Raw genomic sequence first — 144,179 nt, 5'->3', positions numbered from 1 at the left:
AGCCTGAAAAACCACAAATCAACCACTCATTGGAGTAGGCAAATAGAAATGTGATAAGAATGAGGATAAGATTGAGCTGAGCAAAGAGGCACGCAGTCGCCACCCCTAGACAACCTTTACGGAACCAAATTTTTTTTTTTAAAAAAAACTATTGTTACGAGTTAAAAGCAAATATAATTAAAGAGCACAATAACGCCAACGCGAATTTCGCTAAGATGGCTTTTTCAAGGCTAGGATTACATTTTTGGCCGACTAACTATATTAGAAACATTTTTTATTTTGCACATATGATCTATTTAGCCAGTTTTTATTTTTTCACTGAATTGTTCCTTTAAAACCCTATGAAAAAAAAAAAATGTAAGCAGTGCAAAGGTCTGCCGTCCAGCTCCAATATTCAGGATAACCATACAGGCTATATCCTGTATGATCTTTTGTATTTTTTGAATCATGTGTACATACCTGATGGATCTTTCTTATATTTGTCCCAAAGGACGCCACAGAGTAATGGAATATGCAGAGACAACAATGTGGGGCACATTTAATATTGGTTGAATATCGAGGGTTAATTAACCCTCGATATTCGACCGTTGAAGTAAAATCCTTCAACTTCGAATATAGAAGTCGAAGGATTTACCGCATTCGATCGAAGGAAAAATCTTTCAATCGAACGATTAAATTCTTCAAATCGAACGATTCGAAGGATTTTAATTCATTGATCGAATGATTTTCCTTCGATAAAAAAATACTTAGAAAGCTTATGGGGACCTTCCTCATAGGCTGACATTGGTGCTCGGTAGGTTTTAGGTGGCGAAGTAGGTGGTCGAAGTTTTTTTTAAAGAGACAGTACTTCGACTATCGAATGGTCGGATAGTCGAACAATTTTTAGTTCGTATCGTTTGAGTCGTAGTCGAAGGTCGATGTAGCCAATTCGATGGTCGAAGTAGCCAATTCGATGGTCGAAGTAGCCAAAAAAGTTTTTTTCCTTCTAATCCTTCACTCAAGCTAAGTAAATGTGCCCCCGTGTGTTAAATGTGTGTTCAATAGCGATGGGCGAATTTCGTGCGTTTGTTCAAAAAATTCATGAATTTCCTGTGAAATTCGCAAAACCACGTCAATTTTGACACCCGCGACAATTATGACGTGCTCCAATTTTGTCCAAATGCATTAAAGTCAATGGGCGTCCAAAATATTTTTTGACACTGTAAAGGGGCATATTTACTTAGCTTGAGTGAATGAATAGAATAAAAAATACTTCGAATTTCGAACATTTTTTTGGCTACTTCGACCATCGAATTGGCTACTTCGACCTTCGACGTTGACTACGAATCGAACGTTTCGAACTAAAAATCGTTCGAATATTCGACCATTCGATAGTCGAAGTACTGTCTCTTTCAAAAAAACACTTTGACACCCTACTTCTCCAACTAAAACCTACTGAACATCAATGTTAATTTGGGATCAAAGGAAAATCGTTCGATCGATGGGTTAAAATGGATTACAATTGGTTGAAATGGATTAAAATCCTTCGAATTGCTCGATTCGAAGGATTTTATCGTTCGATCAAACGATTTTTCCTATGATCGAACGAATGAAATGTGGTAAATCCTTCGACTTCGATATTCAAAGTCAAAGGATTTTACATCGACAGTCGAATATCGAGGGTTGACCCTAAGTAAATGTGCCCCTGTGAATTTTCACGAATTTATTCGCTAGTGTTCAACATGCATCTCCATTGACCTCAATGTAAGCAGTGAACTGCAAAAAAATGAGAATAGCATTATAAAATAAACTCGTTAATAGGATTTATAATTTAAAATGAATGCATCATATACACTATATTTATTTGTGATAAATGCATTTTGCTAAATGTGTGGCAGTTACAAGCCAGCAATGTTCATTTAAACGCTTTTAAGTATGAAAACAAATCAATAATTTAATTTGCTGGTAAACTTTGCCTGCAATATATTAAACAATGTATGACTATTAGGGTATTTATTGGTGATCAATGTGTAATGTTTCCTAAGTGTATGCAAGGTTGTTCACCTTAAATTTATGTTTGGTATGATGTAAAAAAAAAAAACTCCCTGGGAAAGGGATATTAAATGAAAGCTTTCCAGTTTATTCTGTATGCGATATGCTATTGCGGGGGTGCTTTTACTTTATGCTCTGGCCTTTGTCGTAAAAGCTTTGGTGTTATTGGATTTGTAAAGAAATTTATATTTGGTGAATCCCAATCTCATAACTGTCGAATAATGGGGGAAATGCCCTTTGTCAATAACTCGACACTACTAAAACCAGGGAGCTTCTGTCGTGTCTATCACAGCATTTTATTCTTTTGAGATATCTAAATCAGCCAAGTACAAACTGGCAAAACATAATAATAAATAAATAAATAAATTTACTCAAGTTGTGTTGCAAATAATTCCAATGTTAATTTTATTGATCAGATTTTAGCAGGCCTATTTTAATCAGAAATATCTGAATCAGCTAGCAGGAATATTGTTTAAAAGTATCTTTCCTACCTTTGTATCAGAAAGTAAAATCAAAGACCAAGTGCAAAAATCCAAGTGCAACTAGACAGTACTCTAGACACATGCTCTATTTTGTATTGATTTCTGTTTGTAAATAATTGTTCTGTAAGTTTCATGTGAGCTTCCCATGCTTTAATGAATTCATGCTCATTCAACACACAAAGAAAGATTAGCTAATAAACTCAGTTTTTATAATGCCTAAAAAGCAGTACAGAAACACAGCTTTCTTTTCTTTCTAGGCTTTAGACATACATTAATCTTTTTTTTTGTTATTAAACTGTAACATTAATTCTTTAGTGAGTATGTGGCACTGCAGCAAACTTTCCCACTGCAAGTTAGGCCTAATGCCAACATAATGAATGCTTCTGTTTGCATTCCTCCAGGTTTCACAAAAAAAAAGCAGTTTTATGGGCACCTGGTATTTTAAACCACAAAGAAATAATTGCAGGTCCTGTAAACCTATTACAAAATGGTAAAGAAAGACCATGGTTATGTATTGCATTTTTAAGGTCAGTTAAGGTCTGTTAGATGGAATTTTGGTAGTAGACTGTATATATGAATGTATAGTGAATAATGGCAAACTATAATATGCGGCAGATAATTTGCAAAGCATATGCCATGCGCTGTAATGTCAATGTTTTATTTCAAAGTTACCTTTAATTGTGCACCATAAAATAAAAGTACAACCATCTCAGATTTCTTCAGAGCTTTAAATAAGTTTCATCTGTTAAATGGGAGAATGATTTAAATACTTATACTGAAATCACAACCTACAAGAAATCACAATCCAACAACATATAGGCCATTACAGTGCTGCACAGTATTTCACTGTGGTGTGTGACATGTGTGCTTATTAGTTCACTAAGTTTCTCAGCGAAAATAATGCCTATAGACTCTAATGGGTCTAATGGCGCGTAGCAAAAGAATGCATGACCCATAGGGGAATATTTATCAGAGTGAAGTTAATAGTGAAGTTTCGCCACTAGAGTGAAATACCGCCACTCTCCATTCATTTCTATGGGATTTTTATAGGCGTATTTATCAAAGGGTGAACTTTCACTTTACCCATTGATAAATATGCCTTCCAAAATCCCATAGAAATGAATGGAGAGCTGTGGAATTTCACTCTAGTGGCGGAACTTCACTCTTTGATAAATTTACCCCATAGACTTCAATGCATTTCAGCGAATTTTTGCTAATTAATTGCTAATTAATTGTCAGGAAAAAATCTGGTGCAGGAAAAGACTCAATAAAATCATAAAAGATTCCAAATTGTATCGTATTTTCGGATTTGGAACCCAAAAACTTTTTGATTATTGCACCAGTCCAACTAGAAAAAAAATCAGACTTTAGGAAATAAATAATGAACCCAATGAACTGGTTTTGCTTCCAATAGGAATTAATTATATCACAGTTTGGATCATGACAAGGTACTGTTTTAATATTACAGAGAAAAAGATACTTATTTGGAAAAAATTGGATTATTTAGATAAAATAGAGTCTATGGGAGACGGCCTTTCCATAATTTGGAACAGACATCCCTATACCTGTATGAACATGCAAATCACAGGGCACAAGCATGTAGCATTTTTTCACACAACCCATCCTGGAATCATCGCCATGTCCAGGATGGAGATAATTTTAGTATTTTAGAGTGTCAATAGGCTCACAAGTGCATTATTCATCAAAGCAGACTGGACATTGGCACAGCCATGCAAAGTGCAATAAGTATGTTTGGACATAATTAGCTTTAAAGGAAAAATATACCCCCCCCCCCAAACAATATAGGTCTCCAAAAAAGTATATGGCATAAAACAGCACATATGTAAAACCCTGCTTCATGTAAATAAATAATTTTCATAATAATATACTTTTTAGTAGCATGTGCTATTGGGTAATAATAAATAGCAAATTGCCATTTTAAAAAATAACGGCTGCCCCCTGGGATCCTAGGATTCACGGTGCTCTGTGTCAACAGACAGAGTTCCGTCTTTTTCTTCCACACTTCTTCCTGTTACAGTTAGAGCTGCAGTATTTCTGGTCAGGTGATCTCTGAGGCAGCACACAGACAATCATCAAATGGTGGTTCAAGGCAAGAGATGTAAAAGTAATAATATTTACTTAAATATATATTCCAGTTTAGTAAGATTATTTAATATGCCCAGGTGCGGACTGAGAATTACAGAAGGCACATCCATACTCACTATAAGAACACTATGATACTGTATACTGTCAATTTCTTCAACAGTAATTTGTAAGATGAACTGCCTTCAACTAGACAGACTTTGTAATGTCTGCGACTGTATCCACTTCTGTACTGCTTACTTCAAAACCACAATTTATTTTGGTAGGTTCTATAATATTCTGTACATTTCATACATATTACACAATCTTGTAATTTATGAGGGAGAATACTGTACAGTAAGAAAAATATGGATCACAGAAAAATAATACTACTATGTATTTTGTTTGCCAGGCTAAATTGTAGGTTGAATTCCATTACTATGGTCATATTTAGATATTCCTTTTATGAGCATGTAATTTGTTTTAAACAGGCATTTCTGGGCATTGGTACAAAAGCTTGCATCATGGCTTATCATTCTCTTACATACTGCACATGTGAATCCACATAATGGCCCTGACAGATTGAGTGCAATTTGGCAGACCCATTGCTGAGCCCCATATATGGACAAATAAACTGTCATCTGTGGCTAAATTGGCAGCTAAAATCTGCCTGGATATAGCCCTTTTAAGAGTAGGTTCAAAAGTAGGTAAATGATTTAGTAATTATTTAGTAATAAGTAGCATTCTCTACATCATACTAATCAAAGGTGAACAAACCCTTTAAAGGTAGACATGTAGCATAACTGACCCCCACCTACCTCCATATTGTAGGCAATAATGAATGCTGTATGATGCTGATTTCACCCTTGCCTAAAAATTATCATTGTCTTTAAAAAGTAGCCCCATAGTTACACAATCAAAGACAGGATTTAGTCCAGGATCAGTCCACCTAGCTGCTGATTAATTCATATCCTACGACTGCAATGTGCTGACTGAGTCCTGTCAGCTACCCTGCAGAGCCTGGAAAAGGAGGCAGCAGGAAGTGGAGCAGATGGAAGGGGCTAGTGCTTTGAAGAATTTTTCAATAAATCAGCCCATTGCCCAACTTTTTGAGCACATCCCTTCTATATAAGAGTGTAATACACATTGTTGTTTTATACATGATACGACCCATTTAATATATCCTATTTTTGTTCTCTGTAATTTTTATTAAAGGAACAGTAATCCCAAAAAAATAAAGTGTATTAAAGTAGTGAAAATATAATGTCCTATTGCCCTGCACTGGTACAACTGTTGTGTTTTCTTCAGAAACACTACTATATTTTATATAACAAACTGCTTTGCACAAAGACAAAGGAGAAACAGCACAGGATACACAGCATATAACAGATAAGCTGTCCGATATACAATGGGGCTCTTCAAAACTGATCTGTTATCTACTAAATACCATGTGATTGAATGGCTGCCCCCATATCTACACAGCAGCTTGTTTATATAAACTATAGTAGAGTTTCTGAAGCAAACACACCAGTTGTACCAGTGTAGGGCAATAGTACATTATATTGTCATTCCTTTAAAATACTTTAATTTTTTTTGGTGTCACTGTTCCTTTAATGTACTGTTTGAATGTGCAGTGCTACAGTAGCATACATACACATTTTCATGTGCCTAATGTGCTTAAAATTCTCATGTGCTCGCCTTTCATATGCCTAAAGTGTAGCCAAATTGAGACACATTTGTAAACAATGCAAAAGCTAATTTTCAGGGCAAAAGCACACCTAATATGTTAAGGAATCTACTGGTTTGATCATAGATTTAAAAGCCAACCTACATGAATCTTGTTGGTTGGCATATAGCCACAGCTGTAACACCTCTATGGGGTTAGAAAATAAACTCACTCCACTTCAGGCAAAGGCTTTTAAGGGCTCAATCCTGATTCTTCTTCTCTTGGCCATAATCTAACCAGGACTTGTTTTACAGGTTGGTTCAATTGTTCAAGATAATGACACACAATGAAAAAATACATGTTCTGTAAAAAAATAGAGAAACACTAGTTTGTTTTTGGTAACTTGTTTTGGCAGTGACAATTTGTAGTGACACTCCTGCTCCATACAGTATTTAGGGCATTTGCTAAAAGGCTAGGATTGTATTGGTCAATGTGGCACAGTGCATGAGTTATTTGCAAATAACAGAATACATTCTATATGTGTATATGCATGACCAGTAGGCACGATCAGATTATAGAAAATCTAGGGTCTAGAAAATCTGAGCTTGAAATACTGAAAAGTCTGCCCATTACAGATCACGATTTATTTCATTGTTTAAATTACTTGTGTAAATACAATTGCTATCTGCCTGTCCTTTGCTATTCCCTGCATCACTGCTGCACACTTCATCTACCATTGAAACAATGTAGCAGTAGTTCGCTCACCTCCTGTGAAGACTTCAAAATAGCCACTATTATATATATATATATATATATATATATATATATATATATATATATATATATATATATATATATATATATATATATATTATATGGATAAACAATCCCTGTTTTGTTTAAAGGGTAAGGCATTTTTCAGTAGCAGTATGCACAAAATGTCTCTGTCTTAAATATATTGATAATGGGTTGAGTGCAGAGGACTCTTGTATTTGTCTATATATATATATATATATATATATATATATATATATATATATATATATATATATATATATATATATATATATAGATATATAGATAAATAGATATATATCATATACATACAGATACATAATAAAAACATTACTGTTAATTCAAAAATACAAAGCCATAGTTCTACAGGCCATTATGTCACACTAAAACTATTGGCCTATTGATTCCAAGACAAATGATTATTTATTTTACATTTAACTGAGACACAGAGAAATGTAAACTATCCATTTAGCTCACATGTTACTGGCATTTAGTTACTGAATGTACTACTACTCTTTGGGACAGACAGTTCATATTTTGTGGTCTTTCTCTCCACCCTTGCCTAGTCTCCGCTTTTCAAATTCTTTCCCTTTCTTATAAAGTAAAGAGTCTGTAGACGCTTGCTTAGCTCACCAGACAGTGATCTCAGACACCTAAGTAAATCAAATTTGGGTCAGTCAGTGGAGCCTGGAGGCAGTGCAAATTCTTTCCATCTCAGCATAATATAACAAGAAAAATATTGAGAGAACTAACGCTATGAAAGGTTAAGCGCTATAGTAATTACTGGTGTACACATTGCTACTGGAGTAAATATAGGGGTAAAAAAGTACTTGATAGCCCTGTGCCAAAGACAATCATCTATGTAAGGAAAGGACTGTAGCTTAAATGCAATACATATGATGGTAGAGAGGAAGAGAAACTCATTAAAATGATGGGCAAAATGCAAAGATTGGTGCAAGTTCACATTTTATTTTGCCTGCAAAGCACGATCCAATGTAACTTCAACCAGTTCTGGAGGTTTAAAGAATTGTGCCTGGTAGTGAATTGCGTACAAGTGGGGGGCAACATCGCATGGAAGCATGTAGGAATATGTGTATGTCCCTTACAAGCAGCTGATTTATACGCACAACCCTATATGAGCATAGCATACTAAGAGAACCCTGTACTTTATAATTACTTAAAGGGATACTGTCATGGGAATTTTTTTTTTTCAAAATGCATCAGTTATTAGTGCTGATCCAGCAGAATTCTGCACTGAAATCTGTTTTTCAAAAGACCAAACAGATTTTTTTATATTTAATTTTGAAATCTGACATATTGTCAGTTTTACTGCTGCCCCCAGTCATGTGACTTGTGCTCTGATAAACTTCACTCTTTACTGTTGTACTGCAAGTTGGAGTGAAATCACCCCCTCCCTTTCTGCCCCCCAGCAGCCCATCAGCAGAACAATGGGAAGCTAACCAGATAGCAGCTCCCTGACACAAGATAACAACTGCCTGGTAGATCTAAGAACAACACTCAATGGTAAAATCCAGGTTCCACTGCGACACATTCAGTTACATTGAGTAGGAGAAACAACAGACTGCCAGAAAGCAGTTCTGTTATAAAGTATTGGCTCTTTCTGAAAGCACATGCCCAGACAAAATGACCTGAGATGGCTGCCTACACACCAATATTACAACTAAAAAAATACACTTGCTGGTTCAGAAATGAAATTTTATATTGTAGAGTGAATTATTTGCAGTGTAAACAGTATAATTTAGAAATAAAAACTACATCATAAAAATCATGACAGAATCCCTTTAATGTTTCCGGATTGCGGAAAGATCCATTATCTGGAATGCCCCAGGTCCAGAGCATTCTGCATAACAGATACCTTTACCAGCATGCATACTTTATAATGTATGCAAGATATACCAAATATTTTGCACTTGCAGGTATTATTAATACATGCATGGGATCAGTTATCCGGTAACCTATTATCCAGAAAGCTCAGAATTACGGAAAGGCTGTCTGCCATAGACTCCATTTTATCCAAATAATCTAAACTTTAAAAAAGTATTTTCTTTTTCTGCTGGAGCAGCACTATTAATTGATGCGTTTTGAAAAAAATATTTTTTCCCATGACAGTATCCCTTTAAGTCTACTAGAAAAATCATGTAAACTTTAAATAAACCCATTAGGTTGGTTCTGCTTCCTATAAGGATTAATTATATCTTAGTTTGTCTCAAATACCAGGTACTGTTTTATTATTACAGAGAAAAAGGAAATAATTTTAAAAATTAGCATTATTCAGATAAAATGAAGTCTATGGGAGACGACCATCCGGTAATTCTGAGCTTTCTGAATAATGGGTTTCTGGATAACAGATCCCATACCTGTAGTTTAAAAAACTAGTAATTTAATTTTTTGGTGGGCAATGCTTGATGTAAATGAGAAATATTTTGTATATGTCAGTAAATAATGGTTTATTAATATTATTATATAATAACCGATCTAAGTTCGCTTCATGAATACTAATTATTTAGGGTAGAGATAACTCATTTACAAGAAAACACTAATATAACAATTGTACCTCACACATGTTGTTATCACATACTGAAATGAGCAGCCCATTAAGCGAAACACAAAACAAAGATCTGGTTCAGTTCCTGAACTGTTTTGGGCAATTCCCTTTATGACGTTGTACCTCAGGCTAGAAAAATATTTTGCATTCTTCACAGGCAAGGGCTTATTGTTTTTACTGCTTAAAATACAGATTGCTATAGATGCACCACATCTACAATTTTTGCATTCAGATGAACACCAAGTCCTTCACCAAAGATTTGGTCAAATACTGGACTGAAGCCAGACCCTAATTTACATATTCCCATGTGAGCAAAATCACCCAAAATTTAATGATCCAAACAAAGATCGAGCTGTTGTCGGGAGTTGATTTTTGCTTTAATGCACATGCGTTTGGATTCAGTTCAGACAGGCACTGAGGATTGTTGTGTATCCTTAGTTCTCAGTGTAGGTTGGGATAATGAGCCTGATGCACTCCTGCTGTAACAGCATTACATTTTCCAAAATCCCATGTTATCCAATCTTTGAAGGTGATCTTTTTTTGGTGTATCAGAAATGTAAAAACTGAGACAATTCATATTAAGTCCCTTCTTCAATGAATACATTTCATCATTGGGATGCAGCATTCACAGTCTTGCATTCTACTCCATTAAGAGTGACCATAACATTGTGACTGCATTTTGTTAAGGCTTTACTGCTTCTCAAATAAGACACTTGTAAGATATTTCATCCACTGTGTATATGAAATGTATATGTAATGTCCCTTCCTGTTGTAAGTACTGAGCTTGTGTAATAGGTCATGTTTTAGAAATGGAGAGAGATGTATTGCACTTGAAGCCAGATTTGACTTATTATGACATTTCCAAGAACTACAGCTGGTTTCATGTGAGAGGTACAAAGATGCAAACACGTGCCATTTATTTTTACTACATGTGATTCCTTTTTCCTGGTCAGTACAGGCACAAACTGCCTCTGTCGGTTTAGCCTAACCCATAGCAATTTAGTGCTATTTTATGTCAATCATCAAGGCACTTTTATTTGAAAATAAATAATCCTGGTTTGTGTTTCTTTCATGCAAAAAGAAATAGGTCAAGTAGTTCAAAGGGCAGAAGGGAATACTAATTCCAACTAAATAGGAATCCTTTTCTACTTTCTAATTCCAGTACACGTGTAACAGCTACCCATTGGTCACTCTATGTACGCTCTAATCAATGGCATGACTTTTATTTTTAACCATCATGAATTTTGGAGTATTGGGGTGCTTGGCACTAGTTTTTACTTAAAAGTCGTATAAAGTTTCAAATAATTCTAGTTTTAATTTCAATCCAAATTTTTCAACCTGAGATATTAGTAAATAAGCCAAATTAGTCGATAGGGTTTAGGTTGAGTTTGTTTCTGGTAAATTATGAGAAAAGATGTTTCTGCAATGACGGAAATAAAGCTTGAATAATTGCACCTAAACTCAAGTGAGTTTCTTTCTGTGACCATTCTCTTTCCACCATCACAAATTGTTTATCTGTGAATCCGATTATTGAAGAATATGACCCAAGTCTCATTTCCTTTTGACCTGAAAATAAATACATATCAAGATATGCTCAGATTTGTCAATAACTGACTACTTTTTTGACAGTGATGATTTTATCTTTCAAATCCTTTGGCAGAGGTGTCAGGGAGCTGCTGTAACAGTCCTTCCAGTCAGTGCAGGCACATCAATCGGCGCACGCTCCAGCGTCCTGGACACGTTTTTGTTGTGCTTACATTTTGATGCGCACGCGTTTTTTGTGCATTTTTGTGCTCACGAAAAAAATTGATCCCGAGTCCTATGCTCAGTGCGAGGTGATCGTTTTTGGCTGACACTGAGGGGCAGATTTATCAAGGGTCAAATTTCGAGGGTTAAAAAACCCTTGAATTCGACTCTTGAAGTAAAATCCTTCGAATTCTAAGGACTTTAGTGCAAAAGGTTCGATCAAATGATCGAATAAAAATCGTTCGATCGAACGATAAAACAAAACGATTTTAAGCGATCAATCTAATGATTTTTATTCGATCATAAAAAGTTCCCAAAACAATGTCCCCCATAGGCTAACATTCAATTCTGTAGCTTTCATTTGGCGAAGTATTGAGTCGAAGGAATTTTTAAAGAGACAGTACTTCGATTATCAAATGGTCGAACGATTTTTACTTCCAATCGTTCGAATCATTCGATTCGATCGAATTTGACCAATTCGATGGTCGAAGTACCCAAAAAATTACTTCGAAATTCGAATATTTTTGGATTCGAACTATTCACTCGAGCTTAGTAAATCTGCCCCTGAGTGTTCTGAGATTTGTGACCTTTGGATTCTTGACTTTCAGCTTGTTCTCTGACTACTCTTCGTGTAACCCCTTTGGCTTGACTTCTCGGCTTCTGGATCTTCTGGTTATGACCCGGCCTGTTCCCTAACCACAGCTCTTGTGGAACGATTAATTGCTGCCTGCAGTTAAGTGCCTTGTTTCTACAAACTCATAGACTGTATTAGTATTCTTGTGAGTTTCCTAGCACTCCTGCTATTCCTCAGCTGGGATTGTCTTGTTTCATTTCCAGGAAGTGTAGGGGAGGCTATCACCTTCAGACTCTCAGTGGTACCTGACAGCTGCTATCTGGTTAGCTGCTCATTGTTCTGTTCATAGGCTGCTGATGGGCTGCTGGGGGAGAGGCAATGAAGGGGGGGGTGATATCACTCCAACTTGCAGTGTAGTAGTAAAGAGTGACTGAAGTTTATCAGAGCACAAGCTACATGGTTTGAGGGCACTTGGAAAACTGACAATATGTTCAGCCCAATGGCAAATTTTAAAATTAAATATATTTAATTTTTTAAAAAACAGATTCAGTGCAGAATTCTAATGGAGCAGCGCTATTAACTGATGCATTTTGAAAAAAAACATGTTTTCCTGCGACAGTATCCCTTTAAAAAAATAAAAACTTTGGGGAATGCATTTTGGGATTGCAGAAATGTGTGCTGAATCAGTGGGGTTTGTTTATAGACATCATGCAGTGCAGAATGATTCAGTGACACCGTGAACACATTTGTCCTGTACATGTTAATATTTATAAAGCAGGACATGACTGCTGTGTTTAATGTGGAAACATAATTGCAAATTTTTATTCACGCTGCAATTGTCCTTAAGAGATTTGTAAATATGTCATGATCGCAAATTGGCAATATTTTAGTGCACACTCTGTATTTGAGTTACACCACAATTTTGGAGGCGGGAAAAATATATACTAAACAGTTTCACAAATTGCGGGTTTATATTTGCAAAATTACCATCAACGCTATCTTCACACACAACAACCATGCACAGCGGCCATGCTCAGGAAAACATCCATCTCATTTGCGAGCCATTTGCAAATATTTGTGTTCAATGTGCATCTTACTGTGATTCGCCAAAAACAAGGAAAGACGGGCACAGCAATGCAATATTTAAGTGTATAGGGGAAACCATCTGCAGAACAAACATATGAAAATAAATATGTGCTGGGCCAAGTTTATAAATGACCCCAGTATGTCATGTGCTCTCATATCACTCTAGCTCCCATCACTGAAAAATAGCAACATTCAGAAAAGTGATTAATAAACTATTGGTATATGACAGAAAGAATGTGAATTCATCTTGTACTCTGGGTCGATTATAGATTATGTTTCTTTTCAAAATGACAATACATCCTTGAGCAGAAAGATATTTTCTTTCCAAGGAAAAGAAAGAAATTATAGGCATTAATGAAGTGCACATGCTCACATAGTATTGAACATCTGGCAAGTCTGTGAACATATTTGGCTGATAAAATAGAAAGACTGAAAGCAATAAGATTCCATGAATGTAAGAACTATAGAAGAATAAATAAGGGGCTTGGATCGGTTCAGAACCTGTACATTGGTTTGTGCTTTACTTTTGTTGCATTTGCAAATTTGATACGTTAATAATCACTTTTAATTAACTCAATATCATGTATCTAAGTGACCAGGACCGGACTGGCAATCTGTGGGTTCTGGCAAATGCCAGAGGGGCTGCTATAAGGTCCCATAGAAAGTCAGTATTTAGTGGGCTGATTGGGCCTCTGTGTACCTGAAATGCCAGGGCCTATTTTAATTCTCAGTCCGGACCTGTAAGTGACACATGGTGCAAATCACAATTTCAGATTTGCTATGTTTTTTCCCCCCACAATGTAGCCATTTTCTCAGAATTCATACATCAGTTTAGAACTTGCAATATAATGCAACAATATGGACACAAATTATGACCTGTTTGTCTAATCGCTCAGAACCTGCGATGGAAACAATTTCCCCTGTTTTTGGGTTAGAATAAAGTCACTTGAAAGACTGTTTCCAATTATTGTTGATTCTGATTTATAATTATATACTATGGATATCGGCAGGTTCAATGATTGGTCATGTTGAAAAATCATACAAATCAAAGACACCAGTGGTCCCTGTCCTGGACAATTTGAGAATAATCATAAGCTTAGACTTTAATGAGGCAGTGCCAACAGTGATGAGAAATGAAGATTGCCAGAGGAATATTTATAAAAAAGATAAGATCATGCCATAAACATATTTTAATATTGTACCCCTGAAGTTTACACCCGTGGTCTATTGCCACTAGCACTAATCAGTTTAAATCTCCCCTATGTATTTACTAAACTACAATTTTTTCTGGTGTGAGTTTTAAAGGGGAAAACAATTTTTTCCCTGAAAAAATAATTTCTATGAAAAAAAACATATTTTTTTTCGTGATTTATTAAACCCAGATGGTGTTAAAAGTTCCAATAAAAAAAAAAGTACTCCATCTCTGCCAAGGTCATGTAGAAGTCAATGGCAGATGTCCTGTTTACAATTGGAAGATATCATTATCTGTACTGGGGAGTCCTGAAGGATTCCCAACTATTTCATCATCTTTTTTTTTAGATTTGGTAAAACATTTCACTAATATCAGGGCTGTTTTAATAAATGGGCAAAATGGGCTTTTGAAGAACATAATAAAACATTATTACCTGTACAGGATTTTTTCTTTTTTGTACTGTATGTACCTATGTACCTTAGTTAATCCCATAACAATACCATATGCATGTACCTTCTATGAAAAAACAAATAAGGCACTATTCACTCACACAGAGGTAAGTTTTGTGTGTGGTTAGAGCGAAAGACTAAAAAAGTTAAACCATATACTGTATGTGAATATTTAAAAGTTTTAAACTTGAGTGACTTGCTTTATTTATTATCTTTAAATCGTCCTCTTCTTTGCCAGTATATTTATACATTGAAGATAACTTAATAGGAAGGCGTTTGCAATATCAAGTACAGAGCAAAAAGCACATGTCTTTATTCTAGTTCAGTTCAGGTGAAGAGCCTATTTCTAGTTTGAGCTGCAAATGTCCAGAAAAGTGGCATAAATAATTGATGGCAGGTAACCTGTGACTCGCTCTTACACTATGAACTGCATGGTGTCACATGAGTGATCTGATACAGATTAGCTAAATGATATCATATGACTATCTACAAAAAAGCTTACCTCAATAGAAGAGAAGTTTACAATATAAACAACACTTTCTTACAGGACATAGCATTCTCCTTGAACTATTGTTTTCTTCTTAACAAACTTTTGAAAAATCTTATCATATCTTTTGTATTAGTAGTATTTGTAGTTATTTGTTCATGCATTCTAGTTTGTGTCCTTGAACTGAGCACTGTGCTTTGGCATTCACATTAGCTAAATACTGATTATTGGGGAACTCCTCTGTCAATTTGAGGCAACAAAATTATGGGCTCAAAGTTATTTAAAGGTCTAAAGTAATTGTGTCTCTCAACTGGCACTTCTAATTCTATGAGGGTATGTGTGTGCATGTTTGTGTGTCTTCATGAGTGTGTGCATGAGGCTGTAGAAACTACAGGTTGTTGCTCGGCCTTTCTTTTATATATAGGTAACAGATTTCTTTTCCTTGCTGGTGGAGAGGGATCAGAATGAAAACTTGTTTTTTTGTTTAAAGGGGATTTGTCGCCCTAAGAAATAATTACAAATTCTTTTTTTATTGTCATTGTTGTGTAAGATTAAGATTACAATATAAAAACAACTGAAATTTCACAGAAAGCAGGCGACTGCCAAAAAAAAAAGCTCTGCATCATGCCAATATCTTGTTTATGCACCACAATTGGGCACCTGATGTACATGCCCAGGCTATTCAAAACAATATATGATTAACAACCAGGATTTTTCAATTCCTATATAACAGGTATGGATGTTATAATAGAAAATAAAAGTACTGAAAAGAACTTTTATAATACAACGTATACAGTATGTCTGGGTTACAGGTCCCCTTTATGGCATATTAACAATGATGTTGTGGATCTTCCAGCACCATAGGTTGATGGTCCATTAATTATGTCACTAATTTCTGTTGCTAGGGGCTCTGTATAGTGTGCTTGTCATTGTTATGAATTTGACCTTGTTCACCACCTGCCTTGACCTTTGCCAAGGATTGCTAATCTTAAAACCTGGCATAACCAGCAAAGGCCCCTTGTGCAGAATAAGGCAAAAGTAATTTTATTAGCTGACACAGAGGGGCAAATTCCCTAAGTGGTGCAAATTCGCTAGCGACTGATTCGCCCACTTTGCAACACGCCCACTTCGCAACACGTAAATTCGTCAGGACAATGCTAATTCCCTAAAATGCGAAGTTGCATTCAGGGCGCCAAACTCTGGCGAAGTTGCGCTAGCGTTACTTCGCCAAGCAAAGCGAAGTTGTGCTAGCATTGGCTAATTTGCATATGGCGGAAAGTGAAAGTTGAATGGACGTATATGTTGCAGCAAATACATTACACTACACAAGCCTGGGAAACCTTAATAAAATAAAATAAAGTTGTTATATTGCCCTACACATGAGCCCAGTGTATAGTTTATTGTTCCACATTGTTCCATATGTTAGGAAATATAGGGGGGAAGCCGGATACCCCAAAAAAAAAACTACGGTCTTTTGCAGCCTATCACTCTGAAAAAAGGAAAAGACGCCAGCGTTTTTTTTGGAAATTTTTTCAACAAAAAATTGAGGAAGTCCTATGCACTCTATTGCACTTCGCCTGGTCTGGGGTGGTGAAGGCAAGTCTATAATGCCGTTCAGTAAAATCCAAATCTTACTAAATTTGCCTGGCATTAGAGTGCGAAGCAATGCTAGAGCCTATCTCCTTCGCTAGCGAAGTGACGCCTGCTTAGTTACGAAATGAGGTCATGCTTAGTGACGCGTAAGTCACTTCGCCCTTTAGGGAGTCTGCCCCAGGGAATCTGACAGTATTTAACTATTACTTACTTAAGAAAACTCAAGAAAAGCAATGGGCCATTTCGATTAGTATTAATAAATAGGACCACTGTAACAATTTTTCAAGGGTACAATTTAATTATGCTTCCATGTCTCTGGCTTTTCCAGTAACATTATGGCCTGAAATTTATTTTCTGTTAATCTGTTACCCAGAAATACATGACGTTTGGCTAGGTTAGGAGGGTAGCGGGAAAAAACTGCATGTATATATGCTAACTAATGAAAGTAAAATCAAGGCTCATCTTTGTACTGAGCATACATTTACATATTAGCTACTCCAATATCAGTCCTCAGTTTTGATAAACATCTCTGTGCCAATATTTTATTTGATCAGTGCCAGAAGGATCAGTAAAGGTAGAGACCTGCTTTACCTATGAAAAGATTGTGATTAGTAAAAGTGATTCTCTTTTCAGACATTTACCTTTTTTTCAGACATTCGTTTCATGTTTACATGTTTTAGTAATGGGCTACTGCTGACACATTCAGAAATAGCAATTTATTTTATATACTTGAAATATGAAAGCACTGCATTTCAGCCAACACGTAGTACAAGGCTGTCATTAAAAAAAATAAAGATTTCTCATGTGATGCTTTTAATTCATGAACTTTGAAACTTTTCAAAATAGATGTTGCTGTGTATTTCCCAGAAGCACAGCGACTCTTCCTCTGTTTGCAGTACAACACTAAGGTCAAAGAATGGGACTCTGTTGTAGCTTCACTCATGACATTCCTGCTTTAAACTCACTTCAAACAAAAAACTACCAGTTTGTGCAAGTTAAACACACTTGACATTGTATCGCATGCCGTTCATTCTAACCTCTGTAAAAACTAAAACAGTCAGGTGGTCGTGCGAATCTGGTCTCTTGCATTCACATGCCGCTGACTTTAATTACAGACATTCTTGTGACTGCAAACATATATAGGCCTTATAACAAACAAGGAAAGTTGTGCTCACCACTAATTTTTAAAACCATTAGGCGGGGGTGCAATGAGGCTGTGACCACAAAATACATATAGACAAATACAAGAGTCCTCTGCACTCAACCCATTATCAATATATTTAAGACAGAGACATTTTGTACATACTGCTACTAAAAAATGCCTTACCCTTTAAACAAAGCAGGAATTGTTTGTCCATATATTGCATTATATTCAAAATGGCCAACTACGTCAAAGTCATCCCATATCTGGCCAGTCCTTCGCTCAATCATCATCTGATTCATTAAGAATTCTATTGCTTCATTATACATTTTACAAAAGGACTAAGTTTTACCTGCAACTTACTAGCTGCTTTCAAAGTAAAACTCCCAAACTTGGCTGCCCTTTTATTATACACCACTGGGATCACCTGACTATAGCTGGGAAGGGTGGGAGCTACAACATGGAGCTGGTCACTGCTCCTGTATAACTATAACAAACAAGGAATAGTTGTGCTCACCACTAATTTTTAAAACCATTAGGCCTTGCAATGCTGTGACCACAAAATACACATAGACAAATACATATAGACAAATACATATATATGCCTTCCCATTGACACTGTGATTACTGGTGAATTCAGACAGTTTTTTAAACCAGAAAGTCAACTCTTCTGGTTGTGCACCCCTCCTCCCAGACCCCTCTGGTGCAGAAAAGGTGGCTTCTCTAACAGAAACTCTGCTGCCACTGACAGATTTACACAGCACTTTACAGAAATTATATACCAGTCCTTGCACCAGTGGCTCTTACAATCGAAGGTTCCTCATTCACACACAATTGGGTCTATGTTTTCCATCAGAAGTCAGTTTTAACTCATACCTCCCAACTGTCCCATTTTCTGTGGGACAGTCCTGATTTTGACAGCTCAACCCACAGTCCCAGATTTTTATTAAAAAGTTCTCTTTGACCTCCTGCACTGACACAATAAAAAGATACAACATTTCTGAAACTTAATTAAAATAAGAGGTTTTTTTTGTCCGAGTGCCCAGAACACTTAAAATAAGCAAAGATGCAATTGTAACTATTTAAGATAAGGGTGTTTAATGGGGTGATTTCACCTTTAGAAAAACTGTTATAACACGTAAAACATTACCCTAAAACACCCAGAAATTTGTTTAAACTTTCATAACCTGCCAAATTTTGTAAAATGCACAAGGTAATTAGGGGTGTGGCCATAAAATGGGTGTGGTCAAAACTTTTTTTCCCTCTTTAAATGGGAAGGGTAATTCACGTAACTGCTTTCTTCTACCACAATGGCTTGGAACAACCAAAAAGTTGCAAAAAGAAAATACATCTAGAAACCCTATCTCTGTAGACTAATCTGTTTTTGTTAGCTGTGTTCCAATGGGACAAAAGCGACACACATATAAAATCAGTGCCATTTGCAGAGTTGCTTAGATTGCATCCATTTTCGTAATTTATAGCAACCAATCAATTAGATGTATACCTTAAAACAAATTACTTTAAATGCTATGCACTGAGGTTTCTATCTTATTAAACTGGTGCAAACACTTCTTACAATACTCCTTAAGTTTCTAATATATACATTTTAGGGTTAACATACCCTTTGAAGAACAGGATTTAGTCGTTTTTCTATAAAAGCAACTATGCAAAACATTTCTTCAACAAACAAAAGTAGTGAGTGGTGTTATGTAAAACCCCATATGGCCACTGGTTAAGATTTTTGCAATCCTAAAATGCCATGTCAGTATATAAATAAGGCTTGAGGTTTAGTGCTAAGTTTTGTGATAAGGTGATTATATAACAAACAGTACCTTTGCAGTTCTATAAAACTGTATATATATATATATATATATATATATATATATATATATATATATATATATATATATATATATATACTGTATATATATATATATATATATATATATATATATATATATATATACTGTATATATATATATATATATATATATATATATATATATATATATATAGGCATTTTGCTATTGAAAAAGGCAACATTTTTATTCAACCAGTTAGCGAAGGTACAGGTACAATGAATTTACATTTTTATCCCTTTTTCTCCAATCTTTTCTTGTATGATAGTCTCTATTTTTTCTTGTATGTCATCCCAAAATCTTTTCAAACTCTTACAAGCATACCAGATGTGTGTATAAGTCCCCTCCTCAGACTGACATCTCCAGCATACATTAGGTGCATTTGGAAATATTTTCTTAATTTTTTTCTGGCGTATAGTACCACTTAGATAATAGCTTGTAATTAATTTCTTGTGTCTTGGATGCTATTGAAGCATTGACATCATATTTTTATCTTTGATTGTTAATGTGGCAAATTCCACAAACATTTCTTATGGACAAATACTTGCATTGAGCTTTCACTCCCACATAACCACATCTGGTGAATATTTTACTTGTCCCTGTGGCGCTAGCATAGTATGCAGTCTTAGGGGAACCCATGTTTAGTCAGTAAACACATTGTACAAACTACATTTTTTTCTTTTCCTTCTTTTGGTCTCACTCAATTTGAGCTTCTGTATACAGTAAAAGAAATACATGCCATTCCTTCTTAACATTCTTTAGTGCTGCCATAAATACTTTAAGGTATTGGAGAAGCTAATGATATTGTAAAAAGGAATTTACATATTCGATATATGTTTTATTTTGTTACTATATATTGTTATTTATTGTATATAATTACTGAAAGTGGTGGACTGGTTGTTGCCAGAATTGCAGCTGTGTCAGTCATAACATTTTTTAGTTTGTTGTGGGCAATGGCATAACTATAGAGGAAGCAGACCTCACTGTCTTGGGGGGGGGGGTCTGTTTCTTCTCTAGATTAAACCAATAACCCCCGTCCCCAGCCAATCTCTTACTTGCAGTGGGGAAAAGGGGCACAGACAGCTGGGAAACTGCGTCATGGGGTGGAAAGAAGGCAGTCATAGGGTTGAAGTAGGCGGACATGGGGCAGGGAGTGGGCAGACAAGAGTGACGTTGGGGATCGCAGTGTGCCAGGCACCTCCAAAAAATTTTATGCAGGGGGGTCCGATACACTCTAGTTACGACATCAGGATGGGGTCATGATGGCACATGCTAAATAAGCAAATACTAAATCAGGATGCAAAAACAGAACTGAATCTCCATGATTAAAGTCAAAAAATGGAAACCTGCAAGAATCATATATATACATATTCTGTAGTTAATTAATAGGATCTGATTAGTGTGTGGATGGGCCCTCCCTGTTTGTTATATCTTGGCAAGTCCATAATCAGATGAAGGAAGATTATTTTTGCAAGTTCTTCATGGTGTGGAAGAGGCAGGAAGTCATCCCAAAGAGGTAGGTACCCTAAAAATCTAGGCCCTGGAGATCAGTGTTTCATAAATGTATAATTACAGGTTTGGAATCCATTATCCAGAAACCCTTTATCAAGAAATCTCCAAATTACAGAAAGGCCATCTCCAATAGATTCCACCCCATTATGGCAGCTTTTATCACAACATTATTTCTGGAGCTTAATGAAACTACAACAATATTAATTTGCCTATTTCTTGATAATTACAATGAACACAAAGCTTAAATGTTAAGCGTCTGTGTATGTTTTTAATTATTGGCTTTTTGAATGTGTATAATGTTTTCTCTCTCTGTAAATATGAACATATATAAATGATGCTTTGGTTTTAAAAATGTATTCTGCTGGTATACAAGAACATTTGGCATTAAATAACCACTACTATCAGGATTAGCACACTACATAGTTATGTGACCTGAGGAAGGGGCATGTTTTATAATGTTCATGGGTTTTCCATTCTTTTACCTGACTTTTGCTGCCACCTCCTGTGCACAGATGGCACACAAGCAGTTTTTCTGCAAGGCTTAACAAATGATTTTGTTTTACTAATTGGCTACAGGTTATGTATTTTTGATATTTACTCTGTGTTGTTACAGTAATTAAACTAAACTGACATTCTGTCTGACTTGTCCCCAAGACCTCGACTTAACCATCCCACAGAGGCATTGGCTCACAGAAGCACAGATGGGCGAGTAAATGGTGGGCAATTTGCATATTTTATATATGTATTATTTTTTTATATATGTATGTATTATACATATATATTGTAGCAAATAGGGATGTAGCGAACTGTTCGCCGGCGAACTAGTTCGCGCGAACTTCGACTGTTCGCGTCCGCCGCAAGTTCGCGAACGTCGCGCGACGTTCGCCAATAGGCGTTCGCGTCAAAATCGTTCGACCATTCGGTCGCTAAAATCAAACGATTTTCGAAAATCGTTCGATCGAACGATTAAAATCCTTCGATCGTTCGAATCGAACGATTTTCGGATGTTCGAAGTTCGCGAACAGTTCGCGAACTGTTCGCATTTTTTGCCGGTGTTCGCGAACGGCGTTCGCGAACACATACTCGGCGGTTCGCTACATCCCTAGTAGCAAAGTGAGGAACCAGCATCTATAGTGTTAACGGCAGGCAGACAGGTGGATTTGCTGTTAAAATCCCACCTCCAACGCAGTTTCTTTCTGGCAGAGGAGCTGCATGCGCTTAACAAAAAGCCTGTTATTTGTAAAGGTAAGTTTCTGTTATTTTTGTAAACTGGTACTGTACAGGATTAGCTGTCCAGTTGGTTAGAAAGACAACATAATGTCTACTGACAGTAGTAGGATTTGTTGTTTTTTTGGGGGGAGGGGGCTTTAAATGGTCGCCAGGATACATATTCTCTACTTTGCGAAAAAGTCGCTAATTCATTTCTTTGACCAAATCTTTGGATTACATCTTTTTTTTCTTTCAATAAAGGTTTTTGTCCTGATGTATGCGTGGGCAAGGGTTATCTCTGTATTTCACAGAAAAAAAAAACAACACAAATAAAACAACCTTTATTTTTCACTCTGGCTTCTCACTCTATATGTATTCCCATGTACTACTCTAAATAAACAATTGTGACACTGGTAGCACTTTCAATGGCTGTTGAGACCATTGTTAAAATCCGGCATTTTTGCAACAGAAAGTATCACAAAGCAACAACACAAAAATTCATATGATTTTACTTCAATTCCTAGAAAGAAAGAAAAAAAAAAATATATATATATATATATAATTCCCCTTTGAAAGGCAGGCCATGAGATATACCCCCAATCAGTTTCAAAAAGCAGTTGTAAAATTCTGTTTTATTCAATCAGTTCCAAATTATTTAATTCATTAAATCCCCTGAGACCTGGAACTGGACGTGCCAAACATAGCAGATGGTAACTTTTGAGAGACCAAACAAGGCATAAGTACAGTATATTTCTAATATTCTTTCTAATACCTGCAATAGTTCCAAAGACTTAAGGATTTGGTATGTGACTGTATTTCATGCAAAAGGTTGGTTTGATTTTTAGCTCTGGTCCACTGGAAAGAAAACTATTTCCCTGATGCCCAGTTTCTTGAGTCCCATTTCTACATCTCATTTATTTCATTTAAACCAACAGTACAGACTTGCTTCACAAAATATTGATTTTAGGTTTGATGAGGAATATTCTAATGACATGTTTTCAAGTTAGGCCTTTTCCAACGTGAAAAAAATGAATGCTGTAATTTGGGAGTTCTTTCCATAATTTTATGAACTGTCATGCTTTTGGAAACTGGATGCGTTCAGACTGTTACTAGTGGCTGTTATGGAAAACATATTAAATGAAATGCCAAAACACACTGTTCCAGTCTGTAAAATGTTTCTCTGAAAAAGGCATGTCTTAATGGTTTGAGAAAAGAAATGTTACAATAGTAATACAGGTATGGGATACGTTATCCAGAAAGATCCAAATTACGGAAAGGCTGTCTCCCATAGACTCCATTTTTTCCAAATAATCTGAGTTTTAAAAAATGATTTCCTTGTTTTCTGTAAGAATAGAATAATACAGTGTACATGATACAAACTAAGATATAATGAATTCTTATTGGAAGCTTTATTTAATGTTTACATGATTTTGTAGTAGAAGGTATGAAGATCCAAATTACAGAAAGATCCGTTATCCGGAAAGCTCTAGGTCCTGAGCATTCCGGATAACAGGTCTCATACGTGTAGTTATATGTTCTATCTAAAAAGAAATTGCAGTTTTATGCAAAAAAAAACTAGATTTTGACACACAAAGCTGCACCGGTTATTGTTTGTTAGAATGTTTTGTGATTTAGGTTATTAAAGAAACAAAAAACATACAGCTCAGATATGAATGGAAGATATGAGGACTAACCTGGCAGCTTATAGTCTTCATTTATTATGTTCAGTTTTGCTGCTTAAATAGACCTTATGTTATTATGCTGTCTTTTGTGTGCAACTCTACTGAGTCTGACCCCAGAGAATAGGTTTTTCAGACTTTTCCAGTTCAATCCCCCCATAGTTTATACCATGATTACAAACATATATATGTAAAACATTGTTGTATCAGTAAATCAACCATAGTTCCATGTATATCTAGGGTGGTAAAAAAAGGGTTAGGCCCAAATGCCAGATTTAGAATGGGATACCCCAGCCATTGTTCTAGGCCATCCATAGGGAAACATTTCACATTTTCCCAACCATTGCCTTGGAAGAAAATGGCATTGATTTCAGAAAAGGGAGAGTAAGTTTCTACAGCTCTCAATCTTCTAGTTTTTTTCATGAAATATAAATAGTGCCATAAAAGGAATATTAACTGATGTATAAAATATATTCTCTTGGTGAAATATTAAACTGTTCACAAAAGCCTCTTGAATTAAAATCAGAAATAAAACAATATCTTTAATTTCAGACATTCCCTAATAAGCTACATTAATGCTCAGTATATGAATGAAGCAGAGAAGAGCAAAACAGGACAGCAGAATGTGGGTCTCTGATACTACACAGCTATACCAAGATGCTTTATTAATGCTTTCCAAGTACCACAGTCACAAGAAAGGGCCATCTATTCAATAGATAATATGCATTCAGCTTGCAGTAGTTGTTAAGTATATAACAGCAATTAAGTTAAACACTATGTGGCACATTAAATGTTAAAGGCTTGGAAATAAGGGATCTGCTTCCAAAGAAAAAATATCCAGTTTCATAGAGTAAATAATGTAAAGCTTTGCCTATGGTTCTATAGTCTTTGCCATATTGTTTTGCTTCACTGGAATATTTTATCTGAATGAACAACGCAGCATGTTCTTAAGTTTATTAAGGGTTGAATTGAAAATTCAAATTCAAATTTTCTAAGTTCTTATCCAAACTCAATTTGAGTTTTTTAAAAAAAGTAGAATTACATTTTTCGAGATTTATCATACTCTGGCCCATACTCTGGCCCTTTAAGAATTCAAATTCGACTATTCACCACCTTAAACATGCCAAATTAATGTATAAGTCAATGGGAGAGTTCCAGTGACCAATTTGGAGATATTTGTAGCCTTTGTGACATTTGAGGTTTTTTTCAGTTCCTAAACCATGTATGTTTTTGTGCAGATAAACCTGAATGTACTGTATGTCTAATTTCAAAGCTGTCATTTATCTTTATAGCACTTATCATTATTTTAATTATCGGAGCAGTCCCTGGATCAAGTTTGTGCTAATAGGTAATTTCAGTGGCCTTATATTTTCTTGCTTGAAAGCCATCCAAACCTTGGTGTACTTTATTCACTATAGTATTATATTATTTTAATGGAGCCACGCACTCTACACTCATCTTTTTTTTTACTGCTTTTTTTACATTTAAAAAATCAGAGTAGACATTACCTGTTAAACAATCAATTCCTCAAACAAACATCACTGATTTGTCAGCCATCATGGTTACAGGTACTCAGCCATCATGGTTACAGGTACTCAACAGTAGGGAGTCAATTCAAGCATTTACAGCTGTTTGCATAAAACCCCAATTTCCACTCTAGTGCAGGAGGCTAGTGAAAAAAAAAACAGTTTTCTGGTGGTGGCTTTATTGCAGACTGTATGATGGTAGCAGAACATTAAAGAGTCAGGATGCCCAGGTGTCCACATTACAATTCAACCATAAGCAGTGAATATGGAAGAGTCAGTTCATACCATGTAATAATTATATAGTGCACCCTTACCAAAGTATCACCAAAATATTACAATCACATTATTTGTACATCACAACCAATACTGGTACAAAAGGTAAGGAAGGGCTTACAATCTAAGGGAAAGGGAATAAGACACAAGGCAAGATCCGAATTGAGTGGGTGAGAGATGTGGTACTGTATGTGGTATTGCATTTGGTAGTAAAGCAAAAAGAGGGTAGGTTTCTAGAAATAAGTGTGTTTTAAGAGATTTCTTAAAAGCAGAAAGGGTGGGAGAAAGTCGGACAGACCGTGGGAGAGAGTTCCAGAGGAGGGGTGCAGCCCTTGCAAAGTCTTGAATGCGAGCATGTGAGGATTTAATGAGAGAAGAGTTGAGTAGCAGGTCAGTAGAGGAGCGTAGTAATTGGGTGAGTATATAGAGATGAGTTCAGAGATGTAGGGTGGGGCAGAGTTATGAAGTGCTTTGAATGTCAGGGTCATTAATTTGAATTTAATTCTGAAACTAGTGGAAGCCAGTGTAGGGATTGGTAGAGTGGCATGGCAGAGGTGGAGCGGTTGCTGAGGTGTATAAGCATCGCGGTAGTGTTCATTATGGACTGGAGAGGTGACAGTCTCTGGTGGGGAAGGCCAATTAAAAGAGAGTTACAGCAGTCTAGATGTGATATGACGAGAGAGTGAATAAGAATTTCGGCAGCATCTTGGGTGGTAAATGATCGTATTTTTGTTATATTAAACAGTTTATTTGCATTTCTGCTTCATAGCCTTCTGGGTGTAATCCCTCAGAATATTAGAAAATAGTTTAAAATTTCTAAATACATTATACTAATAAGAATTTATTAACATCATTTTACTGTCCTTTGTGACAATACTTTCTGTGACAAATCTCTAAATCTGCACAATCATCTGAGGGTACAGCTGTTCCAGACAGAACTAATTAATCCATCTTAGTCTCATTTGAAATATTTTAAAACATATGTAACTAATGTAGCATGTTTCTAATTCTACACTGGTAGCATGATTTAACAATCTTTCCAGTATAATTAGTCATTAAGAGCTTTACCACAGCAGGTTTTACATTTCTAAATGTTCATTCATATTAAAAAGTCTTCCAATATTAAATGGTGATTTACTTCATTCTATACAAAATGAGAAATGGTATGGTTGTGTTATTTCACAAACAGAGTGACTATGTATAAGTCATACATTCCTCTCTGAACTGGCTCCTTTTTATATGGAATATGAGGTACCCACTTTTTCAGTTAGTAGCTTATTTCAGTAATTCCTAGGTGTGAAATATTTTCCAAACCAGCCAATGCAAATTTTGGCTTAGCAAAATGTTTTGTATTCTGCCCACTGTCAGCGCTGCCAACTCTAACATGATTCCCTTCCAATAGAACTTTTATTGATAGGCTTTTTATAGAAAACAAGTTACTGAGCCTAAAAATTTTCGAGTTTTGAAGGCATACGCACATATGTATTTCTTGTGGCTGTACATTAAACAAAAAATGTTCATAAGGTTCAGTTCTACATATTTACAGTCAATGGAACCTGGAGCACGTGTTGCTACTAATAATATAACTTTAAGAGGGTGTATGGTTTGTGGCCTTTAAATCCACGAAGGTCCTTTGATTATGTCAAACTCACATTGTTATTGTCTGAATAATTTAATAATGTTATCTACAGAGTTGGCTGCTGGTGTAATTCCAGTTCTAATACATGCTCCAACTGCCCTATCTTTCAACAAAACAGGGCATTTACATAAGAAGTCATGCATGAAGTCCTTCTAATTTACAAATTCACTTTTATTGCAATAACGCACTTTTACCAAAGAAAAAGCTTTTCTGGTTAATGATTTTTTTAACCATAGTTTACTTTTCTTTGACTTGGATTAGAATACTTCTTATGAAGTTGCAACAGCAGGGAAGCCTTATTGGTAAATTCTGCTTTTTGAGTCATAAATAATCCCACTTTACTTCCCATTCACAAATGAGTATTCTGTTGAAATCAGGATTATGTCTTATAATAAATTATAAAACTCACACAAGAATGAAGATTAAAGGTTATTTATTGCTTGGGTTTCTGTTCTTGACTGTTTTCCCAGTTCAGCAGGCTCTGTTGATGATGAAAGTACACTGCTGGAATTAATCAAATTAACTGCCATGATCAAGCAAGTATTCCTCTTTTAGACATTATTTTCCAATTTTTGTTAAGACAAAAGCATATTTTTTTTTAATCTTATCCTTGAGTTCTTTGATTGGATATCTTAAAGTGATACTAACACTAAAAAATGAATTTTAGCATATGAATGTACATTAAATGTTACCAATAGGTCATGGTGAACATTTTTTGCTGAGAGGTTTGTTTTTGTATATTAGTTGAAGTTCCTAAGCCTGACTCTCTGACACTCTGACTTTGCCAACCTGACTGTCCCATCTCAGTCTGTTAGTTACAGTTTCTAATGCTAACGGACTCCTGCTGCACAAATATGGCAGCCCCCTCATACAGGAACATGGGGGATCAGACAGGTAATGTAAAAGCATCATGCAAATACTTAATGGCAAAGTTAGAAGTAGCTTGCAAAGCTAATATTATAATAGATGTAAAAAAAAGTTTAATTTCAGGTGTCAGTATCTCTTTAAGGTGTGTCCTCTCTGTTGTTTTGAGAAAGAGGCAAAATAGTACACACTGTTAATATATGGGGCACTTACCGTACATAGTTATAAGTTACATTATAATAAATCATTGTTGTTTAAGGAAAAAAATTAAATTTGCAAGAGGTGCTTAGTTAGTAATAATTAGCAAACCAGGTACACTGTAGCACACCAAACTTGAAGATTAGTGCATCAAAACTTCTTTATTGGCCCCAAAAAGTATATACATGCAAGGCAACGTTTCGGACCCCACTGGGCCCCTTCTCAAGCCTAGTTAGAAATAATTAATGATCTAACCTGTACCCCTTTCTTGGCACTTTCCATTAGAACATGATCACACTCGCTTGAAATAACTGTTACTTGTAGCAATCCAGCAACCCTGAACCTCTTTGCTTATAAAGGATACTGGGAATTACAGAGCAGCGACTCCACCTAGTTGGTGCTGAGGAGCATACCTCAGGGGAATAATGTCACGGTCGGCACCCAACACTAGAACAAATGCCAAGCACCCTGGTCTCGGCTCATGCTTCACCTGTAGTGTGACTGCCGTTGGCCTCGGGAGGAGCCCTCAGCTACTTGGATGCGACCAGGACTTAACCGAGAGGTGCAAGACTAGAGGTTCTGGATAGGCAGAGGGGCATGACAGTTAGCGAGAGTCTTTGGGCAGAAGATCGTAGTACAAGGCGTTAGGCAATAGAGTAGTCAGATCAGGCTGGGTCGAGTCAGGCAGAGAATAAGCGTAGTCAGGCAGGCAAGGGTCAAACCAGGAAGTCAATCAGAGGGTTAAGCAGAATCGGAGTCTGTAAACAGGCAAGGATCAGGATGCAGAAAGTAGAATCGTCAAAGCAGGGCAGGGGTCACAACAGGAATCAAAACAGGTTCAAACAGATTTAGCTTAAAGCTCAGAAGCACCAGGAACAAACTCCTATAACGGCAAAGATTCTACATATGAATGTCCCTTTTAAACTTTTGAATTCCGCGCCAATTGCGCGCTGACGTCACAACGTCAGTGCGCATGCGCATTTAAATAACAGAGACGTTCGGCACCCGCGCCTTAAATAAACACCGAGGTGGAAGATGGCGAGACGGGCATCCCCGCCGAGGGGGCGGCAGGCGTCCCTGCTGTCCCCCCACTAGATCACCAGGGTGAGTAACCACCGTTACAAATTCTAGTAGAAAGATAAAAAAACACAGATTTTCAGTAACAAATTTAAACTTTATATAAGATGAGATGGAACTGCACTAGGGAACCTGTGGTTATCAACTCCTGGCACAGTCTTTCAAAAGTCCCACCCTCCACTACACATGGACACATGCAATTTGCTTAGTTCAGTCCCTGGAAATGTGTCCCTTCCCCAAGAGCTCTTAATAAACCCAAGGTAGCAGTACCAAAGTACCTCTCCTTTAGATAAAGCAGTTGCACCCACATAGCAGTTACACAAACAACACCTGTTGTACATAAAGTACTACACACTTGAGCCATGTGAGTGTCACAGACACTTTCCAAGATGGTGACCCCTATGGCAAGTTTGAAGTCCTGGATCATTGCTGCTATTGAGAAGCTGAAACTTTAGGCTGGTGCAATATGTTCAGTATATAAAATATGGCATTTTTAGCCATATTCATTTTTAGGGTTTATTTCTCCTTTAAGCTCAGCTCTTCTCTTATCTTGTCCAAGTCCACTGAAGTGGGAATTCTGGGGTAACTTTTGATTTTAGTAAAAAGCAAATAGCGATTTAAAAATTATCATCATTTTAAAACAAATGTATTTACTTTGATTTTTACAGAAAAATAATGATATATATATAAGAAAAGCAAAGTACAGGCATAAATAAGACATTTAACTGCAGCATACAATGTTAATCTTAATAGTCAGTTTGGAAAAGGCGAATAACTTTTAAGACAAATGGTCAAGGTGACAGTGACATTGTTCCAGTAGGTCACACAGACTGTGTCAGCAGCCAGACTTCAGACTTGATGAAAATCCATTGCAGAGAGATAACACATAGCAAACACTGAAAGCTCCCTGACCTGTTCAGCTATTTTTGGCAGTTTTTGTGATTTAGCTGCAATAAACTATAGCTTTCTGTGTTTTTATCCTATGGCAAATACTTGGATATGAGTGACCTCTGTTGGTGAAAATCTAGACTACAGGTATATGAAGAGTAAGTAATCAATCCATAGCATATCCTTTTAATGTTGCACCCATATCACTCCAAAACCCTATGACCGGTAATCTGGAAATTTGCCAAATGCCAGAGGGGCTGTTGTAAGATGCCATTGACACAGGGGTAAATCTGGGCCCCAGAACACCCTAAGACAGCCATCTGCAGTCTCTACAGCAATTGTGCTCTTTGCACTTGAAGCTAATTTTCCAGTTTAAAAACAATTATCCTTAATGTATCCAAACGGCTTTCTCAAAACTCCCACATTATGCCCCACATTTCATAGAAACTACTCTCACTAAAATAATTTTCTCAAAACAAAACAAAATCATTTTAGAGTCATTGTGCAGATGGATTATCTGTGCACTCGGACTTTAATTAACTTCCTTGCAAGGACCAAACATGAAGTAGCTTTAGTTTCACAAATTTGACCTGCTGTGCCATATGACAAAACCATATATTTGTCATGGTTAAAACAGTATGCAAACAGTATGTTCAGCACATGCCTTATTAATTAAACATTAATGTCTGAGTACAGGTAGGAACCGAGACCCTGGGCATTGCTCTCTTACCTCCCCCGCTGGCCCCCGATTGCTTCAGCAAAAAGAAAAATCAAGGAACACGTTGCAGGCGCTGGCAATGAGGGTTACGGCTGGGGCAGGGGGAATACAAGTTCTTGTCAATTTCCCAGCTGCCCCCAGTCATGTGACTTGTGCTCTGATAAACTTCAATCACTCTTTACTGCTGTACTGCAAGTTGGAGTGATATTGCCCCCTCCCTTTCCCCATCAGCAGCCTAACAACAGAGCAATGGGAAGGTAACCAGATAGTAGCTCCCTGGAAGATCTAAGAACAGCACTCAATTGTAAAAGTCAAGTCCCACTGAGACCGATTCAGTTACATTAAGTAGGAGAAATAACAGCCTGCCAGAAAGTAGTTCCATCCGCAAGTACAGGCACAAGTCACATGACTGGGGCAGCTGGGAAACTGACAATATGTCTGGCCCCATGTCAAAACTGAATATAAAAAAATCTGTTTGCTCTTTTGAGAAATGGATTTCAGTGCAGAATTCTACTGGAGCAGCACTATTAACTGATACTGAAAACACGTTTTCCCATGACAGTATCCCTTTCATAAACTTGCAGTCATGTTTATTGAACACTTGGGAACAGTGACCTCTAGTGGTGAGTTTGCCATTATCTAATATATAAAAATGAAATGGACTATGTGTGATGTGTTAATTTGCACTTTACAGTGGCGTAACCAGGCACGGACTGGCAATCTGTGAGTTCTGGCAAATGCCAGAGGGGCTGCTGTAACATGCCATAGACAGTCACTGTGGAGTGGGCTGGTTGGGCCTCTGTGTTCTTGAAATGCCAGGGCCTATTTTGAGTCCCAGTCCAGACCTGGGTGTAACTACCAGGAGTGCAGGGGTCAGGGGCGTAACTACAGAGAGCAAGCAGACCCTACTGCTAAAGGGGGGCCCAGGAGGTATAGGGGCCCATGAGGCCCTAATTCATATACAATTTCAATGAATATTGGTAAAACAGGTCAACGTGTAGACATTTCGGGGGCCTGAAAAAAACTTTGCTGTGGAGCCCTCCATCTGGAGGGTGCACCTTAACATTAGGGTAGTTATTTATCAAAATACAGCTTTTTCACCGTCTTGTATATATGTATTTTTCGTTTATTGATGTTTTTATAAATATCACCTATTTTTAACAACTTTCAGGAACACACTGGGATTAATATTGTTTGGATTGTATTAAGGAACTGATAGCAACTAAGAGACACTTGCAACAGTGTATTTTCACTTCAAACTAGGACTAAACAATTATTCAATTAACACTTGTTAACCTCTGTGATCGGTGGGGGCGGGATAATACAACCTCTTGTGGTTATTTATAGTTTTGTATTGCACCTGTAATTCACACTTGAAAAAGGGCCTGTGATGCCTGAAACATGTTGTTTTTTTATTCAGACTTTTAACACCATCTGGGTTTAATCATTTTAATCATTTTTTTTTGCAGAAAAAATTGTGTTTTTTCCCTTAAAAAGTACAATCAGAAAAAAATAGGACTTTATTAAATAACCCCCTAGGTCTTCTTTATTCCAATCTCATGTTTGCTGGAAGGATCTACTGGTAAATAAAGCTCCTTTATATATTAATACACACAGTTATCATATTTAGTGCCTCTTCTTCATTATAAACAACTCCAACTTGGGACAGTTCATTTCTGCTTGTCAATAAAAAATTTTTTTAAAATAATATTGTCATCTTTGTTTTTAAGCAAATTGTTGGCTATTAGGCTCAGAAACAAAGATACCGGTAAGTGACATTAGTATTTTACAGAGAATACTGAATGTTTTAAGGGATATGTGTAACCTGGTTATAATATAGTTTGGACTAAACCGTTAGATCTGCCTTATTTGTATACCATGTGATTCTATTGCATATTTGTTCATTAGCTCAGTGAAAGTGTAAGTCGCCTTTGTCACATCAAGCCTTGATTTTGAACAGTTGAGAATAAAATCCTAGGACTGTCCACATTCAGGCATCACCTTAGCCTGCAAAATAGATATAAGCAATGTAATAGAAGAGTTTCATCTGATAAGAAAGCATTTAAAGGGGAACTGTTGCTTTTACGTTGTATAAAAATTCACTAAAATGTGGATGTTCTCTAGATTATTATTGATATATTTATAAATGTATCTGTGAATTCCTCAGCAACTTTCCTGTCTTCATTAATTTTGTTCAGCAAAAAAGGGAGCAATGCATAACTATTCCTGACTGACTATATATACTTCTCCAATTCATGGGAAACCTGTTTGAGGGCAAAGTTGAGGGACCAGTGTAAAACACTCCCCCTCCACCCCCATTTGACTAGCCGTTGGTAAGGATGGAAGGACCTGTATCAGCTTAATGCAACACAAATGTTTTAGTCTCAGTCTGCTATATTGACTCTTTTCACAAATATATCCTGTTTTGTCAAATTTTAAGCTCAAACATATCAGAGCAAGGCATTTATAGCTTCACATTCAGACACAAAGATTTCCACATTAAAATGTTGTGCACGGCAAGTTTCAGCTCTGACAGATATGCAAGGTGCATGTAATTCTATCAGGGAACACAGTGTTCCAGGCCTGAAATATTACATTTATTCTTATAGAAACAGCAGATGTCAGCCTAGGAAGCAAAAAGTGAAACGGTGATGTCATTATCATTTTTTTATACTGTAAAATTATATTTTATTTTGGAACTAAGGTCTGTGATTAATTAACAACATGTGTTTAAAGAGCTAGTTGTAAAAAAAATCCAAGTAATTACAAAGTCTATCATAGGGTAGGAATTTATTTGTAATGTAGTGGAGTTTGCTAAAGAAAAGTAAGGGGCGGTGATGGGCAGGGGGAAGGGGCGGGGACAACAACGAGCAGGGAGAAGGGGAGGGGACAGGCATGGAGGTGATGAGTGGAACTGGTTTAGGGGCGGCTGGTTTGTAAATCCGGGCATGTGTACCTGTTGACACTGAGGAACCCTAGAGCTGCTGGCAATAGCTTCAGGGTTCCTACAGTGCATTACGTTAATAGGTGCATCTGACTTGTGCCCAGAACTGGATTCAAACACCGTTTTAAAAATGAAGCAAACCCAATCTGTAGATTCTAGATGCAACTTTCACTCCATTTGTGTCAAATTGTAGGCACTTAAAGCAGTGTCTGTCGCAAATGTGCCCAATGCATCAAACCAGAGGCATCTCAGAGTGCAGCCACAATTATGCTGAAATAATAAAGCTTTTCCCACCTTCTCTGTCGTGTAAAGCATACAGTGCCCAAGCTTCTTCTGAGCTGTCTCACTACAGCTCCCATATGTTCCCACTATCCAATTCATAACTGGCGCACATTTGCCCAGGGCTCTACCTCAAAACACTGACTACTCATTGTGACAGCAAACTCTCCTTGCTGACTAGACTGGCTAGTAGGGATGTAGCGAACGGCGGAAAAAATGTTCGCGAACATATTCGCGAACTTGCGACAAAACATGCGAATAGTTCGCGAACGTCGCGAACCCCATAGACTTCAATGGGAAGGCGAATTTTAAAAGCTAGAAAAGACATTTCTGGCCAGAAAAATGATTTTAAAGTTGTTTAAAGGGTGCAACGACCTGGACAGTGGCATGCCAGAGGGGGATCAAGGGCAAAAATGTATCTGAAAAATCCATTGTTGACACAGCGCTGCGTTTTGTGCTGTAAAGGGCAGAAATCACACTACGTCACTCAGGTGATGTTTCTGGACACGGAATGTGAAAAAGCTCACACAGCTAGGTGGCACTTGGTTAAAGACTGGGCAAATAATGCCTGCAAGGGCAACGTATACACTACAGCCGTTGGATACGGAATATATTATTGCTGCTTGAAAAACGTCACTCGGGTGGTGTTTCTGGAGACGGTATTATTATTGATATTTAGACAGCTAGGTGGCAGTTGTTTGAAGAACAGATGCAGATGAGAGATCAGCAGCAGGACAGACAGCTGCCCACAGCAGCTACATACAGAGCACTGCAGTAGAAGGTAGATTACTAGCCAGCAAAGCTACCTAACCTAAAATGTCCCTCAAATCCCTGCAGAGTTCTGTCCCTACAATACAGAGCAGTATCAAGTAGATTACTAGCCAGCAAAGTTACTATCAACTGTCCCTCAAATCACTAGCAGCTCTCTCCCTACACTAGCTCTTCCAAGCACACACAGGCAGAATGAAAAAACGCTGCAGGGCTTCAGTTTATATATGGAAGGGGAGTGGTCCAGGGGGTGTGGGGGTGGTCCAGGAGGGAGAGCTTCCTGATTGGCTGCCATGTATCTGCTGGTCTGGGGTGAGAGGGCAAAAATAAGCGCCAGCTAAGGCGAACCCAAATTGGCGAACGTCGCGCGACGTTCGCGAACATTCGCCGAACGCGAATAGTCGATGTTCGCGCGAATTAGTTCGCGGGCGAACAGTCCGCGACATCCCTACTGGCTAGTTCTCACTTCTGAAGGTCGATGCCAACCTCCTAACTCCCTTAGTTCTAACAGGGTGCAGCCTCCTAACCAGTTAGGCTCTGAAGCCTGCCTTGCCTTTGGTGTTATCAGGCCATAGAGGAAGTTCCTGGCTCCTGCACTTACTTATATATAGGCTCCTGTAAGGAAGTCACCTACAGGCCAACTTTAACGATTAACTGAATATTATCCAACTATTTATGTTTAAAAAAAATCTTTATCTAACCTCCCTAACACACTGTCACGGTCGGCACCCAACACCAGAACAAATGCTAAGCACCCTGGTCTTGGCTCGTGCTTCACCAGTAGTGTGACCGCCTAGAGGTCACACTAGAGGTTCTGGATAGGCAGAGGGACACAACTGTTAGCGAGAGTCTTTGGGCAGAAGGTCATAGTACAAGGCTTTAGGCAATAGAGTAGTCAAATCAGGCCGGGTCGAGGCAGGCAGAAAATAGCGTAGTCAGGCAGGCAAGGGTCAAACCGAGATATCAATCAGAGGGGTTACGCAGAAGAGGTAGTCGGTGTTCAGGCAAGGGTCAGGAATCAGAGGTCAGAGTAGTCAGAAGCCAGGTAGGGGGTCACAACAGGAATCACTACAGAGTAAACAGAAGCTCAAACGCACAGAAGCACCAGGAACAAGATCCTAAACAGGCAATGTGAAAAACTGCTTTGTGGCTTTAAATATTTAAAATTTCGCGCCACTGCGTGCTGACATCGCATCACACACATGAGCAAATAAATCCAGAAGCGTCTCGCCGCGCGTGCCTTAACAGAATCCCTATTGCGGCCAGAGGAGCGGCGGCGAGGCGGGCATCCCTGCAGACCTCCTCCCACTAGACCACCAGGGTAAGTCCACACACACTCTCCTACTGAAGTCCATTCTGACTTCCATTCCGCTCAAACCCAGAAGCGAGCAGCGCGGTTATTCCTACAGAGCTCACATAGGCACGCAGGAGAGAGGACGCGGCGGGAATCTCTGTCGCACTCCCACTATATGACCAAGGTAAGTCCTCGCTACCTTGTTGTTGGGATAATTAATTTATCTAAGAAATCTAACAAATACACCTTTTTTACACCTTTTTTTGGCGAAGTATGGTGTATTATCCCACTGTTTTTTACACAGCATAATAAATAGCATGTTTCAAAATTACATGCACTTGCATATTTACTTGAATCATTTAGACAGGGCTTTAAACTTTTTGAAATTGGCCTTAGGTGTGCATCCACAATCTCCCCTAGTTTTGTATTTGCCAGGAGCTTTGGCTAAGCTCATGTGGTTATTGCACCCTCATACCCACCCCTTTTTACTTTTGGTGGTCCCCCTCACTTGTTGTGCCTTGGTTTGTGCAATCTGTCTCCCTTAAAAGCCGCAGATGCTAGCGGCATGGGAGGATCTAGCCGTGAAAAAACCAACGTCCCATTAGACACTTCTCTATGTACACACACTTATTGTGTCCTTCATTTATTTCTCTTTTACACCCTTTCTTCACTTACACATGTATACACACTATTTTGCAACTGCACATATCACTCTACTTTGTCTTTAATTACAACACCTGACTTCTACTTTTCTAAAATGGGCGTTGGTTAAGGCAGTCTCTCCCACTTAAAAGCCGCTTAGAAGTTGGCGGGGGAAGATTTAGCACAGAGTTTGAAACCAAAGCACAGGAGATGTTTACATAAAGAATTGTTACTACAGAGAGGTAATGTTCCTTTTTTACTATGACTAAAGATAAATAAGTTAGGGACCACCATGTGGGGTTTTACCTTGACGTGGTATGGTGGCTTATCAATATTATGATCATAACTTTGTAACAAAAAAACCCTGTTTCAAAATTACATGCACTTGCATATTTACTTGAATCATTTAGACAGGGCTTTAAACTTTTTGAAATTGGCCTTAGGTGTGCATCCACAATCTCCCCTAGCACTCCCACTATATGACCAAGGTAAGTCCTCGCTACCTTGTTGTTGGGATAATTAATTTATCTAAGAAATCTAACAAATACACCTTTTTTACACCTTTTTTTGGCGAAGTATGGTGTATTATCCCACTGTTTTTTACACAGCATAATAAATAGGGATGCACCGAATCCACTATTTTGGATTTGACCGAATACCAAATTAGGGGTGGGAAGGGGAAAACATTTTTTACTTCCTTGTTTTCTGACAAAAAGTGACTCAATTTCCATCCCTGTTCCTTATTTGCATATGCAAATTAGGATTCGGATTTGGTTCGGCCAGGCAGAAGGATTTGCCCGAATCTGAATCCTGCTGAAAAGGATTTTTTACTTCCTTGTTTTGTGAGGAAAAGTCACATGAATTTATGGATTTGATTTGGCCAGGCACAAGGATTTGGCCGATTCCGAATCCTGCTGCAAACGGCCGAATCCTGGCCGAAAACCAAGCAGAATCCTGGATTCTGTGAATCCCTACTGTAGAGTAACTTAATGGAGTTCACTTTTGTCACCAAACCTCCCAAATTTGTCATAACATAGCGTAGTTTTCTTACATATTAAGACAATAAAGCTAGAGATTGATAGGTAGATAGAAGGATACATACTGTACCTCTTAAAATAAATCTTGCAAATAGAGGATAACAAGGTAACAAATACTGTTTTCGTTTTATTGAAATAGAGAGAAGGAACACGTCCTGCTTGTTTTTGAACCTAAAAAGAGCTTTGAACTTAAAAGAGCAAACCAATCCTTAAAGATTTTCAGAAATAAAGCTAAATGATTCAGTATTGTTCCCTCCCAAATGACATGTACAGTACCTCTAAGTTTAGATTTCACGTAAATGTTTGTAGTCTCTAATAAACAAAGTACCATGATAATTGCTGCAAGAAGGAAATGTACTAATCTCAGATTACACAAAACAGTTCTGAAAGCCTTTTGTGCGTCATTGCTGTAGCACTGTTGAATTAACAACAAGTATCCAGTATAACTACAGAATTTATGGATGCTACAGGAATAATTTGCGAGTCAGGAGAATTTGATTACTTTGATGCTGTCTTAGATTGTAAATTCTACTGAGCACTGCCTCTTTAGTTTTTGTGTTGCTTATTTTATTCTATGTAATCTGTATATTTGATGTATACACCCTTCTGTTGTACAACACTGCAGAATATGTTGGAACCTTGTAAATATGCGTTAATAATAATGATACTGTTTCATCCTATATACAGTGTCTACTATATGATTGTCTTTCATACTCAATAACTCTATTTTAATGATAAATGATATTTATGTTGTGTAATTTACTGTTAGGCCCTGAACAAAATACATTGTATACAGAGTATCTATTCCCATTTTGTTAAAACATTTGTAAAGTCCATTTTTGAATGGAATTACCTTTCAAATTGAGATTTTCCAGACATTTCAGATGAGGCTGTACAGGTGCAGCAAGATCCAGGTAAGCACAAAGTGATGAGTCCATTGGCATTAAGCAATCACATGCAATCTGACTGAAATAGCCATAACACACTGCTGCAACATATAGTTGCACCAACAATAAATTCTGATTTATATTTGTATCTCTCTTTGCCTCTGTGGAGTCGCATGGAAGATTAACATTGATAGAGTGCGGTTCACTTTGAATGGAGGTTGCATGAATATCTCATAATGTTATTGTCAGCGTCTTCTGATTGTCATTTGCCTTAGTATCTACAGATTGTATGAGGCCTGAACACAAAAACAACTAACTCTTAAAAGGAATAATTTAAAACCTTGAATTCAGTGGAAAGATGATTGATCACATTCCCCTCCTTATTTGGCAGCTAACTGACTTATGAAGCTAGAACACATTGCACAGATCCTGAAACATAACAGAATAGTTTGTGAGCAATCGGATTCATCTGGCATCAGACAATTGGCCATGATTTTGCAGTACAGTATTAATTATTATGTAACTTTTTTTTTTAAAGTCTGGAGTTTAAGCGTAGAAATGTCCCCTATTGATTACAATGCTTCATTTTATCTATTGTGTTTTACAACAAATAAAAATGTAATCCTTTAGCAGCGTATCATTTTAGAACTAGAAGTCATACTCCATTTTTTCTTTTACATTGTGGCACGACAAACAGACGGGCTGCACACACTTTAGCACATTTGTCTTTGCACATTCAACATCTGCTGCTGTTTCTAAGCCAAGTTTCTGTGCAATCCAAAGCATGGTCAATATGTTTTTTCTTCCTATTTCCTGCAGTAGTTATTTAGTATTATGTTTTCATTTGTACATACATTTGATATGTCTGCTTATAGGAATTTTGAATAAATATACATGTTTTTCTTTTTGTCTGCTATGAGGCACCATTGCACTGGTACATATTAGAATGTAAAATTTATACACTGATAAAAATCTCTCTATGCACTGCATGGTCTCATGTACATTGTTGGCTGCACAGAACAACCCCAGAACTCAATGGCTGGTAACCTCAATATAATCTATGGATCACCTATACATGAAACAATGATCCATTTCCCAGCACATGAATTCCATCTCAAACAGGCACTTACTGAGACTTTTTGCAAAGCTGAAATACAGCTTCTTCTTGGCTCGTTTCCTGTTAAACAGGAGTTGGCTTCAAAATGTCTTTTTAAAAAGCAGTGTCATTGAAGAGATGCTGCCCATTATTAGGGCTCTTACTGACGAGCGTTTTTACCTGCGCTCCCCTGCGTTCCGTTTTTCTGCGTTCAGCCGCAGGGGAGCGCAGGAATAGACGCATTACATTTTTTCCAATGGGGCTGTACTCACACAGGCGCGTGTAGGCGCTGAACGCAGGTTGAGACGCAACATGCTGCATTTTTCCTGCGTTCAGCGCCTACACGCGCCTGTGTGAGTACAGCCCCATTGGAAAAAATGTAATGCGTCTATTCCTGCGCTCCCCTGCGGCTGAACGCAGAAAAACGGAACGCAGGGGAGAGCAGGTAAAAACGCTCGTCAGTAAGAGCCCTTAGAGGTCAGATTTTTTCATCCAAAATCCAGATGAAATCCAGAATGAAATTATTTCTCATATAGGGGATGGGAAAAGTGTAGTGGATGACATCATAAAAAGTGAAAGTGAAACAACCAAAAAGTGAAACAACAAAAAAAAACCCACAAAGTGATGTGGGAGTATTTTACTCTAGTGGTTTATAGTAGAGATGCACCAAATCCTCTATTTTGGATTCGGCCGAACCCCTGAAACCTTCACGAAAGATTCAGCCGAATACTGAACCGAATCCTAATTTGCATATGAAAATTAGGGGTGGGAAGAGGAAAACATTTTTTTACTCCCTTATTTTGTAACAAAAAGTCATGTGATTTCCATCCCTTCCCCTAATTTGCATATTAGGATTTGGATTCGGTTCAGCTGGGCAGAAGGATTTGGCTGAATCCTGTGGAAAAAGGCAGAATCCTGGCCAACCCAATACTGGGTTTGGTGTATCCCAAATTGCATGCCTATCGAACACACCTGCCTGGTGACAATAGCAGTTCCTCGTTTTTGGCTACCATGGAAACATAATTTAAAACATTAGTTACTATGACAATGCTTCATTATTATGCATTATTTTGTAAACTAAAAAGTGTGCATTTGGGTTTAATCCTTATAGAGCAGTTGTATAAGGACAGGTAAGCATTCAGGTGCATGTTTACAGAGTTTGCTGAAGCTTGCTTGTCAAATAAAAACATGGCTTTATTTTAAGGCAGAAGAAAAAGTGTTAAATAGCTCAATAAAGCATGGCATCACAAACAGCAGTGCAGTCTTTCCACTGGTGTTTCCTTGTAGTGAGCCAAAACTAGGCTGACATGCAGACTGGGAGCAGTTTTTTAAACTCAAAGCTCCCAACATGCTTTGCATTCAAATTATATTGCACGTTATAAAATTAAATATTAATTTCACAATAATTACAAATTTTTACAGGTATATATACATAATCACTTAGGAGTCTGCTCAGATTACAACAAAAAAGGGAAAAAAACCAAAACATTAATTTAAGATGCTATGTTTATACCTGTGCACAGCGACCAATCATTAGAACCCAGAGCAAACTGAACAATCTGTCTGGAAAATTCTGTTAAACCCTATTTTAATCTTTGCATGTGTTAATGGCAATTTAAAGATTTAATTTCTAAAATAAATAAATAATGCTTAAATGCATCAGTTTTTCAGATTTGCAAACGATGGATCTCCACGTGGCTTTTAACCCTGCCACTGCTGTTTAGGCAATACAATTGTGTCACAGCCATGCATAAAGTATGTGAACACGCCTATTCATAAGGTTCAAGGAGAAGTGTGCAGAGACAGGGGAAATCTGTACTTTATACCTGGTAGGATGCCCTTTGCTTCCATGTGGTTCTTTTTGGTCCCTGCAAAACTGCATGCAATTGATGGATGTGTAAGAATATGTCCATGCCCTGACTATGTGACACATATATATCCCAAGTGCAACTTGCTGAATTGTGCCAAAATGTTGAGGTTTCCAACCCCATAGGCTCTTTTGTGCTTGTATAGGGTTGTGTAATAAAATGGTTAAGTCTTGTTTCATTCCTGACCATAGCAATGGCTGAGATTGTGATATATTTTAAAAAGAAAAAAAACATGTTCCATGTATACACGCACAGCCAAATTGCAATTGATGCTTAATAATTTTGTTCATTATATTTTTCTTGTTTTTATATAAATGTGTGTTTCCTAAACGAGATGCAACATTCAGCAACTGGCAGTTCAGAGTAGAACCAGGAGTATAAGCCACATAGCAACATAATGGGCCCCATTTACCTACACATTTGTATGAGGTGGAGCATATCAGGAAAGCTGCTGCAGGATAGCAAATTACAATCATATCCGGAGATTGTGCTTGCTATCCATTGAAATCAATTGTGTAAGAGCAAATGAAATTTCATTCCTGATTTGTACATTATACTGAATCACTACTTTGCCACATTATGCTTGAATGCCATCAAGTGTTTATTGATGGTATTGCCTCTTCCGGATTTCACTTGCATTAACTATGGCCTCAAACAAGTTAAATTAATAAAACTGGTTTTGCCTTTTTAACAGTTATGACCTGGATTTTATATTGGTGGTGTTTTATATAACCCAATCATATGCATTAGTAAAGCTTCTATTAATTCACAATGAATATACAGTAGCTTCTCCTGAATATACACCGTTTTGTAGTTTACATCTAATTTAGAGCTACATCTAATTTAGAGCTAGACTTACAATTATTCCCTTTCACCTGACCTAAACACAGGAGTCAGAACTAGGGATGCACTGAATAAAGGATTCAGCCAGGATTCAGCCTTCTGCCCAGCCGAAACGAATTTCAAATCCTAATTTGCATTTGCAAATTAGGGACGGGGAGGGAAATCGCGTGACTTTTTCTCACAAAACAAGGAAGTAAAAAATGTTTTCCCTTCCCACCCCCTAATTTGCATATGCAGATTATAGACATTTCTCCTAAAATAATGGCAAGTGCGACTTCAAAAGTGAAGAGAATTAAAAGCAAACTGATAAATGTTAGTGCAAAATGGTCATTCTGTCCAATTACAGAGCAAATTCAGGTCCAATCATCTTTAAGGCTGAGGGTACATGCAATATGCAAGTAGATTTAAATCTCTCTCAGCAAGAAAATCTTTAATAACATAGCAGGGGTCAATTATATGCATGTCACCAAACTGCTAGAGGACCCGAAAACAGTATTTAATTCCTCTGAAGGAGAAGAGGCAACACATTGTTTTAGTATACATGCAGTTATCTGATGGCCTAGGCCAGGGATCCCCAACCTTTAGAACCCGTGAGCAACATTCAGAAGTAAAAGGAGTTGGGGAGCAACACTAGCATGAAAAATGTTCCTGGGGTGCCAAATAAGGGCTGTGATTGGCCATTTGGTGGCCCCTATGTGGATTGTCAATCGACATTGAGGCTTGATTTGGCAGTACACCTGGTTTTTATCCAACCAAAACTTGCCCACAAGCCTGGAATTCAAAAATAAGCACCTGCTTTGAGGCCACTGGGAGCAACATCCAAGGGGTTGGAGAGCAACATGTTGCTCGCGAGCTACTGTTTGGGGATCACTGGCCTAGGCCAATGTCTGATAAGGAATTTATTACCCCAACCGACAGTCAGCATAGGGAAGTAAAGCATTGGAAAATATGATGACAGGCAGGCACCAATCTGGAACCTCGATGTAGAAGCCAGGAGTCTGCAGTTTGAATAATACAAATTTTTTACTTTACATTATGATTAAAAGCAACAGCCTTATGCATTTCATGTCACCAAGGACACTAAATCACAGGCTCCACAGACTTTATATTTTACATTGTTTATAGTCTATAGGAACTAAATTTGCTGAGCAATTTTGAAAACTTTTCACCACTAATCTGAGCACCTTTTTCAGAAAAAGTGTGGCAGTGGCCAATAGGAAAACCATTTTCACAGACTATGCTGAGAAACAGCTACCTCTAGCTCAAAGTTTTTGAATGCTTAGGCCTTTGCCACAGTTCTTACAGAACAGAAACAATATTTGGTCAGAAAAAAAAGTTAAAGAATTTTGAATTTAGTAATTCAAATACTGGAGTTTTCTTTCAGTTAACAAAATAGTAAGTAGCATTTCCCTTTCGGTTCAAAGAGAGAAACTGATCATTGCACTATGGCATTAGTACAAATATAATGATCACCCACTACCAGTTCATCAAGGTGGGGGGGACAAAGGTATGTTCCTAGTGTTTCTCGGATGTGTAGTTTTATCGAAGATGGAACCAGGCTATAATTTTTCACAGAAAGAAACAAGTTTATTATAAAGTAATGTAGGAAAATATAAGCTCACTCTTGTGTTGTTGTATTAAGAAACATATGCAGCTTTTAGGGCAAATCCATTCTCAGAGATATCCAGCACAACGGGTTGGCATAATTGTTACTTCTTTAACAAATGCATGGCTGCCTTCTTTGTAGAGTGTGGTTTTAATTTAAATAACTTAAAATGTTGAATGTAATGTTTTTGGTGAATATCAGAGGTCCTCATGTGCAGTATTTGAAATATTGATGTCACTTGCTGATGTCCCCATTTCACCATCCGTCACTTCAGTGTTTTCTAAAGGAAAACAAAACCACACAAAGATGAGCTTTGTTCATTTAAGGAACATGCATACACTGTGTTTCTTACAAAGGGCATTCCTCCAAACTTCCAGTAAGCAAAGATAATACAAGTACCCTGATCCACCCTGGCCTGGCTACACCCATGACCTGCCCCAAACACCATCCACTTTCACTTAAGCCCCACTTGATGCCTGTGAATCTGGACCTTCCACTTTAATAGGACAGCTGGTTTGTAGGATATATGCATCAATATTCATAGTGTTTAATATAATTGTTGCAAAATTGGCTACAGTCTATGGGCTAGTAGCCCATAGCAAACAATGATTAGGTAATATTGTGTAACCAAGTGTTAAAGCAAAAACTGTAGGCAGCATGCCCTTTACCTCCAGACGGTATTAGAAAGAAGATGGCTGCAACTTAAACGCCTTATATGCCATACAATAAAATGCTAAAGTGTATGGTCACAATATTGCCATTATTCATCATGTCAGGGGATGAAAAAATGTAGAGGCTCACCTGCTTCCATAATTTTTACACAGTTTCCTTCCTTATCTTCAAATCCTTCTGAGCATGTGCACTTGTAGCTGCCTGCAGTATTCAAGCAGGTTTCATTTTCTCGTGAACATACTTGTTCTGAAGCATCACACTCATCAACATCTGAAGTGTAAAAAAGCAAAAACAATATATATATATATATATATATATATATATATATATATATATATATATATATATATATATATATAAAATAAAACACAATAAACTGCAGCTCATCCCTTTTTATTGGGTGCACGTGGGTGAGGCTTGATAAACAAATTACACAAAGTTTGACCCCAGCACTCCAATATAAAACCCCAAGAGAAACCTATTTTTGCACAGCTGAACTGTAACTAGTAAAAAAGACACTTTTAGTTACAAAGTTGGTACAAAATATGTATAAGCTGACGTGCCCCGTCAAGGCAGTGTCCATGCGTCAGTCCTACCTAAGTGAAAAAAAGTGTTATTTTTGGGGGGAGAAAGACCATACCTGCTTTTCTCTTTATTTAGCATGATCTCTTCCAAAAACACCATTGAATTTTGGATACATACATTGCAAACACTGTCCCCTAAAGGTCTTAACAGGGAGTATGACCTGTATGCTTTCATGTGATTGAAAGGTATTTTTGTAACACTTTACTATTGGATTGTTGGGACTAATTGAATATGACATCCTGATTCCACATAACTTTTTTGTTCATAGTTACATATTGTTACTTTTGACCGATATGTTACTTTAATCTTTGCATGCTACTGTTACCACTGTCTAAATGGATACTGATGCAATATACAAGTTAAATGTATGCTTATTGGTCTTTAGGTAGTACATGATGAACCACATCCCACTTGATGGGTGTGGCCTGTACACATGGCTTTAAAAGGATGTGATGTCATTGTAATCTTTATTGCTTGATAAAGAAGCGGGAGCTTCGAAACGTTGTACTTAATAGTTGCTTGATAAAAGTTTTTTCTTGATCACAAAGCAAGTTGTCTGGACTTTTTTGATTGATATATAATTTGTCCTTTGGACTAGGTCACAGACCAGGGTTAATCTCCACTCCATTTTGTTGGATTATATATATATATATATATATATATATATATATATATATATATATATATATATATATATATATATATATATATATATATATATATATATATATATATATATATATATATATATATATATATATATATATATATATATATATATACACATACACATACATATATATATATACACACACACACACACATCAGTAAAGTTCCAAGCTATTTGATCACACTATAGGTGAGGTTGTGGTCACATTGGTACTATAATGAACACACATTGGCACTTGTCTAGCAGTAAAAATCATTGAAAAAAATGTTTTCTTTTGAGACTACTAAGTTAGAACATACAACCAAAACTAGAAATAGCATTGTCAAAATTTGTGTTTTAGGAATACAGTCCACCGTGTATGTACATACAGAGACCTGTGGATGCTATTAATTACTGGATGGCTGGAGGTGGGTAATGACCATTGCCTGGCTAGCCTTAATGCAAAGTTATTGTGGAATAACCTGAAAGTGGAATGCTAATCTCTCACATAAACTCAATTGCCACAACAAATATACACATGGGTAAAAAGTCAGCAACCCAGGAAAACAAAACAGATAAATGCAAAGTTGCTACACAAATGTTGCTAACAAAACAAACTGCAAATGCAAAATAGGCCAATAAAAAGTTTCTTAAATAAAATTGCAAAACTGAATGTGGCAGTACAAAATACTAAAGTTATTTTCCGTGTATATTTCCTCTTTCATTTAAATATATGTTATCTACAGTGCCTGGTCTTTCTAAAATCATGCAAGACAAACCAGAACCAAGTCTTTAAAGAAGAACTGAATGGGAATTTGGACAGATTAGGCGTTTCTGCCAGAATACAGCTTCAGCAGATTGGAAGAGGAGAAGTACCGTTAATGCAGATTTCTACCACAGAGCCCATATGTCAGAATCTCTCATATTTCATTACTTTCACATTGTTCCAAGTCTGATAACCAGACCACCTTGTCCTGTGCTGACTAGTAATGATCACTAAAGTTTTATTCCATACATTCCAACTCACAAGTTATAATGAAATATAAGATGTCAACTATATTTCAAACTCATGCAATTAATATTTTGAAGTAACAAAAACCTCAACATTTTCTAGCTGAGATTGAGCTGCAGAGCCTCCAAATTGCTTAGGCACAGAATGCTTTCAATACTAACGAAAATAGATTATCATCCAGCCTGTGACTGAATACAAACTGCTTTTTAGCTATTTATTATACTTAAGAACTTTTTAACAAAATATCCCAATAGTCTGCATAATGATTGTTCTCCAGGCTAAGAAAAAAAAGAGGGAATTGGTGCTTAAATTTTGATTATTTGGACACATACCTGTACATTTTTCAGCTAGCAAAACATAGCCAGTAGCGCAGTCCTTACAGTTTTCAGGGCCTTCCCCAGAACAGCCCAAGCAGCTTCCATCACATTCTTAAATACAAAAAAAAAAAAAAGATATTTTATAGTGATAACTATATGTTTCTTTTCAACATCTGTGATTAAGAATTTATAATGCCACGAACCTTTACACAAAAAGGAGCCTTCGGTATTTAAACAATATTGACTATCCTTGCAAGGGGATTCTTCAGAAGCACATTCATTTAGGTCTATATTCAAAAGAAGACAATATTTTCATGAATAAAATACAAGCGCTTGTTACATAGTGATGTGGTGTAGTGATCACATAAAACAAGCAATGTATAAAATAAAGGCTTTTTTTAATGAAAAATATGTTTCTAGAATGTGCCATTGGAATACCAAATAGAAAAATTGCAATTGTAAAGGAATTGTTTAGTGTAAAATAAAAATAGATAGGCTGTGCAAAATAAAAATGTTTCTAATATAGTTAGTTAGCCAAAAATGTAATGTATAAAGGCTGGAGTGACTGGATGTGTAACATAATAGCCAGAACACTACTTCCTGCTTTATAGTTCTCTCATTGGTAACCAGGCAGTAACCAATCAATGACATGGGGGGGGGTCATAACTGTTGCTTTTGAATGTGACCCACATGCTAAGAATCAATTGCAAGCTCACTGAACAGTTACAGTATGTCCTATGTGGCCCTCTTCAACTAACTAAGAGATAGAGAGCTGCAGGACATTACAGTGCCATTCTTATTCCTTATTACTCCAGAATGGTTACCCTGGCAAACAAGAACCCATTTTATTATAAATGAAATTAAACATATAAAATAATAAAACAAGACACATTAAGGTTAAGGCACCAAAGGTTTTATAACACAAACACATACCTACACATTTTCCATCATCTTTAATCCATCCATTTTTACATTCTTTGCAGTCTTCATTAGATGGTCCATCACAAGTTTTACATGCTTGGTTGCAAGCTGTGGAGATATTAATACCATTGACAATTACCAGTGCCATCTGCATTTTAAAAAACTACTACTAAATGCTGCAAACCACGGTATAAGGCACATCGAGCAGGCATCTGTAAACAAGACTGCCTACTCGTTTTTCATTGGTGGGCGGGCAGGACTAGGAGAAGAGGCAGACAGGCCAAGCCGAAGAGACGGCCATGGGCCGTAAAGGTTTTGAGCGCTGCTGAAAATAGCAGATATGTGGGGGATATGATTGCGCTGCGAGCAACACAAAACCGGCTCATATATAATAATGCTTGGCAATTTAAAAAATGCTTATATTCATCCCCCAAAGGCAAAGGGGGATTATCATTTTTGGCCATAGATCCCCTTTAAATTAAGACTAAAGACTAGTGAATATGAAGACAGTAAATGTTTGTGTTTCATGAGAGGTGCATGTTTGAATACGAATCTTGATAATTTAGCCAAATTATCTAAAATGTATCCAGTAGCACCCCCTATTTTAAGCTTTTCATGGGCCAGGAAAAAAAATGTTTTGCAATACAGGAACACCTAAAATCTGGAAAAGGTGACAAAGCAACTTAAGCTTCAATTATTTGAAGTACATAAGCATGGGAATCTGTTTTTGTGCTATACCGTGTTAATGACAAGCTCTGCCACATTACTGTTACATGATCGGGACACCATTTCTATACCACTCTGCATTAAGTGATTTGTGGATGGAGGTATGAATCGCATTGTTATTCACTACAGAAGGATCCAGGGCAAAATATGCATGTGGCTATTATTACAAACAGCTTCATTTCAAATATAATAACATTTATAGAGCTGCCTTGTTTGTACCTACATCTGAAGCCATTAAAACACTTTTGAAGCAATAATCCCAGTTTTGTGGTGTGCTACAGTGTACCTTGAACTTCCAACATTTACAGAGAACATACAGGCATTTACAGAAAAAGACACAATCTGCTAAAAACACCCACTGAAATGCATTTAAATTGGTAGGACCACTAATTAGTGTAAAATATGCATATGTGAATACATTGTATTTCTAGTTATGTGGGTGAGTGGCTTTATAAAAAGTGCCCCTTAAATGTATTCTGTCAATCTTCAATATTAAGTGTAAATGTATTTCTTATCTGGATACAGGGAATGTAACTCCAGGGGCCCTAGCCCCTCTTGGACAAAAATGAGGGTGGCACATGATGCGCAAAAAACCCCGGGGGGTTAACCATTTCATATGCATGGCGGGTCATGGCGGGCTCATACCTCTATAGTAATGTCACATGGATATATACAACACCAACTGTGCACTAGCTCTACATTTTCCACTGCCTTAAATTCTAAAGCGGGCCATAGATGCAAAGATCCGATCATACAAATCCTCGATTTGTACAATTTTCGGACCGCGTGCGAAGAGACCCGACATTTTTCTTCCAGCGGAGATCGTTCGTTTGGTGGATCAGACAAGTTAAAAGATTTCCGTCGGCTGCCGATAATTTCTCTGTATGTATTGCGGATCGGACAATTTTCAGTGGGAGACTATCACCAGCTTTGTCGGACATTGTACAATTGCTGTCAAGGGCAGAACATCGGCTGATCTGTTCTTTACTACTTTATTTGATCTGAATGGTTAGTGGCAGGTCGGGAGATGGAGAAGCCGATCGTTCAAGGATTCGAATGATCGGATCTTAGCATCTATTGCCAGCTTTAGCCTATTGATCTGTACCTCCTGAACTACTATTGTAAATGAATGCAGATTATTTACCAGTGCACAATGAATAAGTGTCATTTCTTTCAGAACTGAAGTATTCATCTGCACATTCTAGGCAAAATGGTCCGGTGTATTCAGCTTCACACCGACACAATCCATCTCCACTTCTTGTTCCATCACCGTTACAAAATCCATTGCCATGACACGGCCGTTCTGAACCACCCAGACAAGCTGAAATGAATAGTTTCATACAGTTCAATACTTTCAGAAAAATATCCATATAAAGATAACATTTGTTCATTTATTTGTGAGCTCACCCGCATTTTTCTGCTGTTAGTGTTACTAATACCTGGGCTGAGAAAAGACAAAACCAACAGAGCCTTAAAGACAATTACACCTTTAGGATTTATTACTGTTCTTTTTTACCCTCCAACTCAGAAAAAAAATTCAGTAACAAAACACAATTAGCTGTATCAAACAATTCCTATTATCATCAAGATTTTTTTTTTAAAGGTATGCATTGCAATCATTGCTGGATAAATGCAGACCTTAAGCCCCCCCCCAATTTCCACTGGTTATATTGTATATTGCTTTGGAAGGAGCGGACATTTTCCCTTTTTGATCAAAAGCAAAAGTCTTACTGAGTAATTGTGTAACAGTTTACTACCAACACTACACTTTTCCTTTGGTATTTAAAGATGAAAACTATTGTTGATCTCCTTCCCCCGGGAACATTTAAAGCAGTTAGCATGATTAAAGTTTAGCCTAATGAGGATGGTGAATGACATTCCACGTTACCAGTAGATGGCTCTTCACCAGAAAGCGGTATGCCAAGGGTGCATTTAGACAGCAAACCTTAGCCTGCCCCCTTTCCCTCAGTTCCGCTGCAAAATATTTATTTTTTTGCGGAGAGAGAGAGAAAGGAAATTATTTATGTATAAGCATAGGCCCTTGAGTGCCTATATGGTAACTAAAAGCATTTGTATACTTGTATAGGGCAGATTGTCCCCAAAACCTTTAAGGCAGAGACACACAATCAGATTTGTGGAGATTAGTCGCCTGGAGACAAATCTCCTCTTCTTCGCGTCAAATAATCTCCCTGAACTGCCTTCCCGATTGCTAGAATGCAAATTGCTGGCGGGATGGCACTTGGCATGGAAAACGAAGCGCTCCGAGTGCCACCCAGCCGGCAATTTGCATTCTAGCCGCGGGAAGGCAGTTTGGGGAGATTAGTCGCCCCGAAAAGAGGAGATTTGTCGTCTGGTGACTAATCTCCCCGAATCTGACTGTGTGTCTCTGCCCTTATTAGTCTCTGCCTATAAGCCTTTGAAAATGAGCTTACTTTGCCCTTTCAGAGCTATGGTCACTTATAATAGGGTTACAGGGAAATAAAAATCATACTTTCTGAACTCCACTGAGCTACATGCAATATCTCCATTTCTCCTCTTAACAGAGGACAGAATGTAGCCAAGCATGGAAAAGAGCAACATCAGTTGGTCTCATGTAGAACTACACAAGAAGAAGCTGCTGTGAACTAAACACAGTGTGTTGAATGGATGTACAGCTTATAGGTGTAGTGCTAGTGACCTAATAATTTAAAATTCAGTTACATTGGACATCTATATGAAAGGCAAAGCACAAACTTCTCATAAGCCATACTAGATAAAATGCCTTTCTTTCTTATATAATATGATTTAAAATGGTGTGTAGCTTTGTATTATTAGATGTATTTGCCTTTACCTAAGCAGTCAGGTCCATATGTGCCAGGTGGGCAGCAAACCTTGATAGTTTCAATGCAAAACCATTTTAGTAAATCTGGATATTTCTTTTTCCTGTTAAATACAGATAGAAATCATTTCATCAGCTTCACTCTTCTTAAGACTTTTAACATACTCTGACATGTCATAATATAACTCAAAATGTATTATTCATATTTTGTAATTGTGTTAAAAGGAGGAAAATGTTTCTATACAAAGAAGTCGGCCCAAAAACGTTTTTTTTTTGTAACTACGTAGCTGTTATCCTCATTTACAGGATCAACATCTGTCTGCAACACGACATTATGAAGAATGCAATGAAAAAAGCACATTATAACTTACATCTTAAACCACCATTTTTCTATTTGTTCTTCATGTTCTTCAACCATGTGGTTACATTCAAAGTCACTGCTGTCACAGAGATTTTCAATAATTTCTACAAGGCGTATTTCACTGCAATTAAATAAAAGTTTTTCAATTGTCTATGAATACAATGCCTGGCTGTCAGTGTGGGCAAGTATTTTATATATGTAATATGGACATGGAAAAAACAGGCTTGGAGAGTCACATTTTAAACCAATTTGGGTCACATAAGTGACAAAGATGATGGCCTTGTTCTCTTCTCATGTGTAATACTGCAGTTAGATGTATCAACACTAAAGTAGAGCTTGGTAGCATAAGTGCGGTAAATGTCTGGACTGCGGTAATAGGTAAATGGGACAAATGTAATTGCATTTAATTGTAATTACCTTAAAGGGATACTGTCATGGGAAAAAAAAAAATTTTTCAAAATGAATCAGTTAATAGTGCTGCTCCAGCAGAATTCTGCACTGAAATCCATTTCTCAAAAGAGCAAACAGATTTTTTTATATTTAATTTTGAAATCTGACATGGGGCTAGACATTTTGTCAATTTCCCAGCTGCCCCTGGTCATGTGACTTGTGCCTACACTTTAGGAGAGAAATGCTTTCTGGCAGGCTGCTGTTTTTCCTTTTCGATGTAACTGAATGTGTCTCAGTGGGACATGAGTTTTTACTATTGGGTGTTGTTCTTAGATCTACTAGGCAGCTGTTATCTTGTGTTAGGGAGCTGCTATCTGGTTACCTTCCCATTGTTCTTTTGTTTGGCTGCTGGGAGGGAAAAGGGAGGGGGTTGATATCAGTTGAACTTGCAGTACAGCAGTAAAGAGCGATTGAAGTTTATCAGAGCACAAGTCACATGACTTGGGGCAGCTGGGAAATTGACAATATGTCTAGCCCCATGTCAGATTTCAAAATTGAATATAAAAAAATCTGTTTGCTCTTCTGAGAAATGGATTTCAGTGCAGAATTCTGCTGGAGCAGCACTATTAACTGATTCATTTTGAAAAAAAAATTTTTCCCATGACATTATCCCTTTAAAAGTAAGGTTAGCAGTCTATGGGAAAAGTGGTATCTGAAGAACACATAGCAATAATAGATGTACCTCCGTCAAAATCTTTGATTTCTGGGCAAATATCTATTGATCACTGTTATGTTTGCTGGATTCACTGCAGTGGCCATAGGTTACAATAAAAAGCAGTGACAAGCAGAGATGGCCAGGGTGGATAATAAGATCCACTGATTGGCACTTGCTCTGGCAGTCAAAACAAGCCCATGAGACACTGGCCAAAAGTTCCCTTTCAGTAGCAGATTTGTACTTTCTACAGCAGCTGTGAAAGATCAAAGTGAATTGGTGATTGCTCAGACTACTGGAGTGCAGCAAATAAACATTTTCTGTAAATGATACCCAAAAACTTATACTTTACCTAGATTCATATTTGGATAATGTTTTTTCTTCCCAGGCTGTATTTCCACCTCCAAAATTCTTTTTTGCTGTATTCTCTAATCCCTGCAGAAAATGAATGAAAGTTAAATTTGCCAACAAAAAACATCTTCCTATTTAGTGCTGGTGATAAAAATGGAAAACATTTCATGAGAAATGATGAATGAAATGTAAGAGATGATCATAACATTTTAAGTATATAAATATCTAAGGGATCATTTATGCACACCAGTGTAAAAGCAAATTCTATCCAACAATAGGTGTGTGCCCATGAAGTTAGTATGTATGCTGTCATCACAGAAACATAGGGCTCTTTCGAAATAGTTCATTATATGTTTACATTTTTATATTATACATTTTTATAATTTATTTGTATAAATGATCCAAAAAATATCCAAAAAGAACAAACAGGCAATGTTAAGCAGGACTTGTTTTTATTAATTAAAGCAGATGCTAGTTTGCACAGTCAGTTGCAAGTTTGTTAGTCAGTGAAACTACCAACTAGTTTGAAGAGACCGTGAATGGCTAATCAATAAACAGCCAAACTACAACTTAACTTTAACGTATTCAATGTCACAGAGATAAAAACCTACCAGGCTTCTCATATCAGTCCTGCCTGTAACGTCACTGAATCTTATTTAGGGTCAGGGCACACAGGCAGATTCTGGGAGATTAGTCATTAGTCTGGGAGAAAAAAACTCCTCTTCTTCGGGGCGACTTACATACCTCCCAACATTTTGGAAGTAAAAAGAGGGACAAAAAATTTTTTCGCACATAGAACTACGAAATTTTTTGACCATGCCCCTTTCTGTGGCCACACCTCCTAATTACCATGTTCATTTTACAAAATTTGGCAGGTTATGAAAGTTTGAAAATATTTCTCCTTATCTAAACTGTTTTTTTTTTTGTCTCAAACTTGTAACAAAGTATCTTATTTGCACCTGTTAGCTGTTCTGTGCTCTCTGTTAAAAGCCAATTAAGTGAGAAATTGTTTCTTTTTCGGTCTGTTCAGTGCCGAGAAAATAGGGACTTTCTAGTACAAATGAGGATTAAGTATAAATTAGTTTGGGATCCAGTGCAAGGTACTGTTTTATTATTATAATAGAGAGAGGGGACTTTATTTTTAAACGTTAAATTATCGAATCAAAACAGAGTCTGTGGGAGATGGTCTTCATAGCTTTCTGGACAGCGAGTTTGCAGATGAAGGATCCAGTAGCAGTAGTATGTAAAGGTGATGAGACTGTTCTAGCAGCACCTCAGCTGAGCAGCATGCAGTGTGAGCAGTGTTCTAACAAATCTCTTATTGCATTCAATAAAGGGGTCTATGTGAGACGGTCACTCACCTTGTGGAACCTGTCCACCAACTTTCTGCACGTCTCACAGGAGTCATCTCTGGCTACAGCTGCAGAACACAAGAGACAGAAGAGCAGCCAGGCGGATAAGTGCAAAGCTCTGCTCCCATTCATAGCAGCCTACACACTCAGCGCACACAATAAAGCCGCAGCTATACGGGCACGGAGCGGGGGTTGGACAGTAACGACACCGGCCTGTGCTAATTGATGGTTCCTAGAGTGCAATGGACAGTCTTACACGGGGCATTGGATTCAATAGCAGCGTTCCACAGCCATGTCAGCTACCGGCATCCAAGCCCGCCCCGATGTCTCACCGACACTCCCTATTGGCGTTCCAACGCGACCGCTAAAAGCGTGGACCAATAAGGACTCGCCACGCTTGGGCCAATGAGGACCACACGCGTACTGTTCGGTTCCGGGACCGGGACCTGTTACCAAGTGATTATCAAAAGGAGATAGATAAGAGTGGAAACAAGTACAGCATAAACTTGGTTCCTAGCTCTATTAACTGTTTTAAGGGGATAAGCAGCGCATTTTCTCTGTCACGGTTGGCTGTTGGCTTCTGCACTCAAACTATTGGGACAGAAACAATTTGCTCCTCCTACATACATTTGAGCCACAGACTTATGGGAGTTGCGCTCTCACACCATTGTGCCCTTGCTTTTTGGCAAATGCCAGCCTGTACATGTACATACCTTTTATTGTTGAAAAATTCAAAACCTTTTTCTTTACATAATGTGTTTAGGATCATTACTTTCTCACAGATTGGTATTTATTTAAACAGGGCCCTCTTTACCTCTTGTATTGGTTATGCACCATTTATTGGACAGGTACAGGTAGGGTCGGAATGGCCGGACACCGGGAAAAAAAACGGGTGGGTCGCGGCCCTTATGAGCCCCCGTCAGGCCAGACCCCCTCTCCCAATCTACTGGCCCTACAAAAAAAAAACAATTTGCAGCGACGTTCGCGCGGCTCCTTTTGCGCATGCACAGCATCACCGTAGGGGGCCCTGGACAGGAGTCCCGGTGGGCCCCGGGCCCACCAGTCCAACCCTGGGTATGGGACCAGAATGCTCGGGATCTGGGTGTTTTCCCTATAATGGGTCTTTCCTTTATTTCAATCTCTGTTCCACAAGTCTGCTAAAAAATCATTTAAACATTAAAGGGGTTGTTCACCTTCCAAACACTTTTTTCAATTTAGTTGTTTTTAGATTGTTCCCTAGAAATAATGACTTTTTTCCAATTACTTTCCATAATTAATTTTTTACGTTTTTTCCAAAATCTAAGTTGAAAGTTGAATGTTCGTGTCTCTGGTGTTTGAGTTTGGCAGCTCAGTAATTCAGGTGCAGACTCTAAACTGTTACAATTTTGCAACATTTAGTTGATACATTTCTCAGCAGCATCTCTGGAGTATTAGCAACAATTGTATCAATTCTAACAGCTGCCTGTAATGAAACCCAGAGAGTCTGCTCAGCAGGGACAAAGATAAGAAATGTATCAACTAAATGTATCCATTTAGAACAGTTTACAGGATCGGCGACCCCCCCTCCCAGAGCTGCTTCAGAAGGAGAGAAAAGAACATTATTTTATTTTTAATAGTAAGTACAGTTCTTGTTTTTTTTTATGAATTTGGTTTCCTCACAAAAAGTATGACAAAAGGGAAGACTTATTCCCAGGAGATGAAAGTATGATGAATTATTCACACATTATAACGGAATCTGTGGTTTCACACTTCGGTCTCTACAGAGCTACTTATAAAGTATTATCAACCATCCCTGTAGTGGAATTGAACTACAAAGCTCTTCCTCCTGTATATATTAAGTTAACAGAAAAACTTCCACATGCCTATCAGTTTGTATACAATAAAATTGTGTATTTGTATGATAAGAATTACTCAATGCAGTTTTTTTTTTAAATTACATGGTTTTGGCAAGTGTGTTGCTTGTTGTGTTTTACATACATGACAGTATTCAAGGACTTTCTTGGACATACAGTAGATGTCAGTTAACAGGTTAGCAACTGACATAAACCCATGCTGAGAGTGATGAACATTATACAAAGTATATACAGTATTGTGTATTTAAACAGGAAGGTACATTCTTTTAATTTATTCCTCCCTTTTTAACCCAGACCACGTTGTTAGAAGAAGCTTTCAGAGTTTCACCCATACACTCCATGAGTGAAAAGAATTGTTGTACAACAAAAAAATCTGACACCTAGACCAATGCATTTTCGCAAATTTTTGGTGAAGACGGGACAGATTTGCTAATCACTACTGTGGAGCAGAAGCTCTGAGTTTCATCAAAGGCAGCTGTTTAGAATTGATACAATTGTTGCTAATATTCCAGGGAAGCTGCTGAGAAACGTATCAACTAAATTGTCTGCACCTGGAATACAGAGCTGCCAGAGTGAAACACCATTTAGGGCTCTTACTGACGAGCGGTTGTAGCTGCGCTCCCCTGCGTTCAGCCGCAGGGGAGCGCAGGAATATATGCATTTTTTTCAATGGGGCTGTAGTCACACAGGCACGTGTAGGCTATGAACGCAGGAAAAATGCAACATGTTGCGTCTCAACACGCACCTGTGTGAGTACAGCCCCATTGAAAAAAGCTAACTGCATCTATTCCTGCGCTCCCCTGCAGCTGAACGCAAAAAAACAGCACGCAGGGGAGCGCAGCTACAACCGCTCGTCAATAAGAGCCCTAAGACAGAAGCTTCAAACTTTAATTGCAAAAGTTGAAATTGAAAAAGTATATTTCTGGTGAACAATCTGAATACAACTGAACTGAAAGTGTTGGAAGTTGAACAATCCCTTTAAACACACTTCAAAAATGTTTCTCACTGTGGAAAAGCTGAATTTGTTTTCACTGCCACTGTCCTTAATTCCACTTTTAACAGTTAGGCACAATGAATGCGTTTTTTTTCCTGATAAATAAAAGTGCTCAGTACCAAAGTTAATGTAGCTATGAAATAAGTAAGATAATAATGGCTAGAAGCCCAGTTTGGCCTCACATTATGAATTCCAATCTATAGATCTGAGGCTCACTCCTATAGGAATTAGAAAATTCAATAAATCTAGGGCTGTCTGCATGCCGAATGGCTAGATGGTAGGTCATAATGATTCTGTACACCCCTCTGTCAACAGCTAATTGTTTGCAACCTTACCAAAAGCAAAGGAAGGTAATCCTGCCAGATATTTCCCGCTTGAGACTCAGTAGAAAGACGTTTTCTTGTTTCTTAACAAATGCAGTGTCAGCCGAGCAGACAAGTGAACACAATTTTTGTTCAACTTTGATTTGTTTTGTAAAATGTATACAGGTATAGTTTATCTATTATACAAAATCCTTGGGACCTGGGTTTTTCCGATAAGGGGTCTTTCTGCAGTTTGGATCTCCATACCCTTAATCTGCTAAAATCATTTAGACATCGAATCAATCTTATAGCATTGTTCTGCTACCAATATGTATTCATGCAGCTTTGCTACCATAAGTACAAGGTACTTTATTATTACAGAGAAAAAGGAAATTTTTAAAAATTAGAATTATTTGCTTATAATGGGATATAGCCTTCCTGTAATTTGATGCTTTTGTGATAATGGGGTTCGAGACAAGGGGTTCCATACCAGTATCTGCAAATTATTCAGATTCAGTAGTTTGAACTGGCTTATGGATTTGGTAAACCCCAAATTATAAATCTATGATTCAACTAAAAGAAAAACTTATCTAGAAAATCTTGAACTTGAGAATCAAGGGATTCCTAGCAGCTGAATTTCTTCCTTATTGATCAAAACTTTTCAGAGTTGGGAGGACACCTTTCATTACTCTAAGACAGTGTTCCCCAACCAGTAGTTTGCGAGCAACATGTTGCTCACCAACCCCTTGGATGTTGCTCCCAGTGACCTTAAAGTAAATGCTTGTTTTTGAATTTCAGGCAAGTAGACAAGTTTTGGTTGCATAAAAACCAGGTGTACTGCCAAACGGAGACTCATGTAGGCTGCCAATGCACATAAGGGCTACCAACAGCCAATCACAGTCCTTTTATGGCACCCCCAGAAACGTTTTTCATGCTTGTGTTGCTCCCCAACTCTTTTTTTTACATTTCAATGTGGCCAATGGGTAAACAAGGTTGGGGACCCCTGCTCTAAGCAGTAAACCTGAATACTTGCTCTCCGATGCACATCATGTGGGCAGAATGATATTCTCTGCTGTAAAAGGTTGTAACTGCTTGGTAAGGTTTTCCATGTAATGATTAAACAATCCATAATGTGCTTCTGATGCAAGTAATTCAGATTTAAGTTATAATTTCAATTCAGGTCAGATACAACTAAATTCAAGAATTACTGAACATGAATCAAAGAGTGACATTTCAAGTCTACTGTAAATAAATGGTTTAATTTAAAAACAACATTTGTTTACCATTTATAAATACACTAATACATATATGTAAAAATTGTCAGACTGGTACAGCATTTTTAACAAAAAAAACAAAAAAACAGTTTACAGCAATTGTAAAAACAAACTGTCGCAACAAAAAAAAAAAATCCCTACTTTTCTACTGTCTTTGAAAACATTGTTATGACAGGAACATCTTTCAATGTCAACAAATATAAAAATTATGCTGTGAAATCAAGAACAATGGATTTTGGTAGATCAATTGTATTTTTTAAAAAAATGGACAATACAAAGAAAAGCAGCCTGATGCTAAAACTAATAAGAAATATGAAAATGTAACTTAGCAAGAGATTCAACCGAGTTACCTTGCATAACTATTAAAGAGAAACGAAACATATATACCCTTCAATCCATGTAGGCTATACAAGTGTAGCAGAGCACTATAATATGCTCTTAGTGCACTGACTAAGGTGGAAGGTGGTGAATCAGCGGACACCTGTAGGCTTTCAGGGAGAGAGCACCGTGGAAGGGCTTTTAGTGCACCTATTTGGAAGCGGTCACTTTGATATAAAAGGTAAATGGACGACAACCTTCTCTGCTTGTTATTATTCCCTTCCTTTTAAAAACATTTCAGATTTATTATATAAAGGGCCCAATTTAATGCTTAACATTGAAGCAGTATCCGGAATCTCATTTATACACACACACACACACACACACCCACATCAGCTATTGTGTGTTAGCAGCATTACACGCTTTTTTGCTGTTTGCCTATAAAAGGTCTCGCTTGTAACAGACCAACAAATTAATTCGATAAAAAACTTTTGATGATCGATTTGTAAACAATACTTCTGCATTTCACTAAAGGGGTCATTGCAGTGTAGGCACAAGTTAGTCTTTTTAACTTTACTTGACTGGATACTAACAGACCCCTTTCATAGTAATATCTCAATCTGTATATGCAGCATTATTAAAAACACACAACATAAAAGCAATGTCTGAATGAAATACAGTACAAAAAAAACCTACAAGATAAAAGTTTTTACATCCATTTTTTGCAATTCTGTTTTAAAAGAAATCACTTTACATATGTATTTACAGATATGAAAACTAAAACCTACATTTTAAGTTACATGACAAACATTCTAGGGTGAAATTGGAAAAAAATATATATACAAGATCTGGCCTGAAGAACTAAGTAAGGCACATGTAGACAATATTTAAAGCCCAACATTGGAACGTTATAGAACAATTTGTCAATTCTCAGTTGTCGTACATGGCCCCTAGTGGAGCAATTTAACAAATGTACAAAATACATTTAATATCTAGGGGAAAAGCTTCACCTGCTAATTGTAGATCAATACTGGAAGTAAATTAAAGGGAGATTGACTTTTAAAAAGATTAGCTGCTCAAAATGTTCCATCATTAGTCTGTTTTGGTTAAAATTGCCATTTTCATTTGCAGTGTTAAAAAGCCTCTCAGAGGGAATAATGCTAGGTGGGCATCCAAGGAACCTGACAGCCAGTTTTGCCAATACAGGCCATGCAGATTTCTTCAAATTCCAGTAAGTTAATGGATCACAGTTGTGTTCAAGAATCTCTTCTTCCAAGTAAGCAAACACAATATCTTCTGGCAATTTTTCCTTTAATGTCTTTGATCTTTCTAAATTTGCCATAAGTGACCAAATGTTTTCCTCACATTTGCTTTCTGGCGAAGAACTTTTGTTGCACCCATTAAGGATAGGTGCATCATCTGAGGTAGAACTTAGTATCTCCAGTTCCCTGATTAAGCCTTGTTTGTACTCCTCAGCCTCCTCCTCCGACAATAAGGAAGCTTTGTACCTGGGGTCTAAGAGTGTAGCAAAAATATATCGCGGATCATGAAGGGTTGATGAAAGTCGACAAACCATGGCTTCTTTAAGAGACGTCAGCATTGTATCAATACCCATTGTTTCCTCAAATAACATCTCTATCTTTCTGTTGAGAATATGAATCATTGGAATAACTTGGCTCAAGGTGGCCATGTGCATACTCATTTCTCTACTAGCTGCTTCAAATGGTTTCAGTGCATGGCAGACAGATTGTATTACTTCCCACTGATCACAGCTTATTAGTTCTCTGAAGTTGCACTCAATAGACATTTCATCAATTGCCCTTTTCTGTTCAATTAGTCGTTCTAACATATGAAATGACGTGTTCCATTTAGAAGGGACATCCTGAATCAAATGGTGCTGAGGTAAATCATATTCTTTTTGCAATTCTGCTAATTTTTCTTTTGCTTTTGTGGATCGCCGTACACGTTCACAGATTTTTCTTGCAATACTTAGCAAGTTTTGCACCATTCTTTGACTTTTAATAGCCTCGTTCACAATTAGATCCACTGTGTGCCCAAAACACTGAACACTTGAATGCTCACTCTCATTTAACGTTTTTGCTATGCTATGATTATCAGTCACTGTTATACCTATCTGAAGGCCAACTGAAGTAATCCAGGATTCCCATAAGTGTTCTAGATGTTTTTGAACACTGACACCATTAAAGTCACAATCAATCTGTGAAACATGCAAAAGTGCTGAACAGTGGTGATTTTCATTATGCGGTCTGAATGAAGACTCAAATGTTACCCAATGAGCAGTAAGAGTTAAGTATTCCCGTGTCTGACTGCTCATCCATATTCCAGATGTAAAATGGATTACACCACTTTCTGCTTCTTTTAAGTGCGAGACTATGATGTCCTTTACATTTTCATACATGTCAGGGATTGCAGTTCTTGAAAAGTAGGATGCAGATGGTAATGAATATTGAGGTTGAAGATATTCAAGTAGTCTATTAAATCCAACATTATTTACAAAGGAATATGGCTGAAGATCAAGTGCAATCATTTCAGCTACAAGACTTGTGATTTTCTTGGCAACTGGATGAGAGTCACTAAATTTGTCAGTGGTGTCATCAAAAGAAGAGGCTGTTAATTCAGTTTTCACTGGCGTTTGTGAATCGGCAGGACATAACGTTTTGGAAACACTATTGTTTTGCAGTACATTGCCATGAAACCGCTGTAAATGTCTCAAGAGACAACTGGTTCCCAAATTGGTTGGTTTTTTCCCTCTACTTATTGTTCGACCACAGTGCATACATACAACTTTCGTTGAGTCGGCAGAACAAATTGAAAAGTGATTCCACAGTTTTGAGGTCTTTTTGCTGTTTGTTGGTAATACAATTTGATTATCATGATTTACAATTGTTAATTCTGTCATTCTTGCTGAGCACTCTGCAGAAGCTAAAGTAGCATAAGGAGAATTGGCTAGACCAACATCATTTTTTTTTTGGTTCAATATCACTTCTGGGTGTTGTCTATACAAATGCCTCAAACAGTTTGTTCCCAAATCCCCCTTTTTGCCTCTGCTAATCGTGCAATTGCAATACTTGCACTCTGCTTTCAGATGATCAGTTGAAGATAATGAGAAATGATGCCATACTTCAGATTTTAACCTTTTCATACATTTTTTGTTTGACTGAAAAACAGTTGACTTGTATGTTAAAGTTCTGCGACCGTGGCCACGTTTTCCAGGAGAAGACAGTAATAATGACTCGGTATTACTATCTGAGCAATGCAAAATAGATTCTTCATCTTCAATCAGGTTTCCATTAGGAACAGCATACTGAATATCAACTGATGCCCTATCAGGAGATGAAGGCAAAGAAGCAGGTTCTTTACTAATTTTTCCTGGAGATACATCACCACCATCTGGGGGAAGAAGAGATGGCAATAAGGTAGGAGGCACAGAATATGGGGGTGGCAAACTTGTTACTCCGCCATTCTCTTCCAAAACTATTGAACGGTGGGCTCTCCACATATGCCTTATTAAACAACTGGTTCCAAGGTCTTTTCCATTTTTTCCTCTGCTGAATTCATTCATGCAGTGTATACAAACGGCCTTTGAATTATCAAGGGGAGATAAATAAAAATGCTTCCAGACAGCAGACCTTCTTCTAGAACCTGATGAATTTTTTTGAGTTGGAATGTGTTTTTGTTCTGTGTTGTCACTGGTTTCTTCTGCTTGACTGTTTGAGAATGACACTGGAGAAACCCCTGAAACAACTTCTTTGATTTCTTCTTTGATTTTTTCTGACACTGAAAAGTCTGAGGATATATTATCTGATAATGTCAATGTTTCCTCTGGTATGCTTTCTGAAGAGATTTTTAATGCTGATTTTTTATATTTAGTAGGTGTAACATTGGATTCTGCAGCATCTGAAGATTGTGGAGGTAGCAGTAATGTAGGTGGAGAGTAGGAAGATATACCAGGCTTTTTTTCAGAAAAAAGCACTCTAGGATGTGCCCTTCTTACATGTCTCATTAAACAACTTGTACTTAGGTCTTTTTCATTTTTCCCTCGGCTAAACTCTTTCATACAATACATGCATGTTGCTTTGGTACTGTCCCGGGGAGATATAAAAAAATGATTCCAAGCTGGAGACTTTTTCCGGTTGCTAATATTTTTGTTTGTAAGTATACTTTGTGTAACGGCCTCCATTGCCGCATCATAAAGAGTAGTAGTGTACTGAGAAAACAGAACACCATAATCATCCTCATTGTCAGTTGATACAAATGTATTTGAGGTATCAGCACAGGATTGTTCCTTATCTTCTTGCTCATCGCTACTTTCAATTTGTTTTAGGTCATCCAATTCCATCTTTATTTGCATACCATCCAAGTCACTATTTCTGTCTTCATCTTCAACTTTCAAATTGTTGATTTTTTCTTCAGTCAGAATACTTTCCATTTTTGGGGAGCAATTGATATTTTGCCAGAATTTAGATGGAAAATTAAGTAGTCATTTAAAATAATTAGAAAGGTATCACAGTAACAAAGCCTTTAAGCAGAATTTGTTAGCACAGACATTTCTTGCCATCAAACTGTGCAGACTTTTGTTTTTGAATCTTGTGGCATCTCAAGCGGATCTTGCAAAATTCACTGTTGCCTGCTACACCAGCGTATTTGATGCAGTTTTGGTCATTTTAACAGGAGTCCGCCTTAAAAAAACACAAAAGTACAAAATTACCATTATTATTAATAATAAAAATTCAAGGCAATATCCTCTATTTAACTTAACTGCAACTTTTTAAAGCAAAAAATACAAAGTTAAAAGACATAATAAAACAAGGTCCAAAGAAGGACTAAAATATTTTTGTCTAAAAAAAAGTCTTCTAGGAGGAACAATACGATACCTATGGTATTTTATTTCAGCAGAAAAGGGTCCAACTTGGAAAAAAATGTGCAAAATTTTCTAAATACTTAATTTAAACCTGTTCCTATAGCGGGGACTATGGTTTCAGGACAGTGATCTGTTTGTTCTGTTCCAATACATGCTCTAGATAAACACCAAAGAGTTTTCTTTGGTGTACATCAATACATTTAGTTTCCATGCTAGACCCTGCTGATAAAATAATCAGTATTTGAAGAGGAAGATACTTTTTTTTAGAATGAAATCTAGCCATAGACCAAATGAACAGAACAGTGGATTTTTTTTAAATTGTAAATACAGCAATACTATTAGACTTGAAGGCAAAAAAACAACTGTGCACTAATCTTAGATCAACAAGGATATATATGTCTTCACAATTACACCTTTATGGGGTTTAAGGTTTTTTTTGTAGTGGCGGCAGAGTATCTGCTCTACGTTGCTTGTTTTTCATGCCCCTAAAGAAAAATGCTTATTTAATTTTGCGTTACTTTTGCAATAAATTTATGATATTCTGCCTTATTTTCATATATGTCTTCTGTTCTCAAGTCAAGAAGATCTTTATGTGTCAGACTAATATTTGTCTTGTGTGTGTATGAAAGTGGAGGAAGCATGTTCTGTCTTGTAATTACATATCTGAAGAGGACAGTAGCTATGGCTGCCAAATTGAGCTGAACTTTTCACACCTGGTTTTTTGTGTTTACTTTTTTAGATATTATGATTGTGTTAGATTGCCACAACTGTTTTTATATTTAAAAATATATGTATATTAATTATTTGGAAAAAAAAAAACTTTGAGACAAGAAGTGCCAAGCTAATTATGCATTCACTTCTGCAAAAGAGCAAAACTGTATATTTTGGTGAGGCACAGGGATATTTAAGATCCAATACAAGCAGCCATTCTCTGCGTAAAAAACAGTTTAGTTTAGGACAGACTAGATGGGCCCTTCAAAAAATAAAGGAAATTTTGATTTTTAAATGCCCTAAAAAAAAACAGCCAAACCTATTCTCTTTTCTGCAGCCATTACAAAATGTATTGTTTGGGAAACCCACATTCTTGAATGTGTATACATACAAACGATATAGCTATATTTGACAAAATCAGTAGAAGTATAGAAATTGTATCAGCCCCAGTGCAATCTATGTTTGCAGGGCCAAGCAGGCAGCTACCCTCAGTTTTCCTGGCAATATCGCTTGAAATGGTATTTTTACTTGATCGACAACATTTAAACGATCGTTTCAAGATAATCGTGGTTGCACGATAACGAAAAGATCTTTTATAGATCTTTACATCTATGGCCAGCTTTAGACTGACCTTGAAGGAACACCCTGGCTGAGCAGGCAGTGGATAAATCTGACAAGAATAGAAGTGGAAAAGAATAACGGAAAATGTGAATTAAAAAATCTTTTATGGAGGATTCATTATTTGGACACATCAAAATATAATTTTGTTGCAGCCCTAGCACGAGCAGTGTCTCTTCAACTAGTCAAAACATTTAAAGGGGTTGTTCGCCTTCAGTTGGTTTCAGATAGTTCACCAGAAAGACTTTTTTCCAATTACTTTCCATTTTCTATTTGCGACCTTTTTCCTAATAAAAAAAAGTAAAAATGTGTAAAGTTAAATTTTTCACCTTCTAAAGCAGCCACGGGGGGGGGGGGGGTCGGCGGATGGTCGCTGACTTTTTAAATCAATATCTTATAGTTGATACATTTGTTATTTTTGTCCCTGCTGAACAGAATCCCTAAGTTTCATTAAAGAAGAAGTCCCCTACATAAGTCCCAGCATTCAGCCTGCTGTGGTTTCTACATAATTAGTTGAAACCTCCAGCTCATTTCACTTACTTCCTGGTCTAGCGTAAAGCCCTGCCCCCTTCCCTTCTGAGATCGCTCTTTTATCTCTTAAACTATGAGAGTAGGACATGTGAGAGTAGTTGGAGAGGAGCAGCTGCACAGTTACAGAGAAGCAGGAGACCGTGGCAGTTTTTTTTTTTATAACACTGTAAGCATCTGCACTGTAATCACAAGTTTTTCATATTTGCTGATTAGTGATACAATTTGCTGTATGTATTTGCCAATTGCTTGCACTTGCATCTTAATTGGTTCAACTGTGAAAACTGTACACTACTGTATCACAAATCAGCAAGTGCAAAAAAACTGCCACTGGCTCCTGCTTCTCTGTTACGGTCACTGCAGGTGCAGCTGCTCCTCTCAGACTACTCTCACAGTAGAAGCGATAAGGAGAGATCTCAGAAGGGAAGGGGCAGGGCTTCATGCTAGACCAGGAAGTACTTGAAATGAGCTGGAGATTTCAACTGATTATGCAGAAACCACAGCAGGCTGAATGCAGACAGTAAGGTAGGTTATTTTAGGGGACTATTTGGAAGTAAAGCTTACTCCATGTTCTTTGCAGGAATAAAAGTTAATTTACAGTGTGCTGAATCGGTAAGGTATTTTTTGTTATAGGCATTTGTAGTGAAAAAACTACCTTCCTAAATTTCTTAGTTCCATTCATGATGGGACTGGAGTACTGGTAACCTGTTGCACATGCAACTACATAGCGCGTTATGTAGCAAAGCAGTGATTATAAGTGGATTGAGGCTGCGCATAATGTTAGAACAGAAAATGCTGCCCCAGGCAGTGGGAGGATGGAATGTAAAGAATTTGGTGTCATCACCCTAGTGCAGCCGGCAGGTTTTCAACAGAACAGCATACGGAGCAAAGGGAAGCACCAATAGGAAAAACCGTTACTGTTCTGAAAACTGTATATAAATGCAGTTAGAATGTACAACCCTTGGCACTAATCTCCCGAAATAGCAGCGTGTGCCCTGGCCCTAATAAAAAAAAAACCACATGATCTTCAAGTTATTAGCGCTTACAATTTTTTAGCAATAAAAAAAATGTTCAAAAGATATATTTTCATTGTTAGAATGCTCCATAGGTAAGGCAGGCAAAGCCTGTTGAATCCCTAATATCCCCCCATTTAGTTTACCTTGTATACTGGGTCAAGATTTTTTCAGTCATGCATGCTCTGCTGCCAGCAGTGCCAGTGCCCAGGTTGATCAGTGGTGAACACATGCAAGTTCTAGAGGAGTTTAGAAGGTGCAATCATGGCGACTGAGTGGAGCACGCACAGAACAGTATAATGGAACAAACCGACCCTGAAGTTGTCTATATGAAAACATAAAAAAAAGTGCAGTTGATTAATTAAAAACGAGGGTCAGGCAAAGCGATAAATTATTTCTACTTACCATAATTTCTATTTCCAAGTCACTGTCATGGCAGTATTCACCAACATGGGTAATTCCCACCCCTTTAAGGTCACTGGACAGGAAACACAAACTTCCACTATAAAACATCCTCCTATCCCTCCCCCAACAGTCTTAGTAACAAGCCCTTGAAATGTGGGAGGTTAGTAAATGCTGCCATGACAGTGACTTGGAAATAGAAATTACGGCAAGTAGAAATATTTTCTCTTTCCCAAAGTTACTATGGAAGCAAATCACCAACATGGGACACTCCAAAGTTAAGAAGGGAGGGACAACATATGCTGCATAACATTTTTATTCAGCACAAAATTATTGAATGACGGACTGAAGAACTTTTCGCCCAAAGCTCTTCTCTTGGGAGTAGAGAACATTCAACTTATAACACCAGACAAACGTAGAGGCAGAAGTCCACCTGGCTACCTTGCAGATCACATCTGGCGGGGCCTTGCTTCCGCCACACAGGATGTAGCCACAGCTAGTCGAATTGGCCCTTGGGTCCCTAGAAATCTGCCTGCCAGCCAATTGATATGCCAATACAATGCAGGTGACTATCCAAAGGGCATTTGTAGTTTTAAATGGAGCTTGCCCTTTCCTCTGACTTCTCGGAATCATAAAAAGTTAGTCAGACTTGCGCCAATCCTTTTTGTGTGATTAATGTAAAGTGAGATTGTCCGCACAGGGTCTAAGTTGTGCCACTGTCTTTCTAGTTCAGACTTTGGATCATGACAGAACAATGGCAAAAACATCTCCAATTACATGTGAAATTGAGAGACAACTTTCGGCAAAAAAGTCGAATGCGGGTCTCATGACTACCTTATCCTGGAAGATTACTGTATCTGGTTCCTTAGCTGATAGGGAGTGGATCTCTTTCCGTGTTGGTGATTTGCTTGCCATGGTGACTTGGGGAAGCATGCAGTGTCTTTTCGAATAACCTCAGTGTTCACAAAGCCATTGGGCTGGGGTGACCAATAACCTGGACAGCACAACTATATGGACTGGTGTGGTTAATAGTCTTGTTTGTGAGGAATTTGGGCAGATATTCACATTTCATATGTTTTCCCAGCATTGTGTCATATCAATATGGCCATCAGCCCATTCCCTCCAGCCAAACTGAGGGACTTTTTAGCAGCCCTGCTCCCCCTTTTGTCACATGACAAATTACATAGGGGCCAGTTTTCAGATTCTATGACAAGGTAGCCAGCAGCCTGTTACAAGTGGTTCACATGTCACAGAGCCAAGCTGCTCCAGTTCCTAGTGTCATATGTGTTTACATTATTCCAATCCATCTTGCAGAGTGCACCAATGACGGGAAGATATTTTAATGAAACCTACACCTTGCAACACATTATTATAAAGATGTTTAAAACTTTTATCTCTGCACAAATGCTGGGCCATTATAACAGTACTGCGGTTTTGGTTGGTTTAGGTATCAAGCAGGTTTGAACATCTCGTTAGCCAATTTATAGTACATCAGCAGATGAGATTAAAATGATCTGCAGCTTCCCTTCACTCCCTACTATTGCAAACCTGCTGAATACCTGAACCAACCAAATTCCACAGTACAGTAATACTAGGCGGATCTATGGCCCAGCATTTGTGCATAGATAATCGTTTGAATGGTTTTAACCAATATTATAACAATGTGTTGGAAGGTGTATATTTCTTTAAAACTGCTTCCATAATGTACCACAACTTTAGAAAAAAAAGCTCCTTGTGCATAGATGCACATTATCTAGAACGGTGGGAAATATTTCAGTGTCCCCCCCCACAATTCATCTTTAGGGCAATGACAGACAATGTTTTGTCTCTAACAATTAATCTTGTGTACAGTGGATGACAAAACAAGGGACATTTTGTTATATGCTGCACCCGAGAATAATCGCGGGCGACAAATTGGCCTGTCTGTCATTGAAAGATAAAGCTAGAGGTAAACCGCAATCAAAAGATAAAGATGACGAGCACTCTGTGTCCACTCATAAGTTAAAAGTAAAGAACTTTATTTCATCTTGTTAAAACCATCACATATCCTGAGTGTTGTATATCAAACGATACGTAGTCATAGGCATTGCACTCAAATGTGCCAAATGGCTTTTTAAATGATTTTTTTTTAATGAATGGCTTTTTTAATGAATTTAAAAAACCGTTCAGCACATTTGAGTGCAATGTCTATGACTACGTATCGTTTGATACGTAACACTCAGGATATGCGATGGTTTTAACTAGATGAAATAAAGTTCATTACTTTTAACTTATGTGTGGATACGGAGTGCTCGTCATTTTTATCTTCTGATTGCGGTTTACCTCGAGCTATGGGTTCAGGGCGAACTTTGTTTGAAGTATCTGCAAAGCCAAGCGCGGGACCAGGGGTTTGGACACCCAGGTCATCGTAAAATTTGGGTTAGTGATTGATTTTAGATGCCGTAGAATTAACTGCTTTGTTAGACTTATTACAGAGTAGCAAGGCTTTATTTAAAGAGAAGGTGAATCAACATCGGTCCTTTAATTATATAAAAAAAGATCCAAATTGAGCATGTTTTACACTGTATATCATTGCCCTTAAAGTGGTGGGAAAAGATCAGAGATTGCCATGCCTTAGCAGAATGGAGAGGGGGCAATGCCTGCAAGATTAAGGGGGGGGGGGGGGCTAGTTGTCCTTTAAGGTATTAACAAAAAATTCAGATAGTTACATAGTTAAATCTGGTTAAAAAAGACAAAGTCCATCAATTTCAACCCCTCCAAAAAAAAAACCAGCATCCATACACACACCCCTCCATACCTTCACATAAATTATATATAAACCCATATCTATACTTACTATAGAATTTAGGATCACAATAGCCTTTGATATTATGTCTGTCCAAGAAATCATCCAAGCCACTCTTAAAAGCAATAACAGAATCAGCCATCACAACCTCACTGTCCTCACTGTAAAGAACCCCCTACGTTGCTTCAAATGAAAGTGCTTTTCTTCTAGTCTAAAGGGGTGGCCTCTGGTACGGTGATCCACTTTATGGGTAAAAAGGTCCCCTGCTATTTGTCTATAATGTCCTCTAATGTACTTGTAAAGTGTAATTATGTCCCCTTTGCAAGCTCCTTTTTTCCCAGAGAAAACAACCCCAAACTTGATATACACTAAGATCCAATTGTTTATTGAGCTCACCAAATACGGAGCCGACAACCTGATTTGCCAACAAATCCTTTGGTTAAACTCAGGATTATTATTTGGACCATGTGCCATCAATCGGACTATAATGGGGCATAGACCAGATGGAAGAGAACCACATTATTAACGTAGTCTGCAGATTTCACTCACCCCACTCTTTTTTGGGTTACTTTAGTTATATGTGAACGGGACTGCTATGTAGCACTGGTAATCTCCTTTAGTCTCCATTCAGAACATCATAAATTTGCATCATCTCTTTCTAAACCACATGCAAAGAACCTGAAAGTTCTCTGAACTGACCCTTCTATCTATATATGTATGTCACTGTGGAAGGTAAAATATAGGAGGTACTCGAATATACCCACAATTATATACCTAAGTGGTTCTTTAAATCTTTAACATAAAGGAGAACTTAAACTTAGGCATTTCAATCTCTAGCTATAGTACGTTCTCTCTGATCACTTTAGTTCTAACACAGCAGCCCTTTGTAATGTTTCTGCGCTCTTCCTTAAGAGTTAGTACAATGTTTTCACATGTGCAATGTCTCACTCCTTTACCACTGGTGTTTCTATACCACCTGAGGTACACCATAACTGCACATTTGTACTGCCTCTGCTGGTTACTTGGGGCCAAAGTAAAAAGCAATGGAAGAGATTCTGTGACCTCGCAGTAACAAAAAGAATAGCGTACTATGCATGCCCCCCAACATGGCCGCTCGTACTGGGAGTTCCCCCCTGGTGTGGGTCGTCTAGCGCGGGGGCAATTTAAAAACAAAAACTACTTTTTCCAAAACTTGATTGCAGGCTCTACTATGCCACACCTTTGGTTGGTAATAGTATTGTGCCCTTTAAAACCTCTGGTCTTTGGGAGACCAGTCAGAAGCTCATGCCTGATTTTGAAAAAATATTAGTCTGCTTGATTTGGTACAATCAACAGTATTATATTGATCCATTTCCTAACCAGCTGAAACTATATTTTTAGCTCTGCACTGGTATTTCCGGTTGCATTTTGTTCCAGTTCCAATGAACTCCTGTGTCTTACAAAATCCTTATATTTTAAAATAGTGGCTACTACTACCTATGAACCTGAAGCCAAATCTGATCACCGTGTGAACCCCATGTGAGAAGCAAAGGTGCTTTCCCCCCCCCCTCCGCAGCTCGATAAACAGTTACATACAGAGCAGCTGGTGTGCGACTTGCAAGTCACGTGATCCAGGTAGAGTTACCGAGGAAGTTACATGCATTATTAGTAGCAACAAGGCGGATGCCTCCAGACTCCATTTCCGGGGGGACAGAACATGCTCCTGACTAGCCAGTGTACATGTATTAACAACTCTGGGATTCCTCGGCACAATACTCTCAGACACTGCCAGCCCTGTACTGTGCCTACACCACACGCATTCTCGCAAGAGCCCGTTCAAATCTAGGGTTGGCCATTACAATATCTGTCGCACTGCTTCGCACAATAACTACGACCGTATCATCTGACCAATCTACACGCCAAGCACCACAAACATGGCGTCTAACAAAACAAGCGCACGCAACATTGTACACACACAGAGAGAAAGTACTGAGCGTCCTCCTTCCCATAACGCCGGCAGCTGCCGCACAAGGTGGACAGAATCACGGGTCAGCTGCCTACCATGCGACCCCCAGCTGTAACCCTACTACATCTCCCAGCATTCCTCATTCGAAGGCGGTTCTGGGTTGCGACCGGCTGTAGTTTCACAGAGAAGCCGTAGGTCGGATATTCCAGTGGCAGTTTATTAACATAAAGGCGATCTCATTTCTCTCACCTGCTGATGGCAGACTCACAGCAGCGAACGGAGATGACTTGGTATCCCCAAGTAAAGGCAGACGAGTAGCGTAACTGGTTATAAAGGACCCGCACATCACCCTGAGCACAATTCCGTTACCCGGTTTAAGAAAACAACTTACGAGAGTCTTCTCGGCCACCCGATCTCTTAAAGACCCTTTATTCGGCGGCCTCAACTCGGCCCAGATTCCTCCTTTCAAACAGACAATGCTCTCTCATTACAACGCGTGCCACCCCTCCCCACTCGCTATTACGCAACTGCGTCACGACCAGTACGTCCCGCCATCATTAGGGAGGCAAAGCGGACAATCCACTATGTTTTTTGTTGCTGTGGTGATACGCAGGGGGAGGGCATCTGTTACACTTTTTATTACCATAAGAAGTCTATTGGTACAAAACTGGTTACATTTACTGAATCAAGCCAATGTATCCATGCAGCTCTGATATACTTTATTATTTTAAATCTAATAAGGAACCCTGAAATGGTTATTAGGACAATAATGCTGGTATTAAAGCCATGTGACCCCGTTTTTTGAAGTGCTGTCCGGGTCAAAACAACCAACCTGATTATCTAGATTAGGAAAACCAAGCAAGAATTCCTATGATTGACACGGCAGCGATTGGGGTCCATTGGCTGACCCCACCTCTGTCGTGTCACTGCCCCGCCCCCTCGGATTGGCTGACCCCACCTCTGTCGTGTCACTGCCCCGCCCCCTCGGAGTTAGACTGGCCAAGGTGTCAACCCTAGGTGGCCCTAGTTTCTTAAAAGGGGCAGATCCTATTAAAATATATAATATTGTGAAATTGATGTATTTACATGCAGTAGGGTTTTACTGTACATACAAGCTGTTTTATGCAATATATATTTACAGACACCTACATTGTTCATAGGGATGCACTGAATCCACAATTTTGGATTCAGCCGAATCCTCCGTGAAAGATTCGGCCGAATACCGAATCGAATCCTAATTTGCATACGCAAATTAGGGGTGGGAAGCGGAAAACATTTTTGCTTCCTTGTTTTGTTCCAAAAAGTCATGTGATTTCCTCCCCGCGATTCGGCCGGGCAGAAGGATTTGGCCAAATCCGAATCCTGACGAAATCCTGGCCGAATCCCGAACCAAATCCTGGATTCGGTGCATCCCTAATTGTTCAGGTGTGTTTTCAAACCTGAAATGTTTCGTAGACCCACTTAACAATAACACTACGAGGATTTTGCCCCAAATTACAGCAAAATTGTGACATTTATGTATTTCTGTTTTTTTCTGCAATTAAGAAAACATCATGAAAAACAAAACATGATGTGATAGGCAAACATAGGAAAGTAAATATTATTTGAAATTAATTTCTCTACTTTACCTAGCATGGGTAGACACCCACAAAATGGGTTTACCTGTGACTAGTGTTCCTCTTTATTATTATTTTTTGGCAGTGTGTGTGCAAAAATTCTTTTGTGACCATTTTTAAAACCATGTGCACATTTATAAATTCCACGCGCACAGAGAAGTAGCTGTTTCTAGTGTTGGAACTAGGCATAGGTAGAAGAGGCATGTGCCTAGGGCAGTAGCCGCATGTGGAATTAAAGAGATGCTGTCATTGGAAAACATGTTTTTTTTTTTCAAAATCATTCAGTTAATAGTGCTGCTCCAGCAGACTTCTGCACTGAAATCCATTTCTCAAAAGAGCAAACAGATTTTTTTTTATGTTTAACTTTGAAATCTGCCATGGGGCTAGACATACTGTCAGTTTACCAGCTGCCCCCAGTCATGTGACTTGTGCTCTGATAAACTTCAATCACTCTTTTTTGCTATACTGTTGGTTGGAGTGATATCACCCCTCCCTTTCCCCCTAGCAGCCTAATAACAGAACAATGGAAAGTAACTAGATAGCAGCTACCTAACACAAGATAACCGCTGCCTGGTAGATATAAGAACAGTACTCAATAGTAAAATCCAGGTCCCACTGCGACACATTGTTACATTGAGTAGGAGAAACAACAGCCTGCAAGAAAGCAGTTCCATCCTAAAGTGATCGCTCTTTTTGAAAGCACATGACCAGGCAAAATGACCTGAGATGGCTGCCTACACACCAATATTACAAATAAAACAAATACACTTGCTGGTTCAGGAATTAGATTTTACATCGTAAATCATCTGCAGTGTAAACAGTGTAATTTAGAAATAAAAACAACACCATAAAAATCATGACAGAAACCCTTTAATTAGTTTTCACAGTCCTTTCCACTTCCGATATTTGCAGTCTCTCACTATGGTTTCCAGTGATCCCCAACCAGTAGCTCGTGAGCAACATGTTGCTCTCCAACCCCTTGGATGTTGCTCCCAGTGGCCTCAAAGCAGGAGCTTATTTTTGAATTCCAGGCTTAGAGGCAAATTTTGATTGTATAAAAACCAGGTGCACTGCCAAACAGAGCCTCAATGTAGGTTGACAATCCTCATAGGGGCTACTAAATGGCCAATCATAGCACTTATTTGGCACCCAAGAACATTTTTCATGCTTGTGTTGCTCTCCAACTACTATAACTACTGAATGTTGCTCACGGGTTCAAAAGGTTGGGGATCCCTGGTTTACACTGTGCATCCAAACATGATCAGTGCCAAAAAGGCTAACACAGAAATAAACAAGACAGAAAGATCAGAAACATATAGTGCAGTACTTGTGAACTTGTTCTGCACCTAGAGTAAATTTTTACTCTGTGTTCAATAAACGTAGGTCTAGTTGCCCTTTGAATTGGCATTACATTCAAAAACAGGAGAAACCCCAGGCACTGTGTAAGAACCAGAGTTTAATGTTTGTACCCTCATGGGTGAAAAGTACTTCTGCCAACACCTCGTATAGCCAAAGTGCTTACTTACAAACTAGCACTTTTCAATTCAAAATAGGTAACTTATTCTCTGCATAATCTGTTCTGCCACACAGTCTAGATTCTAAAATTAAAACATAGACACTTTGTGCATAGAGTAAAATCTTTTATTGGTATAAAATAACTAAAAGTAATGCACTTATAATTGTGCTTTAAAAATCAGTCACTTCACGATTGTGCATAGGGCACAATGGTGAGGGGTGCTACACACATACCTTTTTTGTCTGCCTACCATGGGCTTGCCTTGAACATAGTTTGATCCTGGCCCGCCACTGGGAGGTCAGAAAAATACTGGAGGCATGGCAGATTACGGTCGGAGTGGATCAAAAGTAGGTGGATTAGGGTCAGGTGCATGTCGACTTTTTATTTTTTCTTATGCAAGATAAGGTTTTATGCCCTTTTTTTGCATGAGACCAACGAAATGAGCTCAGGAGTTATATTATGCGATATTCAGCCCTTCATAGCACATAGGTTGAAAAAAGACAAATAATAATATGATTCAATGTCATTTAGAAAGGATTTTAGCTGGACAATGCTCCATCTAGTGGCAGTATATCTTAACTTCACAATTTAGCTTGTTTGTCATACCCAGTTGCCATCTGGCCTGTGATATTGTGATTTTTATGACATTATAATGGTTGGTGTTACTGTTATTAATATGCTAAAAGGAATGACCAACCAGTACTTGAAACAGAAAAGGTGGCAACTGTAACAACTGACAATTCTTTATAAATGTATAAACATTTCCTTTCTGGGGGGAAAGTAACAGAACTGTTATATATGTAACATTTTCATAAAAGCAGTGTGTCTGAGTCTCTTGCCATATTAGTCACAGTGTTTACAAGCTACACTACTGTAAATGTTAATACGCATTTTATATAAAAGATTATTGAAACAGCCATGTGTCTTATGAGGTACTGTGATCCTATTTTGCCCAGTATGTGATTCTATCTTAGCTGGTATGAACATTGGCTATATTCATACTCTCTCTTTCAGTTCGGCCCTCACCATGTTGTGAAGAGGGAGTGATGTTGTTTAATTACACCTCTCAATTGCACATTTATATATATATCTATCTATCTATCTATATATATATCTATATCTATCTATCTATCTATATATATATATAAATCTATATATATATATATATATATAGCACCACGAGGACTTAATGAAACTTTGCCACTCGGATGCTTCTTGTAATGAGTTTCCCTCATAGACTGGCATAATTATGTGATTATGTTTATTCCCCGGCTCTACAATATTCACTTATTGTCCACCATCTATATATTTTAATTGGAACCATTGTTTGTCACAGTATATCCTGTCACGTTGTTTTTAACACATTTCAGACCTGTGACTCATTACATATCCCATACACCAGGGGGGGTCCTCCTGCTGTTAGCCCTAATGCCGTTATCTCTGTAGGTGGGATTGGGAGAAAGGTGGCTTGGCATATCCACCTTTCTATATGACAAAATACGTTCTGGCACTGTATATGGCATCACATGTAGCTGTGTGTGTTAATCTGCGGTAATACGCAGACAAACCACCTTGCTATGGTGCTCGTGACTTTATGCAAGACGCCACAGGGCGTTGCTAAGTCTATGGCACATGGTAACAGGCAGACGTGCTGTATGGGCGTAACAAGCCGGTCCATCCCACTGTCTCTCCCTGTCCTAGTGGTAATCCCCACCTCTACAGGACCTTGGACGGGTAGCGGGTCACGCCCCCAAGATGTCCAGTGCTTGTGGTAAAGCGAGACCCGGGGGTTCTTGTTCTATATTCGGCTTGGACACTGGTGTGTAACTGACTAGGGCTATTCACTGGTGACCATAAGGAGCATAAAAGCTCTTCACATACCCCATGTCTAACACATTCACCTTGTTGCAATCCCCCACTTCCGTGTACTGGTTGCCTAGCAACAGTAATCTGTGCCAAAAGTTAGTTTTAAGCGTTCACACAGTACATGATTTGTGTCTTCCATGATGAAAGTTCCAATTCAGAACTGAAACGTTGGATTTAAATAAACCTATTTTTTGTTTCACATATATCTGTGTTAAAACTCCTTGTAGTGCTGCTGTTTTTGCATTTTTATTCTATTTATATTTCAAAAGTGTATTAAAAATACATGTAAAGCCGACGTGACGTTCGGTCCACTCAGGTACCTTTCTCAAGGCAACCATGTTTAATCCCACACGTGTTTATATACCATAATCCCACAGATCCTTCAACAGGAAGTGATATCAATTATCCTTAAAAAATAAGCATATTATTTGGTACCAAAATTACAATATCAGTGTTAAAATTACAAGTGTTAAAACAAGTGACCAAGTGCACATTGCATCCACCATATATATTATTAAAATGAAAATATTGACATACTGAGTGCAAATAGAGCCATAAAGTGAGGCAGTGCTATTACCTATGCCGTTAAAACTAAGCTAAAAGACAGCCTATCAGCTGTTAATAATGTCGGTCAATCCTTAGATATGTTACATTTGTCTAGCTGTAATATGTTAACAACCCTAGATGTTATGCTTGTATCCAATTCAATTATTGGAAAGCTGAAAAAAAGCTATATGTGTCAATTCTGACTTTCTATACAATTATCACATAGTAGCTAAAACATCTGGGTCAAAACTAGCCAGTCCTGATGAATTGACTCCATAACTACATTCACAGCAGGGTTTGTAATGATTTTTGCCTTTACATCCCCTTTAAATGTCCAAAACAGGTTTACTGAACACAGGAAAAGTTGTACTGATGTTTACAAATGGTGACAATGAGGTAGAATAGTTTGCTCCAATATACAAGTATAGACCTAGGCACAGGACTGGATTGGGATTCAAAATAGGCCCTGCCATAACTAGTACATACAGGCCCAAACAGCCCCCTCCAGCCCACTTTATAGTCACTTTCTATGGCATCTTGCAGCAGCCCCTCTGGAATTTGCCAGAACTCACAGATTGCCAGTTCGGGCCTAGGCATCGGCACCACTGAGGAAATATTTTGGTAGACAAGATAAACCTTTATGAAATACCAGCTAGCACTGCAGGCCCCTTCCAACGAAAATCTCAGACAGTAGCACGAGTCCGTTTCTAAACTGTGATCCCTTCACTTTAAAGGGGAAGGAAACCTAGTCGACGCAAAACCCCTACCCCCCCTCCCGTTTGTTGCCCACCCTCCCTCCTCCCCCTGGCCTACCCGTCCCACTGGGCAAATGCCCCTAACTTGTTACTTACCCTTCTGCGCACGTCCAGTCCAGGGAGTTCACCGACGACATCTTCTTCCACGCGATCTTATTCCTGCTGTGAACGGCGTTTTGGCGCATGCGCAGTAGGATCATTTCGCCGGTACGGATCTACTGAGCATGCGCCAAAAGTCACGCGCATGCGCAGTAGATCGTACCGGCGAAATGATCCTACTGCGCATGCGCCATTCACAGCAGGAAGAAGATCGCGTGGAAGAAGATGTCGTCGGTGAAGTCCCTGGACTGGACCTGCGCAGAAGGGTAAGTAACAAGTTAGGGGCATTTGCCCAGCGGGACGGGTAGGCCAGGGGGGAGGAGGGAGGGTGGGCAACAAACGGGAGGGGGGGTGGGGGGTTTGCGCCGGCTAGGTTTCCTTCCCCTTTAAAGAGATACTAACACCAGAAAATAACCCTTTTTTTATATCCAGCATAACATTGTCTTTGAATGCTATTTATAATTTTGTCATAAAAGTATTTGTGCTTTTACATTTACTTTCTTACCCCCATGTTCCTATATGTGGGGGCAGCCATATTTGTATGGAGTCCCTGTTCCCCAGTTTCACAAAAGGGGGTTGTAGATGTATAATATACATTCTTTACTGGGGCCTTGTTGTCCCAGGTTCTACAGTCTGGTCAGAAAATGGTGGCTAAAGAGGAAGGTAGTAGTGGTAGTGGCAATAGGAGGATAAAAGTCAAAGTCCCAATACAATGTTGCTTTTCATACACTTGCTTTTCTACGCTACCCAATAAACCACATCATACACGAGGAATTGTTAAACAGGTGTCCTTTCCATGAAAACACAAATATCTGGAGTCACGAACAGTAACAAACATGACCAGCACGACTGAACAGCCGCTTTGCCTCTCCAATGATGGCGGGACGTAGCGGTCATGACGCGGCTGCGTGGTAGCTAGTGGGGAGGAGCGGCACACGCTGTAGTGAGAGCGCATTGTTTGTTTGAAAGGAGGAATCAGGGCCGAGCCGCGGCCGTGTAGTAGAGGGGCCGGGGAGAGAGTGGGGCGGCGGCGCCGATCCTATGGATTAATGATCCTTGGGTTGTTACCGCCAGACTGTTCCGTTTCTTTTCGATTGGATCACACTGGGAGACGTACTGAAGACGCAGGGGAGCGGCGCGGTCCTTTGTGATCGGCTCCGCGACTCGTCTGCAGTTTACGGGAAAACGAGCGAGCCGTCTCCATTAGCCGCTGACAAGCCAGTGCGAGCAAGTCCGCCGCCAGCAGGTGCGTTAAAGTCTAATTCCCGTTTTCTCACTGGACACTACAATCCCCTTTCGACTGTGTGTCCCCCAGTCCTAATTGAACCACAAATCTATTACATCCGACAATCTTGTGCCTTTGTTGTATCTGAACAAAAGCTGGAGAGGCTCATGTTGGACAGCCCTGCCCTGACCTCTCTCTTTCTCCCTCCCCCAGGCAGCTGCCGGCGTCAGGGGAAGGAGGCCGCTCCGTGCTTCCCCTCTGTGTATGTGTACACTGCTGCCTGCGCTTGTTTTCTTAGACGCCATGTTTGTCATTCCTTGGTACGGACTAGTAACTAGTCAGGGGTTGCGCTTGTAGTGATTGAGGCGACGAGCTGTACGGTGGCTGCTTAGCAGACTTAATAGAAACTCTCCCCGTAGTCTAAGGGCCACCCATTGATTTGAACGGGCCCGGGAAAGTGTTTGGTGCAGTGACGTGAAGGGGCTGGCATCCTTCCCACGGTTTAGGGGGATATTAACCCTTCCATGGCCGCTGTGTTCTACTTCAGCGCAACCGATAGAGGAGCCTTTACCCCGTGTCTGACATGCAATATATGGTGGGATAAGAGATGCGAGTGTAACCACAGGGAGGTGTTTGGAATTCTTGCAACTTCTGAGGAGAAAGTTTTCCCCGAGTCACGTGACTTGCAGCTCTCGCTCCAGCTGCTCTGCACTTTTGCCAGGGTTTCCCGTTAAAGAGATACTAACACGGAAACTTTTTTTTTTTTTTTTTACATCTATCAATATGGGCTTTGAAAGCTACTTCTATTGTTGCCAAAGTATTTGCTCAAAGCTTTTACATTACCTTGTCTAACTCTCTATGAGGGGGCTGCCATATTAGTGCAGCAGGAGTCGTATTAGAAACTTTAACTGACAGACTGAGATGGGACAGTCAGGTTGGCAAAACTCTCAGGTTTAGGAACTAACAATTACTTACAAAAACAAACCTCTCGGCAAAAAGCATGACCTAAAGGTAACTTTTAATGAACATTCTTACTTTTTAGTGTCCGTATCACTTTAACTGTTGGGAGTGCTGACCCAGGGACAAGTCATCAGTCGCATGGACTTGCACGCAGGCTACTAGATTTCAGGAAAGCACTTAAATATATTGGTTATGGGACCCTTTTGGGCAAACAAGAATTCCGATCATGTCGTCTCACAACTGAAGCTAGTCAAGGTATTATGAGAGTTGTGTAGTCCATTGTAATTGGTTTGTTTATGAGAAGTAGAATTTGCTTTGCGATGGTCAATATTTTCTGTTTCTGTAAAGGTACTTGATCACTGACATGTTTTTAAAGGGATACTGTCATGGGGAAAATTTTTTTTTCCAAAATGAATCGGTTAATAGTGCTGATCCAGCAGAATTCTGCACTGAAATCCATTTCTTAAAAGAGAAAACAGATTTTCTATATTCTGTTTTGAAATCTGACATGGGGCTAGACATATTGTCAATTTCCCAGCTGCCCCAGTCATGTGACTTGTGCTCCGATAAACTTCAATCACTCTTTACTGCTGTACTGCAAGTAAAGGTGGCCATACACGGGCCGATAAAAGCTGCCGACAGACCGTGTCGGCAGCTTATTGGCCCGTGTATGGGGCCCCGCGACGGGCTTCACCGATCGAGATCTGGCCGAAAGTCGGCCAGATCTCGATCGGATGGGACAGAAAATCCCGTCGGATCGCGGCCGCATCTATTCGTTGATGCGGTCCCGCGATCCGACCGCCCGTTTGGGCATCGTTAGGATCCGATCGTTGGGCCCTAGGGCCCACGATCGGATCAGCCCGATATTGCCCACCTCAAGGTGGGCATATCGGAGGGAGATCCGCTCGTTTGGCGACATCGCCAAACGAGCGGATCTCTCCATGTATGGCCACCTTTAGAGTGATATCACCCCCCTCCCTTCCCCCCCAGAAGCCAAACAAAAGAACAATGGGAAGGTAACCACATAGCAGCTCCCTAACACAAGATAACAGCTGCCTGGTAGATCTAAGAACAACACTCAATAGTAAAAACCCATGTCCCACTGAGACACATTCAGTTACATTGAGAAGGAAAAACAGCCTGCCAGAAAGCATTTCTCTCCTAAAGTGCAGGCACAAGTCACATGACAGGGACAGCTGGGAAATTGACAAAATGTCTAGCCCCATGTCAGATTTCAAAATTGAATATAAAAAAATCTGTTTGCTCTTTTGAGAAATGAATTTTGGTGCAGAAGTCCGCTGGAGTAGCACTATGAACTGGTTCGTTTTGAAAAAAAAAAAAATGTTTTCCCATGACAGGATCCCTTTAAGGTTCTGGTCTTCTGCTTGTATTTCAAGTGTTTAGTGCATTTACACTCACCCCCTTGCCTTTTAGCACCACGTGGGCTGCTGCTGAATCTCTTTACCCGGAGATTCTTGTGTTCTCTAGCAAGATGCAAGAAAATCGGCTTTAAGCCTGTTACAAATAGCTGCTATTAGTTTCCCTGTTGGTCATGTTTGAGTATTACCTTATCAGAATGCACAAAAAGAGTATAAATTATGTAGCACTCTCTGGGTTTTACTTATTGAAGGGTCAAACTGAAAATTAAAAAAAAAAAATCCAATTTGAGATTTTAAATGGCTCTTTAAGAATTCAAATTTCGACTTTGCTACCTAAAACTCTTGATAAATCTGCCTCTAAGGGGCGCATTTATCAATATTTGAATTCATGCGAGTTTTTTTTTTAACTCGCATGAATTCGATTTTACTCCAAATTCGAATATTCATTCTAAAAATCTAATATCTTAAACTCGGACGATTCTTATTGAGTCGAAAGCTCGAATCGAATTCAATCAAACTCGGTTCGAGTTTTTTCTCCGAAAAAAATTGAATGTTACGAAGGCTGCAAACATCTCCAAATTGGTCACTGGTCCTCTCCCATTGACTTATTGACTTTCGGCAGGTTTTAGGTGGCGGATAGTCTAATTCGAATTCTTAAAGGGCAAGAGTATGATCAATCTCAAAAATCTAATTCCATTTAAAAAAAAAAAACATAATAGGATATTTTCCTAGTCGAATTTGACAGTTTTGACCATAAAAAAAAAATTGAATTCGAATTTTCAATTCAACCCTTAATAAATCTGCCCCTAAGTGTCACATAGTTGACTGTTACTGTTCAGTGCCTTGGGTAGATTTCATCATAGCTAGGTAAAGTAGATTTTATTGTATCCTGTAGGAAAACACAAGCCTTCTATAGGAAGCATTATATATGCGCATGCATGCATTTGTGATTACACATGCAATTGGTTATGCATAGGATGTTTTAGAATGGTTGTTTTGGTAACATTTTTGATAGCCGCTCCACCCACTGCGTAATTATAGAAAATGTCACTCCAATCAACTTTTTTTGTATTCATTTAACATTTTATTTTATAGATCTTTATAAATGTGATGGAAATCGAAAGCATTGTTTGTTTATCTTATCCTGCTGCATGGTTGTGACAATTCACAAGTCAGTTAAAGTGGACCTGTCATCCAGAGACAAAAATCTGTATACCGTATATACTCGAGTATAAGCCGAGGTACCTAATTTTACCTCCAAAAACTGGGAAAGCTTATTGACTCGAGTATAAGCCGAGGGTGAGAAATGCAGCAGCTTCTGGTAAGTTTCAATCAAAAAATTGATTTTCTGCTCCCATTGGAGGTGCCGGAGTCTCGTTTTTGGATGCCGGCCACCATTCTTGGACGCCGGCGAATATTCTTGGAGACTATTCTTGGACGCCAGCGACTATTCTTAGGCGCCGGAGACCGTTTTTGCGCTTGACCCGAGTATAAGCCGAGGTAGAGTTTTTCAGCATATTTTGGGGGCTGAAAAACTCGGCTTATACTCGTGTATATACGGTAATAAAAGTCCTTTTCAAATTAAACATGAAATCCAATTTCTATTTTTCATTAAAGTGTTCATAACTGTTCTAAGATCATTTAAAAGTCTCAGCTGTCAATCAAATATTGTCTGCCCCTCCTCTATGCCATGGGCATAGAGGCGGGGCAGACAATTACTTTCACTTTCCATTCAGCACTTCTTAGATGTCACTTCTCTCCCCACATTCCCCCATTCTCTTTTCCATTTAATTGTGTAGCCAGGGAATGGGGATGGACATCAGGTCCCACATTCTGGTGCACAAACAAGATTCTGAGATGATGCAAGGCTTGCTTTAATAACAGTGTCCACAAAATGGCTCCTGCCTGCTTGCTATAATTTTGAAATCCCAGACTGAAGGAAACAAGATTCAAATAATTTATATACTGTAATTAAAGTTCCTTTTGCTTGACTGATGTGATAAAATAGGATTTTGAATAATTTTTTTTGGGTGTCGGGTCCCCTTTAAGGCTATGGGCACATGGGCTCTTAACCTATGTATTTTTGCGGAGAAGAGGATGCACTTCATGCCCCTGCACAACTTATCTGAGCCGCTTCTGCTTGTGTGCAGCTCTGCTTCGTGTAAGCACGCAGGAGGATATAATTTAAATTAAGAGACGGACATAGAGCGAATTCGCTTCTCTCAACCTGAGAGCAGCCCAAGGCTGATGGCTCTGGCTGCTGTCAGCCTGCATATTTTTGCAGGCTGAGAGAAGCAGATCTGCTCCTTGCCCCTGCTCCATTGATTTGATTCCGATCAGCCTATGTGCATGTACACACAGCGAAGCTGAAGTCAGCCTGGAGATGCCTCCTTTTACGTATTTGGGCTAACTTCAGCTCCGCTGTGTGTGCGCACCAAAGCCTAAGAAGTACTGTGCAGTTTTTTAATTTTTTTGTAAGCAAACCAGAACAATTACCCATGGTAAGCCATTATAATCACTGGGGTTGGGGGAGTAGAACCTAATGTTTGGCACCACCCAGTGAATAATACCTTTCCTTCCCCTTTAGCACAATTGAAATAAAACTTTTTTTTAACCAAGCTGTGTGACTTTTGCCAAAAAAAAAAGTTTGTGGAGTACCTCATTAAGTAGTCATTCAATGCTTTTTTTCATATTGACTGTTTTTTTCCTCTTTTTCTTCTTTTGTGTCAGACTCTTTGGTATGGTAAACTTGGTTTTCAATAAACAACAACAATGACATACTTGAGGGGAAAAGAAAATCACTCTACAACATGTGGTACATCCTGAACAGAAACCACGGAAACCAGTCCCTTTTAATCTTAGTTTTTCGGTTTTGCTTTGCCTTTCCCCCCCAATACCTCATACTTTGCATGTTAAATACATGCTTAGGATGCTTAATATCAAATACTGTTTATTTAGTGATGAGCAAATCTGTCCCATTTTGCTTTGCCAAAAATTTGCAAACCTGTGAAAACTTATTAAAGTCGATGGGTGTTTTTCTGCGGTGGCCATGCAACTTTTTCTGTGCTCAATACATTGGATTTTTTTTGTGGCAAAAGCTGGTGAGAAATTTCACTCATCACAATTTAGGATTTGTACTTCTTATTATTTGCTATTCTGCACACAGTGCAGCATTTTTTCTAATCTGTGAAGCAACTAAAAGTTAAAAAAAAGGGGGCTTGAGGAAACTGGTGTTCAACTGGCAAGCTTGAACTCGTAAGAACCTTAAAACTTCTAGTTCTGAGAGTAGTTATACATGAGTAGTTTTTTGTGCATAATCCTTTCAGGTTTCACTGCACAAGATATGTACAGGTATTCGGAGGTTTCATGTTTTTTTTTTTTTTTTTGCTGTGGGCATAGATCAACAATGAACTCTGCAATACAGATCAAACCTTATATTTGTATTTACTATTGGTCTTTTCCTGTACACAACTAAAGGGGAAGCGTAACTTACTAGCACACTTGTGTTCGTAAATCATAAGGGACCATTATTTTATTCAAGATCCCTTCTTTACAAAAAAAGCTTCATTAAAAAATACATTTGGTTTTGCTGTTATAATAGTCCAACATTTCAACTTAAACCAGCTAAAATATTTGGCACAGAATATTTTATTGATTACCTCCCACAGGGAGCTTACCTGAGCTACACCAGTGCCTACCCTGAAGTCCTGGAGCCCTCTCTACCAGCAACCTCCATCTTTATCTCTGTCCAGTGTAGTTCTGGCCAGGACAACTTTCACTTTCACTTTTCTCACACTGCCAGCAGCCTGCTTCACAACTCTGCAGTTAATGCTGATCTTTAATTTGAAAGGAACACATATGTAATTTATTAAATAAAAATATATCATTAGGGTAAAGCCACACGAGGAGATTCGGGGAGATTTTGTTGCCTGGCGACTAATCGCCTCAGTGAGGCAACTTTGGGCGACTATTGAAAACGAAGTGCTGCGTGTGCATTAGCGCAGGTGACTATGCATTGTAGCCTATGGGGAAAAACACAGAGGCAGTTCGGGGAGATAGTCGCTCAAAAGACGAGGCGATTAGTCGCCAGGCGACAAAATCTCCCCGAATCTCCTTGTGTGGACTTGCCCTTAGGCTTATTACGTACAAATACTGAGCAGTTCAAAAAGGTAACACTCAAAGCTTACAATCTAAAAAGAGATTTTTATATATATATATGTAATAAATAGGTAGTAAATGATGCACTTTGGGTCTTAATGAAAATCAAAATCTGCAAAATTTGTATTAGTTAATATTTTGGTCCCACAAACAGACCTTTCTCAAGGCATACAAGAAGGGTTCGTTAATGGAACAAAAAACCTTTCTTCTAATTATTCTAACTGCTACCTATTAACCTATACCTGCTACCTATAACATTATATGTCTATTATGACGGCTCCTGGCCAATTATTTGCCTTCAACTTTGAAAGCACCCTTTGCAAGTAAAAAGGAGGAATGTGTGGTCAATTACTTATTGTAATAAATGTAAATGAAGGACAGTGCTCCCTATCAACTACGTTTTTACAAATTAATTTCAAACATGTTGTGTGGCTCAAGCCGGACTTATCCAGGGTAGCCATGTGTGATCACAAGAAGTCCTGATAGTGTCCTAAAGTCATGACTGACCTTGGATACAATTGTCTACTTTCTGGCTAGAGGGGGCCTAACTGTCCTCTATGGGTGGGTTGTGGTAACTGGGAGTTTATGTAATTCAAATATAATAAGCATGACTTTCTGCGCTGCTCCATTGTTTTATTTTGACCCACATTTCACTGGCTTCTTTGCTCTTCTTAGTTTACTCAACTAGCTTCCTCTTCTTAGTTTACTCAACTAGCTTCCATTTTACAGTTATGTGCAACTCCCAGATTATTCTCTGTAATTTACAGCACCAACTTTCCTGGATCTACACAAATTCCCTGTGTTTGCCACTCCTGGATGCACAAAGACACATTCCTGCAGTACCTTAATACTGATTAATAACACCCATGGCGTTCATTCTGATGTATTAATTAACAAGAGTTAGATCCATGTTCCTTATTCAGAAAGTTCTCTGACCTCTATGTACTTTACTGATGCACCCGGTCTACCTCCTTCACCTCCCCTTGTACTAGTTAGCCTTCTCAGTTTTTTGTAATATAATTCCCGAGTCCCACCCCTTCAATAGTTAACTTGTATTTCTTCTTTGTCTTTCTTGTCTGGCAGATGCTGTATACCTAGTCATGAGCCATTCAGTCCACACTACCAATAACCTGTTAGCATCTGTAGACACATGTTTGCCGCAGCTTCTAGGGGGAGGGATATACATTACATTATACAAAATTCCTGGACCAGCATTTCCCTTTGTGACGTGGTGTCTCTTTATTTAAATTTACATGATACAGTATGTTTTGTCTGTTGTTGTGCTGTTTAAATTAAATTATGTTTTATTTTCATATATATACTATAGACCAGGTCGGTCAATATTTATTCCATAGACCGATAAAATATTATAATATGTAAGATTATAAAATTAACAGATAAAAGATTATAATATGTAATAGTAATATAATCGTGAAACATGCTGCAATAGTCACATACTTCTGCAAATGGGTCATGTATATAAATAATTGGCGATGCTTTAAATTTAAATTGTCATACTTGTCTGAATTTTTAACCTGTAGTCTCTGTGATGCTTCTTTATTTCCAGACAGCTTCTTTTTTATGATTAGTTGCTATTCTTTCTTGCAGACAGCCTAAAATGAGGCGAAAAGGCCGTTGGCACAGGGTTCCTGCTCCCCGTTCCTCTACTTCTCCATGTAGTATTAAACATTCTCCAACTCGGGAAACCTTGACATACGCCCAAGCTCAAAGAATGGTTGAAATTGAAATAGAGGGTCGTTTACACAGGATCAGTATTTTTGATCCTTTGGAGATTGTTTCAGAGGATGATCTTACTGCTCAAGAAATTAGTGAATGTAATAGCAATAAAGAAAACAGTGAGCAGCCTCCCCAGATTTGTCTAAGATCCAAGAGGCATAAAGCAAATACAGGGAAAAAGAAAAGTGAAGTTCTTCCAACTGTGCACGGCCACACTACTACCAGTGTTCTCCCAGAGCCCAAAGTTCGTGTTATAGAATGTAGTCCACCATCTGCTCCAAACAGGTCTCCTAGCTATTACCAATTTCTGGACAAATCAGCTGAAGAGCTTGACAAGGAAGTAGAATATGATATGGATGAGGAAGACTATGCCTGGCTGGAAATGATTAATGAAAAACGTAAAAGTGATGGATGTTCTGCAGTGTCCCAAGACATATTTGAATTTCTTATGGACAGATTTGAAAAGGAATCTTACTGTGAAAACCAAAAGCAAGGTGACCAGCAGTCTTTGATCGATGAGGATGCTGTATGCTGTATTTGTATGGATGGTGAATGTCAGAACAGCAATGTCATCTTATTTTGTGATATGTGTAACTTAGCTGTACACCAAGAGTGTTATGGGGTGCCATACATACCAGAAGGACAGTGGCTTTGTAGGCATTGTCTTCAGTCTCGTAATATACCCATTGACTGTGTTTTGTGCCCAAATAAAGGAGGTGCCTTTAAAAAGACTGATGATGATAGATGGGGTCATGTTGTTTGTGCTCTATGGATACCAGAAGTTGGATTCGCAAATACAGTTTTTATTGAGCCTATTGATGGTGTTCGAAACATTCCTCCTGCAAGATGGAAGTTAACTTGTTACCTCTGCAAGCAAAAAGGTGTTGGTGCCTGTATCCAGTGCCATAAGGCTAATTGTTATACTGCTTTCCATGTGACCTGTGCTCAGAAAGCAGGTTTATATATGAAGATGGAACCTGTGAAAGAACTGACTGGCACTATCACAACATTTTCTGTTAAAAAGACTGCGTACTGTGCCGCACACATGCCTCAAGGTTGTGTTAGGAGGCCATTAAATATTTATGAGGAGCCAGAATCTAAAAATGGCATTTGTAGAAAAGGTTCTGAGAAAAATATCCGATCAACATCAAAAGCTAGGAGGAAAGCGAAGAAAGCAAAAAAAGCTTTAAATGAAACTTGTAATGTTCTTCCAACAGTCACCGTACCTGATATCCCACCTCAAAGGTAAGATCCTAAACTAACTCATTGTTTTTATATTATTTCATTGTCTTGATTTGCAGAGTTACATTTTCAAAAGATACATTTTCAAAATATCCATTAATGTCAACATGTGGCAGTGCACTGTTTTGGTTGATAATCCCAATGCTGGAATGGTTTCTCCTCAATGGGAGGCAGTCGCCAGCAGGTATTTTGTTTACTGTAACCCTAAACCTCATTTACTATGTTATGTTTTCTCTGTTGGTGTGGGATCACTTTTCTTGAATCCTTCTATCCAGAAAGTCCCAAATTACAGGAAGGATGTGTACCATAGAGTACATTTCAAATAATCCTGATTTAAAAAAAAAAAAGAATTTTTCTGTAATTCTAAAACAGTACCTTGTACTTAATCCTAACTAAATTGCGTAGATCCATTTTGATGACAGTGCAGTCGTATGGGGTTAACTTGTTTAAATTATTTTTAGCAGACATTTCTCTGGAAAAGGTCTCAAGCAACCTGTTAAGTGAGGTTCATTTTTTTTGTTAGTCAGTTTAAGGTAACAGGTCTGGTTAATCCATTTTGCACCTGTAAAAAAAAAACCAAAACATGTGTTATAAACCTAAAGGTTACAGAAATGTAATGCATTATCCCATAGATGTGGTTCTCATCTAATGGGTCTACTTTGTGGATCAACTGAATTTCATCCACCAACTGTTCTTTCTTAACAAACAATAACTGTAGAAGATCTGACATTCTTTTAAAGGAGGACTAAACTTTAGCAAAGATGTCTATATTATGTATAAAAATGCTTTACATTTTGTGGTTCTGTATGAACCCAAGCATCCCCCCAGTAGCTCCACATCTCCGATTCTGCTGATTCAGGGCATATGCTGTCAGTTACCTGAGCATGAGGATCAAATATATATATATATATATATATATATATATATATATATATATATATATATATATATATATATATATATATATATATATATATATATATATATATATATATAATACACAAAAGCCATGAATATCTTGTAAATTATAGCCTTATAAACGGTGAGTTCTGATGTCATTTCTGGCACATGACTCACTGAAACTTGTGTATTAGAATAAATAAAGTACCCCCAGTTGCAAAATGAGTATATCATGTTTTTATATGGTCATGAAATTTCTCGGTAACTTATAATTATCCTTATATTTTACAAGAGGGGGTACTTTATTAACTATATACAGTAAAATATATACTATATATTCACTATAAAAAATGTTTTCCCCTTCCCAGCCCTAATTTGCATATGCAAATTAGGTTTCGGTATTCGGCCGAATCTTTCTCAAAGGATTCGGGGGTTCGGCCGAATCCAAAATAGTGGATTCGGTGCATCCCTAATATATATCCCTGTAGCATCAGTTTAGAGGACATGCAAACCTAATTGTTGCTTGCTGATTCTCACTAGCTGCTCAGAGTCATGGAGCATGTGAGTGTTACAGACTTAAAGGGATTCTGTCATGATTTTTATGGTGTAGTTTTTGTTTCTAAATTACACTGTTTACACTGCAAATAATTAACTCTACCATGTAAAATTTAATTTCTGTATTTTTTTTTCTAGTTGTAATATTGGTGTGTAGGCAGCCATCTCAGGTCATTTTGCCTGGTCATGTGCTTTCAGAAAGAGCCAGCACTTCAGAATGGAACTGCTTTCTGACAGGCTATTGTTTCTCCTACTCAATGTAACTGAATGTGTAGCAGTGGGGCATGCATGTTGTTCTTGTATCTACGGGAGCTTTTATCCGATAACTTTCCCATTGATGGGCTGCTGAGGGGGGAAGGTAGGAGATGATATCACTCCAACTTGCAGAAATAAAAACTACACCATAAAAATCATTAAAATAACTGAATGTTTTTAGTAGAATTGAGGCACGGAGTTCCATATTCGAAAAATATTCATTATCTAGTAAGATACTGGACAACACTAGCAGGCCAAATTATTTGTTTCATTGTGAATGCTACTAATCTATATTGATTTGTTTTCTTCAGAGTAAATAAAATCGTTAATCAAGTATCTATTCCGAGGAAGAAGCAGTTCATTGAAAGAGTTCATAGTTACTGGATGCTAAAAAGACTTTCAAGAAATGGCATTCCCTTGTTGAGGAGGCTCCAGTCAAGTTTACAGTCGCAAAGGAATATACAAGAGGTATATGCTTTTCTAAAAGTGACAGGCTATTCCTGTTTTAACTGGGTTACGCAAGTTCTGCTTATAGAAGGATGCTATCAGTTAGACCTGACACATTCAACCTGCCTGGCTTTGAAAGTTGGAGAGGTACCACCCTTTGATGGAAGCATCCGTATATAATATACAACAGTTAAATAAATACATGCAGACACTAATCTGACTTTACTTTTTACAAATATACATTTTATTAAATATAATTATAGATGAAACGCATGTGGTAGAAAAAATATACAAAACACAATTGGCATATGTACAATTCCTCTTTTAATTTTTCTCCAGTGGGTTTACATGCACTAGTTAATGCCCTGTTGTCACTAAGTAGATTATGTGCTGTGGTCACTAAAAGTCTTGGAATAACAGGAAGAGTGTTTTTTAGCAAAAAAAAAAAAAAAACCAAGGCTTTGAGTTGGCATCCCAGTGAGAAATCATATGAAATTCAGCTTTTCATTGTATATTGTCTTTAGAGTGAAGATGATGAGGAAGTACAGGCCTTGAAGAAGAAATTGAAGTACTTGCAACGTTTAAGACATGACCTAGAAAGAGCTCGATTGTTAATTGAACTCATCCGAAAACGAGAAAAACTAAAGCGTGAGCAGGTATATTAGTGTATTTCTTTATCAGAATGTTTGTTTTTCACCTTTTGCCAGGTAACTACTTGATGGGTGATTGAGAAAATTAGGCAACACGATATCATTTTGTTTTGTGTCTTTTTAGGGATAGGTGTAAAGATATTATATTCGTCATTACAAAATTTACAAATGCAGATGTCACACTGCTGAATTTTTACGCTTCTGTTGCAGGTATAAGACCCCTTATCTGTTGCAGGTATAAGACCCCTTATCTGTTGCAGGTATAAGACCCCTTATCTGTTGCAGGTATAAGACCCCTTATCTGTTGCAGGTATAAGACCCCCTTATCTGTTGCAGGTATAAGACCCCTTATTTGGAAAACCATAAGGGGGTTATTTACTAAAACTTGACATTCTCTCTTTATTAAAAAAAACCCTTAATTTAACAATAATTTTTCTTGAAAAAAACGATGCTAAAAACTTTTGCAACAAAATCAAACCTAAATTAGAATTGTGTGACTTTTTTTATTTGGAGCTTGAATTGTGCAACTTTTTTGAGTGTTCACCCAAAAGACTTTTAATTATTCGGATTATCAAAGTATAACCAGTGCTAAAAGCCGGAAACTTTTAAGAATCATGAAGGCAAAGAACATGTTCCAAAGGTTAAAGGGACGATCTGCCATTGACTTAAATGATTTTGACAGGTTTTAGCTGGAGTATTTTCAGAATCTAATTGTTTGCAGCCTCAGGGTATAATAAATCTGGAAAAATGAAATGCTCAACAAATTTGAGGTTTTTTCACTTTAAAATTCAACTAGAAGAATTTGAGTTTTAATAAATATGCCCCTAAATGTAACTTAATCCATAATATGTATGTTGAAAACAAAATGTAGCCTTGTGAAGCCAATAAAATAAATACATCTCGCATGATTTTACACAGGGTGTGTCCTTCTGAATGTTCCTGGGCTCGATTTGACTCTTATGGTTTATAGGCCCCCTGTCTGCTCGGGCTTCATTGACATCTATGCATGACATAATTATTTTACTATAATCCTTTTTGGACATGCAGTATGATAAACAAGTGGCCCCCTACATGTAAAGTTGCACGGTTTATTCCTTTGGAGGTTGTATATTTAGGGTTGGACCTACATAGATCGTTTTTCCTCATATTCCCATGGAAGGCCATACTGCAGTTTGGGAACTTTTGCTTTAAATTACCACCGATTCTATGTTGTTCATAGAGAGAAAGTAAAATGTGCTTAAAATCGCCTTCACTTATAATAGTTGATTCTGTGAATGTTTAGGTAACCCTTATTTTAAATCTCTTAACTAGGTTAAGGTCGAACAAGTTGCTATGGAACTTAAACTGACTCCACTCACTGTATTGCTACGATCCCTTCTTGAACAGCTACAGGAAAAGGATCCAGCTCGCATATTTGCTCATCCTGTTAATCTTTCAGAGGTGAGTATTTTTATTTTTTAGGAGCTCTTCAGGTCATCACAAATAATTTATTTTCATTGGCAGTAGGCCATCAAGTTCAACTGTTCATCATAACAAAAAGGCAATAGGACATCAAGTTAAAGGAGAAGGAAACCCCCTGGGCGCAAAACCCCTCCCCTGTGTTTACCCTCCTCCCCCCTGGGCAAATGCCCCTATCTTGTTACTCACCCCTCTGCGCAGGTCCTGTCCACGGAGTTCACAGTCGCCATCTTCTTCCTGCGTTGACCGGCGTCTTCTGGCGCATGCGCAGTAGGAACAGTTACCGGTACGGATCTACTGCGCATGCGCCGAATGTCACGAAAACTTTGTGACATTCGGCGCATGCGCAGTAGATCCGTACCGGTAACTGTTCCTACTGCGCATGCGCCAGAAGACGCCGGTCAAAGGAGGGAGGGGGGTCAACACAGGGGAGGGGTTTTGCGCCCAGGGGGTTTCCTTCTCCTTTAAACCCTACCAAATGATATACACACACATACTTATACAAGGATATTGTTACAATCATATATAACCAGAAATTACAGAGCGTGTTCCAGGTCTTTTAAATAAAGCTTGCAACATTTCAGTCTTGGTTACAGGGCCTTTTTCAAGATCTTATATTATCAATTATATTATTAAAGATTTTGAGATTACTGTGGCCTGCATATTATGCCTGTCCTAGACTCTTCAACCAATGACACACATTGCTAATTGTCACAGGCCAGAAAATACCCTGCCATAGACAATACAGAGAATTGCCTCTGCTAAAACACTCAAATCTTATAATCCCTCAAAAATGCCTTTGCATGCAAATTTGAGCAAGTATTGGATTTGTGTGTTTTAGCAGAGACCATTCTCAGTGTTGTCTATGGCAGGGTATTTTCTGGCGTTTTGTAGATGTGACAAGTAGTATCGTGTGTCATTGCCCAAAGGCATTAATAGAGTCTACTTTACAATGAATTCCTTTATAAGTGGTGATATCTGAATGGATTGATACCGATGTGCTAGTCTCATTTCTTTGTAGTTCAGCTGGTATCCAAAACAGTTGTATTTATTATAAAGGAACTGCTTCATGCACCCACAACAAGATGTGTTGACAAGTTAAATTTTCCCTGACTGGACAAATAATCTGAGATCCTGCCAGATCGGAGGGTGGTCTGTCAAAGCAGCCCCATGACCTGACATGCATTTCTAATCAGTTTGCCAGACCAGATCTGCCCAACTCTAAGTTTTGTTTCTTCATTAAAACTTATTTAAACTTTTTTTTCCCCTGATATACAGGTTCCAGATTATTTGGACCATATAAAGCACCCTATGGATTTTTCTACTATGAAAAAACGGTTGGAAGATCAGAGCTACAGAAATCTGAATGGATTTGAAGAAGATTTCAACCTTATTATTGAGAACTGTATGAAATACAATGCAAAGGATACAATTTTCTATAGAGCCGCAGTACGGTTAAGAGATCATGGAGGTGTTTTATTGAGGCAAGCTAGAAGAGAGGCTAATGTGATTGGCTTTGATGAGGAAACAGGGATGCATTTACCTGAGCAACCAAAAATTGAACCTCCACCACAGTTTTCATGGGAGGATGGTAAGTCATTTGATTACCTTCCACCTTGCGTATTGTGTGTGTGTGTGTGTATGTGTGTATACACATTGTATCACAAGAGGATTTCCAGCACACACGTCAAATAGAGTTCTTGGTACCTGGGTGCAGTGTCCAAAAATTAAAACGTAGCAGCGAAGAAGGGTCTGCACACACAGGACTTAAAAATCAATAAATGGTTTTATTCAAGTGAAGGGAGACCTGACGTTTCAGTCAACAATCTAACCTTTATCAAAAGTGCATATCAAACACAGAGTGACCTTTTTAACCCCTGGAAGTAGGAAAAGGCGGAAGTTACATCAATCAATAATACATGACGTGTGCAAACAATACATATATACAGTGAAATACTCAAATACAATGAAAAATCATATAGCGCAGTGTCAATATGTTGTAAAGTACTACGTAACTAATTGCTTGTGGTAGTTTATAAGCTGTCATCGCTTACTGGTCTAACAGGAATGTAAAACCATTACCGTCCGTGTCTTTAGAAATGCATAATTGATAGGGTTAATGTATGTATGCTGTATACTGTATATCAAAAGTGGACTCATCCATTACAGAAATATGCACAGTAAAACAGTAGCCCAGCTATAAGGAAATATATCCAACTTGCTTTCTCAATTCAGAATGGAGCAGCATTCCAGGGGATATATTCCCAAAGAAAGATCCTATTTACAAGTTATTCTGAAGTGAGAAAGCCAGTTTGATGACTGGTGAAATGTCCAAGGAAAAACCACAACAAATCCAGTTGACTTGACTTATTTCTACAGATGTACTGAAAAAGTTAGTTTTGTTTTACTAATTGGCTACAAATTGTTGTTTTTCTGGATCTCCTTTGCTATGGCCAGTAGCAGTTTGGTAGTAAAGAAATTCACAGGCACTCAGAGCCAGTTACAGGGTATAGGGTTCTCCCTGCTTGTAAATGCTGTGCTACTGAATTAGGGAGGGAGCCAGTCCCCCTGTCACTGAGCAGCGGGCCTCACTATCCCTGGGAAAGCAAGGGTGTGCAAAAGCTTCCTATTCAGAGGATTGGCAGCAGTAGTTTGCACATAGACTGCAAAGGGTAACAAAAAAAATGTATCTAGCATATGTGTGTATTAATGTATTAGCGAAGTAAAATAACCTTTCAATAATTTAAAAGAGCAACCCTCTAAAACATTCTGTATCTTTATCTCTCTAGTTGATAAACTGCTTAATCCCAATAACCGAGCACACATGGCTTTGGAAGAACAGCTGAAAGAGCTACTGGAAAAATTAGATTTGACTTTTGCAATGAAGTCAAGTGGATCCAGAAGTAAACGGCTGAAGTTGCTAAAAAAAGAGATTGCCAATGTTCGTCAGATGCTATCTCAACAGCATGTACAGCCCCCACAAATAGAATCTGGTATTGGAAGTTTTGAAGAAGATGGATCCATTCTGAATGATGGGGAAGAAGATGGTAAATATTAAGCCTTTTATTTATATTTAGTTTTTAATTTTTCAGGAAAATAATCTAAATAGGGCAAATGTTATTTTCAAGTAGCCTACAGCACTTGAATTTTGGTACTTGAGAATGAATCTATTGTAGGTAGATTATAGGTAAAATTTTCTAAAGGTGCCCATACATGGAGAGATCCGCTCATTTGGCGATGTCGCCAAACCAGCGGATCTCCCTCCGATATGCCCACCTTGAGGTGGGCAATATCTGGCTGATCCGATCATGGGCCCTAGGGCCCAACGATCGGATCCTAGCGAACGCAAACGGGCGGTCGGATCGCGGGACCGCATCAACGAACAGATGCGACCGCGATCCGACGGGACTTTCGGCCAGATCTCGATCGGGGAAGCCCGTCGGGGGCCCCCATACACGGGCCAATAAGCTGCCGACTCGGTCTGTCGGCAGCTTTTATTGGCCCGTGTATGGCCACCTTAAGATGAGAGTGCGCTCCCCTCTTTTATAGAACTTCTCAAAATATATAATGTACCAATATACCTCAGTAATAGAATAGATAAGAGAGAGAGTTAAACAGCGCTCCTTTTAAACTCTTTCAATGCTTCATACATATATAAAAGTTACTTGTTAGATGTTAAAGGTGCCCACAGTTGTCACTTATGTGTGCGTGAGATATCCAATATGTTGGAGCCAATTCCAGATGGCAAGAGTACTATTTGCTTCTTTACATAGTGGCATTATTTGGAAAGTTGAGACATAAGTCAAGCCATTGTAGTTAAGGTGCCCATGATGCCTTCGATTTCTTGAACTATGTTTCAATAATCTGCACCCTTTTTTTTAATCTGCTGTTCTGCAAATTGATATCAGTGATCTAGCTCTCAGTGGTTGATCATTTCTTCCTGACCCCTCTCCTGAAGGAATCAGATGCATGAACTTATAGGAGCTACATTTTTGCTGTAAACCACTGCTCTGTTTTGTGCTAATAAAGTATATACTGGTGGAAAAACCAGTGAGTGGAGGTATGGGCTAATCTGCTTGTGTTGCCTTCCATTCACTTTAAGGGTTTTGACTACTGCCGTCAAGGGAAAAATATTCGTGATCAAAACACTGCCTGCATGTTGTCACTTCTGATGGCATCAAATGAAATGGGCAGTGGCTGACCCACATGGATCAGTGACAGGTGAACCTCCTCTGCATAATGCTCTCATTAAAGGAAAACTATATTATATCCCCAAAATAATCACTTAAGCAACAGATATAGTTTATATCAAATTAAGTATCATAGTAAAGAATCTTACCAAACAGATATATATATTTAAGTAAATATTGCACTTTAACATCTCTTGCCTTGAATCACCATTTCATGATGGTCTGCGTGCTGCCTCAGAGATCACCTGACCAGAAATAGTGCAATTCTAACTGTAACAGGAAGAAGTGTGTTAGCAAAAGACAGAACTGTCTGTTAATTGGCTCATGTGACCTAACTTGTGTGTTTGTTTATGTGCACTGTGAATCCTAGGTTCCCAGGGGCGGCCCTTATTTTTTAAAATGGCAATTTTCTATTTATGATTACCCAATGACACATACTACTAAAAAAGTATATTATTATGAATATGCTTTATTTATATGAAACAGGGTTTTACATATGAGCTGTTTTATACAATATTTTTTTATAGAGACCTACATTGTTCTGGGGTATAGTTTTCATTTAATGTTTTTGTTGCCTTGGCTTGCCTTTCACTGCTCAGTGTGCCTGACTCATTTAATATCTTGAAGAGCGGTGATGGCCGTTTTAGCTGGCACTTATCACTGATAAAACACCCTGTGTGCTATAGCCTTGAAAATGCCAAACTTGTGGTAATTAAAATGCTTTAAAGAATAAGGAAACCTTTTTGTTTAAAATCCATAAAAAGACTCTCTAAACAGCCCCCAACGTGACATACCTCTTGGATGGAGGCCGATGTCTTTTCTAAGAATCTAAAACTGGCTGTTGAAAACGGTAACTTCCCTAACTAGCTTGATGGTGCTGTGACCGGCCTAAACCCACTGGGTTTTTTTCCTAGTGTCCCTCTGACAAAGTCAGACCCTGCCTCCTGCTCAGATTGAAATCAGTCAGGCATGTGCAGCGGACAGCTCTTTTGACAGACTTCCTCTTTAAAGCGGAAGAATAGGTCCATATACTAAAGGGGATGAGCTTGTCATTTGGGGACTGTTTACAATCTTTTTATGGATTTTAAAATTAAAGGGATTTGTTTTTATTCTTTAATGCACATTTCTTATGCAGAGAACCCCCTGTATATGCTGTATGAAATGCCTTTAAATTACTGGTGGTTTCAAGCATTTTAGCTAAAACATACTATTATGTTGCACTGTATGATATTAGCTTCAATAAGCTATTAATTGGCCTGGCCTGTACAGTACAGTTGATAACATACACTTGTTAAAATGGTAAAGGGACTTCCAATAACAATATCCCCACATCCTAAATACATTCTACACTGTGAGACAGTGAGAACTTTAGCCCCCAAATACATTATGTACAGTTAGAGAGAATGTGTCAAGATACTCCCATTCCCTTTCAAAAAGTAGGTTGCCTGAAGGCTGCTGCATGTTTTCCTATCCTACAAGATAAAATGTAGTTCCGAATTCTAAAAAGACGTTGGTGCCATCTAGAGGTTGATGCGAGGCTACACACATACAGGAGAAGAGCCGAGTGCTATGGTCAGAATCAAACTTAGTACGCAAGTGCTAACCACAGAAATTCAGTGCCATGTTTTTTCTTACCTATGAATGTACTTAATTTACAATTATCAATTGATGCTTATTGCTGACCTTAGATGGCTTATTTATATAAAGCATGTACATTCTGTTGCCCACGATTAAACTTATTGCATTTAGTTTAAGAACAGAAAATTTACTGTGCAGGGCATTTTTGCAGTGTAAAACAAAGGTAAATCGATGGCTGATATACTTTGTAATACTTACTGTTTTTGAAAAGCATGGCAAACATTCCACCATTTCCCATGATAATCTGGAGAAGAGGTCCATTCACTGTTTTGCAAAATTCAATTCATTACATGGTGACATGATGAAAACATTACAGATTTGATAGCTCTGTACTTAGTGCTAACTTTTTTGTATAGGATGATACAGAATGGGCCGACTGTATTATGGTTGAACTTATTTAGTTTAATAGCCGAGTTCCTGCACTGATTTTTCTAAAAAGAAATACTGACGCCAGAAATTAAACTTTTTACATATATCATAATATCTCTTTGCATGGTATGTTTAATTTTGCCATAAAAGTATTTTCCAGATGCTATTAAATTACCTTTCTGATCCCCTATGTTTCTCTGTCAAGGGGTTGCCATATTTGTGCAGCAGAAGTCCGATAGTGCTAGACACTCTGAAAGGTTGAGAAGGGACAGTCAAGTTGGCAGAACAGTCAGGTTTAAGAACTACAAGTAATTATTACAAAGGAAGACCTCTCAGTGAAAAATGATCAACATAACCTATAGGTAACTTTTAATGCACATTTATATTTTTCAGCGCAGTTTTTTTAGTGTCAGTATCAAATTAAGGTTAACCATTATATTTGCACATACCTGTGCAAAGTACCATATGAGAAGATTAATTGAACATTGATAGATAAACAGTAAATGTAAATAATATTTATACACATATTTAACATTATTTTGTCATGTAATTCTTCAGGCAATTAAAAATGGGGGCAGATGTATTTTTAACTAACCCTCTGGAAAGATCTATTAAATGTTTGCAAAAAATTACATGGGTGTTGTAGCGGTAAATGTTGTTCTGTGTTTGCGCTTGACAGACATGTTGCATTCTATGGCAAAACCTTGTACAGTACAGGTATGGGATGGCTTATCTGGAGACCTGATGTTCATAAAGCTCCAAATCACAGGAAGTCCATCTCCCATAGTCCTTTTTTTTTTCTGTAATGATTTTGCTTTTTTTATCTGTAATAAAATAGCACCTGGTACATGGTCCTAATTAGGCTACCATCAGTCCATGTTTCATGTATAAATGTTTTTAGTAGCCTAAATGTATGGTGATTCAAATTATCGGAAAAAAAAACTCTTGTCCAGAACACATTGGGTCCCATTGTCCCAAGCATTTTGGTTAATAGATCCTATACATGAATAGTTAACAGTTCTTTTTACAAATACCTGAAGGAATTTTACAAAGACTAGTTCAGATGTTAAAGTGGCATTAAATAGGCAGTGCCCAGTATATAGGAACTACTGGGCAGTAGCTGCACGCTGTCTAAAGCTACAAAGTTTAGTTGTTTAAAGTATCTGTAACGTATGGTTTCCCAAAACCTAGAGCAAACCCCAAGGTCTTAAATCAGTTGCAGAAGCGTAGTCGAGGTCACATGCCAGGGTCAAACTAAACAAGATTTGCGGTACATTTACGAGATCCAATAGAATAGTCAAGAACAGGCAGAGGTCGGTACAGGCAGCAGAACAGCAATGGTCAAGGTCAGGCAGTGGTCAATAAACGGAGGGTTAGATGATATAACACACCCTGGAACTATGGAACATAGACCTATACCGGGCAATGAGTCAGAGCAGAGTAGGGGGTTTTATAGTCCGTCAAATGGCTTACAAAGATCACCTGTGGCCAGATTGGCAACAGGTGAAATAAGCATGCTTACTAGCAATTATCAAGCATAGCCATAGGAGTGAACCAGGGCCTTAGCTGTCTGCTCACGTAGAGCAGTGGTAACGCAGGAAACACCAGGTCCCCAGTTCAACTCCAGGTAGCCTATTACAGTATACTTAAAGGGATACTGTCATGGGGAAAAAACATTTTTTTCAAAATGAATCGGTTAATAGTGCTGCTCCAGCAGAATTCTGCGCTGAAATCCATTTCTCAAAAGAGTAAACAGATTTTTTTTTATATTCAATTTTGAAATCTGACATGGGGCTAGACATATTGTCAATTTCCCAGCTGACCCAAGTCATGTGACTTGTGCTCTGATAAACTTCAATCACTCTTTACTGCTGTACTGCAAGTCGGAGTGATATCACCCCCCTCCCTTTCCCCCCAGCAGCCAAACAAAAGAACAATGGGAAGGTAACCAGATAGCAGCTCCCTAACACAAGATAACAGCTCCCTGGTAGATCTAAGAACAACACTCAATAGTAAAAACCCATGTCCCACTGAGACACATTCAGTTACATTGAGAAGGAAAAACAGCAGCCTGCCAGAAAGCATTTCTCTCCTAAAGTGTAGGCACAAGTCACATGACCAGGGGCAGCTGGGAAATTGACAAAATGTCTAGCCCCATGTCAGATTTCAAAATTGAATAAAAAAAAATCTGTTTGCTCTTTTGAGAAATGGATTTCAGTGCAGAATTCTGCTGGAGCAGCACTATTAACTGATGCGTTTTGAAAAAAACAAGTTTTCCAATGACAGGATCCCTTTAATTTCACATCATGCGTGGTTTTGCAGTTCTTTGATTTTTGGTTCAGCCTTTCAATGGTAAATTACGGAAATGAAACACTAAATGTACCATTGGTCCTTTTTATTAAAGCTTATGCATTTAGACAATCACTGTTGTATTCTGGAAGATGACAAATTCCTTACTTATGGCCAGCCTACGGCCACAATTTTTGTTTCCTGTTTTATTAAAAGAGAACTAAACCCTTAATTCAAAAATACCGTACCCGCTTACCCTACATAGACCTCCCTGCTCCCCCCAGCCTAGCTGTTACCACTCGTAAATGCCCCTAACTCTTTTACTTACCCCTCGTGCACATTCAGGGCATCGAAGTTCAAGGGCGCCATCTTATTCACTTCGATAATCTTTGGGAAGATCGGCATATCCGCGCATGTGCAGTTGTCGCAATCTTCCGTTTCGCGACAACTGCTCATGCGCCGAAAGTAACGGAAATTGCAGAAGCGTCAGAAGAAGACCCGAAGATTACCAAAGAGAAGAAGATGGCGCCTGTAAACTCCGATGCCCTGAATCTGCACCAAGGGGTAAGTAAAGAGTTAGGGACATCTACCAGGATTAACAGCTAGGGTGGGTGTGGGAGGCAGGGAGGGGGTCTATGTAGGGTAGAGGGGTAGGGTTTTTTTTAAAAAAATTATAAGTATTTAGTTCTCCTTTAATATCTATTGCTGATCTGTGGTAGTAAAAGTGGAGTAAAAAAATTCCGGTTATGTTGCACATAACAACCAATCAGCAATTCGATTTCAGCAACAAAAACAAAGATCTGATCTGGCTGTTATGAGCAATATCACTGGTAATCTTTTATTCCACTTTTTACACAGCATGATAGATAGACCCCAAAATATAGATTTGTTCAGAAGTTTCTAGTCAGGAAGCAAATCAGCAGTTGGAATTCGGTATTGATTAATTTCAGTTTATGTAACAAATGTATAACAAATGCTAGTTATACATGAAGTGGTACTGTGTTGGGGGGAGGTCTTTTAAGAATTTGGGATACATGTGGATATGCATTGAATAACTCAGTCATTGGCTACTAAAGCAAATAAAGTGCAGTCTTGCAAAAAAGGGCATTAACTTGAGGGAGGAAAGAATAAGTTGTCTCTTTATAATGCTACGTAAGGTCTCACCTTGGGTATGTAGTGCAGTTTTGGGCCACGTCCTTAAGATGGACAGTGGCTCAGCGCTGGTATCCTGAGTTCAGTTCCAGCTTGGAAACTGCATGGAGTTACTATATTCTCCCCTATTTTTGTGGGTTTCCTCCAGCACTACAAAAACAGGCAGGTTAATGTGGGGACCTCAGATTGTAAGCTCCACTGGAGCAGGGACTGATGCAAATGATGTACACCAATACAGTGCTACGACAATGTGCCTGCCCTATGTGAATAACAATAAGAAGCTGAAAAGAGTGCGAATTAAAGAACTAACTGTCATGCAACTGTGTATATCATATGTTCTGCATATGTATGAAAATTTGTTTTAAAATCTACTGCCGCATTATTCTAATAACTGCTAAGACTGTAACTAAGCATAATAGCTTTTCCTTTTCATTTTATTACTGTCTGTTTTACACTGGAGCAGAGCAACTAACTTTATGAAAAAGTGTGCAAGTGTGTGTATGTATATATTTTTATCAGCTACCTGCTAACGGCTTGTCCGTGACACCCAATAGCTTATGAACTATACCTACCATAATCCTAGAGAAAGTTTAAGAGAGTGTTCTAAATATATTCATTATTTAGTATGGAATTTGAGTGATTGTCTTGTTTTTAGTTCCCTGCTGTCATTTAAAACTTTGTGTAGTTTTTTTTTTTTTTTTTTCATCACTGACTGCAAGTAGGAGGTTATTTAACAAATATTACAAAAATGTAAATATTAAGCCATATACCCTGGCTGCTAGATATACATTGAAATTAAAGGTTTGGAATTAAAAATGCATGCAGCATAAGGGTTCTGGCAGACGGGGAGATTTCTGCACTTGCGGCGCTTCTATGTCCCCGGAAGTTGCCTCACCAGGTGATTCTTCATGCAAGCAGATGGAAGGCAGTTCGGGGAGATTGTCGCCCCGCAGAAGAGGTGATTAGTCACCAGGCGACTAAATCTCCCCGAATCTGTACGTCGCTAATACACTCGTGGCGATCCGAAGTTGCCTCACGAGGAAACTTTGGGTGACTTCGGAAATCCCAGCACCGCGAGTTTATTAGCGCAGGCAATTCTTCATGCAAGCAGACGGAAGGCAGTTCGGGGAGATTGTTGTCCCGCAGAAGAGGCGATTAGTCGGCAGGCGACTAAATCTTCCCGAATCTGCCCGCGAGTCTTTTTGAGGGAGAAAAATTTGATTTACACAAATAGAATACGATTCGAATTTTCAGGTCGGAACCATTTGATCAAATTTTAGCCATTCAAAATTTTTCTTAAATAACCTCCCAGTCAAATTGTGTGTATATTCGAATTTTAAAAAACTTGCATGAATTTGAAATTCGACATTTGATAAATGGGCCTCTAAATACCCACTTTTTAAAACTGATCCTCTCTGCTTTGCCACATACTCATTGAGGTCTGAAGCATAGTTATAAGACAAGAACTGCCCATTACGCATGACCCCAAATAAATACACATAAGCAAAAGTGATTTAGAACTCTAAATTAATAATAAATAGAAGTGCCATTCCCATTTTAACTAATCGTTACTGCGACAATGTTTTCTGTGCTAGCATTGATATGTGCTAAATATAAAACGTATTTTAAGTGTAAAGTTGAATCTTCATAATATGGTATGAAGACTATATATTCATTTAAAGGAGAAGAAAAGCTACGGAGGCATTTTATTGCCAATAGATTAGCTGCAATAGTGCAAGCTAGAATGCTATATTTATTCTGTAGAATGTTTTACCATACCTGAGTAAAAAGCTCTATTTGTTTAGGATAGGAGCTGCAGTATTAACATGGTGAGACATCACTTCCTGCCTGAGTCTCTCCCTGCTCTGGGCTCAGATTACAGTAGAGAAGGGAGGAGGGGGGGAGAGGTGCAAACTGGGCATGCTCTTGCCCAGGGCAATGAGGTTTAAGATGAAGGCAGGAAGTCTGATACAGAAGCCCATGTGTACACAATAGAAGGAAAGAAATGCAGTGTTTCTTTTGACAGGGGACTCAGAGCAGCACTACTTTGGGGGTTTACTGGTATATTTAGATGGACCTTTCTGATGAGGCTTACTTAGTTTTAACCTTTCCTTCTCCTTTAACTTAAAGGTCATACTCTTAATACGCTCTTCTTTATTACTGAGTTTTAAAACATCTATACCCTACATCTGTAACCCAGTGTGTTGCTTGTGCACAGCTATTATGGTGGTTTTTAATAACAGTCTCTGGGCTATAAAACTGAATGCTAAGGGACAGCACACACAGAATTGTGTCTTGATTGTATAGGAAAAGTAATTGTAATTTTAAAAAAAAAAAGTTTGTTGAGCAGTTTCCTAAAATTTGTAATTTGCCTTAACTAAACACACATTTGTTATAGTGGATATATTACAAATGGAAAATTAGCTGCCAGCAGGTTCACCTGCCTTGTATCATAACTTAAGTTTATTCACATGTGTTTTACTGTGTTAAAGGCAGAAATACAAATTACACCCTTAGGGGGGCCGATTTATCAAAATGTGAGTTTAGATTTTAATAAACAGAAACTCATCCACATTGCATTCATTCCTGTGGGATTTTTGGAACTGTATTTAACACATGGCTAAATAACTTTCACCCATTGATAAATATGCTTCTAAAAATCCCATAGGAACGGATAGAACATGGGTGAGTTTTTATTTATTAAAATCTAAACTCACATTTTGATAAATCTGCCCCTAGAGTTATGTTTGATAGATAACTTTATAATACAGTTTTCAAAAACCGCACTTTATTTATAATTTTTCAGGAGATAAATCTCCCCCTAAACTTGAACCATCCGATGCATTACCTCTACCTTCAGACTCGGAGACTAATTCAGAACCACCAACCCTCAAACCTATAGAACTCAATCCAGAGCAGAGTAAGCTTTACAAAAGAGTCACATTTGATAATGAATTGCATAGCGCTACTATTCAAAATGAAATGATAAATGGACACACTCCAGAAAATTTACTTAAGGACAGTAATCTCAATGATTCGTCAGATTCTGAAGTAGCGGAATCATCAACTGATGTAAACAGACGTACATCTATTCTCTTCCGCAAATCAAAAAGTGTAAGCCCCCAAAAGCCTTCAAAGAACACTGAAACGCAGCCATCCTCTCCACAGCTAGGGACCAAAACCTTTTTGTCTGTAGTCCTTCCAAGGTTGGAGACACTCCTGCAACCAAGAAAGAGATCAAGGAGCACTTGTGGAGATTCCGAGGTTGACAGAGAATCCCCAGTAAAGCGACTGGATACAGGTAACAAGCTTTTCTCCATATATTCTGAAAACAAGGATATTCTTTAATTATCAGATTTACCTACTTAACAACAATGTACCCATTCCATGATGTCTATGTGACTATTAATCATTCTGTGAATGCTTAGTAAGAATTCACTTTCTAAAATTAGCTAAATTACCATAACATTGGATTTGACTGTGCCTGGGTAAAATAATAGCCCCCTAAGTCTTTGTACCTATGAGGATGAAGACAGCTCATTTTTACCTGAGCTTTTTATCTTCCATACTTAGGAACAGTAATAGATGATGGTGATTGCTTCTCATACACCAATTCATATTGCAAAAGATATGTTGGCTTTTAAGCTTTTTATTTAGTGATAAATAAATGGGGTGCCTAAATAGTTCTGCATTGCTGATGTAGAAACAGCAACAGAACCCCAGGGTGAGCATTTTTGTGCTTTTATATGTAGTGTTAAAAGATGAACATCAGTATTTTATATATATATATATATATATATATATATATATATATATATATATATATATATATATATATATATATATATATATATATATATATATAATGTCCTCTTCAAAGAAGAAACATATTGACCATTAATCGCTGCATATTCTAAAAAGCCTGGTAAGTAACATCTATTTTAGATATGCACTTGCGATTTCTAAGTATCACAGCAAATCCACACACCTGCAAGTCATAATAGATTTTTGGACATTTATTCATTTAATATTTATTCATTCAATAGTCAACAAACAGGAGATGTTCCAAAATATATCCCAAAATGGTAATTTTCTTTTGTGAAAATCATTTGGCAAAGCATGAGAGGAACTTACAAGGTAGTATCCTGAAAATAAGAAAATAATGACTCTAGCAGCACTCCAATCAGTGATTTAAACTTTTATTCGTGCCACTAGCAAGGCTAGTATCCTGTTACCAAACATTTATATCTCATTGAGTGTTCATTTTTCATGTCCTAGCAGCTCATAAGTTCAGTAGAGCCAAATCAGATGTATCCTAAAAGTGGTCCACAACAAGAACATGCACAGAATTGCTACAATTATAACCAAAGTTCTAAAGAAGCTGAACTATTTAATGGACATCAAAGAACGCTCTTAAGCAATGCTTTTCTACATGCGACTCACATGTTCCAAATACATAGTTACAGTATTTTAGTATATATATTTAAAATACAAATAATCAGATGCCACCAGGACATAAATACAACTAATAGATTAGACAATAGGCATTATTAAGTCAAAGCACCCTGTCTTTTGCATGTTATCCCACAGGTTTTCACAAGATTTAGCTGTTGGCAACTTGGCACTCCTAGAATGAAAGTCAGAATTACACCTCTCTTTAGGTAATATTTGTCATGCTGTGAAGGGGGTTGTTCATAAGCCTCTCTGTGTAAAGTGCTGCCTGTGTTAGTCATTAGTGCTGAATTAAACAAAAGGAATTTATGGACAGCAGGTAAGCATCCTTTCAATGTCATTTAACTTGCACATTATTCCAATTCACAGGGAGCTGCAGCAGAGCCCTGCAATAACCCTCTGGCTATGGCACACATGAAGTATAGAGCTGCCTTGTGCTTGACAGCCCTGTGCTAAGCACCTTGCACTGAACTGGCATGAGGTTTAGCACACAGCTTTCACCCCAGTTGCAATTAGTCTTTGTTTGCTCATTAAAGTTGGCCATTCACATTAAGATCCGCATATTTGGTAAGGTTGACAAACAAGCAGGTCTTTGCATGATGGTTGGTCGCCTGATTTTGGCTGGGCCAAATTGGGTTAATCTGATCATTTCACCCTCAAACCAACAATCAGATCATAATGGGGCCTATGCAAGCCTGTCATGAGATTCCTTTTTACATATTGTTATGACCCAGTGCCAGGAGTGGGTCCTCCAGTCCAGCACCTGACACTACAAGAAGTGTGTATCAGTGAGGTGAGCGCTCCACGTTAACAGGTGTCAACCTGACTATTAGGGCCCTTCAGACTAAGCCAGGTCTAATGCTTTATTTACACTTATATATTTTATTTTTATGAACTTATTAAGGTTCCTGGACACAGAGTTGATACAGAATATATGCACTGATGTAAATATTTACTACAGGTATGTATTCCGTTATTCTGAAAACCAAAACCATTAAAAAATTCCAAAATAGACATCTTATTTCCCAAACAGTCCACTTAGTAGTTTTGGTTTTTCTGTGATTACCCTTTTCTCTGTAACAATAAAACTATCTTGTCCTTTATAGTAACTTTGTAGCAAAGCAATCCTATTTCTTTTTAATCTATAGGTTTTTTAAAGTAGACCAGGTATGGTATCTTTGTGACCTTTTGTCATAAGTTTGTTTTGATTTCTGTTAAAGCTAGGTCTTAGAACATCTGCTTGTAGCCATTATCTGTTGTGGAGCCAACCATTGTAGGGCACGTTGTATGCAACTTTTATTAGGTATATGAACATAGTAATTCGGACACACTTCTGAGTTTCTAAGGCTAGATAAAAATGAAAGCATCTGCACACGCTGCTTAATTGGCAGTAGGAGTTTAGCCCCTTTTTATAAAGCATAGAAATGGTAATTCCAACTGCTATGATGTGCCTTGCGAGTATCCATAAACATTCCAAAGTTTTCAAAATATTCTGAAAAATTTGTGTAATTTGATTGTCATAACAGGAATTTAAAAGTTCAATTCATCCTGTAAATAACATTTTAAAGTTTGACACTTATTGGTTGGTAGTAAAGTATAATGGTTTAAAGAAGAGATCCTTACCATAGGATAGGCTGAAGCTGGTGTTGTATTGGACCAAAACGTTTTTTGTTAAATAATTTTATACATAGGCAAAGTCTGAATATTTGAAAATTTTAAATACTGTACTTTATAATTCGTTCCAAAATATCTGAAAATAATCCCCAGAGCTCATAATAGAATGCAGAGTCTCAATTGGTATCAAACTTTTTTTGGGGCTAGGTCACACTGCCAGCAGAGAAGACACTGACTTGTCCCATGTGTACTGTAACTGACAGGAAGAAAATCTGCCTGTCATTCAACATACAGGACTGATTTCAAGCAGACAGATATCACAAGCATTTTCTGGCTAACTGCACAATGGCAGCTGTATGCCGTTCATGACAGGTATTTGCACAAACAGCTCTTACAGCCTGAATTGTCATTTTTACACTTGCATAGAAAATACCATGCCTGATCGCCTTAACAGCAGTTTGCCCTTTACACTTCAGAAGTTGTATTGTACAAAATTAATTTAATTGATACAAATCGCTTTATATGCAGACTATACAGCTGCTGTAAGAAAAGAGTATGGTTTCTATACTGCTGTAAATACCAGCAGCAATATAGTAACATCCAATGTATGACAATTTTCTTAAAAGGCTCTATTCGCAGCTGCAAATAGAGTTGAGATGAATATAAAACACACAGATTCACAGTGGATTTTTTTCTAGGATGCAAATGAAATATATATATATTTTTTATATATATTCCTTATAATGCAATGTTAATTTTTCAAAATACCTAATAAACTTATGTTTTAAAATAATTTGTCGAAGGGTTGGATTTTGCATTCACAAATGCAAAATTTGTTTAGATAGAATTTCATTTAGTTGGTGTCTGTGAGCTTGATATCTTTAAGCAAAATCTACCATGTATGTAGGTAAACAAACCACATTCAGCCTAATTCAGTCAGAGAAGGGCCTGTAACAGCACTAAATTAAAAACATTTAATATATACATGTAATAATCATTTGGTCTGCACCATTTTACCAATTCAGTGATAGATTCTAGGAGGAACTGTGACTACTGCCACATAACACTGTTTATCTGCTGGTGTAGAAACAGCTGATTCACCTCCATCCACTTCTTCTTGTATCTGCACCAACAAGCATTGCATTGTCCTGTATGCAGAGGCATGGAGCTGGTTTTCTTGTGATATTTGTGCATATTATGCATACTTTCCAGTTTTTGCAGCAAACTCTGCTCCATGTGTCTGCACTAAATGACACAGTATTGGCCTCTGTGCAGATACAGGAAGGATCTGATTAACTGTTTCTTCGCCTGTTAATATACTAGCAAGCACAAACATGGTTTGGACAAATCATGGTTACTTGCAATTTATGTAATTGGCTAAAAAAAATGTATTTCTGGAAGTATAGATAGTACATTATGCACCATTTTTACATAAGCCATAAGAGGGTATATTTTCTCCCTTAATGATATCAATTTTGTATTCAAAATGTTGTAATGTTTCTTAAAATACTGTTATTGCTTATCCTCCTTATATTACATTTTTGTTATGATATCTACAATAATGTTAACCTCAATGAGCCCTTGACTGTTTTCTTTTTTCCCCTTCAGCGTTAGCCCAGATATAATTGCTAATCTTTGTGTAAAATAAAAACGGTTGAGCTTAAGTTATTATTTTGTAACTTGGATATTAGTATGTAGTACATTTTATAATGATCTTGGCTATTGTAAGTTATTGTGTTGAAACATTGCTTTATGTTTGGTGCCTTGATTTATTGCTGGTACAGGTATGGGATTCCTTATACAGAAACCCCGAATTACATGAAAGCCATCAGTCATGGAGTCAACTTTAAGCAAATAATTCAGCTTTATTTTACATGTTGCAGTAATCTATACTGTGGCAAAACCAGTCTATTTAATGTTTAAATGTTTTTCAATAAAGGTATGGCGATTGAAATTACAGGAAAAGTCTAGACTAGGTCCCAAGAATTCTGAATAATAGATCCCACACGTATACTATGCATTCTAAAATGTTTTTTTATTTGCAATTTTGTAAAAATGTTACTATTTTCAGGAAGATCCTCTGCCTAATGTCTCTACATTTGTAAGGAAACTAACAGGGCCATTGATGCCATCAAGTTGATTTACATTTAAATGTTATCTGTTTGCCCAGCATCTGCAAATGTTTTAAATAGTGCGTGTGTGTCTGGCGTGCGTGCATGTGTAATACTATTTTCATTAACAAATGTCTGCTTCCACTTTTGGTAGTTGTACATGCACACCAGGAATCTGTACTACAAGATGCTGTTTTGCGGGGAAGCTAGGTAGGGGATATGTGCAAGCAAAACCTATATACATGGAGAGCTCCTGCCCATACGTAGTAGTGTTGCTTTAGTTCTGTAAATATTTACAGGTTTTTGCATCTTAAAATATATATGCATTTCTAGATGATTACCAAATGTTTCTTAAGCAAATGTCAAAAGATATTTTTGTATCAAATCTGTGATGAAATCGAGCATGTGAGCAAAAGTGAAACTGTTGAAATATCTCGTGGTGTGCTTCTGATGTAAAATCAATCTTGTTTCATAACATTTTAAAATGGTTTCCTTTCCTTCACCAATTAGAACCCTAGCAAGCATTGCCTATGAGAGACCAGGTTTTTGTTAAACACAACTACATGAACAAGGATCAACTATTTATAAATGAAAACCCTCTGTATAAGGTTACCAGTAGTGATGGGAGAATTTATTCGCCATGCATGGATTCATGTTTCACCACCCGCGAATGTTTGGCGAAAATGCGCTAAAATTTACAGATGAAAAATTCAATGCAACAAAAAAAAAATTGTTGCGAGTCAAAATTGGTGCGCACATAAAATTTTTCGCGCATCAAAATTATTTGGACGCCCATTGACTTAAATGCTTTTGGACAAAATAGTTGCGAATGTAAAAATTGTTACTTGTAAAGAATTATTTTGACGCCCATTGACTTCGATGTGTTTTTTTGCGGTTTCACTAATTTTTCGGGACCGATTCGCCCATCACTAGTAACCAGGAAAAAAAGTAGAGGAAGTATAAATTCTCAGGTTTGGATCTATGTTGCAAAATGAGCCTCTTCTAAATACACTAATATATTTATTTTATTTCCTATGGTACATGTGTACTGGTCATGCTGCTAATGAAACAGCCCAGTTTATCTCAGTTTTGAATATTACCTTTATTAAAATCAATACAATTGTTAATATACAAAAAATGTAAATATGGAGCTATACGTAAAGGTGGCTAAATATCCAACTGTATTTTGTCCCGTTCACAACTGCAAGTTTGCCGTGTGTTTGTGTAACATCATAGGCTTATATGCTTTCTGTGCTTACTGGTAGCATTTATCCAAATTGCCCCAAGTTTTGAATCAATATGTAAAATAACAGATCTCAATGTTCAGTAAGCCCAGGTAGGTGGTAATCAACTATAATAATTAGAAGTGCAGTGACTTGTCTTTTACTATCCCTTAAAGGAACTGTGACACCAAAAATGGGTGTTTAAATGAGAAGGAGCAAATGAACAGGATTACATAACAGATTAGTTGAGTATTAGACTACAACTGCTAACCTATTATAGTTTATGTAATCCTCGGCTTTTTGGCTTGAATGGCTGCCCCTATGGCTACACAACTAGAATAGTGTTTTGGAAGCAAACACACAGTACATTGTACTTTAATTTCTTTAAAACAAATTTATTAGAGTTACTGATCCTTTAAAGGAGGAGCAAAAGCTAGATCACGGGGGTGTCAATTTGAACAATCCCACGACACAGGCCTGGCGATCTTATTCACTGAAAAACGTGCTGTGCACATGTACAACTGGTAGTAAAATCGGTAGTTTTAAGGGGGGAAAGCCAGCTTTCTGTTTGACTGTCCAGCTTTCTGTTTGGGATCTACAGAGTGAAGATCCCAAGACAGGAAAGAACAGGATTGGACTGGGGAATAAACCCTATGGGCCCCACAGGCCCAGACCCCCTCCACACAGCCAGCAGCTGACTTCTTTCCTGACCTCCTGGGGGAGGGGAATTGGCAGCTGGGCAGGGAGGCACTTGGGGGCATTGATGTGGAAGCCCTCGTGCCCCCCCCCCCCAGTCCAACGCTGGGAAAGAATGAGGGGTGGGTTTGCTGCACTCAATAGAATATTAGCAATTTAACTCTTTACTGCCCCCCCCCCTTTTTTGAAGTATGACATTTGACAAACACTGGAAACTCAAGATTTTCATGAGGGTACATGAGTACAATTTTTTTTGTAAGCCGCTCGACTACCCATCCCCCACCTTGCTTGCTTTCTGTAACGATGGTTCTATTGTGGACCATGAAGTGGCAGCCAGGCTTTTGAGGTGTAAATTGATATTTAGGTATGGTATCTGTTATCCAGAATGCTTGGGACCTGGGGTTGTCTGGATAATTGATCTTCCCGTAATTTGGATCTTCATACCTTAAAGTCTACTAGAAAATCGAGTAAACCTTAAATAAACCCAATAAGCTGGTTTTACTTCCAATAAGGAGTAATTATATGTTAGTTAGGATCAAGTACAAGGTACTGTTTTATTATTACAAAGAACAAGAAAATCATTTTTAAAATTTTTGATTATTTCATTATAATGGAGCCTATGGTAGATGGCCATTTCCTAATTTGGAGCTTTTCTGGATAGGGTTTCCGTAAAAGTTGCTTATATTATCAAAGGGGTTGTTCACCTTTAAATTAACTTGGTGGAGGGTGATATTTTGAGACAATTTGCAATTGGTTTTAATTTTTTATTTTTGTTTTTTAGCTTTTTATTCTGCAGTCTGGTTGCTAGAGTCCAAATTACCCTAGCAACCATGCATTGATTTACATGAAAGACTGGAATATGAATAGGAGAGGGCTTTTATAGAAATGTGACTAATTTAAAGTAGCAATAACAATAAATAGTAGACTTACAGAGCATTTGTCTTTTTTAGATGGGGCCAGTGACCCCCATTCTTATAAAAAAGAAAAATACGGAGACCATTTGAAAAGTTGCTTAGAAATAGTCATTCTATAACATACTGAAAGTAAACTTAAAGATGACCCCCCCCCTTTAATAGTGTGAAATGCATTGACCTATGATATATTCAGTTCTGTTACTGAAAACACATGCCTCTATGTTGCAGGTCTCTCAAATGGTTACGGAGAAGCAAACAAGGAAAAAGAATGTACTATAAGTCCAGGAAGAAAACTGGAGCCTCGAAGAAGATGTGCATCAGAGTCAAGCATCTCCTCTAACAACAGTATCTTGTGCAATCCCAGGTACTATTATTTGAACGCTAGCTATGTCCTATATAGCCTCCTATTTAGGGTCAGGGCACACAGGCAAATTCGTGGATATTAGTTGCCCGGCAACACATCTCTTCTTCTTCAGGGCGACTAATCTCCCCGAACTGCCTTCCCGCCGGCAATTTACATTTTAGCCGGCGGGAAGGCAGGTGTGATTTTGTTTTTCACCTTATAAATAGAGATTAGCAAAAAAAAAAAAAAAACTTGAAAGACTTCAATGCATTTCGGTTTGGCACATTTTTAGACTAAACAGGTCAGATTCACCCATCATTACTTATAAATAAATAGGTTTAAGGAGTATCCTTTTTTTTCTTCAGACCTGCAGACCACTACACGAGAACCAGGTTCAGTCTGGTGAAAACCAAAACACAGATGAAAATTGATCTTTAATCTGCTATTTCTACAAATGATGATTTTGCAACCTAATAAATTGTGGGATTTCAAAACTTCTCACATTTTTAGCTTTTTCCTAATTTAAAATAATGTTTGTATACCCTCTATTTTCAGTAGTAGCTCACTTAACTTTTTGCCGATTTAATTAAGAGATACATTTTTTTTGTTATTTCTTGCACTAATGCAAGAAGTTAAACCACTTTAACCTTCTGACTATCTCATGTCCTGCTTCAACAGAGTTTGCAATAGAGTAAACAGACAATTTACCAATCACTAGGGATGCACCTAAGCCACTATTTTGGGATTTGTCTGAACAAGTCATTTGTGAAAGATTTGACCTAACCCTAATTTGCATATGCAAAATAGGGGTGGAAATTGAGAAAGGGAACTGCGTGCAGTGCACAGCTAAAAACATTTTTACTTCTTTGTTTTGTGACAAAAAAAATCACATGATTTTAAGGATTTGGTTTTGGCCAGGAACGAGTGTTTGGCCGAATCCTGCTGAAAAAGACAGAAAACTGGCCAAACAATGAACCAAATCCTGGATTTGGTGAATCCCTACTGTTTACTGATGATAATGAGCTTAATCTTCTCTCAAAGGCTGCAGTTTAGGAAAGTGAGAGGTTTGTTTCTACAAATCTTATTTATATTTGAACATATTACCATCTTTAGAGGGGTAGGGGGAGCCATTTTAATTTGTTTATTAATGACTGTAGGGACATCAATATGGGAATCTGGGAATCTTTTTGTATTTGAGGTATTAAATTTAAGCCCACTTGATGTATACACTAGGAGCTTTTTTCCTGGTTCCTCTACCAGACTCTCTCCTGCCGTTACTCCTACCAAGATTTGTTTGTTTGGCTATTAAATCTTGTTTATGTATTATCTATCAGCTTTGGCTTGCCAAAATGTGGGAAAGGTAAACCAGCTCTTATACGACGGCATACGATAGAAGACAGAAGTGAATTAATATCTTGTATAGAAAATGGAAACTACGCTAGAGCAGCAAGAATTGCAGCTGGTATGTTATTTTATAGTTAAAATATGTTCCCTTTTGTGTAAGAATGTATACTTTCTATTAGTTTATAGATCCTTAACTTAAATCAATTTGAAACTTAATCAGACATTTGATTATTCTGGCTGGTAAATACTTTTGGATAAGAACCACATTTGACTTTATATGGTCATGGAACTCCTCCGTGACTTATAGTAAGTGCATTCACTTTATTTCTCGGATCGTCCCTAGGCAGCACAGTGGTGAATGGGTTAATGCACCCTTCCCTTCAGGAGGCAAGATGACAATGAAAAAAAAACTATCCAGGTGGGGTGATGTCCCCCTCGGCCCTCCACTTTTCTGCATTAACCCCATCTCCATCAGTTCTTTGCCAAGCTCCCTCAACAGTACAACCATCACATCGCTCACAGACACATCGTGCCTGCAGCATTCAGGTGTTCCTCCTCAGCTCTCCTTCAGATAGCTTCCCTGCTGGGCACAAACCTGACCGGGTAAGACTTATTACCCCAGGACACTGCAGGAAAGAGGAGAGCTTAAGGGGACATCCCCCGCCTGGATAGTTTTTATTTTTTTCATTGTCATCCTGCCTCCTGAAGGGAAAGGTGCATTTACTCCTTTGTCCCTGTGCTGCCTTGATGGGACTCCGAGAAAGGGATTTATCGGTGAGTATTACAAATCCCTTGAGACAATATTTTGAGATGTTCTGTAAACTCACTCAGTGATCCCCATACTACATGTTCGGAATGCATATTCCAACTGTAATAGGAAGATATGTGGGAGTAAAATGCACTGTTCTGTTTATACTTTGGCTTATGTAACCTAGCATATATGCTTGGTTTTTGTTTGAGCACTGTGTCTTCTACAAGCCAGATGGACTGACTTTAATACTAAAAATGGCATTATTTATGTTAAATGAAAAGACTTTATTTGTAAGAAAGTGGTTGAAAGTTGTGCTGTTTGTGATATATATATATTTAGCGAGATCTGCAGTGTTAATGGGTATACTTTCCCTTTAAGGTATTTGATTAATCTCTGCTCTCTTAACAGTGATTCAGTAGAGAATATATGTATATCATTTTTTTTATTTTTTATAGAAGTTGGGCAGACGAATATGTGGGTCGCTGCAAGTACAGCTGCGTTTCTTGAACCTTTAAAAGTGATTTGGGCTAAATGTAGTGGATATCCTTCCTATCCAGCTTTGGTATGTTACAACGGTAGTGCTTTTCTTTTTATTGGCCAAGCTAGACCTCTTGTTGGTCCACCCATCCCCATTTTGAATTTAAGCATGTGTTTACTTGCCGTTGTAAGAAATAATTTTATTTTGTAAAATGATTACGACAGCATTTACAAATGTTTATTTTCTAGATAATTGACCCTAAGATGCCTCGAGTTGGTTGCCACCACAATGGTGTTGCAATTCCTGTACCTCCCATGGATGTACTAAAGACTGGGGACCAGATGCAAACCAGGGCTGAAGAAAAATTATTTTTGGTTTTGTTTTTTGACAATAAGAGAAGTTGGTAAGATCTTTACTTTTTTATAAACTTTTATTTTTTTATCTTTATTGATTTATAATCAACTATATTAACTCTCTGTTGAAAGCATGCTATAATTGAATTGTACATGTTTTTAAATTGTGTTCACAATCTTTTGAAGTGCTGTGGTGTTTGTCCCAGTGATGTGGCTTTAAATCTTGTACCAGGATTCAATTTACCTGGCACAGATTTAAACTGATTGTTTCAGTGGAAATCTGTAGTGTGCTTTTTGGAATTCTGATTTTGCACTCTTCAGAAAACTTACGGCTAGCTTAAATATATTGCATTGGCAGGCATAGCATTGGGAAAATATATATATATTTTTTTATAAAACCTTCGTGTTGAGGTGACCTGTCAGCTTGTAGTTAAAGCCATGTGTAAGGTGCCATTGTTCTTATTAAACTACTTGTAGTATTTTAATAATTATATTAAAAGAAGAAATGGCCTAGTGACAAAGGAACATGGCTTAAAATCATTAGTATATGGTTATCTATAATTTAACAATACTTTCCAGTAAATGTAGATGCAGCAGGGGCACTTCCCTTTGTTTTTCTATAGACTTTAGAGAGGTACCACAATTACTATTGTAAGCATTGATATTCTTGCACAATCATGCTTTACCTTAGGGCTGTCCAACATGAGGCTTATGGACTAGAAAACATTTGAAGTAGGAGGTAATTGTGTCAAAGCATTGAAAATCTTGGACAACAACGTTTTACCATTAAAACAAAGTCCTATACCTGCCATATAACATGATTTTCACTATGTTGCTCTACATTAATTTTTGTGTCCTTCCTTCAAAATTCCAATTTTAAAAAAAAATGCTTAATTGAAATGTTTTGTTAGTATCCATTTGAAATTGACTGGAATGAGCTTAGCATGTCAAAAGGCTTTGAACTAAAATATAACCTGTTTACCCTACAGGCAGTGGCTTCCGAAATCCAAAATGGTTCCTTTAGGTGTTGATGAAACAATTGACAAGCTGAAAATGATGGAAGGACGTAATTCAAGCATTCGAAAAGCTGTTAGGGTTGCCTATGATCGGGCAATAAATCATTTAAGTAGAGTTCAAGGAGAATCCGTTAGTGACTTCAGTGATATTGATTAAAGAAGGTGCTACAAAGACGCAACTTGCCTCATGTACTCTTAAGCTTTACTTAGAACCTCTTTTCTCGGAAAGAATGCATTGACGATAAAATTCCTAATCATTGGATGGGCAAAGATGTTCTGTAATGGAGCATGAAAACTCTTGCTACCGTTCTGCTGATTTTATCAAATTCATATAGATTGGAGTAGCTTTCACTAAAGATGTTGAAAATTATGTTTATAGTGTTCATATTGTGTACATATATGTATATTGGGAAACTTAACTTATTCTGACTTTGAGGCAGTTCTTGCTTCCTCTTGGCTTTTTGTCTGGCTTTTTTTTTTTTTTAGTGACAACAAATGGTTGAGCCTTAGCACCACTTTACTACATTAAAAAAGTGTTTTGTATTTGTCAACTAGATTGAAAAAAAAAAGTTATGTTAAAAAAAAAAATCTATTTAAATAACATGTATTGCTACCTGGTGTGTCCATTCCCATATTTTGACTACTGTACGTAAAAGAATATTTTTTCATTATATAAAGTCCTTGCAAAAGAGTTCAGTGTATCAAAAATAATTTTATTCACACAGAACATTGGAAGAACCCACTAGTATTAAAGTATTGTATCGGATCAGTTATGAGTAATATTTTATGTTTTAATACGGTTATGCCATAAATTATAGTGTAAATTACCATCTAGGAACATACTTTCTATATTTTTCTACAGAATCCTTCTTAAATAACTATGTATGCATAGTATTTCCCCGGGGGTTCATGGTGTGTGTTTTTACTTTCAATACTGCTTACAGTTGCACTCAAAGCCCAAAGTTTTAAATTTCTTTTTAGCATATGATTGAATTTTATATATTTTTTTTTATTTACTGCAATTACACTTTTTAAATGTTCTGAAAAAGTTTTCAGCACATTTTTCCTTTTCAAAATCCCACTGCCTTTTCCCCAAAGATTTTTTTTTTAATGTATAAAATTTTTTATTTAATTATATATGAGTTATTTGAAAAATATTAATTTGTTTAAATCGAGAATTTAATTTTGAAAAATTCTATTAATGTATGTTTTATTAAAGGCACATACATATGGCAACCTGCTTATGAAAGAATATGCATCAAAATGTGTTCTTGAATATGTAACTGCTTTTCTGTGTTATTGTTTTTGTTTTGTCTCCCTAGAAGAACAGGCAGTTTATGTAACCAGTTATACTTTAGAAAAGCTTGGTAGCAATAGAAACTTTGGATACATTTTGTATGGTACATGTGATGTATATAGACTTAGTACATTTTTTATTTTTAAGACAAGAAGCATTATTAGGGATATACATATATGTATGATGTTTTTCAGGAGCTGCATTTTTATATGAAAATAAAAAGTCAAGATTTTGATGAACTGTTGCATTTTGCAAGCTACTGATTTAATGGACAAGAAAAGGTAGATAATGATAACAGAAAGGTCATCATAAACTTGCTCAGTCCAACTTACAGCACTGCTATATCGCTTCTGTCATCACAAGATATTGTATATGCTGCTTCTCCTTTACATATAGGTGAGGGCATCATATTTGCTTCTTTCAAATCCACGCTTCAGCCCTGGCCAAGAACATCCGCAATACTTTTAAACCATAATCTTGGCCATGCCCCTTTAATTCAGCCATGATGCGTAAATCACATGGTATGCCCAGGGATCATCGTTGTCTCTTCAGTACTGCCATACCACATGCTGCTTATATTACCATCTGATTTCCCTGCTAATGTTTGTAAGCCAGTTCAGCAGGAGGAGATACTGCACACACGGGTACCATTGAATTACCTCAGTAGGAGTGGTGAGGAGAACCAAAATTGCTGCCATAAAAAAAAAAAAGAAATGGGGTGACTTGTGGAGGTCTTTGCTGTTTATTTTAATGATTTGGTGGCAAATTCTAGTAGTTGTGATTCAGACCATTATGATTCAAATCTACGTGCATATATTTGGAAAACCTTCATTAAGTGTAATATATCTAAAAATAAATTAAACATTCTCCTCACCCATGAATGTACAAAATATTCGGTAGTAATAGAAATAATTTGCTGGCAAATGTGCAAAATCATTTTATGGACAACAAGGGCATTAATGAATTATTTTGTACCCTAATATAGAAAGCCTATTACAGTGGAGCCCACATGGTACATAATTGTTCTGCGTATTTCCAATTGATCCTTGGCATTCAGTTCAGTTTCAAAAGCAAACATGCTCCCCTCCTACAGGTCACTGATTGGTTATCGGCTGATAAATCGGTAGAAAACAAGAAAGCTGCAAAGCAAGAAGTAGTGTTCTTGCTATTCTGTTAATCACTCAAGCCCTTATACATTTATTTTTTGACTAATCTACTTTATTGGAAACATTTTTATTTTGCACAGTTTTTTTTATACTGAACAATTCCTTTAAAGATAAATTATGATGCCTTCTTTATTTCATATGTGTTATTCCTTCTGTAAATCTATGCTGTTGCTGCTGTAATGAACCTTAAAGGGGGTGTTCAACTTTAAACAATTTTTTCAGTTTATTTCTAGTGAACTATCTGAAAATAACTAAAGACTTTTTCCAAATACTTTTACTTACAATCACTTTTTTATTTGTGATCGTTTTTCTAATAGTGTAAAGTTAAATTTTTTACCTTCTAAAGCAGCTCTGGGAGTGGGGGGGGGGGGGGTCACAGACTTTTAACTGTTCTAAATTAATACATTTATGGACAGGTTTATCACAATGTGAGTTTAGTGCTTAATAAATAAAAACATCATTCCTATGGGTTTTTTAGTATCGTATCTATCAAATGGTATCGTATCTAACTTTCACCCACTGAAAAATACAATTCTAGAAATCCATAGTAATGAATAGAACATGAGTGAGTTTTTATTTATTTAGCTCTAAATTCACATTTTGATAAATCTGCCCCTTAGTTGTTACATTTGATGTTATGTTACCGTAAAGGCAGCTGTTCGAATTGATACAATAGTTGCTAATATTTCACAGATACTGCTGAGAAATGTATGAACTAATTGTAGCAACTAATGTAGCAAATTGTAACAATTCAGACAGCATGCTCCTGGATCAATGAGCTGCCAGACTGAGACACCAGGCACGAACATTAAACTTACATTTTGGAAAAACTATTAGAATTAAAAAATGGAAAGCAATGGGAAAAAAGTCGTTGTTTGTGGTAAACAATCTGAAAACAACTAAACTGAAAAAGTTCATTGATATTGTGAGATCATTTTCACTTGGTTGACATTTTTTATTACTTGTAGTTTTTGAGTTAAACTTTTTTGGCTTATGTGCACAGACAGGTGGAGGCAATGCTGGTCAGTTCATTCTAAAGATGGATAGAAGGCTGCATGTTGCGTTTCTCCAATGGTGTATTGATGCAAACCATGAAAACAAAATGTGGCTTATTTAATAATACTGGGCAAAGTGTCTGGCCCTAGTTTGAAACAGTATCTGTCCATTACATTTTCTGTATCATTGTCTCTGACTTCTGAACCAATGCTGCAAGGCAGTGAAAAAACTGAATAAAAAGCTAAAGAACTGGGAAAAACTAAAAGGAGTCAACCAGGATGAACCTAAATAAGCCTAGGAAAATATAATATAAGCATCTTTGTATTGATCAGGTGATATTAAGAGATTCACAATTACCTACATTTAAACATAGAAGTTAAAACTGAATTAAACTAGAAACTTGTTCTTCACAGCAACAATGATAGTATACCAGGACATGGGCGGTGGAAGTATTCTTTTCAGGTCTGAACAGGGATACAAAATAGGCCCTGGCATTTTAAACAGACAGAGACTCATTTTCTGCAAATAGGAGGCACGAAACGCATTGGTTTTGTAGCACACCCACTACTGTCACCACCATGTATGTCTAGAATAAAGCCGCATTATTATTTAAAACACTTGCCTCCCGTGGATACTGTATATCGGTCAGCGCTGACAGCGGGTAAAAGTTCTGTGTATACATTAAAGACTCAAACAGCCCCCACCAAGGCTAATAAATTCTTTAAATCTTACAGTAGCCCCTTTGGCATTTGCCAGAATGCACAGATTGCCAGTCCGGGCCTGCTTCTTAAGCAAACATCTGGACCTGTGTGGTGTTAAATCAAAGGGATTGTCAGATAGTAAATATGGGTTCCAGCTTGAATTTCTATCATTACCAAGAAACGAGTGTTATTGTTCCCTTTAGATGTAGCAGTGCCAACTACATTTACCCTTTGACTGCTGGGAGTCGGAGTGCTGATGTGTGATAGTGTAGTAAAACGTTATAGGAATACTGTCATGGGAAGTCATGAGTCATACATCATTTAACAGAACTACTCCAACAAAGTCCTGTACTAAAATACATTTCTTAAGAGCAATGTTTTTTTGAATTTTTAAATTTAACATGAGGCAAGCCATATTTTACTTTCTAAAGTCTCCTCAACCTGGAGACATACTGTATGCTCCTATAAGCTACCACTGTTCTGTTTTGGGCTAATAAACATCCTTCATTTTACGGGCAAAACTGTCCATACGTACCTTCCTCATTTCAGCTTCCTGAATCAATCAATATGGCTTTTTTTCTAATAACAAAAAAAAATATACTCTTTATTGCTACAAGGGTGAACTGAAACAATTAATTACTTCCCATGACCAAATTCCTGGTAGGGAAAAGTTTACTATTCTCTTGTAAAATTACGTATAAATATATTTAATGAATAAAGTACCCCCTTTTGTAAAATATATGGATATTATAAGTCACAGAGGAGTTTCATTACCATATACAGGTCATGGAACTCCGAGGTTACTTCTAATATCCTCATATTTTCCAACAAGGGGTACTTTATTATAATACACAAGTTTTACTGAGTCATGTGACAAAAATGACATCACTACTCACAGTTTATAACTTATGGCATCACTAGTCACCGTTTATAAGGATTTAATTTACAAGATATTCATGGCTTTTGTGCATTATATAGTGAATAACGTACCCCCTCTTGTAAAATATAAGGATATTCTAAGTTACCGAGGAAAACACGAGGCCAAAGGCCGAGTGTTTTTATACAGGTCATGGAACTCCTCCGTAACTTATAATATCCTCATATTTTAAAACTGGGGGTATTTTATTTATTATAATACACAAGTTTCAGTGAGTCATGTGACAGAAATGACATCAGAACTCACCATTTATAACTGATGACATCAGAACTCACCGTTTATAAGGATATCATTTATGAGATATTCATAGCTTTTGTGTATTATATATAAGTAAATATATATAAAGAGCTCTTATACATCGAATAGGCAAAAGGAGCACCCCAAAGGCTTTACTAGATCTAACTGTCAAATCAAAATCAGACTCCCGACCAGAGCATGAAGAGAGACAGAAGAGACAAACTGTAGATACTGAAGAGATCCTGCATCCCTGTCACTGTAGTTCACCAATCCTCCAATTGATTCTCCTCTGCATGCCCCGTTCTTATTAGCTACCTAAATTATTTTGTTGCCAACTCCTCTGATGCTACAGTATGTGCGCCACACATATTGAGTTATGTTTAAATAAGCCACTTCCACACCCACTGTTATTATAAGCCTCATCCACCAACAGTTTCTGGTTTCAATGATCTTAAAGCAAAGCCATTTTGCTATTTCTATTTTGGTATTTCTTTGTAATGAAAAATCTGATGCCTATTATGCATAGATTTTCCTAAGTATGTGGCCTGTAGAGACCCCAAACTAAAATGAGTGCATATGACTTTCCTTAGCTGCCAATTCCACTTTTTCAAATTCACCACTGTGTACTGTGTGTCATAACACAACCCCAGCATATTCACCCCACATTATTTAATATTCTCTCACCATCCTCCATATGCTACCACTCTCCACCTTTGTTTTCTCCTTTTGTTTCCCATATTTTGTTCTTCTCTCCTGTTGATTAGAACTCTCTCCTGATGCCTCCACCTTCAAACTCTTGCATCCCCCTGAGAGACTGCTATTTGACAGAAATAAAGAAAATACACAGAATAAATGAAGTACACAGAAAATCGGGAGATGAGGCATCCAAGGCAGGAACACTACTGCGGAGCGGGCAACTGAGCTCTCTCGCACTAGTAAAGACGAATTTCTGGTTTCAAAAGTGGAAATTTGGTTCTTAAAAGTACCAGGAGCAACTTTTTGCCGCCCCTGGAAACGTATCTGGTGCTGCCACCTGAGGCGAGCGACTCAGCACGCCTCATTGGCCGATCTATCTCTCCTAATCTCAACCCAGAACTCCTAACTAACTGAGTCTCCTCCTGCCTGTCCGCTATCTCTACTTGGATGTCGCAACCACACTAAAACGGAAATGGTTCTCTTTCTCCAACTAACACCAGTAACATCCCGGAAGTATCAATCATGGTTAACAATTCCACTATCACCCCATCTCCCCAGGCCCGGTGCCTTAGAGTTATCCTAGATTCCCTGTCATTCACTCCTCATATCCAGTCACTTATTAAATCATGTCACTTCCACCTAAGGAACATATACAAAATACGATCATTTATCACCCAAAAATCTTATTCACTCTCTTGTCATATCACATCTAGACTACTGTAACTCTCCTTTAATTGGCCTTCCCCGCCAGAGACTGTCACCTCTCCAGTCCATAATGAACACTGCTGCGAGGCTCATAAACCTCAGCAACCGCTCCTCCTCTGCCTCGCCACTCTGTCAATCCCTGCACTGGCTTCCGTTACCTTTCAGAATAAAATTCAAATTAATGACACTGACATTCAAAGCACTTCATAACTCTGCCCCTCCCTACATCTCTGAACTCATCTCTATACTCACCCAACTGCTTACTACACTCTACTGACCTGCTACTCCACTCTTCTCTCATTACCTCCTCACATGCTCACATTCAAGACTTTGCAAGGGCTGCACCCCTCCTCTGGAACTCTCTCCCGCGGTCTGTCCGACTTTCTCCCAACCTTGCTGCTTTCAAGAAATCTCTGAAAACGCACATATTTAGAGAAGTCCTTTAGATTGTAAGCCCTTTTGCACAGGGCCTTTCTCACCTTTTGTACCTGTATTGGTTATGATGTATGTAACTTCATATGTAATACAAATGTAATTCATGTGATTTAGCTGTGTAAACACATTTACTTTACATTGCTGCAAAATATGTTGGCGCTCTATAAATACATGTTAATAATAATAATTAATTCAAACCTCAAGGTGAAGCATTAGCATGGGCTATCCCTTTCACTAAACAGCGGAAGCCACTGCTTAATGATTTAAATGGGATTTGGCAGAACTCTCTATTTTATAACTCCAATGCACATATTACTGCTCAATCTGCTTTAGTAAAATTGCCTCTGGGTCAGTTATTTGCAGGGCCAGACATCTATTTTCAGGAAGGGGTTAGCTGGAAATATTAAAGATGAACTAGTTCTTTATGAAGACTGATTTTTCTGCATGGAAGACAGCATGTGTGAAAAATTGAAAGTGACAGGAAAAACATGAGATAAACAGATGGACTGTTCTTATTAAGGCCATATTGACAGTTACATGTGAAAATGAAAACAATAATAATTGGCAAGCCCAGAATCCTGCAGATACCAATCACACCTCTGTTGAGTGAATGCATAAAGACATCTAAACTGGGTAATACAATTGGTTTAAGAGGCACCATAATACAGTTAGGGTTTCTTTTTTTACTAAAACTCGACTTTTTCTCACAGTTTGGCAAAAATTTGAAGAAACACCCAAATCTGAATCCCCTTTATTTATTAATAAAAGTTCTTGAAAACATTGCTACAAAAAAACATTGACTTTATCAAATAGTTGCCTGAAAAACTCAAATTTATCAGATTATCGAATGAAAACCAGCGCAAACAGCCCGAAACTCTTGAGAATCCTGTAGGTAAAAAACATTTTCCAAAGGTTTGCTAGACAATCAAGTTCAGTGAATTTCAGCAAGCAAAACAACTACATATGTAATGTTACTCTTCAGAAAATGATACCTGAAGCTCATGTCTGATTGTGATTTGATCACCAGATTTACCAAAACTACATATCTGATGACAGTAAGTCTCTACTTAAACACAAACAACTTGTAAACAATATTAGGCTATCCAATGCGATTAAAAACTCTAACTGAGATTTCCCTGCTGTTGGAATACCATAAGTGCAGTGCAGTGATCCCCAACCACTGGCTCACAAGCAACATGTTGCTCACCAACTCCTTGGATGTTGCTCTCAGTGACCTCAAAGTCATCCCATATCTAGCCAGTCCTACGCTCAATTTTTATCTGATTCTATTGCTTCATTATACATTTTACAAAGTTTTACCTGCAACTTACTTGCTGCTTTCAAAGTAAAACTTCCAAACTTGGCTGCCCTTTTATTAGACACCAGTGGGATCACCTGACTATAGCTGGGAGGGGTGGGAGCTACAACATGGAGCTGGTCACTGCTCCTGTATAACTATAACAAACAATTCTTAATGAATCAGATGAAAATTGAGTGTAGGACTGGCCAGATATGGGATGACTTTGACGTAGTTGGCCAGCTTAAATATATTGCAATATATGGACAAACAAATCCCTGTTTTGTTTAAAGGGTAAGGCATTTTTCAGTAGCAGTATGCACAAAATGGCTTAAATATATTGATAAATGGTTGAGTGCAGAGAACTCTTTTATTTGTCTCTATATATCTATATATATATATATATATATATATATATATATATATATATATATATATATATATATATATATATATATATATATATATATAGTTGATAAGTAATTAATACAGATAATTACTACATGGCAGCACAGAAACCAGTGCAGCTAGCACCAGAATTTAATAATCAGCCCTGTAGCATCAGCTTATATTACAGACCAACCTCATTTTCTGCTTGATAAATTATGATAACCCCTAACCTTAGCTTTTCAACAGCTGCTCAGAGACCACTGAGCATGTGAGTTAAGCAGATATTTTCCAAGATGGTGACCCCCTGTGACAAGTTTGAGGTCCTGGATCATTGCTGCTATTGAGAAGCTGAAACCTTAGGCTGGGGCAATAAGTTCGGTATATAAAATATGGCATTTTTAGCTATATTCATTTTTAGGGTTTAGTTTTCCTTTAAGCTGACTGTCCAGCACTTCTGAAATGGCGGCTGTTATGTGGGTTTCCTCCCTCCTGTTCCATTTCAATTTCTTTTCTGTTGTAAGCTGATAAATAAAAAGTCTTTTTCTGGTCACATTAAATAAAAACTATTTCTCCAGGTCCTTCTATATCTTTCAGTACAGTCTGAATTTTCCTTCCCTTTGTCACCTAAAATGATTCCTTAAGCTATCCTTAGTGATATCCCTGGAAGGCTGTGTAGGGCAGGGAATTTAATGCTTGGAAAAGCTGATATCCTTAGAAGCAAATTGTTGTTTTTTTTTTTGCAGTTGAATGTAAAAGGGAGAATTTATGTCAGCAGGTCAGGAGTATAACATTGGTTTAGATTGGAGTTAATGTGCAAATTATCCACAAGATGGCAGTGTTGGTCTTCAGGTGTCTCAACACTCAAGGACAACTGAAAATGCTCATTGAGGCATTGTTATAATAAGATATTCAATAACAAAACTCAGCTTTTTCTATAAACAGTTTAATCAATGCACAAGCCTGTATACAACTGTATTTTCCCCATTACACATTTTTACAGCTGAGGAATTCTTTGTATGCACAGGGAGGACAGAAAGGAAGTTATTTTTAGGAAAGTAATATAATTACAAATGTGTAATTCAGCAGAAAGGAGATTTAGCACATGCAAGCACAAATTGCAACTTCTATGGTATGAATAGAAAAAATATGTAATATTAAAGGGTTAAGGCCCCCCATTTCTTTAAGGAAAATTCTTGGCCTGTAAGAAATGCAAAATAGGAATATTCACAGAATATCTAGTGTTAATGGAATCACAGCCAGTTTTAACCAGCCATGTAAAATAACAAAAATAAAAACCCTTGCCAAGCTGTCACAAAACTACATACAGCAGCTTAAGCTGGGGAGTAGACCCTGAATGAAGTGGGTGATTGTTTCCTCGCTTACCCACACCTTCCTGTTGTTATTTTGCAATATACATTCTTACGAAAAGAAAACCAAGTGATACAAACAGAAGAAAACAAATAGAAAAAAAATAGATGGCAAATCTGAATATTTCAAGGATAGGAAGGTAGGTAGATGATATGATCAAGCAATTTTGCTGCACTTTAAAAGAAAACTACATCATAATTAAAAAGTAGGCAAAAATGTTGTACATTATGTTTTGGGCTTCTGTACCAGCCCAAGGTAGCCCTTTAGCAGTGAAGATCTGTGTCTCCAGAGATGCCCCAGTAGCACATGTGCTGTACTACTGTCAGTTACTGAGTTTAGGGTCTGACTCAAAATATACAGTAAACATAGAATTTAAATGCCATAATATAAGGCTAATTAGTAATTAATACGATAATTACTACATGGCGGCATAGAAACCAGTCATCATCTTATATTACAGGCCAACCTCATTTTCTGCTTGATAATTTGCAACAACCCCTAAGCTTAGCTTCTCAACAGCTGCTCAGAACCAACTGAGCATGTGAGTGTTGCTTATACTTTCCAAGATGGTGACCCCCTGTGACAAGTTTGAAGTCCTGGATCATTGCTGCTGTTGAGAAGCTGAAACTTTAGGCTGGTGCAATAAGCTCAGTATATAATATATGCCATTTTTGGCTATATTCATGTTTAAGGTTTAGTTCTCCTTTAAGGTAAAAGTTAGGTTAAATGCCTTGTGAATTCACTAAATAAATTGATATGAATTAGAAAAATATGCCCCCTGTCTCATACTTGTGGGAGGTTTTGATGTCTTTTTTTTATGATCAGACCAAAACTCTAGTTAAATTTTGGTTTATTGTGGCTGTTCTTTTTACTTTTTTAATTATATACACTGAGATTTATGTATTTATTGTACTCAGATACATAGAGTATTTATTAAAACTCATTCTTATTTAAAAAAAAAATAGGCCAAACTCCCAACCATGAATGGCATAAATTTACTAAAAAAATAAAAAAAACACAAGCGGGAAAAGTTGCGACAAGATAGTGTAAAAAATACGAATCATGCAAGTTTTTTTGAATTGTCACTCAAAAACCCACAACATTTTTGGATTGTTGCACAAAAATGAGTGTCAAAATGCCCAAAATCCTCAAAGATCATGAAGGCAAGAAACATGTTCCAATTGTAAAAGGGACCGCTGTCACTGACTTCTACATGACTTTGACAGGTTTTATCTGGAGTATTTTCGCATTAGGATTGTCGCAGTTTTGCTGCATAATAAATCCTGAAAAGTCACATTTTTTGTCTGCAACTTTTTCAAACAAAAAGCCCAACCAGAATAATTTGACCTTTAATACATGTGCCCCCAATCTCTGTAAAACATTGCTAAATATATTACGTTGTATACAGTCATATTTGGGAACCCCTCTTAATTATTTGGCGTTTTGTTTATCATTGGCTGAGCTTTCAAAGTAGCAACTTCCTTTTAATACATAACGTCTTATGGAAACAGTAGTATTTCAGCAGTGACATAAAGTTTATTGGATTAACAGAAAATATGCAATATGCATCATAACAAAATTAGACAGGTGCATAAATTTGGGCACCCCAACTGAGATATTACATCAATACTTAGTTGAGCCTCCTTTAGCAAATGTAACAGCCTCTAGACGCCTCCTATAGCCTTTGATGAGTGTCTGGATTCTGGATGGTGGTATTTTTGACCATTCGCCCATACAAAATCTCTTCAGTTCAGCTAAATGTGATGGTTGCCAAACATGGACAGCCTGCTTCAAATCATCCCATAGATTTTCCATGATATTCAAGTCGGGGGACTGTGACGGCCATTCCAGAATATTGTACTTCTCCCTCTGCATAAATGCCTTTGTAGATTTTGAAGTGTGTTTAGGGTCATTGTCTTGTTGGAATATCCAACCCCTGCGGAACTTCAACTTTGTGACTGATGCTTGAACATTCTCCTGAAGAATTTGTTGATATTGGGTTCAATTTATCCAACCTCGACTTTAACAAGGGGCCAAACTTTCCACACAGCCCCACAGTATGATGAAACCTCCACCAAATTCGACAGTAGGTAGCAGGTGTTTATCTTGGAATGCAGTGTTCTTCTTCCGCCATGCAAATAACTCAATTTTTGTCTTATCAGTCCAAAGCACTTTGTTCCAAAATTATTGTGGCTTGTCTAAATGAGCTTTTGCATGTTTGCATAATAAGCGACTATTTGTGGTGTGAATCAGAAGCACAACTTGTAATTGGCCACCTTAAATACCTTTTCTCATGATTGGACACACCTGCCTATGAAGTTCAAGGCTTAATGAGCTAATCTAACAAATTTGGTGTTGCCAGTAATCAGTATTGAGCAGTTCCATGCATTCAAATTAGCAAATTTTTGCACAGCCAGATTTTCACATTTGATTTAATTTCATACAACTGAATACTGCCTCACTAAAAATCTTTGTTTAGAAAACACCCCAGTACTCAGATGTTCCTGGGAAATGAAAGACACACCGCTGTTATCTTTTGTGTTGAAAGTGGAGTAAATTATTATGCAAGCTGACAGGGGTTCCCAAACTTTTTCATATGACTGTACATAAATGCATTATACATATAAGAAAGAATTTCTGAGACTTGATGGCAGCTTCAAATATAAAATCATTAGCAAGGCCTTAGTCCTACACTATATCTCTGGACATGATATTAATCTGTGACTATTTTTAGTAGCTATCTGGTACTTACAATTACAGATATTTCCCTTATAAATTTTCGATAAATATTAGCACCAGTTAAAATATGGAGGTCATACTGTCATTGCACACCTCACTAACTATATAATACCAGCAAGGGTGACATTTGTGCTGGTGCATGTTTCAAGTCATGTATATAGTTGTATTGTTAATGTGTGACACTGACCTTTTCTTGTGTGATTGAGAGTGGGCTACATGATTAATTATTGATGTGTTCAGGCCTTGCGTGAAAGCAATGGCTGCATAGACTGCATAGAAATAAACATTGTTGTGCTTGTATTGATTCAATCAAGCACCTATGATAGCAATCGTTTTCTCTCAGATACAGTGTCAGACAGAATGCTTTATTGTTCACAGTACAGACGTGATGCTTAATCAGCGAAGTACAGTACTTTCTTCTTATTGTCACTTGGAATCAAGGACCTTGCAGAAGAGATATTTTAATGTACGCAATCAGTTGGTTGCACCAATTTTGAAAATGTACATGTGTATACAGGTATGAGACCCAGAATGCTCCAGAATGTTTAAGACTTTTTGGATTTTTTAAGACAATTTGGATTTTCACACCATGGGGCAGATTTACTGGCAGTCGCTAGCGAGAATTGTGCCATAAATCCCATCCGCAGGGACATAGCCAGTTTACTAACAGGTGAAAAGGACATTCGCTAGCGAAGGAGACCATCAATATCACAGTTTTGCGCCCTAACGCTATCAGGTTAACAATCCTTACTCTGGAAATTCACTAAAGTTTGAATGTTAGGCTTAGACCTGGCAAACTTATCAGATGAAGCTATATCCTCCTCAGTCTTATGTCAGTGACATCACATCCTGTATGCCAAAAAGTCATACAGGTTCTAAAAACTATGGCATTTTTTCATATTTTAAATTGGGATTGCCTCCTTAAAAATGTTTGTGTTAACATTTTTTTCCCAACCATTTGAGGGGCATGCCACATTTGTTTTAGGGTGGGCTCATGTCTAGGGCATTAGATGATTTGAGATGTTGGTGCAAATGTATGATGTGGTCACTTATTATTACACATGTCCAAGGAAGCATAATAAAAGACAAAATAGTCTTTTATTATGCTTCCTTGGACATGTGTAATAATAAGTGACCACATCATACATTTGCACCAACATCTCAAATAAAGACATATATACAGCCTACATGTACCTGACCTGCGCGCAAGTGTACTATCGAAGTTCGCTAGACAGAAATGAACGCTAGCGAAAGTTTGCTATCAAATGCACACGCTGATGAATTAACCCTAGCAAAACTTAACCAGCATTCTCCTGCAGTGGCGCAACTTTGCATTTAAGTGAATTAGTGTAGTGATAGCGATTTTGCTTCCAATAAGGATTCACAATATCTTAGTTCGGATCAAGTAAAAGTGTCTGTTTTAATACTACTGAGAAAAAGGAAATCATTTTGAAAAATGTGGATTATTTGGATAAAATTAAGTTTATGGCAGATGGCCTTTGCATATTTCGGAGGTTACTGGATAATGGGTTTCTGGATAATGGATCCCATACCTGTACTTCATTTTACATAGTGGATCATTTTCACTGTTTTCCTGCAGTCTTCCTCTCTCCATCAATCCACAACAGAGATATTACACCACACATGTACACTCACAAATGCCACAATACTTTTAAAGCCACAAAGTACAACCTTTCCAATACCAATAATTATGATAGTAGATCTGTCAATGATGTGTATGATAACTGCATGACCCTATACTATCCAAACTGCATCTGCACCTCACCTATGCACTTATTCAAAAGGAACTATAGACCTGTCCACTGCTGGTGCAAAACGGACAAGGAATGTTTCTGTCACAGAACAGACATCAAACTGCTTATTTTTCACACAAGGCATCCTCCACTTTTTGCCAAACAACCGTAGAACTGACACTTTGTTACTTATTTTCGGTACTTTCCACAGATAGATTGCTGTATATCTCAAAGACCATAGGTCATTGAGGGGAAAAAACAGATAAATAATATAGTGTAGTATTTCAAATTACATTTTTGCACATGTACAAGTGATCTGTTAGTGATCTGTAAGTGCTATTTGAGGGTGGAGGAGAGCCCTTTTTTGATTGCCGGATTGGGGAGACACCGTTCGTTTTAGAGTATATGTGACTTATTTTAGGTGGAGACTAAGTAAAATGTGGAGTCTATGGAGAAAGAAAAGCATATAGTTGGGGATGTCATTCTTGAAGCCCCCTACATTTGTGTGTATACAGAAAAACTGGAACTGCGATAAGGTTCATGACTATGAATTTCCGGGCTTGAGCAAGTGATATAAACACTCATACAAATCATGATTGTCATTCTAACCGTGTCGACAGAATTAAGCTAGCAATATGTTGTGTATTTCAGTGTCCTTTGTTTGAGGACACTCAAATATACAACATAAGTATGGGGAACAGACTCAAGAATGTTAATGAACTAAATAAACTAAGACTTTCTACATTTTTACCTGTCCCTATAATCTTATCTGAAAATTAAATTAAGTTTAATGTAATTATATTGTTGGTTATTTTGATAACACATCAGCCATTCAGGCGAGCTGCAATGTCAAAGTGCCTGAAAAATAACAGAAACATTTCATAAGTAACTAGAATTCTCTGCATAAACAACCTGCTCTCTGTAAAAGTCACTCATTTTCATTAAATCAACTGTGCAGATGTTTTCCTTGACACATCTTGCAATCATTTCTGGTATTGGCATGAAATCAGAAGAGACCTTGCCCAAGGGGATCACCAAATGATACAGGAACTATTTATCAAGGTCTCTGGTTGCAATGCATTATAAAATGAGTCAAGGCTGCTCATGCAGCACTTTGTCTGCACTGTGATCCTTTTATATTTGAGAGAGTACTGATATGAATTATAAATTCTACCCACATAAATCATTGATTTTCATATGTATCATACCTGCAGAGAAATTGTTATTCTGAAGAAAAAGCCTTATTTAAAGGAACTATATTGAATTGCTATAAGTCACCCATAAATTATATATTTGTATCAGGTTACACCATTTCTACATCAAAATAGTTTATATACAAGTTAACAACACTATGAGCCAACCATTGCGGGTTAGGGTTGGGTTCTGGTCAGACTGGGGAGGTACATTCCTCCATTGCTCCCAAGATTCCCTGTCTTGTAACCAGAGGGGCATACAGAAGTAGTGTACAGACTGATAAGGGTATGAGTTAGGTGCGGGCCCTACAATGGCAACATTTTTAGGTTATTGCGTCAGGTGTGGCTTAAGGATTTGTGGGTTAGGGTCAGCTGCAGGTTGAGTTTTTTTGCTCCCATACATGGGGGTTATTTATCAGTCCGAATTTATCTTAATATTGTCTGCTACAAACTCTGATCAAATCCGCTTGGGGTTTTTTTACGCTTAATTATTATTAAATTTTCCTGAAAATTTGCTTTGCGGGAATAAATCTGATTTTTTTCAGATTTTTGCCCAAAAACTCAGGAAACTTTGGGGTAGTGCACGAAACCCACGCACATCAAAAAATCATTGGGACTTCTCCCATTGACTTATATGCAACCTCTACAGGTCTGAGATGCAGAGTTTTCAGATTCTGACTTTTCTCTGGGTTTAATAAATCCGATAAATAAAGTCTGATTTTATAAAAAAAAAAAAATCACAAATTTTTCGTGATTTTTGCATTCGGAGTTTAGTAAATAACCCCCATAGTGTGCTAATGTGCTGATGCCAGATACCAGTAAAGTTACTTATTGAAAATATAATAAAGTACGTGGCATCCATTCAAAAAATGTAGCAATAAAATATAATAAGATATACAAAGAAATTCACTACCATAACATTTGAATAGCCCTTATTGTAATAGGCTAGGCTAGAAAATACGAACAGCCCTGGAAGCAATGTAGGAGGTTCTTCACAGTGAGGACAGGGAGGTTGTGGAATGCACTGCCGGGTGATGTTGTGATGGCTGATTCAGTTAATGCCTTTAAGAATGGCTTGGATGATTTTTTGGACAGAATATCGAAGGCTATTGTGATACTTAACTCTATAGTAATTGTATGAGTATTTACAGTATAGTCTATATGAGTGCATGGAGGGGTCAGTGTGTGAATGTATGTGGGTTTCATTTGGAGGAGTTGAACTTGATGGACTTTGTTTTTTTTTCAACCCGATCTAAATAGTTTAATGACCAGTATGCATAGGATTACCAAACTATTTGGAATGTAGAGACCCTAAAATATACTGTACATACTGAATGATTTACATTTACTGCAAACACACTGCCTGCTTTAAAGTGATACTGACTCTAAAAAATTATTACTCGAAATATAAATGTACCATATATCAAAAGTATCAAAAGTTACGTATAGCTCACGTTGATCATTTTTGACTGATAGTTCTGCTTTTGTAAGTAATTGTTAGCTGAAGTTCCTAAAACTGTTTTGCCAACCTGACTGTCCCTTCTCAACATGTCAGTTAGAGTTTCTAATGCCAATGGACTACTGTAGCTCAAATATGACAGCCCCCTCAGAGAGGAACATGGGGGATCAGATGGGTAATGGAAAAGCATCTGTAAATACTTTTATGGCAAAATTATAAATAGCATGAGAAGACAATATTATGATAAATGTAAAAAGAGGTTTGATTTCTGGTGTCAGTATCTCTTTAAGACAGAGGCCTTTTAGACCTTCTAGGCCTCTAGGGTGTAGATAATGCCGGTTTTATGTACTTTGTTCACTGCCTTGTAAATGCTCTATTGACAACAGCAGTCAATGCAATGCAGTCTGCTTTATATGTGCCATAAAAGCCACAGACAAAATCTAACCCCCCCCAAAACCTAAAAATGGAATTTCACTTACGTCATGAAGTCCCAACATATCAGGATCATATTGCCCCACTCACAAAAGGAGGTAGAACCTGTAACATAATGAATCCACATTAACCATGATCTATAAGACCACATGACTTTTCCCTTACCAATGTTACACATTTGACATAGCAGTGCAGGAACCAACACTATACTTGGAAATAACTTGTAGTGGCATACTAAGAAGATATGGAATTTACAGCATGAAATGGTAAGTGAAATTCCCATTTAATCCACGTCACAAGGCTTGGGATCAACCCATTCTGGTCAATAATGTGAACATTTAAATTATCTTTGAGCAAGTTTCATTATTAGACAGAGGACTCTTACCTGTATGAATTCAAAATTTGGATTTCAAATTTTATTTCTTTTTTAGTTTTCCACAATCTGCTTTTTAAACTCACCATATTATTTAAAAATATACTTTATAACGTATCCTATGGTAAGACTACATTTACTTTGAATCTTACAATCAAATCCTTTCCCTTTCTTATCTTCTCTATTTTTAGTAGCTAGAAAGTAAAATGCCTCCTAATGTTGGTCTTGGTCTCTTATTCCTCTCATGTATTTCTCAGCATGCTTCTAACAATTTGAGAAATCAAAGTAACCTCATTTATATTACCTTCTAGCCAACATATTTCCTGCCACCGTTAAATGTGCGATTTGAAGAACATGCTGTGTGTGAAATAAGCTCACCTGCATTCAAGACCTGTTTCCTCTCCAGTTTCTTGACTTTAATAGTAATCATTGAACACTTGCTCACCCACCTCACATAGATTATCCTGTTGCCCTATGCTAGGTATAGTTATTAGCCAAACTCACAGAAGTGGAAACAGATGGTGTGGTAGGCTGTGAATATGTCACAGATTCCCCTTTGTCTAAGCTAAACTTTCTCTAAACATACCTTTTCTAAAATCACCAGAACAAATCCTCTTTTTTTCTGTATACTGAAGATGTAGCATCTTCCAGCTCAACTAACATCCTGCTGTTTATTCTACCAAGATCAGTTGTTGTGTACTGGGAGTACTTTGTACACTAAAATCACACTGCCTAATTAGTAGAACATACGCAATCTTAAATTAAAACCTAGGTATTTCATATGCAGTGTAAATAATACATTTTTTTTTTGGAAAATGACCGGTAACTAAAGTCAGTAACTAAAGTATACCATTAAAGCAACAGTAACACAAAAAAGTGAAAGTGTTTTAAAGGAATGACAATATAAGGTATTGTTGCCCTGCACTGGTACATCTGGTGAATTTACTTTGAAACACTACTATAGTTTATATATAGAAGCTGCTGTGCCATTCAAAGCTGAAAAAGGAGAAAAGGCACAGGTTGTGCAGCAGATAACAGATAAGCTCTGTGGTATACAATGGGATGCTTCAGAATTTATCTGTTATCTACTGTGTATCCTGTGCTTGAATGGCTGCCCCCATGGCTACACAGCAGCTTGTTTATATAAACTATAGTTGTGTTTCTGAAGGAAGCACGCCACTTTTACTAGTGCAGGGCAACAGTACATTTTATTGTCATTCCTTTAAAAAGCTAATTTTTTTGGTGTTAATTTAAGTGGGAACTTCTGTGCAATATCCAATTGGCAATCTTAGGGGTCAAGATCTGACTCCCATCTGCTGTATCTTGCTTTTGTGAGAAGAATAGGGATATGGTTGTAAATACCTCCTTATCCGCTAAAAAATTAAAAGATGGAGCAAAATGCCAATTAAGATGTAAGCACTACCAAAGTATATAATAGTTCAGTAACAAAAAATGAATAATGAAGAAAGAGAAAGAACTCACAGTTCACCCCAGTCGGTGGGTACATATATATGAAGCAAAACCAAATTGTGAGTTTTTAAAAAAAAAAAAATCAACAAAGGTTAAAAATACAGAAACATTTTTTTGGACATGAGAGACAAAAGCCTAACGCGTTTTGTGCCTGCTGAAGCACTTACTCAGTGGGTTGTGAGTAAGTGCCCCAGCAGGCAGGAAATGCATTAGGCTTTTGTCTCTCATGTCCTGAAAAATGTTTTTGTATTTTTAATTAGTTTTTGTTGATTTTTTTGTTTTATACCTCTTTATTCCCAAATAAGTTGTGGAGGTTACTATTGACCTCAGTCATTATCTTTTGGCATTGTCATTCCACTCAATGTAAAACTTTTATTTACATGTGTTTAAAACAAATTTTGGAAACCTCTAAGTTTAGTATCCAAATTTAGTCAGCATTATAGCTACTTGATAGTGTATGTGTAGCAATATATATATATACTACAGTATGTAAATTAATTAAGCAAGTGTTTCCTCATTTATATTTGTTTCACACTTTAATCTTATAGGTCAGCATGCTATATAGTATCTCAGTTGTTGAATTTTAGTTTTTTTCACAATTTGACCTGTAAAAAAAAGCTGGTGAGGTTAATAGTAGTCAAGGGGAATTGTCGCTAACAACTTTATTTATTTTTCCAGTTTATTAAAAAAGTTGTGTTTTTTAGTCTCAATGAAAATGAATGGAACAATTTGATTCTCGGTGGTATGCAACTTTTCTTTCTGAGAAAAAACTTGAGTTGGAATATTGTGGTTTATGCTGAAATAATCTGGTATTCGAGAAACAAGTCATGTGAGTTTTGGCGCCGTTTTTCACTCGCCGCTCACGCTCTCTCTCTATATATATATTTACCCAGGGTAACACCTAGGCTGGGGGGCAGCAGGGAGGGGGGGGTCTATGTAGTGTAGGGGGTAGGGGATTTTAATAAAAAGGGTTTGGTTCTCCTTTAAGAATATGCAGAAGCCCATTCCTTTCCCTTGCCTCATTGTAAGGTATAAAGAAATCCCCTACCCCCCTACCCTATATAGACCCTCCCTGTTGCCCTCCAGCCTAGGTGTTACCCTTTGTAAATGACTCAAAATATATCTACTTAGTTTCCAGTTGATCAGTTTTTTTCATTATAACTTACAAAGCACTGGGTTCACGCACAGATGCACAATGCCTTTATATTGTACTTTCCTTTCTTTTAACTGCTTTACATATGGCAAAACAACAACCAAGGTTGCTGTAATACTAAACAGCCTTTTATGATTTCAAGGAAAACCGCAGTTTCTTTGTTATTTCTTTTGATCAATTTTCAAGGTTGGAATGAAATGAATAGTTAATTTTGTTTTGAAAAAAAAATGCCCATCCCCTGCTGTATTTAAATTCTTTTCATTTTTGGTTTCCTAATATATTTGATTGATATGCTATAATGTTGTCCCCAAAGTATACAACTCATTGTGATCTCACCTCAAGAAAAAATGTTGATAAATTATTTAAAATGAAACCCCTCAAGCCATCGTGTTGGTAGCATTCTCCACCAGCGGTTACTGTTTCAGTGTTTTAGTGTAAATGTGCAGGCTATTTTTTGGTTTCACTGCATTAAAAATTTTGACTATATCTTTCTGAGGAAAATTATGGAAAAACATGTTTTTTTCACAGTAAAAACCCATGCATTAATAGCAAAATAGGAAAAATATGGTAATCACAAATATGCTTATAAAGGCATGAATAAATGTGTTTCGGAAAGCACTTTGATGTAAAAAATAATTAGCCTGATCCAGATTTTCCAGTGTGGTAAAATTATGCAAGCATCTGATGTATTCAGAATATATTTTAGAGTGGGCTTTTAGAAGTAGATAATTTCTGCTAGTGACAATTTCATGATATTGCTTCTGCTTGTGACCTTGTTAAATAAAAAATATTTTGACAGTGTTTGAGGAATACAGGTGAATGCAGCTTATGCATCAAATATGTTAAAGTTACTGAAACAATGAAGTACCCTACAAACAAAACAAGAATAATATATAAAACATATTTTTGGCCCTACGTATGCATTTTGTGACTTCCCTCAATATACTGAGCCCCTTGTGAGCAAGAAAACGTAGAAATGTTTTTAATCAACCCTGTATTCACTCCACTTGACGAATCATTAGGAGATTGCTCAACCTATTGGTATCACCTCCAATCTCAATCAGTTTACCCCTCTGTTCCTTGAGCTGAAAACATCCAAGCCACTTTGAGAGTTCCTTGTAGAGGCAGAAAACCTTTCTATCATGTGCAGTGCTAAAAATGACTTCTTCTAAGGATCTTCTAAGTAGAATTAAATATTTATTCAAAGGACAGTCTTCCTACGGCAAGGCTTGTGCATGCACCTGGATGTGTGAATATCCAAGCACATGTGTACCCGAGTTCTCTACACTAGGTTGGGTTCGGTGCATGCCATTGACATCACTGGCACGTGCCGAACCGACTCTGCATAGAGAACAAGTGTGCCTGGAGAGTGACAGAAATGCTGAAAGAGCTGTTCCAGTAACATCTGGTGCCTTTGCAGGAATTCAATTTTGTAAGACTTTTAGAGGGAAGGTTTATTGCTATAAGTTTTCACTTCATGTTCCACCTTGTAGCAAAAAACAAAAATTATTAATAAATAATAAAATGGGGTGGGTTAAATATATATAAATGAATGAAATAACTCTAAACAGTACAACAAATATCAATGAGCTAAGTGATTATAATTAAATTATAATTAGCATAATTAAAGTACATATACAAGTAAGAAATTTTACATAGTTTCATGCAATAGACATTCTATTGAATAGAAAATATTTCTAATTTCAACATTTATTGAAGCGAGAGAAGCTGGAAAGGGATTAACAGACTTTCAGTGGAATGCAAAATATAATCATCATACGTCACAATTCATATCCCTTGGCTTCTACAAGTAGATCCCACAATATCCAGCAATAATACTGAAGCTTAGATGTGGCAGAATGTTTATTAACCTTTTGTTTTGTATTTGCTGCATTTATTTCATCCTTTTAACAATAAAAAAACTCTGATGAGATATAATTTAGCCATACAATTTTATACAACATTTAAATTCCCAGAAGCCCCTGAGCAGATGACCATATAGAAGTAGGCCTATGTTAGTTAATCGATAGGAATGACCACTGAGTGTGCAACATATTTGTTCTATATTGCCAAATATTGCAATATGTTTTTAGTTAAAATACAATGAAATATGATTAATATCATTAAACATATGATTAAGTCCTTCCAGAAGCAATAAAATGTTGGGTGAATCTTATTTTAGCAAAGTAAAATATAATTGTCTCACATTGCATTTCTCACTATGATGAGTATTTCCCAGTACAAAGTGAGTATATATGGCTGGAGGTTCAGCCAATGCAATTTATGGTATAGGTTTACAAAAGACAAAAATGCCAAAATGTATATTTTATGACCCAGGATTTGGACTATTTCTAATGTTACATCAGCTGTCCTTTTTTTAATGTAAGCATGGGGAGAAAAAAGCAATGGGTGTGCTGCCTTAAGTAGGCAATAGTTCTGGTCAGCCCTCCAACATCTAAGGAATAGGTTCTTGTAGTTGTTCTTTGTAGTTGGACAACATTTATGTCAAGTTTTGGCCAATGTAGCATTTGCCCTAAGACTTGTAACCCATAACAACCAATTTTGTTTTTTTTATCAAACAATACTGACCGATACAATATGTCATAGCTGTGCATGGGGTCTATATATACATCCACTAGTGTGGCCACACTAGCCACACTGGTAAAACTTACACTTGCTGTTACTAACTGGCAACAAAGATCATTTAGGAAAGGTAATTAAAGCAGAAGGAAAGTTCTGTTATACTTGGGGGTACCAAAAGTTAGGCACTCCCAAGTGATCGCATTTACTTACCTGAAAACCCAAAAACCCGACCCAGCTATTTCGTTCTACTATTTATGCGTCAGCCCTGGGAAATTTGAAGAAAAGATGAAGCAGGAAAACGAAGCCCGGGGTTTCAGGTAAGTAAATGCAATCACTTGGGGTGCCTAACTTTTGGCATCCCCAAGTAAAAAGACTTTTCCTTCTGGTTTAAGGCCTTACATTGTCCCTAGCACCATGACAGGCTGCCTGACTTCCATTGTTCTGTCCTTACTACATGTTACCCTGGGGCAGTGTGTAGCTTGGCATACAGCTAAACTCCTTCCCTCATTAATCCACTGAGACAGATTGTTGAGCTTCAAATTTATTAACAAAGGGGAAGGTGTGAAACTGGGAAAACAGAAAAATAACAGTGCTTACTTTACTTTACTGCATAAAGAATGAGAGGCATCTGTGTGAAAGTAAATCCTAGATGCCCGGTCTTATATAGAGGTGCCAAGAGGTAATGGCATATAACAGGTTAAAACTTGTATAAAGGGTACAAAATAGGTAAAAAAATCTGCGTTTATAAACCAGGTTTGGGGGGGGGGGTAAGTAATAGCTACCAATGATGCTGCCATGAGGTTAGATGGGGTAGGATTACTGCAGATGGAGTACTCTGGCTGTTAACATCCAGTCCAGTGCTTTCTAGTTACAATTAACATTTGTATATGTCTACAAAACACTACTGCAGTGGCAGGTTAATCTGCTTCAAGATACTGGTCTTAAAGGGGAAGGAAACCTCCTCGGCGCTAACCCCCCACCCCCCCTCCCGTGTATTGCCCCCCCTCCCTCCTCCCCCTGGCCTACCCCTCCCGCTGGGCAAATGCCCCTAACTTGTTACTTACCCTTCTGCGCAGGTCCAGTCCAGGGAGTTCACAGCCGACATCTTCTTCCACGCGATCTTCTTCCTCCTTTGACCGGCGCATGCGCAGTAGGATCATTTCGCCCGTACGATCTACTGCGCATGCGCGTGACTTTTGGCGCATGCGCAGAAGATCCGTACCAGCGAAATGCTCCTACTGCGCATGCGCCAAAACGCCGGTCAAAGGAGGAAGAAGATCGCGTGGAAGAAGATGTCGGCTGTGAACTCCCTGGACTGGACCTGCGCAGAAGGGTAAGTAACAAGTTAGGGGCATTTGCCCCGCGGGAGGGGTAGGCCAGGGGGGAGGAGGGAGGGGGGGCAACACACGGGAGG

At 37.8% G+C, this 144,179-nt stretch overlaps 3 protein-coding genes across 22 annotated transcripts; 1 reads left to right on the top strand and 2 right to left on the bottom strand.

Moving 5' to 3' along the window:
- Positions 1–44,555: 44,555 nt before the first annotated feature.
- Positions 44,556–56,048, bottom strand: creld2.S (cysteine rich with EGF-like domains 2 S homeolog). Of its 2 annotated transcripts, NM_001094774.1 has the most exon segments (10): positions 44,556–44,876; positions 45,398–45,538; positions 47,847–47,942; positions 48,035–48,118; positions 48,765–48,860; positions 50,623–50,799; positions 52,309–52,400; positions 52,668–52,778; positions 54,112–54,194; positions 55,472–55,790. In NM_001094774.1, coding segments are annotated over 10 exon segments (1,086 nt in total). In that variant the 5' UTR covers positions 55,595–55,790; the 3' UTR covers positions 44,556–44,793.
- Positions 56,049–59,846: 3,798 nt separating this feature from the next.
- On the bottom strand, positions 59,847–74,068 carry zbed4.S (zinc finger, BED-type containing 4 S homeolog). 5 transcript variants are annotated; one of them, XM_018255818.2, is made up of 3 exons: positions 73,337–74,068; positions 68,102–68,280; positions 59,847–64,903 (listed from the first exon to the last, which is right to left on the bottom strand). In XM_018255818.2, exon 3 carries the CDS (start codon positions 64,651–64,653, stop codon positions 61,228–61,230), a length of 3,426 nt encoding a protein of 1,141 aa, XP_018111307.1. In that variant the 5' UTR covers positions 64,654–64,903; positions 68,102–68,280; positions 73,337–74,068; the 3' UTR covers positions 59,847–61,227. The 5 variants fall into 5 exon arrangements, with proteins under 5 accessions (XP_018111307.1, XP_018111306.1, XP_041444451.1 ...); XM_018255817.2 differs by having other exon boundaries at positions 73,479–74,068; XM_041588517.1 differs by lacking the exon at positions 73,337–74,068 and adding an exon at positions 73,183–73,316.
- Positions 74,069–80,031: 5,963 nt separating this feature from the next.
- On the top strand, positions 80,032–120,920 carry brd1.S (bromodomain containing 1 S homeolog). 15 transcript variants are annotated; one of them, XM_041588511.1, is made up of 15 exons: positions 80,035–80,731; positions 81,753–81,925; positions 84,145–84,370; positions 88,816–90,189; positions 92,208–92,364; positions 92,868–92,999; positions 94,305–94,433; positions 95,730–96,042; positions 97,241–97,498; positions 106,896–107,390; positions 115,328–115,463; positions 116,777–116,904; positions 117,993–118,099; positions 118,264–118,418; positions 119,358–120,920. In XM_041588511.1, the coding sequence occupies exons 4-15, from the start codon at positions 88,826–88,828 to the stop codon at positions 119,539–119,541; spliced, it is 3,558 nt and encodes a 1,185-aa protein (XP_041444445.1). In that variant the 5' UTR covers positions 80,035–80,731; positions 81,753–81,925; positions 84,145–84,370; positions 88,816–88,825; the 3' UTR covers positions 119,542–120,920. The 15 variants fall into 15 exon arrangements, 12 of the variants coding, with proteins under 12 accessions (XP_018111297.1, XP_018111296.1, XP_041444450.1 ...); XM_041588512.1 differs by lacking the exon at positions 81,753–81,925; XM_041588513.1 differs by lacking the exon at positions 84,145–84,370.
- Positions 120,921–144,179: the final 23,259 nt, after the last annotated feature.

Source organism: Xenopus laevis, chromosome 3S (genome assembly GCF_017654675.1).
Source record: "Xenopus laevis strain J_2021 chromosome 3S, Xenopus_laevis_v10.1, whole genome shotgun sequence".
NCBI lineage: Eukaryota > Metazoa > Chordata > Amphibia > Anura > Pipidae > Xenopus > Xenopus laevis.
This window is presented reverse-complemented; position numbering and strand designations above follow the sequence as displayed.

Bases quoted from the DNA above. Each gene is read 5' to 3' on its own strand.
- creld2.S (XM_018254364.2), bottom strand. From the start codon at position 55,594: ATGAATGGGAGCAGAGCTTTGCACTTATCCGCCTGGCTGCTCTTCTGT. The intron at 50,800-52,308 runs GTAAAGGCAAAT...TATTCATTTCAG, and splicing joins ATATGGACCTGACTGCTTAG to CTTGTCTGGGTGGTTCAGAA. The intron at 44,877-45,397 runs GTGAGCCTCTAC...GTTTTCCTTTAG, and splicing joins TGTAAAAATTATGGAAGCAG to AAAACACTGAAGTGACGGAT.
- zbed4.S (XM_018255818.2), bottom strand. From the start codon at position 64,653: ATGGAAAGTATTCTGACTGAAGAAAAAATCAACAATTTGAAAGTTGAA.
- brd1.S (XM_018255802.2), top strand. From the start codon at position 88,826: ATGAGGCGAAAAGGCCGTTGGCACAGGGTTCCTGCTCCCCGTTCCTCT. The intron at 92,365-92,867 runs GTATATGCTTTT...TATTGTCTTTAG, and splicing joins CGCAAAGGAATATACAAGAG to AGTGAAGATGATGAGGAAGT. The intron at 93,000-94,304 runs GTATATTAGTGT...TCTCTTAACTAG, and splicing joins AAAAACTAAAGCGTGAGCAG to GTTAAGGTCGAACAAGTTGC.